Below are 144,076 nucleotides of genomic sequence, written 5' to 3'. Positions count from 1 at the left end.
ATTTGCTGCATTTAGTTAAAGTAATAAATTAATAACATCCGGAATGTTCACGTGAATATCTTGTGTTTTGAAGCGTAGATGTCATTTGACGCTGTGTTCATTATAGACTCTGTATGTTGAGCCTCAGCAGTGTCATCTTCTCACCGACTGCAGCCAACAGAGCACCGGTGGCAGCGCGCCTGCGCAGTGCATCCAGGGGCTCGGCGGCGTTCGGTGCTGAAGTGGGGCGGATGGCAGAAAAACAGCGGCGATGGACATTACACCGCAGGATTCCCATATACGATGTCATTAAACAAACATCGGAACACTGCGTTCTCACACCTTTCGCCCTAGGATGCTGACAGCCCAACAAAAAAGGGGTAAGACGCTGATTTGTTTTTCCTGTGCTAACGCTTCCAACACGGGCAGGCTAGCTGGCGTTAGCACGGCGCTAGCTGCTCGCTGCTCAGCTGCCACCTCCTCCTCCTCCTCCTCCTCCTCCTCCTCCTCTCTCTCTCTGCTGCGAGAGATAGCGGATCTCGGGCTTGTCGGCTAACGCTAGCAAGTAAAAAAAAAAAAAAGAAAAGTGGGTGGTGTTTGATTTGTGAGGGATTTGGGTTTACGACAAAGCAGCACGGTGTAGTCACCTCTCGGATGTAGGTGTCAGCCTCGCGGTGTCACCTGGGAGGGGATCTCCTCTTCTTCCCGGCGTGCTGTGACCTGCTGCAGCGGCTTGGCTTAGATGTTTTCGGGGCAGCTGCAGGAGAAACCCGTGCAAAAACAGCCAGCCCCAGCAGTTAGCCAGCAAAGAGCTAGAGCACTGGGGTCCGATGATCCTGCCCACTTCGTATCTGAAGATATGCACAGGCCTTCTGGCAGATGCAACAGTCACAGAGCTGCAAAGTGCATGTGTTATATGCACCACCATGAACTATCCTGTCAGCCTGACTCTTCTTTTTTTTAACACTGCCTCGACTTATTAACACGCTTTTCTTCCCCGCTGTCAAGAAATCATGCTTGGAGGGCACCCACTCTGCAGTTTCCCTTGAGTGTGTTGAGTCAGAGCAGTCGAGTAGTCCAGGTTATGTTGCCACTACATCCTCACACACTTCCTGATTCATCTCATTCAGCTTTTTTTTTTTTTTTTTTTTTTACGCTTCTTATTCTTCTTCTATTACTCATCAAGGGAGTTTTTTCCTTATACGCCGTCTGTCTTATCAGCATATCTGACTCTGATGTTATTTGCTTGTAGGGTGGAGATGTGTTACACTGGAGAGATGTGTCTTTAAACTTCTGCACTCTGCAGTGGGAGAAGACAAAGAGTTCAGCAACACTTACATGATCTCTAAATGTAGTGATATGACTGTCAGTCAAACTGTACACTTCCTATTATCTTCCTATTTTTTTAATGCACATTTGTTTGTACTACAAAAACGATTTTAATGATTGTAAATCAATAATTGTACGATGGGGATGAACACAATGATGACTCTCATTTCTAATCAACTATCAATCAATTGATGTTTAGTCCATAAAATATCAGGCAAAAAAAAAAAGAGTCCTTTCTCAAGTCAAGACCAACAATCCCAAAAAGTATACTTGAAGAACAAATACTTGATCAATTGAGAAGTTGTCTGTTTAAAAAACAAATAGTTCCACATTATTGTTCTGCCATTTGACCATATTATTTATAGACACATTCTTCTATGCACAGACGCAGACAGGCACCATAAGCTCATCAAGCACGTCTGCCCTGTATAGATCAGATAATGGATCAGGTGATTTATTACCAACTCTATTGATAAATGATTCAACACTTGGATTTATTTATTAAGAAATAAAAATCAAGTGTCTTCAATTTAAATATCTCTGTTTTCTTCTAAAAAAATTATGATCAATATAGATTTTTGGAGAGAATAGGATATTTGAGGACGTGCCCATTGATTCTGGAATACATGGATTAAAAACATTGTCATTTCAAACAAAATTCAACATTTTATGGATTCAACTTGTTTAGGAAATAATAACAAGATCTATTGAAAATAACTATTTGTTGCATTTCTAAATTGTTAGCTTATTGATTTATTTTTTCAGGTAGGGAATAGTTGAAGTTACTCTGTGGACTTCGGACTCATGTGAAGGTCACTTAATACAACAACACAAATCTCTGTCTCCCTTTTTAAACTAACTTCTTTATAGGTTTTTGCTGGACCGTGTTCAAACCAGTTTAAACCGACATGAATGGATTTTTATGTTTCCTCGGAAAGATAACTTTAATACCTGATTTTACAGTCGATCTAACAAGTATCAAACAAGACACAGAAATTCTGTTTGAGTGTGGAGCATTGTAGTGTAATCCAGAATAAAAGTGAGGCAGCGAGTTGTCCTAAGGAAGGTATGTGAGGTCTAAATGTGTGCGAGTTGTCTCACTGGTTTTAGCCAAAAAACATTTTATATTTTAAATTCAGATGTGGCTTAAAAGGAACATAATAACAGAATGAGGACATATTATACCCCTTTTCTACCTTTTCAAACAGTCTAAATGAAACATCTGTGCTGTGCTTTGGTCAAAATATAACATGAATCAAGCACCAGAGGAGGTTTGTGACCCTGTATAAACCAGCTCTCTCAGAACGCTCCGTTTTGGTGTGTGTGTCTCTTTAAATGCAATGATCCCGCCCCCTGACTTTTCCCAGGAGACATCCCTCTTCTGCTAGTGAGAATAAAAATGGCGGACCTGCGCAAAAATGTTGCTCTAGGCTGGGGGTGGAGTCCATGTATGGAGATACCAAGAGAGGGGAGGGGATTTTTTTTTTTTTTTTTTTTTTTTTTTTTTTTAACCAGAATCCCACTGTGATGTCACAAGGAGAACACATTAGAAACAGAGCATTTTTCTCTGTGTTGTAAGACTTATGCAGACCACAAACAAAGGACTGGATTGGTTTATTTCACATTTTGTGGGTCGGTAGACACTCAGGTTACACAAATATATGTTCAAAAACATAGTAAAATGGATTTTTCATAATATGTCCCCTTTAATGTAGCTTTTATAACTCAAGGGAAGCCCTAAGCAGACATGCATCAGTAAACTCTATTCTCGGTGTGTTCCCCTGATAATGAGCTATTTCAGGTTGTTTTCTAAATCTCGACTCATTTGACCAGTGTTCCCAGGGCTGAAAAAGCACGGGGGGGGGGGGCTTAACTGAACTCCTCAGTGTGCGTAATGGCAGCGTAGCATGTTGTGGTCTGGCCTATCACACTGACCAGCCTGTTGTTTTAGTTTGATGTCGTTACCACAAGAAAATAAGCTTAGTTGTCTCAAGATAATTAAATCAGTTCATTAAGATAGGAACCCCAGTGTTATTAGACCAGAATGACACAAAGAATAAGTTCAGGTCTTGAGAAATCTGCTGGAGATTACACGTTTTCATGCATGTCCACTTAGGGCTTCCATAGTATACTACATTTTAAATATGACATGTAATGATACAATCTTTTCTCTGTTCAGTCGCTCTTTTTTAATGTGTCTTACTTGCTATTTTCAAGTCACAACCTTAGAACAGATTTAGTGATAGTGCATCACATAAAGAGTCTCCAGTGCCGAGGTCAACATGTGAATACTTCTAAGCTGCTGATATGAGTAAGCAAGTTGTTGGAACAGTCGCTCCTACATAAAAACATGCAGCATCAGGAGGAGGCGCCGAGGCCTTAAGGCTCAACGTCACCTGATTAACCAATGTGTTGTCAAGAAAGTGTTTCAGCTTAATCTTCAGGTAATGACAGCAGCATCATGAGTCAATGACTCTCTAAAGGTTCATTTCCTGAATTACTTTAGACTACATCCCTTAGCTCGTTTCAGATGTCTCATTTCCGTTTGCATTTTGTGTTTCGGGATGTTTTGAACTTCTGCAGCACGACTGTATCGAATTATTCATTTCATGATCGCTTCATGTTTCTTGTTTATTAAGCGATAATACAGTTACAAAAGGTTTGATTTAAATACATCCCAAATGGTCCTCTTTCCCCAGAGCATATGGAAACATCTTCAGGTTTAAAGAAAGGTATTATTTTCAAATAAATAGTCTTAACATAATTTAAACTATATGACGCTGACTCTGTTTTTTTTAAACCATCCCAGATGTTTTAAGTAAGTTTTAAACAAGGGGTGGGACTTTCAGTATATACTGTATTTATACAGAAATATATTGTAATGCCAATAATATCGATATTTTGAGAAGAGAAAAAAAAAAAAAGGTACTCTAAACAGATTTTCCTCGCAATTTGACTCACCAAGTCGCCACTTCATGACTCTTCTCAGTGGCGTTTATGACATGAATGAGGGTAACTTGAATGGTAGTTGGCGATGAAGCATGATAAGAGGTGAAGTTGACTCCAAATTGTGGTGAAAAAGTACTTTCAGGACCTCTTTCCGCAGACTGTGCTTTTTGCGCCGGCAGTTCCCGAAACCTCCTTTTCAGAGCGCTAAAGTTAACTTCTACTTCCCTCTGTAATGTCCGTTAGGTGTGTTTTGATAACTCTGTCTGCATGGTATTTGCTTTAATTCAAAGAAATATCACCAAGAAAACATGAAAAGGATGAAAAGGACTTGTGTCCTGGCATCAGCAGCAGCTCTAGTCCTGGAAATTGTATACTTTAAAAGACGAGTCTGGCTTGCGTCTCCTTGTTGATAAAAGTCCCGCCCCTTCTTGATTTTGATTGGTCCGCGAGGGAGAAGTTTACCATGATGAGCGTGGTGCTGTTTTGAGAGTTTGAAAAGCATTTCACAGAGAGTGATATGGGCACAGCGGCAAAAAAACTGCTGACGACAAGGGTGACAAGTTAACTACGTTAAACTACATCGGTTTTGTTTTGAAAACAGGCGCTACCAGTACAAAAAAAATGCTGTCATTGGATACAGGCCTTAATCCTGCACTTTGACCTTTTAGAGGAATGCTTATTCTGTAGTTAATCATATCATGTTTTTTTTTGCCACCTGCTGTATTAATGATCTCAGAATTGCTGTAATGTGATATTATTGTTATCTTGGGTCACATACATAATATTGCATCGTATGTCACCCTGCCATTCCCGCCCCTAGTTCTAATAGAGAGAAATCCAAAGTCATCCAAGTCAACGTTGGCATGTGGTTTCCTGTCTTCATGGGAAAATGAGAAACACCAGGTGAAAGGTCGGAGAGTGAGAAGAGGAAGTTGTCAAATTGTTAACATTAACTGAATGGAGCCTGACTGATATAACCTTTACTCATAACATTACCTAATATATGTCGTTATAATGAACTGTGAGCATTATTTGATCGGGGTTCAGAGAGCTTCTGCTATCAATTATCTCTACAGTAGCATCTTAAGACAAAACAGAAGATTTCAACAGAACATGAAGACACACCCCCACATGAATAATGGATACGTACAAATATATTTTCAGAGGAGGCGGGGAAATAACCTGTTGTATTTAACAAGGAGAATTTCAGGACATCTACAGACCAAAACGTGAGGTGATAGTTTTCTTTGCCAAGTAGGGCTGGGCGATAAATTAAATGTATCGATAAATGGGGTCGGTGGAAACTCAAGGTTTTCAAAAAGGAAACTCAAGATTTTCTCTTTAACTTACTCCGCCGCTCCCCTTTGCCTCCAGACTTCCTACAGAGTGACCAAAAGTATTTCGCTGAAGTCGCTCTGCCTATTCTGTACTTTCGCTGTATCATGAAACTGCATAGTGCACTTTTAAAAGTCTACAGGTTGCATTTTAACTACCAATACCAATATTTGGAAGCGCAAAAAAAAAAATCTGAGGACGGTATATTGGCCGATATCTTTGTTAGATCTATCTTCGATCTGTTGAGAGCGATAGACTGAGTTGATCCCTCACATGAAGTCATCAAACACGTGTGGGAAAGCTATATGAAGACAAGATGGTCACTCAACTGGAAAGTAACTGCGCATGACGTACATCACCGCTTGACACTGTGATAACGGGTGATAATGCTTGTTGTAATCCATTTTTACGATGTAACCACATTTTGTCACATGACACACCTTGTTTACAGAACTTCACCTCAAACGGACGTAACTTCATTGTTTCCAAGAAGAATATCTGATTCTGCACATAGCCACAACGACCTCAACGTAACTCCCCGTCTTGCACCTGCTGATGTGTTTGCACAAGAGAGTTTACTGTAGTGATAAGCCGGCACACTGCCTCTTTTTTAATAAGAGCATTTCATTGCACGTGGTCATCGCATGTTTTCTTGCAGGTCCAGTCAAACCAACGCTGATAAAACATACAGAAAGGTACTCATAGAAGTGGTTCAGAGATTGTTCTTAGGGCGTAGCGTTGCATTTTTCTTAATGTTTTTTTTTTTTTTTTGATGACTTTTTGAAGTCTCAGATTGCCTCGTCGCCATGTCTCTCTGTGTGGAGGAGACTTGCCCTGCTAGAGGTGAAAGCAGGTCACACACGGACAGGCTGATGGGAGCTGCAGCGGCCAACAATGGCGGAGACTCTTAACATAGTTTTATCTGTTCATTTAGCGCAGGTGCTGTCAAAAACTCTTAGATTGGTGGAGAAAATCCTTCATTTTTATTTCATATGTCACACCCACATTTCAGCAAATTCCACAACTTGTCGCGTTTTATAGTTGGTTCCATTTTCATTCTCAAATTCCATGATTCTGTCGTAAAATCAGCCTGATAGGAGCTATAGATATCCAAACAGTTGTCACCAAAGAAAGGTAACTTTGTTTATTTATTTAGCCTTCATGATTTAGTTACTTTGTTTGACTGTGAGGCCTGTCTTTTCATCTTTTTCAGCTGCTGTACCATCACTGCTCCATGTGCTCTCAAGTCCATCGATGACCCTTTTTCTCCAAAATCAAAGGACGCCTAGGAGTTGCCTGCAAGTGAAATAAGGAAACAGAAAACAGGAGGAAGTTACATTTTCACCTCGGCTGTCAACTACCCCTTTTCTGTGCCTGTCGGACAGGGATGGTGAAACCAGTAACCCCTGTTCACCGTGGTGAAAAGAAGATACCCACATCTCTAGTGAGCAGAAACAGCCAGACCATCAGCCAAACAGACAGTCCAGCAGCAAGTCACTCCGTCGACCAGCCTGCTCTCATCCAGCAACGTATTACCTCATGCCATGACCGCTCTGTGTAACCAGTGTTTAGGAACTCGCTAATTCATGGTAAGTTTGACTTCTGTCTGATATGATTGTGTCATTTTGTTATCTGAAGGAGGAGTAATGTATCCAAGATAAAGTTATAGTCCCCAACTTTTATTTACACATTTTAGATCAAGAGATAGGAAAAAAAAAAAAAAAGTCACTTTCGTTACCAGTTGTAAATCCATAAAAGTCAAAGTAGCTAAAGCAACATAGCTCATTTTCTATTTAAGGTTTCTGGACATTCCCTTGGTTTGCATATTCTAGCCCAGTGCTTTTACACTACCAGTAAAGCCCAGTTTATCAGATTAAGAAGCCCCAATCATCTCTGCTACGAAGAGCAACTATTTTAACACTTCTGATGCTCATTGATGTCACGCTGACTGAAAGACGATGCTTTAAAGCCTAAATATGTGCAGACATGTGTCAAATGATTCATAAATGCACTAAAGTGGCACACCATTACTGTAACTGCTACGATTTGACTATGGTTTACTACCTGATTTAAAAAAGGATGGGGCAGAATAAGAAAGAAAGATGCTAAGTTGATCCCATGTTTGCCACTAAGTCAGTTGTCTTCTTGATATTATCCTCATTCTTGGTGAAAAGGAGAAAAACTGTATCTTCAACACATCTAAATCTTGGAAAAAACAAACACCCCTTTTCAATATTTACAACACAACCGTCTTCCTCATCCATTTTTTTTTTTTTTCCAATCATGTTGGCATATTTGCCTTTCCGCTCTGTATTTGCATGTCCTGTCAATGCGATCTGCTCCTTCCAACTTCAGAACAAAGCTGTGTCCTTGCTGTCGTTTGCATCTAGCGTGCCACAGACACTGCGTGGTAGCTGAATAACTGACGGCCACTTCACTGGCCAGAGGGCGACATTTACATAATGGGCAGGCAGTTTGTCTTAGCCTCACCTGCACATGTGCCATCTGTGAAGCAGAATGCATGTGTGAATGTGAAGAAAAGAGAAGTCTACTTTGTCGATACTTGGACTTAGATTTGAAGTTGTAGGCAATTTCAAGGAGTTTCATTTGAAGCATGACGTCACAGGTAAGACTCCTGTTAATAACTGGTTTCTACATGATGTGATTCTCATGTGATATTAAGCTTAAAGACCCACATTGTGAAGCTAACTCTTTATTTATTATTTTCTTCTCTACATGGTCACAATTAAAGAACTCTTTCTGTCAGGACGTCTTGTTCGTAGCCGATTGTCTTGTGGTTACCTGATACATTGTTTAGTGGTTGACTACCTGTCAGGATGTTTTATTATTTGAGCTAACTTTGCAGCTGAAGGAGGCTTTTTTTCTGGCCTTTTTTTTCTTTCTTCTTCTAATATGCCCACCAAGTATTATGTTCCACCTGAAAGAAAGATGAAAAAAATCTTATTGTAAGTTCTTGTTGCAGGCATTAGAGTGGTTTTCTAAGAGGGTGTTTTTTTATTTTCTATTTAGAGTAGTCTTAAAAGTTGAAGAGTGCTATCAGGGCTGATGTGTGACGTTAAAGTGGCTCTTCACACTCGCTCTACCTGAAAAGGCTGAAGCCTCAGGCACAGTCACCTTCAAAGTATCTCTGAAGTCCAAAGGAATACCCCAGGCGATGACTGGCACAGAGAGAGTCCATAACGACCCGAGTGTGACTCTGCAATGGTGAGGAAGCACACTGTCGTGACTTGCAGATGATGTTAAATAATGCCCGAGCAGTGAGGCAGTCTCATAGAAATAGATCTTGAAAGTCTTAAAGCCCCGACACACTCAGGAGATCGTCGGCTGTTGGTCCTAGATGGACTGTAGGTGAGCTGTTGTCGCCCTAGTTTTTGCGGTGTGTCCGGCTCCGTCGCCCATCCCCCCCCACCCTGTCTGCTTTTTTTTTTTGGCCGATTCGACATGCTGAATCGGCATCGGCGATCGGTGAGTGGAATCTCTCTGATTGGCTTCTCCGAGGTTTCATTCATGGTGTGTCACGGCCTTTGCAAAACTGGTGATAGAACACTTAGGGCAAACAATTCAGCTTACATACCCAAGTTTCTTAATCTAAGAAGCAACTGAGATTGTTTTTTAAAAATCTAATTACAAAAAGAACTTTGTCTCTGTCATCATATATAATGCTCGAGGAGCAACACTCATGAGGGTGAAAGTGTTCAAACTACATGGCAGAGGTTAGTAGCTGAATGACTTTGCTAATGTTGGACTGTGATATAAAACATGGAGCAACAATGCAAAATGTTTTATATCACAGTCCATCAGACACTCTCAAGTTGTAGATCGTTTGTCAGACAAAACAAACATATTGAAACATGACCATGTGGACCCTGCTACTGTACAACACGTTTTTTTTTTTTTGTATTTTGAGTTTATTTTCATGACGTCATCAGATTTGTCATGTTGTGACAGTTTAATGCTGCTATACTCTGATGGAACCTTATTCCGCACATGATGCTTGTGGTGTCTGTGCACTTTGAGTTGCCTTGTTGCTGAAATGTGCTATATTACATAAATAAACTTGCCTTGCCTTGCCTGTGTCTCTTGAACTCGTTGAAATGTGTTTGTGAGTGTGTGTGTTTGTGTATGTAGTGTCTGTCTGTCTGAGCCAAGTGAAAGACTTGGCCTGATGCCAGAAACCTTCGTACCGTACAAGGAAGGGAATCCTTTCTGTCCTGCTTAAGTGCTCTCACTCTCTCTCTCTCGCTTCATCTGTATCTCTCTCTCTCGCAAACAAACCCACACACACTATACATTAAGCAACACAGTTTTTTATCCCCCCCCACTCTAAAGATATCTATTGCTGGTTGGTCGCAATGCAGACATGTTGTCAAAATATGAAACAACACTTTCTCTTTTATTGTTATTCTATTTATAGGGTGTTTATTGTGTTTATGTGGTGTGTGTCCTTTGTGAAGCCCCGCAGTGTGAGTGGAGTGGAGATGAGAAAAAGGCAGGCGGCACACATCGAGGCCCCTCCCCAGGCCCCTGGACAGCCCCGACCCAACACCTGCTGCCTCTGCTGGTGCGGCTGCTGCAAGTGTCTCTGGTAAGAAAATACTGCACTGCAATAAATGATCAATATCTGTTAAACTATGCCTGCCTTTATGAACTATTAGATATTGTACTATACTATAGTGTACTACATCATGGTATGCAATGCCATTATACTGATACATACGGTAAAATATTACGCTCCTGGTCTGTTATACTTTGGTCGGGGTGAATGCTCGATTCTGATTGGCCCATGTGTCACATGAGTGTCCATTAACTTTTGATATATATGGTTCAGGCCTCCATATCGTCCATTAATTCCTTATAATGGACAACTCGTCGGGGGGTTATCACTAACATATACTATTCTTAACTCTACTTTATAGTTCTATACTCAGCACTCACGGCATTCAGCCGAACCAACGTCCGTGCCAGCCCCCCCTTCAAACTTCATAACAAAAAACTGACTTTAAAGTGAACAAATTGTTTACTTGTGTTATACTTGTTCCTGATCTATTCGCTCACTCGTTCTGAAATGAACTTGACCACCTCTGACTGATCGGTATTGTATTTAGTTGTTTTAACCTAGTTACATTACATTTTGAACCAACTAGAGGCTGTTAATCTCCAACGGCCGCAAGCACCAGCTAGTTGTTTTTAGCATGTGAGGTCACATGTCAGCAGGACTGCTCACAACATCTCTGCTACTCTCACATCGGCAACATGAAGACTGTTTGCTGTGAATGCTGACTGACACTCGTGCACAAAAAAAGAGATGTTAACAACCTTAAAGAGGACATCTGCAGGCTTTCTGAGGAGTGGCAGAAGAAAGATACCATGCTTTCTAGCTACATCAACATGGCAGCTTCTCAGTCTAAGGGGATCCTGGCATCTCAGCTACCTTGCTGGGGGATCCTGTGTGCCCTTGATCCTCCTTCTGCTTGACCCCAAACCCTTGTGTGTCATGGACGGAGGTAGTGCCCAAGAAAGGGGCGAGACTGTCCAGGTCTCTCCCACTGCTTCTCCTTACTAATCACTACTCGGCGATGCAGGATGAGGTCCCAGATGATCCAGGTGAGGCTGGTGGGACGTACTCTGGTTCTGTCTGAGCCCCCACAAAGTCCGCACAGTATGCCTCTGATGCAACTGTCACTGCCTCCTGTCCTCCTGACGCCTCGGCTGCTGCAACATCCTCTGCAACAGCTGATGCAGCCTCTGCATCCTCTCCAACCACGGTGGCGGTCTCCTCTGCATCCTCTGTGGCCTCCTCTCCACCCGTCGCTGGTGCGGCCACCAGACCGAGCAGCTGTCTGGTCCAACGTAGAACAGCAGAGCAAACAAACGTTGGAGGCTCTCCTCCTTCCACCTTGAATGCAGGCGTTAATAGACTCCCTCACCTGCAGCCGGTACAGGAATGGTACCCCCTCACCACAGCATTCACCTGTCAAGACCGCATCGCCTCAGCCAGTGAGCCCACTCCGCTGGAATGTCTCCTGGAAATGCACGGTCCTCCAAGGTCAGCACCAAGCCACTCGGATAATCTGCGACTCCATGATAAGGAATATCCGTTTTTTTCGATGCCAGCACTCTCTGCCTCCCTGCTGCTACTGTCCCCGTCATTTTGAAGAAATCTCTGGAGCGTTCTGCCCTCTCTTCCCACCACCAATACTCACCTTTTTCTCACATGGGCATTAACAACACATCCCATCAACAGTCTGAACTGTACCTGAGTACTTTATCCAACTTTCTAAGATCTTAAAGCGAACTGGTAAATCCATTTTCATCTCCGGATCCGCTGCGCTCCACCGCAGCTCGTTTCAGCCGAGACCCCAACCTCTACCACTGGCTGCAGTCCACATGCAGGGCTCACAAACGTGGCTTTTATTGACAATTTGAATCTGTTCTGGAACCGCCGCTCTCTTTTTAAAATGGACGGACTTCATCCAAACTGAGTGGGCTCTCAGTTGCTAACTACAAACATCCAGCGCACAGTGCAGTACACTCCACCTAACTGACTATCAACACATGAAGCCATCAACACAGCTGACTCCCCTTCTTCCTCTACGGTTCCTCCACAGAAAACTGATCCCCTTGCCAGCCCCCTCTACCATCCAACAGTCAGCTCTGTCAATCCCACATTCACTGACCACGTTTTAAATCGAGACTGTCATTACTAACAGATCTCCAAACAAAAACAAAAGCACTACCAAATCTATAAAAAAAAATAAAAAAAACATGTGAATGTATTGACCTCCCGAGAATAAAAAGGAGCCTCATCGCAACCAAAATAGAAGTAGAATGAAGTCGATAAAAAAAACGGTCAAAAAAAGTTAGCAACTCTCTCCACTATGTGAACCAAATAAATGATTTGTTTTCTCGCTTAGTGGTGGAAAAAAACCAGGCTGGCTTTTCTTGTATGCATGGAGGAGAATAATGAACAGCCAGATTTGATGATAATGATTAAGATTATGAGTTTTAGCTTCATAACAAACCTTTTTAACCTGAAAATTGTAAACTAAAGTACTCACAGTTAACTGAACAACAAGTGATTGAGTGTCATTAAACCTTTAGATTTTACTGAGGGTAACAAACTCCTTATTACCCCTGAGCAAGGCACCGAACTCAGTAAGTGCTGTGGGGCTCCTGCAGCTTCCTCCCTGCTGCTGCACTCTCACTGCAGGGAGAGAGGGGTGAATGAAACATTGTTTTCAGGCAGTGAATGGTGAATGTGCAGCTTCTTTCACACCACTTCATCTGAAGTGGTGGCAGCTTGTGGACTGGGCTCAGAGTGAGTGAGCTCTGTGACTCCGCTGTGTGTTTTCCAGTCAAAAGCTGGTGTCAAATAGCCGGAATGGGCCTGTAATCTTCAGTACCTTTTAAAAAAAATGTTTATTTATCTAAGTGTTAAGGCTAGGAGGAATAATTTTCCTTTTCAGTGAAAGTTTATTCTAGAAGAAAATCACTGACTTCTCAGTGCGTTTAAGTTTTTGAGACTAGAAAGGTTGTGTCATGAAAAACTGGTCTTTTAATGTTTTTTTTGTTTTTATCCTCTCTTCGTTTTTCTTTCTTCTGTACTTTCTAACCCCCTCCCCTCCCCCAACTCCCTCCTCACTCGCCCTTACACAGGGCCCTTATCTAGTCGGGGTGCCTTCTATTTCCATCCACACATCACATGCAAAACAGCTGTGAAGAACAGCCTGTATATTTAGCTGTATTGTGAGGAGGCCGGGGGGCTGCAACTAGCTTAGCCCATTACCGCTACACAATGGGGACTTTGACAAGAGACAGAAAGAGGAAGGAAAGATCTTCCATGCTGGGACAAAAATAGACCTATCAGTGTGTGTTGCATTGTGGCCTCTGCAAGTGTGACTGAGCTCCGATAGACACAGCGGCTACATATGCGTTTCAAGTGTTTAAATAATGGTGTGAACTGTAGCTCTGTTATTTTATTTTCATTCAAAATGGGTTTCCTGGAGCGCTGGATAGCCTAGTGGTTATGCCATGTGCCCCATGTACAAAGGCTCCGACCTCGGCCCTTTGCTGTATTTCATCCACCACTGTCTTCTCTTAACATTTCCTGCCCCACTTCAGCTGTCCTATCCAATAAAGACAAAAGTGGGCAATAAATATCTTTAAAAAAACAAAATGTGTTTCCTAATCGTAATTTTCAAGAATCAAAGTTTGCTGATTTAGAGATTTCATTGCATGCACAGCTGGAAATCAAACATACTTTCATTTCTTGACCACACCTGGCAGGCTGCGTGTGGTGGTAAACGCTTTAAGCGTTTCTCAAACAATCTAGAATTGCAATAGTTGAACACATGGACACAAAAAGGGACTTCCAAGCTTGCATAGATTTTTATAACAAACTTTAACTCCGATCTGGAAATGCAGAAACACAACCACATCATCTCAGCGTATTTCAGTGAATCTAATGATAACTCAAATGTATCTAAAGTCAAGAAACATGTCAAGTGTTTTGTTTTTTTTGGCGAGTATTAAAATTATAATTTTTGTCTTCAATCGAGGAATGAAGACAGACTTGAGAGGAGTGAGCGACAGACCTGCACCAAGATGGATAGTATTGAAGCAACAGAAGAACAGTAAGTAGAGCCATCATCCGCTCAGTCTTACATGTTCATGTCTGGATCATTGTGTGTCAGTTCCACACACACTTTGTATTTATTATTTAACGTCTGTCTGCAGATACCCAAGTCTCGAAGAGGTGCTGTCGTGGGCGCGGAGCTTTGAGATGATGCTGCGCTCGTTGGAGGGCCGGGAGGTCTTCCAGGAGTTCCTGCGCTCGGAGTACAGCGAGGACAACCTGCTTTTCTGGTTGGCCTGTGAAGAGCTGAAAAAGGAGACAAATCCCACCGTGGTGGAGGAGAAGGCGAGGATCATATATGAAGACTACGTGTCCATATTATCACCCAAAGAGGTACCGTTTCTATGTACCACCAGAAATTAGAGCAAAAACTAAAAATGTATTTTTACCTAGTGTGCTATGACTGTCATTTAGAGCAGTGGTTCTCAAATTGTCTAGTCTCAGGTCCTTGAAAAATCACGACCAAAATTGCTGATATTTTTGGACCAATCAGATCTATTGACTGAAAAACTGTACGTTTCGACCCCCTGGTGTTACAAAACTTGTGACAGAAGAAAGAAACTGAAAAAAAAAAACATGTTTAAAAAGCGCTTAACAGACTTTTTAAACATGTTTTTTTCCAGGCACACATTGATGACCCAATGAAAATGGCTCCGTGACCCACCTCTGGGTCCTGACCCACCAGTTGAGAACCACTGATTTAGAGTAGATCATGTCAAAGCTACTCTGCTGTAGGCTCTTACTTTGTGTTTCCATCGAGAGGAAGTCTCCATGTGGCCTGTAAGTAGTTGAGTCTGAATGTTTGAATATGACCAAAACATTTGCATTTGTTGCTGTGTTATGAAAGCTGTTGACATCCTACTGACACCACACTCGTAGAGAATCAGAAGTTTAGTGGATAAACTTTTTGGCACCACCTGTGCTCAGACGAACCCTTTAAAAATCTCACTAACATTACTCTACGGAGACAAAATAAAATAGAGAGAAAACCAAGTGAAACCATAATGCTGAATTAAGTAATATAAGCAGTGTTTCCTGTGACCTCTTTCCCCTTCAAAATAAAGGCAATTTATGTGCAGTGGTTTTACTTCAGCAGAGCATGAATGTCTTTTACTCATTTCACTCTGCTGTTCAGCCAATTGAGAAATACATAGCAGGAATGACGATAGAGACGAGCTAAACAAACAGGCACGTCCTTCACAGAGTGAATCAACTTCATTAATGAGCTGCGTACACCAGGTTCTGTGTGCTGCACGTTACCAACACACAAAACTATTTTCTGGAGAAAAAGTACTTAATGTTGGAGATGAGCACTGTCTTGAGTCATACTGTGTGTCTCTCGGTGTAATATTACAAACATGTAAGCTGTGCATTACAAAGATGGTAAAGCAAACAAAGAGTCTCAATCACACACTCAAACACTAACTAACTCTCAATCTTTTATATACATACATAGTACATACACTGTACACAGTCAAGGCAGGACGAAGGAATACCCCATCCACATTCATTCAGGACATCTTAAAACTTCTAGTCAACATTTGAATGGGACTTCTCCATCCCCTCCTTAGTACCTTTAGGGCTCAGCATGAGGTCGCAACCCACATTTTGGGAATCAATGATGTATCTGTTGCATTATTACACCTTTGAGATGAATTTAACCACAAACCTGGTTAGCACTAATGTTACCCCCATGTTGTAACAGCGTGACAGGTCCACTTATCACAAAGTTTGAAATGACCAAAAAAAACACTCCGGCTGTATGTGAAAGGCAAAAGCAAAGCCCTAATGTTGGTCTAAACCTGCCCATTGGTCATGTTGGGAAGAGTAGGGATCAGCAACATTGCTTCCAACTGTATGAAGTAGAACTGTGTCTTCCTTAAGAGTCTGTGTAATATCTTTATAAAGCCACTGGATTGTAGAAACCCTTTTAAAAAAAAAAAAAAGCCTCTGGGGTTCAAGAAATAAACTCGTTTTCCTCCACCAGGTGAGTCTCGATTCACGGGTCAGAGAAGGAATAAACCTGACCCTGGCAGAGCCCAGTAACCTGATGTACGAGGAGGCCCAGTTCCAGATCTACACCCTGATGCACCGCGACTCCTTCCCCCGTTTCCTCAACTCCACCGTTTACAGAGACCTCCTGGCCAACAGGAGGCGCGCCTGCCTCGACACCTAGACCCATCTGACCTCTGTCATCGCCATCGTACGCCAACGAGACTACTACTTAAACTTCAAATACTACTATGGTGCCAGAAGTTGGGTTTGAAAATCTCTCCCTGTTTTTTGTTTTTTTTGATGAAGAGACTGAATTACATCCAAGATAGCTGATTTGTTTTTGGTTTTGTTTTTTGTTTTTTGTTTTTTTTTAAGCAATTTCTATCCAGTTCTCCACTGGTGCCAGGTCGGCCTTTGCTGGTTGGTTATTGGTCAGTTTGAGACCATTAATGCTGGCCAGTGATTGTTTTGCTAGCAGTTTGTGATGTTTGTTAAGGCTGACTGGCCAACTCACGTGTGGGCCCGTTGGTTGAAGCTGCCAACATGATGGAGAGCTGTTAGTTAACTGTGGACATCGACTCCTCAGATGCTGGGGACGAAAAGAGAGAGAGACGGAAAAGACATGCTAACTGTTCCTGTACTGTAATATTTAGACCTCATACTTTGTCCTTTACTTTAATATTCTCTTTCTTTACTCATTCTTTCATATCGTTTTTTTTTTTTTTTATCTTGTCCCATTCCTCGGATGTGTTTTATTTCTTTTTCTGTCTGAACACACCAAGATGTTGGTGGGAGTTAGGGCATCTTTTGCCCATTGTTCCTGTAGAAGCACTGGCTCTGCATGAAACTCTCTCTCTCTCTACAGTAGCTTGACGATGTAAGCCGCGGACTGCAACCGTTTTTGAATATTGAGATGTATTAGGACAGGTGACCTGTCTTTCTGGCTGTCTATGTTCAGTGAAGGGAAAAAGTACACCTCTGCCAATTTAGAGCTTACTGCATTTTTTATTGAGGAGACATGGAGGCTCCTACAGCGAAGGCAGTCGCAGCAGCACCTACACATGCGTCCATCCAGATGTCCATCTATCCGTCCATCTGTCAGTAGAAGCACTTTCCTTCTTTAGGATTCTTTAACTGGGAGAAGTAAGGGCTAGAATTGTGGTTGGGCAGCTACATGTGTTACTCATGAACTTTCAAACAAAGAAATCTCTCCGCTGAGAAAATCACAATGCCTTTACATGTAAGAAAAGGCAGCACAAGGGCTGCTTTGAGTTTTTTTTCTGGAGAGCAACCACAGTTTGTCCAATGATCCCTACATCCCATCTTTTTTCCCCTCCCTCCAACTCAGACCATCACAGCCTGACAAGCACAGGTGCCCAATGTGTGTGTGTATGTGTGTGTGTGTGTGTGTGTGTGTGTGGGGTGGGGGGGGGGGGGAGGAGAGAAAACCAGCTGGACAAAATAACCATAAACAAACCAACATTGACCGAGCAAAGTCATCTACATTTTAAAATGATTGCGTAGAACAGAGGTTTTACCTTTTAAGTGTTGGAAAAGTGAATTGAACTTTGTGGGAAAGCTGATTTTGCATAAAGAAATAAGCAGATTCAGCAGGCACTGGTGTTATTAAAGGGCTTTTGGGCCCTGGCCTTTGCCTGTAAGGCTTTAGCTTTGGATGCTGCAGGTAACTTGACAGTCGTTGGACTGGGATGTCCAATATCAATCTGGAGATATGTGACCCGGGTGCCAAACATGATGTCAAAGATGCTGTGTAAAGATATTAGATGTGACTGGTCTCTGCCATTTCGTTACATGTCTGTTTCTCTACAGATATCTACTGCATACTGAAGACACTCGATTTTTTCCTAGAGCTAGTGGAGAGGGTTGGTATAATAATACTAACATGCTAACGTTACGGGCTAGCAAATCATTTTGTGTAGTCATGCTACAGGCTAGCCTCGTCAACAAGGCTAACTATGTTTAAGCATGCTGCAGGCAGCTAGCATGTTTGTGCTAGCAATGCTAATCTTCCATCCCACTGCCAGCCCTCTCACTCTCTGGTCGGTTTTTAAATCTGACTTTGACAGCATGCGATGATAATTGCTATATGTATGTGTGTATGGTATAGTTAACACACCCAACGAAACATTTTTGAAAATACATTTCTGTGGTTTTTGCCAAATGTCCCATTTAAAAATGATAAAAGTATATAAATGGAACTTTTTTTAATGATGATGTGAACATGAACTTTGTTCCTGGCCTGTGGATGTGCAGTAGAAAGAGCATGAGTGCAGTATGCTATTTTTCATGTTCAATCAACCAGGCCTCTGAGTATATACGTATTCTACCACATGATGTTTAGCAGACCTTCTGGTTTGGTGGTTAATGCGTCTTAAAAGTGTCAACGAAAGAGTGCCACTCCTCAAGGATAAATGTGGGCATCATTGTTGCCACTTACTTTTATCTACCTGAAGTTTATGTGCCAAGTTGGTCTAGATTCCCTTTGAAAATGCAGAATGTCTAGCAGACTATTATAATTGGATGTAGTTAGTAATAAAAGATTGGAGTCTACCTTAACCTTTGTCCCACTACCTTAGATTTGTTTTGAATTGAATTTTGTTAAATGAATTTGCATGACACCTGTCAGAAAATGCAATATCGTATGTCTAGTTAGTAAAGTTTACTAGCGAAACTAAATAAGGAAACTAATTAAATTTATCTTTTTTTTTTTTTTTTTTTTAAGCTATAGAAATTCTCTACAAAAGGCCTAAGTGAAAGAGTCCACAGAGTCAACCCCGTTTTACTCCCAACTTACTTTCACTCACTGTTAAATGCTGACTGGATGAAACTGCCAGTTCTAAACCAACTCATCATATTGATACAGAAGCTTTCAGTCAAGTTCTTGTTTAAGTTAATGAAATATATGCTGCAATGTCCAGAAAGCAAGTCTAAACCAATAACCACCCAGCAGAAAGTGTACTATATATTTAATCTCACAACACAGTACTCACTTTAGACTACATTGATACCCATGAGGACTTGATTCATAGTTCTTAGATGCTGTAATGAAGATCTGTGCATGCAAGTGCTCAGTTGTTCAGTGGTAGATACAGATTCAGGGTCATTCACCAACTCTGACACTGAAGGAGAGATTTTCCAGAAAAGCATTTCAGGAGTTGTATGTCGACTATTCTGTCATTTTTGACTCAGCAGGAGGAAGCCTGCCACTCTTAAATCTCTCCATCAGGCACATTTCTCCACTACCCAGTACAGCTATGTTTCCTTGTTGCTGAGTCTATACAGTAATCAACACAAGAATGTTTCACCAAGAACCAGAAAATGAAATCATGGTGCAATTAAACCGAGTTTACATGTATAAATTGTGAGATGTGTGTACCTTGTTAAATATTCTGTATGTTGGGAAGCTTACTGTCTCCGGTGAGAGCAGAGAAGCCAGCAGGTTTTGTCGCTGGCCTGAGACTTTGCGCTGTGCTAAAAGCGGTTAGCACTCTCCGGGGTTTACAGGGAGGACAGACACAGCAGAAACCCAGGTAACAGTGTTTTACAGGGAGGACAGGCAAAGCAGATAGAATGATTTTCTGCTTCAGTCCTTTCCTTTTTACTTATTGTGACTTTTACATAGCTAGGGGAGGGGAGGGGGGGTACACAGCTGTTTATTTTTATTAACTGCATTTCAAATGTGGATTTTACAAGCAATGCTAATGATGTGAAGTGATGTAGTGTCATCACTGAGTTTGGATTTTTTGTCTTTAAAATCCCATGGGTACCAAGTGAGCGGGTGTTTTGAAACATGGCTGTGGTTTGGTTTTATTTGACTGAAGAATACAACACATTGAGAGCTGAAGTGTCCTGATTTGTTGGAGGAGGTTTGAGAAACTTTGGCCTTAATGACATTTTTTTTTTCATTGTATAAAAAAAACAACAACAACGTCTCTGTAGGCTTTTCACTACCTCTCATGTTGGTTAATTTATTTCACATCTAGTTGTCAATTTACAAGTTGTTTTTAGATCTACTTGAAGCCTAACACTGTAAACAAAATGTGCACAGAAAAAAAAGACTATGTATATGACCAGAGGGGTTAAAGAGAGTTTGGCCTAGTCCACTTTTTTTTGTATGTATGTTTGTTTTTAATTATGCTGAGCTGAACTAGATTTTGCATCTCTGTAAAGAATTCAGGAATCCACTGTCTAAGGGCTAATCCCATTTTGCCTATGCAAATCTGTTACTGTGGGTGAGTTGGGAAAGGGCGAACTACCGCACCTTTCATCGGGTTTAGATGGACCATGGTTTACATTGCCCTTTGCTGGTATTCTTCAATCTTATTCAGCAAAAATGTACGCTTATTTTTGTTTCTATATAAATATATATAAAATCTATATATATATATAACAAGTAATATACAGAGAAAATAGTATATGCCTTCGTGATGATAAAAAAAAGAAACCTTTCTGAAAACAAATAAATGTGTGGTTGTCTGACATTATGTTGCTGTGTGCTGGAGTCTTGGTAAGATGATAAAGATGACTGAAATTAAACTGACAGTTAAGAGGGGAAAAAGTAATTTCTCAGTAGTAGCTGACCCTGTGCAGTAGTTGTGAAAGCATTGTTTATTTAAGGCTCAACCACATCATGACTGTCTGTGACACATTTTTTTATCCAGCCTTGGCCTGTTATGTTAATTAGGTATGTGGGCCAATATCGATTTGTCATAGTTTTTATTGTTAATTTTGGTTAATTTTACAGCAACACCGTTACTTTTGTTAAGCAAAGGCTATTGTTGCCCCAGCGGACAGTTGGGGGGGGGGGGGGGGGATAAGGGCAGATGATGGGCTACATGTGCAAAATAGCACAAGTAGAATAGAGTCATCATAAAGTCAGCAAAATTCAGTAATGTCAATAACATCTGTTTAAAGTTTGCCAACATTAGCCACAACAATTGAGTGGTCTCACCAGACCAAGTGAGGCTGAAGCACCAAAACCTTTGAATAAATTAGCCGAGGTGCATTAACTGTTTAACAATTTGTTATTTGTTTGACAACTTTTATCTCTAAATTAAAAAGTTGCAGAGTCTGACTTTGAAGGGCTGAGTTGGAGCAAACCTTGAAACAAGATGGGTCATTAATGGTATCTGCATTTGAGATGTGCACTGTCCAAACAAGCAAGTCACATTATAAAACCAGTATGTCATTCATAAAAAAAATCCACAAATCATGAAATCATAAAGAGTTTATCAGGATCTTTTCATTGTTTGTCAGTGAAAGCTGATGTGAGTCTCAAAGTAAAGCACCGTGTCATCAGCAAACAACAGCAACTTATTTTTCTATTCTTCTTGTTCTTTTTGTAGCCATGTCCATTCAGACTATCACTGTGTTAATATGGTAGCATTGATAAAGGAAACATCAGCAAAAGTGGGTTTTCTTTTTAATACTCCACTGGAGAAAAGTCAGTAGTATGTTACTGAGAAGATCGATCTCGCAAGCCATCTCCAGCTTCTAGTTGAGGTTCGATTTTGGGTTTGATAATTTATTTTCTTATTTTTTTACAGACGATTTAGCTCCTGAACAGATATGGAAGTGAGAATAGAAGGGGTTGATGTATACATTTATCCAACTATTCCTCACAATGTATCATGGCTCTAGAAAGGTTGATTTGAAACCTAGTTTGTGTGTTCCCTGTGTGTTGGATTTGGTGCCTCTTAATGCTTCAAAACAGACCTCGAGATCTCTTTCTGTCTTTTTTTGCTCTGTCTGTCTCACTTCCTCTCCCTGTAAAAACAAACGATGCTGTTAGCAGTAGGAGCAGAGACAGCAAAATCACACAGATGTTTGTTTCCTCCGACATAAATGGTCACCCTCATTATTTGGTTTGAACCTCTCCGAGGGGTGTTTAAGCTACAAAGGAAAGTGATTATGCTCGTGCAAGTACTGGATGAAGTTGGATTGAAACAGATTTAGGCAATCACTTTTCTCTTTATTGATTTAGATGCCTAAGCCTCAAGGGTTTTTTTGTCATGCCTTTGTAGATAGATCGCAGATGATCCGTGGGTGAAAACAAAAACAATTTTACAGTCACTTTAGGCGATTAAAAAAAGTGAAATTTTTTCTATTCAGCATGCTTTTGCTAAATAAATGAAATAATTCAGTTATTTGCTATAAACGATACTGTATGAGTATGTATTCAAGTACTGCAGTATGCAGACAATTAAAAATATCAGAAACTCTTTTAAGAGGTTCATATTTTTCTTCTAGTATGTTTCACTAATATTGATGGTTATGAGTTCTCAATTCTTGTTTTGAGTGTCTTATGAATTGCCAGAATAACTTAATGACCCTATTTGTATTAACAAATATACTCTATGGCTGGTTACTTACTACCACATGCATGTCTTGCCGAGTAATTTAACCAAGACAGTGATAGGTGCAGTCTTTTTTTTCCGATCAGAAGTTAGGTCAATCCAGAGCAGCAACTTTGTTTTTCTGGTTGCTTGACAGCTTTGATGATGACTGGGTTCCTGACCATTTCATTGACACCAAACTAGGAAATTTGATCCTAGTGGTCACTGCTGGTAAACAAGGATATGCAAGTGAAATATATTCCCTTAAAGACCATTATCTTTCTGCACATAGAGAATGAGGGCTCTAAAGGCTTAGCATCAAACAGCAGCCACAAAGAGTAAGCCTATGAGTTCAACAAATTGTGCAACTTCCTTGAACATCTCAGAGCACCGTGTTGCTAACCCTCAGGGTCGGCCTGAAGAAACATCGGGTTGCTTTTCATCATGACTTTGAATTTTATCAAAGGAAACTGATCATCACTTGTTGATACTCGGTTGCTATCAAAAAGCGCCCTGAGATGCAAAAAAAACCTTCAAGTGTAGCAGTAGGGGGGAAAGATGTCTCCATTACAAGTCCAACCTTGAAGAATATACTGTAAAGCTGTACTTCAAGAAAATGCTGGTACAAATTAACAGAACTACTTATTATGAAACGTTTACATTGCGAGAAACAAAAAATAATTTTAGCATTGGCAATTCCCTGCTTGATAGTGCAATGCAGATGTGACAGTATTTTAATCAAGGAGAGTAAAATAAAAGTTAGTTAAAACATTTATAACAAAAATTTGCTGAGTAAAGCAGTAGTTAAAATGTGAGGGGTGTGTGGAGTCATCTTCTTCCTAAGTTTTAGAAGAGCAAATTGATACCACTCTTGAATCTGTGCTTACTGTGAAGCTACAGCCATACAGCTAATTTGTTTAGCTAGTACTAGCTAGTAGGTTGAAACTGCGTGCCTGGTTCTGTTCATATCAAAAACCCACTCAATTTTGTCATGTACATGTATGAACAACAGCGACAAATGTAAAACAAAATGTTGATATTTGTTTAAAAGGGGGTAAAGTTTGAGACTATTCCAAGATAGCTAAACATGAATTGTCTTGTCTTGCCAAGCTAAGCTGCCCGTCTGCTAGCTCCACTTTCATATTTATCATACAGACTTGAGAGTGGTATTACTCTTCTCAACTAACTTTCCACAAGCAAATGCATATATTTATGAGGTATAAAACTACCCTTTCAGAAGATAAAATAACAGTTTAGCTATACATTTTTAAACGAATGAAAAAAACAGGTTTAATTTGTGATACAGTGGTCATGAGACTGTACATGTGAGTAAGATATAACAGTACTTTATTGTTGGAAATTATCTATCTTTTGTTTCAATGTAAGCAGGTCAAAGTTATCATTATAAAATGAAACATTGTGTTCGACTCAAATTGTTCCTTTCCATTAAACACAATTTGTTTTTTGCTGTTATTTCTGTCATCTCTGAATCATCCATTTTATAATCTATTTCATATTAAACATGAAGGACTTTGTAAACCTGATGTGGATTAAAAGCAACCACATCAGGTCCTACTGAAATTGTAACCATGTCACATAAAAGAAATATGGTGAATATTTTCATTTGTTTTGAATTATTTTTAATTTATTTTAACAGGATGCTTTTTTCAGTTATTGATATTTTTTTTATTTAATCTCAAAAGAGTTACCATTATGTCAACATTGTCATCTGTTGTGGTACATTTTGTTCTATGGTTCAGTCTCTTTGTTTACAAGATGACATCTTGCATTAAGAGAAAAACTCTAATCTATGGTAACTGCCCTTGATTATCTGTAATTTAACTAGTGCTGCTAGAGAAAGAAATCTAAATGTAACAACTTACAATAAATACTTAATAGATTTTTTCCAAGTGTGATTGTGTGGTTATTTGTCTGTATATGCATTCTGCACATTCAGTTTTGAGTTCCTATAGTTTCAGGGCCGGCAGAAGTTCAGTCGGTAGGGACTTGGGTTGGAAATCATGCTTGGGTTGGGACCAACAGAGTTACTGGTTCAAGACATAGGACCAAAGTATGGAAGTTAGTCTGGTCACTGGAGTGGCACCAGTTCACTTCCAAGTGCTAATGAGGTGCCCTCAAGCAAGGCACCAAGCCCCCAACAGCTTCAGCCTCCTCACTTGGACATCTCTCCATTAATGCCACAGGTCCTGTTTGTGCATGTGTAGTTCGGGCCTATGTGTGTTAGTAGCATGACCTTCAACAACAGAGTGTAAACCCGAGTTTCCCATGGGGATTAATAAAGTATATACAATTAAAATAAAACAAAAATTTTATTTTGAGGATGTATTATTTGATTCCCTTTAATATTCAGATGCTTGTTGCCCTACAAACTTAAGGTTTCATATCTTCAGCACCGTCCTTAGCTAGCATGCTATTATGTTAACATTGAGTAGGTTGACATTATAAATACTCCACCTACTGAACATCTGCATGTTAGCATTGTTAGCAAGGAACTTTACAGACATGTTTTGGGGACCTGAGACTTAGTTAAACTTGTTGAATAGAAGTATGATATGTGCCGTTTAAGAAACTGCATCGAAGGGTTTTCTTTGTATCCGTTTGAATTGATACACTTCTTCTATCGTGCCTTGATAAAAAAAAAAAAAAGTATTTCAAAATTGTAGTAGCGTAGGGCATCATCCTACCACAAATCGCAGTTTATAAAAGCATAAAAACTTCAGGTCACAAAACAAGAGGTAGAAAAGAGGCAGCTTCATTTAAAAATGTCTTTAATTCATCAACCGGATCCAAGAGCTTGTTTTCAGACTTGTTTACATTCCGACAAACAAGGTGAGACCACATGCTGAGGGCAGGAGAGGAGGCAGGTTGGTGTGCATGGGTACTCTGTCATACAATCCTTTGAATGTATGTGTGTGTGTGTGTGTGTCATTTTTTTTTTTGATACAGTCCTGCCTGTATATGGGCATGTGTATGGACACTCGTCTGTGTGTGTTATGTGTGTGTGTGTTCTCTCCCTACACAGTCTTTTGATCAGTCGCCTCTGGAACTGTTGAGGCAGACGCTGAGTCCTCCAGGGTCTTGTCTAATCCCTGGCTGCAGCCTCGGTCACCTGACTGCACGCCGTCTTTCACTGTTGTAACAGCATTGGAGTAGGTTGCATCGATGCTCTCGTAAGCCTCTGATGTCCACTGAGAAGGGGGGGGGGAGGAAATTGCTTATAAACAGGCTTAGCGGAACACATTACAGAAATATTCTTCTTTTATCGTCAGATGTGATCTCACACCGTTCTGCATGTCGAATCATAAGAACATAAATATGGATTTTTCATCCTTTGCAGTTGATTAAATTGATTTAACGGATAAAAAAAAACTAGCTATTAATACAATATCTAACTGTTTGTGTAAGTGTTGTATGAGGGGACCACCTCTCTGTTTGAGGAATGCCACACCCTCAGACAGCACTGTGAGACAAAGATTATGCATGTGTACCTGTTAATTTGTTCATTACCTGTGTGGCCCTGCTGCTGGACCTGTGTGAGGGCCCCATTGCGATGTTGACGCTGGACGAGGACTGCGTGTCGGTCGTGTTTCCCCCTTCAGCCGCAGATAGCCCCGAGATTACCAGTCCACTGGAGAAACTCCGCTTCCCAAACAGCAGGCTGAGAGTGGATGAAGATGAAGAAACCTGGGGAAAGGCAGCACAAAGGAAGGAGAAACGTTGTTTTAGTATTTTTGTACGAAGCTGTGCAGGGTACACGCACGTAAGCTCATGGATTAACAATTATCAGACACAGTGGGCTGCAAGGGAAGAAAAGATTCCAGTAAATACAACATTAAAATCACATGTTCTGGTCATCAGCCGTAAAATTGAGTTATAGCTGATGAAAAGATGAAACATTAAATCTTAGCTAGAAATAACATCAATTTGTTTAAATTCTGGGACAAAATGCAAAATAATTGAGGGATTTAGTTTTCAGCATGACTGATTCTGAACATGAATCTCTGAAAACAAACAATTCATGTTCTCAGAAGGCTATGAATGTTCCTCTTTGATCTCTCAGTTGTGTATTTGTACTAATACCAAACTGTGATTGAACACTCTACTACAAGTAATTGCCTTGCATTCAAAACCTTGATTAAGTACAAGTATCAGCAGAATATATGAAAAACAATCTATTAATTAGTAGTTTTCTTGCACTTTTAAAGCTGTTATGTTTTTTTGTCTCTATTGCTGATCCTTTGTTTAGTTTTTCGAAAGCCTCTCTGTATAGAAGCTCTCACCTGGCTGGAGCGCTGCTGATGCTGCGCTGTCTGCAGCTGAGAGCTGATCCCACCGGCCCCTGACAGACGAGGGACCTGAGGAGAGACAAAGATCCTCTTATTGCTTTGTTCTCATAGTTAAAGCAAGCTAAAGTAGGAACACCCAAGCAATGGAGGCTGCTGTAAACCTGGGAGAAAATGGAGGCTATGGAAGTGTTGAAGGAGAGCTGGCTGTTGGACAGACGCTGCACGAGTCCGTGGGTGGAGCCTGAGTCCAGGATGGGCCCTGATTGGCTGGTGACTGGGGGACGCTGACTCTGCGGCTGCACTGACCGACTGCGGTATTCTCTCCTGGCTGCAGAAACACACACATACACTTTTAATGTGACATAAAATCATAAAATCACAATATTTCATACAACAGAAAATTGCCTGCTCTAAATGAACGATTGTTGATTTTGTCCAACCAAATAATCACTTCTGTGGATACATTTGGTTTGTATGGAGTCTTATGTAAAGTCTGGGGATTTTCTGATCATAAGTAAGGTTACATTGTAGTTAGAGCATTTTCTTTCTCATTTTGAATTGTAAGGTTGGAAAGTGACATGTTGACTGTAAAACCCTCTAAAAAGTGACTTTCTTGAGAGGAAAACGTAATCAAAGAGTAAACAAAAACAAATTGAACTCATGAAGCTAAACAAGCCCTACTGGTATTGTCATAACTGTTCATGTTTGTGGATCATGTGTTGTGTCAGTCTGTGTGTATTATATTGTGTCTTTGCTCTTGTTCTTATCCACACCTGGCAGGACCCTCACTTTGTTGCAGTTAAGGAATTGTGAGTTAATGTGAGTGAGAGATTTTCCACAAGCAAAGTAAGACACATATGTGTTAGTGTGTGTGTGTGCGTGTGTGTGTGCGTGCGTGCGTGCGTGCGCGTGCGTGCGTGCGTGCGTGCGTGCGTGCGTGTGTGCACGCGTGTGTGTGTACCTGCGTTGTGGTGTCTGTGGCTGTGTGTCGTCCTGGCTCTGTGCTGATAGAGGCTCAGGCTGTTGGACGTCACGGAGGACGGGCGGTTGTTGCTCAGTGAGGAAGAACCACCAGCGCCGCAGTCCACATCCTCCATGTTCACGCCGCTGTTACAGCTGGTTAAGTTGTCCTTACGCACCCTGCAGACGACACACACAGGAAAACACGCAGAGCTCTGTTTCATTTATTCATGTGCACATTGGTAAGAGGCATGAAAAACAAACCGCGAAAGGCCATCAAAAATGTATCAAGCCTTGACTATCCTTGCTAGTTAATCACAGACATAAAGTTACACCCAGAGAAAGAGAGAGAGAGATGTTACATAACGAGCATGCATGACACACACCATGGCAGACCTTCTCTTAAATAAGTTAAATGTATTCCTGCTGAAAAGCTTGGCAAGTCTCCTTGGCTTCTTGGCTACTTAGAGATATTAAGGCAACACCTTTTACTGAAACAGGATTAACAATCTAATCTAATCTTTAAGGACAACTCAGCCCCTTAAGAAGCTTAAGTGGGAGCCCCACACACACACACACACACACACACACACACACACACACACACACACACACACACACACACACACACACACACACACACACACACACACACACAAGCTGCCCTGCAGAGGTTAATGCAGAGCCTGTATGATAATTTGTAATGAACGTTTTGTGTAAAAGAGGGATTGAGAATTAAGGCGAGGATAGAGGTAGACATAGAAAGAGAGGGAGTGACAGGAAGAAAGGGAAGGAGAGATGTATGGAGTCAAGTCTTTGGCTGCCATCCCACTCTGCAATCTCTCTCTCTTGTGCTCGCCCACTGTCCCTGTACATGTCTTTAAAACTGAATTAAGGTGGAGAGGAAGTCTCTCTCAAACAAACACTGAGTCAATATCCTTCTATCCACAGAGACGCACTCACTGAGCAGGGAATCAGGTATTTACGCTGCAGTTTGCATTGTATACTGACTGATTTATATCAAACACAACCAGCCATATGAGTGAATAGGTCCCACATATTATACTGTTATATGTTATGCACATCATCTCATGTGTCATATGCCTCTGATAAAACACGGTGCAGGGTACACACATCCAAAGAAAATCGTTCACAGGTGCTGGATCAGAAACCCAGCTGAAGGCAAGAATCAAAAAAGGATCCGCAGAAACATTACTTGCAAAAGCAACTTTTCGATCTCACAGATGAAGAAGATCTGTGGGATCGAAACGTTGCAATTAAATTCGAATGAAACTTGTCAGGCCAGTGTGTGAATACTTTTTTGATTCCTGCCTCCAGAGAAAAACCCCTGGGCTGATTCATTGGTTTTTAAAGGAGCAGACAGAATCTGTTTTCTAAACTGACCGTAACCATTTCGTGCAGAGCCAGGAACGAATGACATCCAGGCTTAAAGCTCCTCCTCCAATGCTGCGGAGCGTGCGGTGAGTCCCTGCGTATGATGTTGTAAGTGGTGACACATACCTTTAAAAAAAAGAAAGAATAATAAATGTCAGGATTAAGGTACATCTGCAGATACACAAAGATGTAGAGATAATCACATAAAAACACTGAAATGTTCAAATTGTGTCAAAGATAGACACAAGTGAGCATCATAGACAATGCAAACTTTCACTTCAATCCTTTAACTTGATAACATGGCAGCATCCCAGTGAATGACGTACATGGGATAGCCCAGTGGCTGGTCGCAGGACGAGTTGACCATATTCCTCAGCGCCTGCTTTGAGTTCTGGATGCTACCACGCTCCGGGTTTCGGTTCCGTAAAAACACCAACTCCTGCTGTTGACCCGCCCACAGACCACGCACACACTCCTTATTGATCTGCAGAGAGAGATGACAGAGGTGGTCAGATAGTACAGATGGGGAAATTATATTTACAGGATATATGAAGTAATTTATGTTTGGTCCTCTTTCACTGGTAAACACAGGCAAATGGCATTAGCTTGTTTCTGGCAAAGCTTTTGGGGGCATTCATAATCATAGGAAAATGAATTATGGGAACAGAGATTAAACTGAGGGGCTAACAAACATCCTGAACTAATGTAGTGTTTTGGCTTCACACAGGAGGCCGGATGCTTTAGTTTTAACATCATCTATTCTGAAGAACTCAAACTTAATGTTGTGGAGTATTACCAGGAAATGTGTGCACTTAGCAAAGTAATTGAAGAGTCAATAGGATTGATTAGAACTGAAAGGATGGCCATTTTTGCATTGAGTTCATAAAAACCTACTTACGGATTTCTGTTTTTGCACTGAGCTCATTATATTCAGTAAGCCATAGAGGAAAGGACCTTGATCTCTGTATTTCAAATTGACATCAATTGGTACCTTTCCTGTTTCTCTTGTAAATATGATAATATGTATATGCTTTGTATAAGTCATTGTTGATAAACTTTTTGATATTCTTCGGACTATGTGGATGAATATGTTATATTTGCACATTATAGTTTTCATTTGAGGCTGTGACTCGGAATAATGTTTATCGCTATGATGGGTCATGTGACCGTTTGTATTTAACACACCTGCGTATGCCATGATTGTGATTGTGCTGGGCGAGCCTGAGGAAGCTACAGGCAGAACGAGTTGTTTGTTCACAATAAAATACAGTGACGTTATTTTCAGTGTGCCACAGATTATGGATTTACTTTTAACTAGACATGTTTGTGTCTTAACAGAAAGAAAAAAAGAGCAAGCCAGCACTTTTCAGGAGACAGCCTGACAATCAGTTCCAACCTTCTCTATCAAGATAGATTCAGCTGAGATAAGTTGTGGTTCACATGAAAAGCTAAGGCCTTTGGTGCTCCCATGTGAAGATATTACACATTTTTACTTGATAAAAAAGATACTGCATAGCTATACCTTCTGTCTGTGTAGGCACACACACACACAGACAGGTACAGTAATTGTAGCCAAATGATTAATACGCTTTCTGCACCGTCATTTTCCAAGCTTTACTAAGGCTGCAACCTGAGAAATGAAATATTCCTCGCATATAAAAATGACAAAATCCCTGCATCAAACCTCGACCTGCTTACCTTGATGACCTTGAAGCTTAGGTGGCGTTTGTACAGCATGATGATCTTATATTCGTCCGTGCCGTCATCGATCATGTGTCTGAGTGTGAGCAGCGTGTCGCGGCTGGATAGCACAGCCTTACGCCAGGCGGGGTCACTCTCGTGGCAGATGACCAGGCTGCTGCGGTAGTTGGTGATGGCTTCGTACAAGATAGATGCCTCCTCGGTCTCCTCCAGACAGGTGAAGTGATCCTGAAAGGACGGGAAAAGGCATGATGGAGCACTGCGGGATTTCATCACATTAAAGGGAAATGTCTGCTCCAGGGATGAGTAATGGACATGTTTGAGATATACTAGAAGCTTTTAATGTCTACAAAGACAAAGGACATGGATTTACAACACTAAAGTTACAGCATGAGGAAGCAGCAGCAGCATCCATTAAAGGCACAGCACACTTTACCTGATGCAGTTTGAGGCTCATTCTGACTGCAGGAGCGACCACTTTCTGCAGGAGGTCCAGATCAGTAAAAACCCACTCGTCTTTGGTAGCGATGCGGAAGTCGCCTTTAAACAGGGTGTTGAAACCGTAAAGAAATGACTCCAGACTTTGTGGAGGGTGCCGATGTTTGTTTAGAAAGAGAAGGGAAATAAAAAGATTCAGAGGGGAGAGAAAGAAGAGGGATTACGCAACTGTTAAGTGTTTTCAGAATAGACAAAAAGTCATGAGCGCAGGAGCAGTTTGTGATTCAAGATTTGGCTGCTGGCGCCCCCCTCTGTTGCATCTGTCACACTGCAGGGAAAAACATCCTGATACTTCGTTCTATACCAAACAGAAGATTTTTACAGCACCTTTCTTACAAGTTCAATTCTAAAATGATGTGTCATTTATGCGTTTATACAAATAACATGAACCTGAAAAGAAAACTGTTAATAAATGCAATCATGCGTGGTTCACGGTGGACTGCATGTTGGTGTATTTTGGGAACAATTAATTCTACTCAGTAAATATTGTTGTCTGTTGTTTTCTTTCAAATGTAATTTGGGTTTTAATCATTCATAACTCATGTATGAGTTTAGCATTACATTCCCATACTTTCTTTATGGTTCTCTAAACTACAACTCTGTCTCTGAGGGGATCACGGTTTTGCACAGATTATCCGAGAAAGCTGCTTTTGTTGATCCCTGAAAATCCCAGGTGTCTTGCACTTGAAGGAAATACTTCATAAACATACATACATACAGTAAATGTCACACTTGATATATTTTTAAAAGTTGAAAATTCAAGATTTCTTTAAACCCCCGCCACAAAAAACAAAAACAAAAAAAACACACACGAGTATGAAAATGTTGAAACAGTCATCATGTCACTCACAGATTAAATGTTGAATTTGAAAGCTTGAAGACATTCATAATTTGCTGCTTAAACTTGTATTGGCTAATGTAGTCCTCATACAGCTATCTTACTGCAACTATATAAAAGAAGAGGGTACTTTTTCATGTCCCCTTTTAACTGCTCATACATCATTTAACCTTAGAATGATGAACAGTAAATGTTGTCTATCCAAATGGGATGTATGAGTCCATTTAAGAGTTCAACACACGGGTCAGATAAAACCCCCAAAAAGCCTGGCAAAAAAAGCTGACTGTTCAAAACTGTCAATGGTAGTTATTGATGATTATCTTCCCACATGACTCGGTTCAGAGATTGGTGTTTGTCTTGTTTATGTATCTACATGTGTCACTCTGTTGCTTGAACAAGGTTTACCTGTTGGACATGTTGTGTGATGCGGTGCCGAGAGATCTCCTTCCCAGGACTGAGAGAGCGTAACACAAAGTCACCAAGCTAGAGTCCTCATCGCTGTCAACAGGCTGTGCAAAAGAAGAGACAGAGAGAGAGGGCAAGCATGTAGAGTCTGTCATATGGGACATATATAAAAATATTATATTCATGAGGTATGTATGCTGCTAAAAATTCATAGAATTGAGTGAAAATTTGCAATTAAATCAGAGTCGAATGTTTCATTGTCCCACTACTTCTGCTTTTCTTTTATTCACTCACTGAAGTTAAACGGTTCTGTCCTCTAGAGTGTGATTATTTGCTTCTTTTCTTACCATGACACAGCATTCACCTAAGTATTTCAGCTTTTGGACAGTTGTAAAGACAAAACAAGAGTCTGGCTACGTAATCTTGCACTCTGAGACTCCCTCAGCTGCTCTAACCCATAATGAAGTTTGATAGAAAAATCTTTAAGTGAGGTACCGTCTCCATCTTCCCTGCACAGTACTGGATCCACTCCAGGTAGACGTTGCAGAAGCTGGCGCGGGTCACTCCCTGCAGGCAGTGCACGTAGTCTTCATCGATCTTCACACTGAAGACCTGAGGGTCACGTTCGATGTGGTGCCACTTTGTGTATGACTGCAGCGCCTCCTCAATGGAGGCATCTTTGAGCCAGGTGGATAGTTTCGGAGAGTGGACCAGGAAGTAGATTATACTCTGAAAGGAGACGGGGAAGAGGTCAGGGGTCAAAAGAACTCAAAGAAAAGAGAACTTGTGTTAAACCTGCTGACCAGATCTGAAACAACAATTTGGAAGCTGCTGTTTGTAATTATAATGAATGTAGAATATCCTGCTTCATCTGCAAACTGCACACTGCACACTGCTTAAGCTATTGGCAGGAAAATCTTTCAGTCTGATGAGATATTTTCAGTCCACGACGTAGGAGCTCAGGGAATATGTCTATAGTTGATGCATTATTAAATCTGCAGTAGTTACCTTTCCAATCCAGGGACTCTTATAAAATAACTGCTGACTCATGAAAACAGATGACTGTAGTGTGTCATGTTAATCTGACATGCTGAAACTGTGAAAATGTGTCATGGCAACATTTTTCCATCTCCATATAGCTCAAATTCTTCTTAACCTTCAGCTCACTAATGTTGTTAGTGTTGAATTATATTAACAGTTGTATGGAAATGATTCTGCCAGAAACAAATGCATGTGTTTTACAGTTTTGAAACCAACTGGTTAGATGACCGACCCCCAACCCATCCTGAACAATCTCCAGAATCCAAATACCCAACTTTTATACCATACAGGGACGTGGACTTGTTGTTTAAACCCACATATGTAGACTCTGGAGGCCTGAAATGTACTTATGGTACATATTGAAATGAAAATACAAAATATGTAGAGAAATTTCAATTTGGACACATCAATTTGGTGTAAGTCACACAATCTGTGTCAGTGCTAACACCAGTAAACACTGGACACACTGGTTAATCAGGAGATATTATGACTAGAATGTTCATTTTCCGACCATTAAAAATAAGATGCTTCAACACTTTAGCTTCCCTTTCAGAAATCTAAGAAACAACTTCCCTGAGTTGATTTCCAACACAAACTGAAACTTGTAAAACTGCACATATACACAGAGATAAGATTTACCTTCAGGTAGTAGGTGATGAGGAGCTTTCTGAGGTCGTACACTTGCAGCATGGTGGCAGCGTTGTTCTCACTGATGCTGTATCCCTCCAGCAGATACTTGGTGGCCATCACCTCCCAGGCCAGCCAGCGCAGGTTGAAGGCTGCATTGCACGACAGCATGTGGGGTAAGTGACCCGGCTCGCAGCAGCAGCATGCATCGTCCTCCTCCACGCCCTCCGTGATGGCCTCCACCTCTCGCTGCTGGCAGTAAGTACCTGGGATGGAGTTGATCAGCCAGAGAGCTAGTTAGTTTATCGCTCATTAGAGGAAAAACATGTGAAGTTGAAGAAAGGTGTGGAATCTTACCTCTGAACTCCAGGCCTCTCAGCTGGAAAGTGACTAAACCGTTGCCGATCTCGATGAGGTGGACCAGGGCGTTGAGGTAGTCAGAAGCCAGAATGAAACAGTCTCCGGCGCTGTAGTTGCCCCATCGTCCCAGCATGAGGTCGCCACACAGAGAATGCTGCAGCGAGCGGGTCAGGTACTCGTAAAAGATGGAGTTCAGGTTGCTGTCATCACACCCTGAAAATGAACGATGTTACGTAGGGACAGAGAAGAAGTTCACGCATGACTGCTTCTTTCTCCCCCACTGATTCTAAACTACAAGAAGTCTGTTTGAATACTTTAAAGAGAAAAGTAAAATAAAGTGTCCTCTACCGGACAAAAGTTTAGTGTGAAAACACTCACCTGTCTCCTTATCCACTTGGGACACCAGTCTGCTGTTAGAGTTGTCTATACGCTTTGTGCTGCAATGAATCAGTGACAAAAAAAGAAAAACGGTCAAAACTAAATTTTAAAGGCACAGTATGTAACTTCTGCCACTAGGGGTCTCAAATATGTTATGATAACCTTAGTATTTACAGTCTATGGAAATAACCTGGAAATATCTCACCAATGTTTGATGAAAATCTACATGAAATTACATATATATCTTTATTCTATTTTATTCTAAGGATTTTAACCTCCTGTGTTTCCTCATTAAGAAGTCATAATAGCATTTCCTCAGTCTGTCAGTACCTGTTTTCATCTAGTTCTTTCTTACCCTCTTTATAAATTGTGGGGTAGGGTTGGGGGGTTTGGGGTCATGCTGTTGCTGCTTGATTTCTTTTTATGTAAAGCACTTTGAGAGACATCACTGTGTATGACAAGTGCTATACAAATAAAGATTGATTGATTGTTTGATGAAATGACTCAAGAAAAATCCATGCTGATTGAGGTACTGTTTTGGAGTTTTATTCTCACTTCATTGAGTCGTACTTTTTTCATTTCATGTTCCTTTTGTCGAAGTGAAAAAGCCATGAGTAATGTTATCTAATGCAGGCTGACCTTGAACAAGGATGAGTTTGTCTGAGGTTTTGAACATTTTTGGAAAACTTTAGAATGCCAATTTAAAAAAAAAAAACTAAACAAAAATACACTAACAGGTCTAGCTTTCGTTTCGTTTTTTAAATGCAGAAATCTTTTTAAGTATGCCTTTAAGTGAAAAGCATAAGTAATGCAATATTGTCAATGTGTTTCCCAGTGTTTGTAACAATGTAAGATGAACAGCTAACACATTCACAATGCATCAAATCAAAGTTCCTTTTGTTAAACTGGCAGCACCAAAACATGCAGAACATTACAGATAAAGACAACTACCTTCTTTAAATCCTTAGTGGACTTAATTACTGTTAACATGAATACAAGGTGAATTCCTCCAAGCACCACTCACACAGTTAAAAACATTTTAAGACGAGACTGTTCTGTGGTCTCAGTTGTTGTTGTTGTTGTTGTTGTATATTTTCACATTGTCATGTTGTATTGATGTTAAGAGTGTCAGCCAGCACATCTACAGCCTAAAATGCCCAAGATCCAACTCCTGCAGAGTGATTTGAATGTTTGATTTCCAAAGCAGACCCCAGCGTCTAAATATAATCACAGGCTGCTTCATGTCAAATCACTGAAGTTTGCAGCTATTTTTGGAGCGCTTTGAGTGGGCTCAAGCACAAACAGTCCCTCACATCAATAAGTAAGAGGGAACAGGGGGGTTATGTTGTGTAAGGGTGAACGAGAGGAGGAGGTAGGGGGAGGGGGTGTCTGTCTTCTAAACTGCCAAACTCAGTTGATAAGGTTTGATTTGCACTTCACTAAATATAAAATATATATATTACAGTACATTGTTGATGTTATTGATAAAACTTTAAAAAAAAAAAAGTTTTACAAAAGACTCATTCGTTTCTTAAGTTGCTGGGTAATGTCGTTTTTTTTAAGATTCATTTATCTAAATAGGGAGATGTAGTGGATTTGTTTGGGACTATTTCCAGCATTGGATTAATTCACACTTACTTCTCTAGCAGGTATTTACAGCAGTATGTTCTTGTGCATGTTGCATGTGCAATTGACTCAGGGCCTGATTCACTATGAATAGATTACGACCACTAATAACATCAAAAATGCAAATAATTTGCTCCTGATATCTGCTCCGTCTCAAGGTCTAAGATGATGAAGTAGAGATGTCCTGTTCCATGTCAGTTTGCTCTTGTTTGGAGTCTGAATGTAAAGAGAAGCTCCTGTGTGTTTCAAATGTTTTGTGAGGCCAGCCTTGAAAAATTGGGATATGAGTTTCACCTTTTCAACAAAAAAAAGAAGCTTCCTCCCTTAATGGAGCAAGAAAGGACACTTAGACAGAAACAACTCACATCTTCGTCATGCGTAGACCTCTCCACACATGTGGACAAAGTGACGAGCCGCTGACAGCCCCAGACCGGTTTCACCCCTGTTTATTTAAGTAATAGTAAATTCAAAGTCATATTTACAGACTTTATCTGCAGATTATTGAATTTAAAGTCAAATAAGAGACCAAATTGTTTTCCTTTTATCACTGTAAAATTTGAGAATCACCTCTCATGAATACTGTGGCGCTGTCACCACCAACTCTGAGCAGCCTGTAATATTTTCCCTCTCACTGCGCATGGCTATTAGCTCCATGGTGTTTTTGAAACTCTTTTTGCAAGTAAGCCCTTTTGCATATATAGGAGACAATTTGTCCCAAAATAACTGTTTAAATAAATGCAAACAGCACCAGCACACAGAAATGCTGCTCACTCTGCAGTGCAGTTAGGGGGGGAATTTAACACTCTGCGTGTGTTTTGTGTTAGAAGAAGGTGCCATTTTGACTCATTTGAGCAGTTTTAGGGGTCCCAAAAGCCAGTAAAGAGTAAACATGTGCTCAAAATTGACATGAATTAAACATGAACTGTGCTAAAAACGTATAGTAATAAAATAATGTAATCCAGTAATACTGTCTTGCTCGTTGATCTATTTTGTTAAGATTTGGACAACAGGTTTGGTTGATGATTTCACTTGTGTATTGACGAGCAGCCTTCTTTTAGATTTTAGATTTTGAAATTAAAATGTCAGTGAATACTTCTCACACATGTTAAGGCTGTTCGGGAAGTTAACTCTACTCTCAAAGAGTCGTTTTTTTTTTGTCTGGGTCTTACTTGTAATTTCGCTCCCAGAACCTTATTGGCCGAGGATAGGAGGATATGAAGATGGCGCTGCCCAGGAAGGGAGCCAGCGGTGTGTAGAAGACAGTGGTGAGCAAAGTCTGGAGCAGCAACATGGCAGAGTCTGAATAAACACACACACACCGGTCAAGGAAAGACAAGCAGTTACTAATGTGATATCATGAAGACACAGAGAAACACACACACACACACACATAAGGTCTGAGGAAAAGGATACGTGGCACAGCAAACGGCTGAGCGAAGGCATGGAAAGCGCTGCCCCAGGCAATCTGCCACGGAGCGATGTAAACGAGGATGAAATGAAGCTTCAGCAAGAGCTCTCGCATCTGGACAGAAAGAGAAGAACACAGTAAGTCCTCTGTGAACACACTCAACAGAGGAGTCGTTATATTTGGCATCATAGTGTGTTATTCATATTTAGCACGACCTTTGACTCAAAGGAAAATAAAGTGACCTTTTTTCAAATCAATATTAAGGTCATATATGGCCTCTATGGCCAAATACCAGCATATTAAATGTATTCATTTTAATATATGTGTACGTGGCACTTTAAAACAAAACACAAAAAAAGAGATTCAGTTGAAATTGTGACTTTTTTTCTTCGGGAACTAATCAGCCCTGATTTTTTTTTTAATGATTTTTAAGAACTGTGGAAATCAGGATGAGAGAGAAGTAAATAACATGCAGGAAAGGAACCACAGGCAGGACTCGAACCTGGACCGCCCGCTTGGAGGATCAAAGCTACTGTACATGGGGTGCTACCTAACCACTCGGCCAATCAGCACCCCAGCCCTGATTTTCAATTGAAAAACAAATTATGTACTTCTGTTCGGTGACAGAAAGGTGGTTGGAGCTTCTTAGCTGAGAAGTTTGGTTAGATGTTATTAGTTATCTCTGTCTCTCTTATCTGTTTATATGCTCACCCTGAAACCCACCCCACCCAAAAAAAGTTTTAAAAAATCCTCCCCCCAGAAAAATCAGTCAATTATCAAAGGTCACAAACCTCCTGACATTTTTACCCTAATATGGGCAAAACCCAGAAATGCTGAATCTTACAATTCCTATAATGCAACAAAATCATGTGTTATTGTCACACCTCTTGTTTGTAAACCAGCCTTTCTATTAAAGAAAAAACAGAAACCTTTAGCCAAATGCTGGGATGACTCGGTTCTTAGATACACAATGACATCATTATGGTTATTTTTCTCAGACTGGACGATGCTCCTTCAGAGCCACAGAAGACTTAAGAAAGCTATTCTCAGAGGCTGAGTATAAAAGTATTCAAATAGTCAGTCAGTCTTTTATTTGCTGAACTTGGTATAATTTCTTGTCTTTCTCTGAGAACTTAACACGTTTGCGTTTACCTGTTTGGCTCTGTTTCTAAATGTGTCTTGGACTAAATCTTTACACCAATATTGTCCAATGCGCAGCACGTCAGCCAACTCTGTTTCCAGGTAGGAACAACCAGTGTTCTCTCACCTTGTGGAAAGCTATAGACATGATGAAGAAGTCCAGCAGGAAGCTCTCAGAGGCGTGCGGACAGTCAAAGTGGAAAAAGACCAGCGTGAAGAGCAGGGTGAGGAACTGGAAGCTCGGATCACAGAAGGACGAACGCAAGAGTTTCAATCCAGCGACTGTCGTCAGGAGTACATCGCAGCTGGAGGCAGAACAGACAAGAGTTTAGTCAACACACACACACACACACACACACACACACACAAACACAAACACACAAACACACTGATCTGATCAGCGAAGTGTTATAGACATCTTTACATTTTCACAAATTCGTTGCATACTGTGTGTTGGATGCTGCATGTGTCCACTCACTGAATTCCCAGCTTCTTGCGGTGACTTAGGGCAAATCCGTCGTTAGTTAGTGCGCTCAGAATGATGGCTGGGTACACCACATACTTCTCAAAGCACAGGAGCCCGACGTAAAGCCGCTCAAACCACATCAGCACAGCGTCCTCTGTGACACACACAAGAGCAGGGAAATGATTCAAGAGGATCAGAATCACGGCTTGCACACAAGGATGTGTGGGAGACACATTTCAAGGTGAATTTTTTTGTTAGTTGTTCCATTATTAAACGTAACTGAAGCATCTAACACGTAGCACGTAACTGCAAGTTACTGTGTAATTTTACATTTACAATATCGTATTTTTTTACATTATTGCATTTTTTTACATTATTGTATTTTTTTTATTTTTATCTAAATAATGTAAATATGTTTGATCTGTTTTTAACTTCTATTTTTATTTTTTAGAAGTATATTCCCGTCCCCTGTTTTCTGGAGCTGCGGTAATGCACAAATTTCCCCCACGGGGGATCAATAAAGTTTATCTTTATCTTCATCTTTATCTTATCATAATCGTGATGATTATGCAGCTGTTTATCATTTCAAAGTCTCATTACATTCACGTCTGACAAAGTAGCTTTATTTTTTTGCATTTTAAGGTTGTTGTTTTTTTGTCTCTAAATCAACCAAATATCTCATAAACTACTAAAACGTTTTCTGCTTAATCAAAAGGCATTTCCCCAGTTCATCAGTCAACATGCAAACATGAGCACTGAAGGAGATCTTGCATGCTGTGCCCCTAAATTCCCAAACAGTGTTAACATGTCAATAAAATCGTGGCTCTTCAAATCAGCATTACTCACTCTGTGGATTGTTATGTATGCAGATCAATCAAGCATTGACTTTGAGTGTATTTATATTCAGATCTGGATCCAAAACTATTTACTATCCTCATTATACAGAAAGCTGCATGGTCTTGTTTTTTTTTTTTTATTTATTCTTCCTGATCATTTTCCTGTCGGCTTACATAATTAACTATGAACAAACAACTCCATGTACAGACTAGTGGGCATGCTGACCTCTGGGTTCAAACTGGTGATACTCTTTGGTCTTGAGTACTGGATGGGAGATCCACAACCAAGGGTGGTGCTTCCTCAGCTGGGGGATCAGGTAGTGGGTGACAAACCCCACTGTCCCCGCCAGAGCATACAGCACAATGGTCACAAAAGGCTAGAAATAGAAGGTATATATTATTTAAAGCTCATGTGAGTATTTTTAGCTGGTTATGAAGCAGACAGTAATTATATATATATATATGAATCTACAAACGCAAAGGAGAGTGTCTATTTCTATAAGGCTCGTATCTCTTGCATCGGGTCGGATGAGGCAATTAATAGAATGTAAACTGGGAAGTTTTCCAAGGAAAAGAAGGACATTGATCTGAACGTTTGACAGTAAAAAACAGCAGGAGGATACTTTTCGTTAAAGAATATTACTTTACACAAGACATCAGTGGCAAAGAGACAGGGTGTGCTGGTGTTTCTTATCAGGGGACACCAAAAACAGCACAAGTGAAAGTTGATCATACTAGCTACAAAGAAAGAAAGATGGTGAAAATAAACAGCTAGGCAACACACCTTAGGGAGTGTGAAAAAGAGGAAACAGTCTCACCTTGAGAGACAGAAACACGGTACTCGCAGTGATGGCAAAGGTCAGGATGTAGGCGACAGAACACACAACCACATCCGACAGCAGAATCTCCTTCTGCGGGGTGGGGGGAAGAGAGAGAGGAGATCTTTAAAAATCTACAAAAACTCATCTGTCTCACTCATTTAGGTGTGATTATTTCTTTGTAATCGTTCTGAGTCTTCAGCTTTTAGAGATCAAAGACAAAGCAGCTCGCAAAGAGCTTCATAATCCTCTATTAATAGAGCGAAAGGCAGCGAGAGGCTTGTTTTTGCAGGATGCATAACTCCCTGTAATCCCAGACAACGTTTTATTATCTCTTCTTAAAGTCTTACTGAGTCTTACACTCGGTTTGGATTAATTCTGGTTCCTCAGGTGCAATATTAAGCAATAAAAACCAATTAATGTGCAGGCCAACTCAACACTTGAAATGTTTAATTATGCTTTCAGTGAGCAGATTTTTCTAACAGCTAACAAGGACATTATTGATGACTCAATCAGTTTAAGTTTCTGTGTTGGTCTTTAGTCACCATCGAGCTCTGCAGTTTGTCAGGAAGTGGGTCTTTGATGTCTGTGTCTTCCTCCTCCTCTTCCTCGCTCTCCACCAAAGCGGGCATTATTTTGGACTTGATCAGAGACCTGCAAGTAACAAAACTGTTGCATGAGAGACTCTTACATGATGAATAAGACAAAGACACACCATAAACTTATTTTGCTCCGACACAGGAAATTGCCTTGTTTCATTATTTTAAAATGTTCCATTTTGTATTTTAAGTTTGTAACTGTGCTGCCTGTCTGAGCTGAATCTCTCTTGAAGAACACACAGAGATGCACAAACACTCACATGAGCACAGAGGGGTCACTGCTCTGTCGGCTGAGGTGGTAGGAGAAGACCACCAAAAGGCCGCAGAATCCAGAGAACAAAGCCGGCGTGTGCTGCTCATCCCACGGCTCCTGGAACAACACACAGAGGCACACAAACCTGTGTGACTCACACCATCATGTGCCCATAAAGCAAAGGTCTGCTGCTTTCAGAGCTTCACGGTTCAAAAGCTTCCTTTTCCAGCTGCAATACTGAAGTTACTTTTAAAGATGACTCACAACTCTTTGTGTTGTGCTGCAACTGTACTTACAGCATTGACTGTGTGCTATTTATAACTGAGCTCCCTGTCGTCTTCTATTCCTGTAGCCAAGAGGATTACTATGAACCCAAATTCAGGAGGACGGGAGAGGAGAGGGAATATTTTGTTTATATTCAGTTTGTACCTTGAGAGCTCCGAAGCAGAAACCGTAGAGCAGAGACAGAGCGATCAGACTGCGGAGGATGCTGTAGACTGCAGAGACCAGACTCGTAGCAGCTGGAAGACACAAATAACAGGAAAGGGACAAGACATGCATTAACAACAGAGAGAAACCCAGAAGAAGATCTCATTTGACTTTTTTTTTTTTTTACATCCAAAGGAGATTTTACTTTAACTTGAAAGCCATCAGAAATGATTTCTCACCAAATGAGTTCTAGTTTTATAATCAAACCTGTCATTTTCTGCCACAGGAAGGTCCGTTATGGACATGTGAGGTTTTTAGATTCACTCTGTCTTTGGTGAAAGTGCTGTCAGTGTGTAAACTCCATCTTCTTGCTCGCAGAGTTGCAGAGTCACCTTAAACTAATGTGTGTGAATGGGATTAGTTATTACTGATGGACACTTTACAAAGCAAACACTACCATCAGTGTGGTAATGGGTGTGTGACCTCTGGTGTTAAAGCGCTATGAGTAGTCAGAAGACTAAAAAGGTGCAATAAAAGCTCAAGTCCATTTACTATTTACTATTTAACATACTGAAACCAGAACACTTTCTCATTTGTGAAATCAGACCCGAGAACAGATTCTCCATTTATGTCAAATCTGTAAATATAGATAACATATCTACAGATGCATCTTGAAATGAATAATACGATGGTGGGTTAGGGGTAATGAAAACAGAAAGAGCAATCAACACTTGTTTTCAATTATAGAAAACTAGAGATTAGAAACTCTTGCACCAACCTGTTCCTCCAAACAGATGCATGTCGATCTGCTCCAGCAGGTAGATGGTGAAGGTGTTGATCTGAGGGAAAAGGCCCACCAGGAAGGTGATTGGGAAGCAGTAGGTAAAACCTGTTTTACATATCAGACAAAAACAGGCCATTTTTAGGAATTATCGTTTTGGATATGAGTTCAAACAAATGATTAACAACAAGAAATAAAGCAGTTGCCATGTCACAGCAGATGCTTGTCTGAAACAAGGCTCCAGTGGGAAGCTGCTTGTTCGTCTCCTCTCTCCCTACCTACCCATGAGCATGTCTCTTAAGAAGTGCAGCGCGTCGTGGCAGACTATGGTGACTCCGTACAGGGTGGAGACAGGAAGGTCCTTCATCCTCAGCAGCTGCTCCAGCAGCCAGATCAGAGTGCAGAAGATGCAGAAGTAGGCAGCCCGGCTGTAAGCCACCAACTGGTTGTGACCCTAGAGACACACACACACACACACACACACACACACACACACACACACACACACACACACACACACACACACACACACACACACACACACACACACACACACACACACAGATTAGGATTTTAGAAGAGTAAAAACAGCAGAGTCTTGTCTATTTCCAATGCCCAGGGACAACAGATGGAAATTAGCTAAACCTGGTACAAAGCATCTCTTCTCTTCTTTTTTGGTACTCTGAGCCTGATTCAAATAAACTAATAAACTAAACGAAATGATCTATAATAATCATGGACATCATAAAGTTGTCAATAAGTAAGTCAAATAATAACTTTTTTAAATCCCTGTAGGATTTTTTAAAAGCTAGCTTGTTAGCTTTTTTGAGTCATTTGTGAGGATGTTCAAAATGAACTGATTTCAAATGAATAACATCTTTGAGCCAAAGACTGACAACATGCAACACTAAAAAGAAACAACGATCACATGGTGAAACCAACCGATAGGGGCATCATGGATGTATGCATAGAAGTTTATTAAAAATAATAAATAAATAGAACTAATATGAAGTTTATTTTATATGTATTTTGATATGTCATCTGAGATGTTGTAAAAACGTCAGCTGTTAACTTACATGTGTCGGTGAAGCTGCATCTGGTTGAACACTCTGGACAAAAGAAGCAAATATTGAATCCCTTTTTTTAAAATGACGATGACAAACATCTTCGAACATCATGATTGCTTTTGAGTTTAACAGAAAGGAAGTGAGCAGGAGCAAACAGAAACGTACAGGTCTGAGGTCCGATTCACATTTCATTTATAATAGGCAACCACTGTTTGAGCCCACACATCATTCCTCCCCAAATGCATGTTGATTAAAGCACAATGTGCTTTTTCTTAGACTGTCACAACTTGCATTTCTCCATCACAGTGCTGTCTAACGTTTATGATTTTGGTACATTGCTCATGCCCATAGTTAGACGGGCTGAGCCTTGATACATTAAAACCTTGGTCAGGAGTTTTTCTTGTTTTTTTTGTTACCTTTAGTAAGGAATACTGGCAGCTGGCGATGACCAGGCAGAACTGGAAGACCCAGAAGTCTTTGAAGCAGCCGTGGTTTAGAAGCACAAAACCCAGGAAAGAAACCAGGAAGGCCATGAAGACGGCGACCAGATTCTCCAAAACATCCTGGTTTCTATATGAAAACAGCAAATACACTATTAAGGCAGAGTTGGACTGCACCTGACATGCTATAAGTACATCAAATGGGAACTAAAAAATAACTCAATTAACCCACAGTGATTCAATATCAATAGGAGAGATGCTGCTGCTGCAAGATAAAGGCTTCAAATTTAAAGAGACAGGACAACAAACATCCAGTGTATGGACTTTTCAGATTCTTAAAAGCATCTTGACAGAAGTTGGTAGGAGAATTCAGACAATGGTGGAAAATACTAACAAGATAGATATGACTAGTGTGAAACTTAAAACTGTGGTTTATTGATTATTTTTCCCAGGAAAATATCTCTACATAGATCTCAGAGCTGAATGATATGTGTGATGTTTGATTTCTGAACTTGCATGAATGTATGGGATCAACAGTGTAAAGCATTTGCAGGATTTTTTCAAATGTATTACCTGTCCAAAAGGGCAAGCAGGGTGAGTCGGTCATATAAAATGTTGATCCACTTCCCAGGAAACAGTTTTAGTTTGTAATAAATCTTCCTGGCCGGTTTCTCCTGAGTGGAAGTCTCTGACGAATCATCCAAAGAGTCCTCTTCCTGACAGACAAAAACAAAATAATTTACACCCACGTGACTTCAACTGCAATTATTCAGGAAACAAGTGGAGTCTACCCTTTTCCCATGTTAAATATTCAAAGTGGATCATTACGAGTACACAAAACAACAACGCTTCTACGAGCACAAACTGGTGCAGTAATGATTCAGCAGAGACTCTGTGTTGTTTCTACTTCAAGACTGATCTGGGCTGCTACAGTAATACCACCACTGGTCTGCATCCAGCTCTCATGCAGGCTTTGCAGGAGTGAACATTTCAAACTGCAGCAATGACATCCACAGTTTAGCAACAACACATCCACAGTAGAGTATCCTTGAGACCTAAGAGACAGGATGAAAGCTTTTCTCTCCCCATGAAACAATAGCGAAGGAAAAAAAACGATTGTTGGAAGAATTTGAAACCTACATTGTTTACATCCACGTCTGCTGGCTAGCAGTTTTGTGTTCACAGCCTCTGTTGGCACATTGCTACATTTCTTGGCACATTACCATCGCCAACAAGAAACCACTAAAGTGGGTATCATCTCAAACATGGACTCTGAAAAGCCTCCTGCAGGAAACATAACCTTATGTAGAACTCCTGACAGCATACTCAGTCCAAATGAAATCCTTCATAAACAAACAATTTTTTTTCCGCTGCCTTTAGCTTTAGAAAATCACTTTTAGAAATTCAAAAAGTTAGTAAAGGGACGCTCTTAATAAGTGGAACTAGGAAAAATGAAGGCAGATGCAGACCTGAAAGATCTCAGGATGTGTCCTTCGAGGCCGCAGCCTGTGGGCAGGGATGATGCGTCGTTGGAAAGGGCAGTCAGCGTGACCACCTGCAAGGCCATCCTGACACTCTGAGTTTGAAGAAGTTGACAGCAGGTCACTGAAGAAACACACACACACACACACGCTATTTTATTTTTCTTGGTTTATCCTGATTAAAAAGTAAATTATGAGAGTTAAAGAGAAGATGAAACAAAAGGGAAATAAAGTAAGATGAAAACAATCAATGAAGCAGAAAAGAAGAGCATGCAGGTAGACAGTGTGTAGGAAGGAGGCGGTGGAATGAAGATTTGACGGCCCTACCACATGTTGCCAGTGATGAGCTCAGCTCCCAGCGGCAGGTTTAGAGCTCTCTCTGCATACAGCTTACGAGGCCTGTCTCCTGTAGAAGGAGAAAAAAACACACCAGCTGATGAGCAGATAAATGTATAATGCAGGAGATATTTCTTCATTTCGTGTTACAGACGTTCGGGACTATAATAACTGGACATTTGACCAGCTGAGGATGTTGAAGTCAATCCAAAAACAATGCATTTAATCTACCAGTTTGTAGAGCAGTTTGAGCCAATAACAGAACCTTTGACTAAACTGTACATTTGTTCCAGATATCTCAATATTATCAAACTGTTGCGGCAGAAATAAAGACTAAAGCATACCAGGTCTCTCGCATCTTTTTGTTGCCTTTTACTACAAGTCACCTATCCCAAAGACTGTACAAAACATGGACATGGTTTCAGTGACGTCACCCATTGTTTTCTGAAGAGGCATTATGAAGCCCATCAATGGGGTCCACATATTTGAAATGCTGTATACACCTAAATTTCAATCAATTCAGAAACTTGCAAAGAGGTGGAGCTAGGGCGGCAAACGCCTACAACGCTCCCGGCAGTCAGTCAACTCCACCACATCCCTAATTATGAAAATGCATCCACATAGCTTAATAAAAACAAAACAATAAACCTTGTAAAGATTTATGAATAAAGAAATGAGCTGTAGAAATAAAAAAACATCAACATTTTTTTAAACCATAATGTAAAATTGTTTATTTCTGTTGTAATAATTAGGATTTGAATATGAGATCTGATGAGATTCTTTAGCTTTTGGAGCCGGTCTCAAATGGATACCCAAGGAATTCCTTTTATTTTTACACTTTTGCGTTGCCTTTATTTTTCATTACCAGATGTCTTTTAACATTTGAAACCAATAATCATGTTGTATAGAAGCTGCTTACTGTGTACAGTATGGAAGGTGTAGGCCTCTTCTTTGTTTGTGGCCTCTGGTCTGCAGATGACCTGCAGCATGGAGCTCTCGGACTGGGAGGTTTGCGAGGGCAGAGAATCATAGTCTGGATCCTTCTCTCTGTCTGTCTGTGGACTGCAGACAGGAAACACAATCAACTGGAAATCCTGGATGTAAGTCCTGTAGAGGTGTGTGTTTGTGTGCGTGTGTAAGAGTGCTTTTCATTGAAGCATGTTGGAAAATAGACAATCGTACCTGTCGGGGGAAACTATTGGGATTTGTGTGGGTGGTTTGGCCTGCAGTTTGTCGGTAGGGAGACTGGTAGGTGGTTTTGGTCTCTCTGGTTTGCTGTCTGTATTTGGCTCTGTTATCGTCTGGTCTGGTCTGGAAGTCGTACTCAGGTTCTCTGCTTTGAAATGTTGGGTAAAATAACAGAATTAGTTTATATCTTTAAAGCTGCTTTCATTAATATTTTTAAGTAAACAATGGAAGGAGTGAAACACACAGAAAATGATCACCAGCTGTATGAAAATGTTGTTTTTCAGTATCTTTTTGTTATAGTTGTTATTTTTAGGCATGCAGCAGAAGCTCTTGCACACTAACTGCACAGAACAATATGACAGACAAAGTTAGCGAATACCGAGTGAACTGATGAGTTTATAATGGAGCAAATGGCAAGCTAAATGGTCAAATATTTTGCTCGTAAGTTGGTGGAGACCAAAAACATAGCTAAAAAAACGGAGAGAAAATTGCACATAATCTGAAACGGCATCAAGGGTCACAACTCTAACAGAATGATTCTGTTGCTCAAGTCCAACCAAAGTCTAATTTAACCATTTGCCAACATGTCTGGCATATTAGCTTAGTTATGCTGCCCCAAAGTGGTTAAGAAAAATCATTTAATCCAAGTTTAACCACATAAATCACCTTATTAGTACATTTTCATCATTATCAGCCACTACAGGCTGTGCAGCTTCATTAATACCATTTGGCTGAAGTGGTTTCAATCAGCTAACAAGCTGAGTTACCTCTGACCCAACATGCTTTCAGGCTGGCAGGCTAGAAAACCCCTAGTAGTATTTTGAATAACACTTCTATATTAGTATTGTATTAACATTAAGCTTTAAACAAATATTGCCAATCAAGCAACACACCAAAAGCAGCAATGCTAATGTATTGTAGCTCAGAAACATGCATTGATATTGCACCTTATGAATGCACATTGTTTAAAAGTCTTCATAAACTCTGAACCTTTTAAATAAGGGAGATGGACAAACTCTCTTTCTGAGATTCACCTTCCTCTGCAGTGCCCTCTTCCTCTTTGCATTCTGTCTCGTCATGTTCCTGCGTGCTGGCGGCCCCCCCTCTGGCACTGAGAGACCCCAACAAGGACACAAACTCCAAGAAGTTGGACTCGTTGGGTATCTGGCCCTCCTTCGCTTCCAGATCTGACTTGGAACTAGTCATGGTGGCCTGTAAAGGACACAGATGTTCGTATGTATGCATAGACAGATTGTGACACATTTAGGACACACTTTCCAAATACAAACAGAGCAATACTGCCAGCATACTGTGTTCTGTGATCGGTCTGAAAGGAGCACGGCATCTTTGCCACTGTCCATGCTCAGCCCGCGGATGTGAGTCCTTCCCCCTGGACCGTAACGGCCGAAGGCAGGCGGCAGACGCAGGAAACCTTGTGAATCCACGTTAGGATCCAGAGGGTCTGTGTCATCGGGGTGGGAGTTGACATCGATACCCGATGAGCTGTTATCATTTGTTAGCTGTGGGCTTGGCGTGCTGTCATTGGTCAACTGCAGACCAAGATGTTCCTGGTCGTGATCCTGACCCTCCATTGTTGTGAACTCAGAACTGGTTGTTTCTCGACACATGTGAAACTCTTCACTTTGGCTTGTTGTCTGTTGTTTTTTCAGGGTGGGGTCTTCCTCAGAGCCAGTCGCTACTTCTTCTTCTTCTTCTTCCTCGTCCAGCTCCTGCTTGTCGTCCTCGGGGGAGTCAAAGGTGATGACAGGGATCTTGATGTGACACTCTCCTGCATCCTTCTGAGCCTTGTTGAACACACACAGACGTGTCACAAACAAAGTGGACTTTCCAAATCAAACAGCACAATAGGAGCAGTCAGAGAGACATTAAAAAGGACAGATTTGCTGATTTATTCTGCATGGCTACATTCTCAGTGAAGGCTGGACACTACAGCAAGATACTGCATCTGGGATAACATGTACACTTGCAATTTGGAAGACTAATCAAGTGCAATTACAAAGAAGTCTGGACTGTCTCGTACTGGCCAGTTCTACAGTTCATCAAGTCAGTGTTAAGCGTATCTATGCCAGATGAGGGGGGATAGATTCCTAATTTATTGTGGATTAATTCCCTTCTTTACTTGTTGTAATAACACTTAAAAGATTTTAGTCTTTTAGGTTAAACAGTAGCAAATGATCTTCTAATTTGCTCCAGCTATTAAACTTATCTCAGCTGTTTAAGTTGCAAAAACACACCTTGAGTTAAGTTAAAATTTTAGTAGTAAGGAGTGGATTCAAAATACATGATGTTTTAATTACTCATATTCACAAGACATTAAATACTGACAATAACTGAATTTATTTAGAAAATATAGATGATTTACCATCCTTGTACATCCACTGACAAACACACTGACATGGCTTTCTGAAAATTAAAGTAAGGAGCCCAAAGTTTCCAAAGACACAAAACATTTCAGAGCAAACTATTGCAGAAGATGTGTTTGGAGTTGATTCAGCTGTAGGTTTAAAACTTGGACTCGCTGATAACATTATATAGCTCCAATAAAGACGTGGAACAGACTGGTATATGTGGTACTGTCAGACTTTGTGAGATAAATGAACCCCCTCGAGCTTTCTTATTGGATGTCAAGCTGGGTAAACAGTTTTGACAGAACTCGGTCCAGAATGTTTCCTACCTGTGCATTCTCCAGAAGGCTCTGCTTAACGCTCTCTTCCAGCTTCGCAGCAGTCTGAGGGTCACAGCTCATAGTGATGATGATCTTGACTGTGTCACTCTCGTCCAGGTGAGCGGACACAGGCCCTGGGCCGGAGTTATCAACCAGAACCACTTCAATCTCATCAGAACAGTAAGTCTCCTCCACTGGCTCAGCCTGAGAAACAGCATTAGACAAAGAGAATAGTTTTACCTATAATTCAAAAAGTGATAACAATACTAGTATTGTTTTAGTATGAATAGATAGCTTATTTCTTAAATACAAGTTCACTTCTGTTTCTCTATATGTAAGGCCAACCTGGGCAGGAGGATCAGGGATGTCGATGAAATCGTCTTGGCAGTCCTGGGGAGTCTCCAGTGAATTATTGTTGGCATCTGAAAACTCTTTCTGCCCCTCGCTTTCCTCCTCACTCTCATCTCCACTTCCCTTGGAAGGAGGCAGACCTTCATCAGCTGTTTCCATATCTGCAGCCTCTTTATCCTCGCAGTCTTTCTCCTCTTCTATTATGTCCTTTTCTGCTGTCCTTTCCTGCTCTGATCGCTCTTTGTCGGCCCCCGTTAAGAGTGTCTGCATGTCCGTTCCTTCTTTCACGGTTCTAGTATCAATTGTTTCCATGTCCATTTTCCCTGAACCCCCGGCAGATCCAGGTCGCGTCTCTTCTCTTTCAGCTCGGGATGGGGTCCTCTGCTGGGCCTGCAGCAGGGGGGCGGCCTGGTCGGGATTGGGACTGGAGAGGTCATCTGGAGAAGGCTCTGGGCTTGGATGCAGGCCTCGCTCTACAGGCTTCTCATCTGCAGCGCCCTCACCCTGTCCTGGAAGCAATGGACATACACAGTTTTTGATTTAAGGTGCAGTAATATTGAGCATCTGTAATCCCACAAAAACTGCCAAGATGGAAATGTTGTCTCTAATCCACTATTGTCTACTGACATATTTTGCAATAAACAGAGAAATGCATTTCCATGAATAAAACAAACTTTCAGCACTACACCACAGTGTAGACCAAGTTAAGATGGATTTCATCAGACTAATCCCCAGCGCATTAGGTCATACATTTACTGGAAGCAGTCAGCTGCTCATGTTGGCTGGTTGCTACATCTGATGCTGCTTGTCTTTGAATATCTACAACCATGATGAGTTTGCAGAAAGCAAGAAAAATCAACCTAAAGTGTCCAAGAAGCAATTGAGAGCATTGGGGATGAGGAACAACGTTGGCTTCCCTCACAGAATTATTCTGTCGGAACAAAACTCTTCATATACAATCACATTAGAAGGTCAAATAAATAGAGATTCATTGCAGATTACCTTCAGCTACCTTCTTCCAACATCAAGTATTCACTCCTTGAGAGTGTACTTATCACTTTATCATATTGTCCTACCACTTTTGAGCATTAAATAATTCACAAGGAAGTCATCAGCCTTCAGTCTGCTTCAGCTTCCATTCATTGCCACACTGAGCAACCGCTAAAAGATTGCTATGTGTATGTAAAGCAAGCTCCATTGATGCTATGCTTGAAAAAAAAAGTGTGATTCTACTCAAGGTACCAATCAGACAATCAAACCCTAACTGATTGTCAATGGCCGTTCCTCTGTATGCAGAGAAGAGAAAACCACGAATCAGACCTCAAACATCTCTACCTCTTTCCTATAACTGTCCAAGTACTGATGATTCAGAGAAAAGTTTAATATAAGGTCAATTAGGTTGATAAATTACTTGATTTTGCAAGTGTGAGTAACAGCAGCTGGTTGACAAATTAAAGGAAAGACAGCAAACACAGCTTTAGCTCCGTGTCGTAAGAGTCTCTCAGACTGCTGTGGAGGAATGAACACTGTTCCAGTAAAAGCAGTCCCTCCCTTGGTGCTTACTGTAAGTGATGGTGATTAAAAAAGCACAGCGGTTCTAAGATGCTTTAGAGAGTTTAGATCAAGACCTTTTTTTTAAATCTATTCCAGACTGGGCTGTTTTGTAAAACAAAATTTTCATTGTGCAGATCAGATCAACCAGCTAACGTTACAAAGCTACCAATGCTCTAATGATGCAGCACAGCTCAGTTTAGACTAGCTGACTTATCTTAGCTGTTTTGCTGGCAAACCTAATTGCCAGCATAAAACTATCTGGGAGGATTTGTTATCTGGCTAGCTTGCAAATTACTTCTCCAGCTTACATGACTCATGTATTGTGACTAATGCTGTGGATTATAGCCAACAATAACTGATTAACTTATTCCATCATTTTTCTAAAATTGCACATTTTGTTCCTTAAATCTGACTCGTGAATTTAGACTTTTTTTTAAAAGTCTGTCTATATTCTAGATTGAGGTTATTGTTTGAGCCTATTGTTGACTGGCCCCAGGTGACTGTGTAAGCCAAAGAATATGACTCACATCATTTTCAAAGTGACCAAACATTAGTGGAAAATCACACTTTTTTTGCAATTAATTTGCTTTTCCATGGTTTCATGTATCCTTCAATAGTTTCCTATCTGTATCTCGATACAACCCTAAAACAAAAAACAGCGTCACCTTCCGAAGTCTTCACGCCCTCGTCTGACTTTGAACAGTCCTGTGGAAAGGAGAATTCAGAAACCAGATTAAAATTAGACCATCATGTAGGTCAGCACAGTGTCTCTTAAGAGGGCTATCCTTTAAATGTCACTTACCACCCCAATCAGTCCTGGGTCCGTTTCTGTCTGTTTCACTGTAACCTGTATCACTGGACTGGGACCCTTCCGAGCCAACATTGTCATGGCAACACTGTCTGGGACTGTACTGCTCTTCCTTTTTAGATAAGAGATAAAAGACGACATAAAAGTATAAGGATGAAATGTTACATTGATTTTTTTCAGCTGAAGAAGTAAAAAATACCTGTCTATACCTTTTGTTTTATTATCTCTCAGCACAAACTAAAGGAGCGTGGATTGATGGATTTTTTTTTTTTCTTAGTCCAATTTATAGATCAACTGTGAGCCAAGCAGCCGTCGGAAGATACCTGACCTCCTCTCGTAAGCTTGCCCATTCATCAAGTCTTCACTGAGTCAAGTCTTTGAAATGAATTTGGAAAAAAGACTGTTTCCCACTTGAATACACTCAATCACAAAAACAATCTGATCTCAAAGAAGTTAAGGATGCTAAAGATGCTATTAAGAGAATGTCATGTTAAGATACACAGTAATACTTGGTGGCATTATTCTAAAAGATGGCCTTAAAGTTCAACTTCATGTTAGTGATTCTGTTGAATCGTTAGTTCTGTCTTTTCCTCAGATTTCCAATATTCACACTGTGGCCATCTTCCTCTGATGTCATGATAAGGGTGCGACATTCAAATGTTATTAAAGTTGTATGGATGGCTTCAAGGTTTGCATAAAGATGATAAAGTATTTACATGATTAAGTGATTAATCCTAAAATGAGTTAATCTCAAAGTCTTGATACTGTACTGCTTCTTTTTGTTTTCCTAGAGAACATTTGCCATCGTGAGTATAGTGAAGACAGCGATAATGGTGTGATCATATCGTTAGCATAGCATGCCATACCTTATACTGGCGTGCAGGCAGGAGTCTGAGGCATTGCTTTTCTTCTCTGGAGCCTTGCTGAGGTCAGAGAGGCTGCTGCGGACCACCGCCTCACCCTCGTCGAACATCATGTGCAGCCGATAGTTGGCCATCTTGATTAGGATGAAGAAGACCGTGATGGAGGTACAGTAGATGCTCAAAGCCATGGTGGTAGGGGGCAGAGCCTGTTGGGAGGGAGAGAAGAGCTTCAGCTTTTCAAATCAACATCTCCAGAGACTTCTGACTCTACCGGGACAGTGTTTGGTTTAATGCTTGTAATTCTACCAGAGAAACAGGGTGGTCATTTGACCAAGTATGTTTTATGTTTTGTTGAATTTTACAATCCAATAATTAAAAAAAAATAGATGGTGCACTGTGGCTGCTAGAGCTTGAAGTTCAGTGAACCATGTGATCTAATAAGATTCGCTAGAGGATTGATGAGATGTATTGATCCCCAGAGGAGGAACAGCCCATACCAAAGAACAGGAAGATTTACGACAGAATATCTGCATCATACTGTTACATGAGTCATGCAAGTCTTGAGAGACCTCTTGCTGGACTGAACATTGTGGACAATTATTTATGGCTGACGGTAAAATTGTACAGACAGAAAAAAAATGCATGCTCCAGCGTAATAATCACTTTTATCAAAGTGTTTCCTCCACTTTCTTCCTTCATTGTGTGTGTGACCTTCAGATAAAACTGGCTAATAAACCTGAAATTTGAGCTCGTGTTGTTTTTGCACGGGAAGCAGTGATTGTTTCCAAACAGACTGCGAAAAATGTTGGCAACAACATTTCGATAGAGCTTTGGTGGCAAGCGTTTGCGCTGTCACTCTCCCTTTAAGTGCTTTTACTTTGCCATAGAAACTGTCCTTCATAGATGGATATTTTGAGATAGGCTGAACACATGTTAGACACACTTTTTTTTAAAAAGGAGGTAGATTCTATTATAATCTGCAATCTTTTCAATCAAATCCAGACAAACCTCACATACATATAAATGTTATTGAGAGTGTGAAATACATTATTCCAGTCCTTTATTTACATTCTAGCCAAATAAAAAAGTTGTTATTGCAACGTAAGCTGTGGGTGTTATAACTATTTCACTACTACTGCTGTTTGAGGCTGTTGTTGCCAGACATAAGGCTTGTAATTTAATTGCTATCATTTGTACTTCATCACAGCTAAGGTCAAGGTGTTTGACCCATACTAGCAACTCTTCCCTCGTGATTCCTCCTCAGCTCCTCCTCCTACCTCCCCACAGCTACAGCATCTCTTCACAACATAAACAGTTGCTGAAAAATACCACATGGACATTTAACTGTCAGGGTATTATAACTGGGTGTTATAACAGCTTTCTGGTCCCTATTTCAAAGGCCACGACATGAAAATAGTATTGAACCTCACGTTCAAGCATCCTGTCTCTTCCAATGCCACATCCAGGAGCAGCCATGCGTTTCCTCACCGCATGCAAGGAAAAAACACTGCGACAGTGCTGCATGCTTTCTCCAGCCTATAGTATTTCCTCCAGTAGGAACCAGACAATGAAGGGCATTAAAATCATGCATGGCCACAGCACGTTTATCCAAGAAAGGATTAGAAGGGCGCATGACAATACAACGTTAGGCTACCTATTGGCACCTCACACACTCCCTTCGCGGCCTTGAACGTCATGTTCCCTAAATAAAGACTCACCAGATGGAGAGACAGAGGCAACATCAGGAGAAATATCCACAGATAGAGGTGGCATGAGTTGTTGAATTTGTTCTGCTCCGGGTCGTGGTACCAACCCCCGGTCAGAGATGCCCAGACTCCCTGACGCAGGGTCTGCACAACCTGAGAAACCATCTCTGCTCCTCTGTCCTCCTCCTCCTCCTCCTCCTCCTCTCCGCTCAGGTTGGACGGACGGATGGTGCCGCTGCTGCTAGGCTACAATGAAATGATCTCTTCTAATGCATGCCACTGTCGCTACGCCTCCATGTTGGGGCGATACGGCACGTCTCCTGAGCCTTCTCTCTCATGCCTTGTCGGTCTTTCTCGGTAAATTCCTCTCGGCTGTCTTTTCCCGTCCAAACGTCGATTCCTCCATTGCTGCTGCCGCGGTCCTCATCTTGTCCTGTTCGCCTCTCTCCTTCTCCCTTTCCACCTCTCCTCTCCTCTCCTCTAGCTGCCTGTACAGATGCGCCGCTCCGCCCGCCTGCCCTCCCTTTCCCCTCCTCCTCCTCCTCCTCCTCCTCCTCCTCTCTGCCTCCCTCCCTTACAGTCCTCAGCTCTTATATGATTCCCACCTTCACTCTTTAACTGCGCACAAAGCCAAGCTGTTTGCATGCAAAATTATTAACACAATCAATCCAAATATAGCAATTTTTTTTTCATTATAGCCTACTCGTTAGGCCTACATCTAATGTGTATTAGGTTTAAAGCCTAAATGTATCAGCTCATAGGCAAATACGGAGCCATAATCTATTATAAAAAGGCTATTGGTATTACAATTAGCCTATGTGCATTAGACTATTATTGCCACATTATTATCCACGGTAGTAGTGTAGAAGTAGGCTACTATTTGGATATGTTTTTGCATAGCCTTTATCATTATATTTATATCGCCTAACTTTATAAATAGGCTAGGAAACTTAAAATGGTACTGGCTATAGTGAAGCGTTTAACTTATTAACACAGCTATGAATAAATTAGAAGAGTTTACCCATCGGTAACTACGTTTTCGGTGTAATATTTTTTTTTTAAGTCTGCGTGCCTTTAGGTTATGTGTTTTGTCTTGTACTTCTTTCTTGCAATGGCAGCTTATTAGTAGGCCACTACACTACAGGTGCTGCAACACCTGACACGCAGGGTCCTTAACAATTGCTGCAGCGCACTAATCTATTTTCAATCAGTAGCAATAGTAGTTACATCTTATAAAAAATAAAAGGTCAGGTATTTTAAGAAGAGTTATAATAAGTGTGTGTGTGTGTGTGTGTGTGTGTGTGTGTGTGTGTGTGTGTGTGTGTTTGTGTCATCCTATATGGTCCACTATTCCCATAATTTCCCTGAAGGCGCGCTCTTCTCACAAATTCCTCTGCTAGCCCCTCCCTCCCCCCCCCCCCCCCTTACTGCTGCGACGGTCACATGTCACTGAATAACCAATCAGAGTCCACCACAGCGAGCCCCAGCGAGAGCCAGCGAGAGCAGCAGCAGCGTCCCACGGATCGTCGTCGGCACAGCCACTGCTGGGACAGACTTCGTCAGGCGAGAAACCGCGATGGGGGGGGTTGTTTTGATTAAAGTTGACGGATTTTTTTAATGCTTTTTTTTTCTTTTTATACTCGCATTGAAGTTGAAACCCCGGATATTTGACGTGTTTTCTCGTGCTTTAACTGTCGACTGTTCTTCACATCCCGAAGGAGAAACAAACTTTGGGAATTATCTTTTAAAAAAAACTGAGCAACTTTTTCCACAACTACCTTACTAGTCAACGGGCTGACCTATGCTAAGCTAGCTCGCTAGACGGTGCTGTGGAAATCTCCTTTTAAAAAAAAGTCCACAAACGAGCTGGCAGACTTCACCTTTCGGGCTTTCCGTGACTGGGTGCGATTCACCGGCAGCTTTCAAAAGAGAGAAAGAACACCTGAGCCTCTCTCGTGTTTCCACAGAGCTTGACGGTGCAGGTGCACCTCTTGCGCCACCTGTGATAACTTGGTAACTTAGCTCGTGGAAAGCTAACTTTAGCTTTTTTCCATGTTAGCATTTAACAGTGACAGATAGTATGTTATTATCTGCTTTCAGGGTTTATTTGAGGTTTAAGACGGTGGTGGTTTATTATCATCTTGTGTATCGCTGCTAACATTTGGCCCATAGAGCAGTGGCTTCAGTCACATTTAATTATTTGGGCTAACCGGAGAAACTAACCTCGCTGGCTCGTTATTGACCCTCACACACTTTCACTGGAGTGGCGACGTGGATTCAGGGCTGCAGACGCTCATTCTCTTCTCCCCCCCCCCCCCAAAAAAAAGGACTTTGGACACGATTTGACGTGTTTATCCTCATCACTGAGTCTCCTAGATGTGACACCATGAGAAGTTTAAGAAGTTGCCTTTCACTTTTTTAAAGTTTTTTTTAATTTTGTTTCTAAAAGCTCTGCAGCCTATGGTGCCGCTACGGCCACCGAGAAATGGATGTCTCGCAGGCCGCTTTCCCAAACGGTGAAGGGCGGCCGGGCGGCGGCGGCGGCGGCGGCGGGACTCAGGAGCATGCCGGGACAGAGTCCCCCACAGTTCGGGCGTGGGCTCACTCGGCCCCGCTGTGCCCGACTCGGTCCCTGTGGACAGCCGCGTATGACTATGAGGCCAGCGGCGAGGACGAGCTCAGTCTCAGAAGAGGGGACGTGGTGGAGGTCCTGTCTAAGGACGCAGCGATATCCGGGGACGAGGGATGGTGGACGGGAAAAATCAACCGCCGGGTCGGAATTTTCCCCTCCAACTATGTCACCTACCAGCCCGCTATTTACCGCCTGCCTGCCGCGAGTGGGACGGTGGGTGTACCAGAACGGGTCCCGAGCTCGCCCGTCAAGATCCCCTTCAGTGAACTTGTCCTGGAGGAGATCATAGGTGTGGGTGGATTTGGTAAAGTTTACCGGGGCACATGGAATGATCAGGAGGTCGCCGTGAAAGCGGCTCGACAAGACCCGGACGAGGACATCACAGCCACCGCTGGCAGTGTTAAACAAGAGGCGAAACTCTTCTCCATGCTGCAGCACCCCAACATCATCAAACTGGAGGGAGTGTGTCTGGAGGAGCCCAACCTGTGTCTGGTCATGGAGTATGCGCGAGGTGGGACACTGAACCGGGCGCTGACCGGAAGGCGCATCCCTCCACACATTCTGGTCAACTGGGCCGTGCAGATCGCACGCGGGATGCACTACCTCCACGAGGAGGCCGTGGTACCCATAATACATCGTGACCTGAAATCCAGCAACAGTAAGCACAGTTTAATATGCATGTTTTGTGCGTGTACGTGAAAGAGAGAGAGATCCAATTTTAGGAGAAGACCCTGTGCAACCCACCTGTTGCACGTGGAGGACAACTTTATGTAAAGTTACGTTTTGGTCGCAGTCTTCTTCAACAGTTATATAAAGTTTAATACTACTCTACCTCAGAAAACCTCTCCATTACATTTGGAAGTTTCTCAAGTCTAGAACCACACAGATTTTTTTAAGTGCCTATAAATGACCAGGGGTTATTAAATCATGTTTACCTCATGGTTATCAGTTATTAGGTAAACATACCTGTGTTGTAGTCCTAACTTCTGTTTGCTTAAAACTCACTATTCCAAATATCTCATGGGCTGCACTGCCCTTTCTTTAGGATGTATTTCAAGGAGTCTTTCTGTATTAAGTGGTGGGGGATACCATCAAGAGGATGTGAAATTAAAGTCAGAGTTTGCTCAGCTGGGCTGCCTCCTTCCCCTGGATTCCCCCCCCCCCCCATCATCCTTTAAAACACACACAGACACACACACCTTCCCACCCCCTCTCTATGCCAAGCTGAAATGTTGTTCAAATAAAGTCAGTGATTTACCAAACACTAGCCAAACACACACCGTCCACACTGGCAGGCCATGTGCTCAACCAACAAGAGCTAATACCAGAGGTCACAGGGTAAAAAACTATCAAAATAATAAAGAAAACAATTTACTGAGTAGATTTTCTTTGAGCATTATTTACATATCTTATAGCTTATTCTGCCAGATATGTCTGTGTAGTTTCACAATTTCTGGAAGGAAACATGTTTTGAAAAATAAACTTTAAATATATCTGAATTCTGACTTTTAAGGTGATTTAGCGGGGGTCATCGTGTAGTGAGAACTTGTTTCAGAGCAGCATTAGACCAGAGAGTTCTTACGTGGACTTTAATTTGACAACAGGCCAGCAAACTTTAGTTTCCCTAGACTGAATAATGAATGGACAGGAGGACTCCAAAACAGAAAAAGAGTCTGAGTCAGATACCCACACTGACACAGGCTACCCACTTCATCTCAGGTGTGTTAATGTGTGTAATATGACTCCAAACACTGTTTCTCCCTTTGTGACCACAGAGTCTTGTTGACCTGAGGCCATGTGGGGAGCAGTGCTGGCATGCTGATGTCTGTAAATCTCCAGCTGTGAAATGGGGGCAGACCAGACCCTCTTTAATTACCAGATTAACTGAATCTCTGTAGTTACACATTTGAAGGGCCTTCCTGTGCAGACTGAGAACCAAAAGATTCATGCGTTCAAGTCACACGTTGCATATTCCCTGTTATAATTATAACGTGCAACAAATGCAGTTAAGCATTTAGGGTATTAAAGCGTTAACAAAAATGTTACCCATCATTTTAAACCAAACTTTAAAACAATGTGTTTTTGAACACGTGATTCTCCTTATGCCAAGTGATGGGGCAGTGTTGTGGAGCCCAACCCTAAGATTAGTCCAGTTTAAGAGTGGAGATTTGTGTTAATTATTAGGCAGATGGAGAGAAAGGATTTAACTATTGTTTAGACAGTTTGAGCTAATCGGATGTTTGGTGAACATACACAAACAATCCTCCCCCGAACAGGCACAGAGCTGCAAACACTAGTCTGTGTGTTTGTCCTGCCACTTCACTGTGAACTGGAGCAGTGTGTCTTTTAACGTAGTGTTTCCTGCATTTATGCCTTATTGTTGGCCAAGTGCCTGCTGGATAGCATAGTTTAAAAGTTAAAAAGTTAGAATACAGCTGGGCATTGTCTCTTTTTATTTACTAAACAACAACTATACAAAAATATTCTTAAGGTACACTGGTTAAAAGTCAGCCACTTATTCCCCAACCCCCAGAAAACACAAAGATGGGGAGGCTTAAAGAAGAGCAGTAAAACATCTTGTACTTAAATCATTCAGTGAGCTGTTTTCCACGTTGTGTTTCTTTTCTGTCTCCATATTTACACCTGCATGTTGCTATGTTTAAACCACATATCCTTTATGGTTAGTTTGTCCATCGTTGAACATTTAAACTCACTGCATGGCCAAGTAAACAATGTAATAGACAAATAAACCGGACTGCAGAGAACACTTGTACCTAAAACAGGAATATTTACATAAAAAGTGCTTTATAGAACTTATATTTACTTTTGTTGAACTTCGAACATTTAGTTCTGATAGGAATACACTGACCTACAGAGAGCTTAGTTTTAACTAAAGAGTCAGTACTTAAAGCCTAAGAAGAGATGAATCACATTGTGCTAATTGTAGACCTTGTAATACTATGGAACTCAGAGTTTTCCCTAAAGAATATTCATTTGCTTTTTTGGGGGATTTTATTCTTCATTTCCACTTCACAAAAAGAGACTCTAGTTTTTGGCATTCGCAACATTTGCTCACAACGGTGAGAAGTCTAAACAGCTGTAGTCAATACAGTCTTATCTGAAAAAAGAGAGACTAAAGTAAGCTGTGTATGTGTTTGCTTTGAGCCAGGGCAGTGAGTTCACAAAGGACTCTCCTACACACAAACACAAAAATGGCCCCCTGTGGTGTGTTGGGTTGATTTTCCTGTATAAAAAAGCAGCATAATGCTGCTTAGAGAAAATGTTGCATCTGCTAGTTTTAGTCTGTTGTCTGTTTGTTTTGGTGTATTGTACATCTGTCAGTCTAAAAGGATGCACGGGGGGGTGAACATGAAAAAGATACATTGCAATGGTTGTTAAATGGCAATCTTTCACTATTTAATGAGCAAATTGTCTGTTGTTGTGTCTGTACATCTTCTCCATTTCCCTTTTTGACACTTCAGTATTTTTCCCGCTTAAGTGAAACCAGGTCATAGACAGGTAAATACAGTAAATAGAACCTAACTTCTCCATCTCCTCTTACTACTCTGCCTGTCATTTATCAACTTGCAGTGTACACATGCTCCACACAGACAAACATACAGCTATTTGATCAATGATTAGCCTGTAAAGTAATATGTTGGAAGTCAGCAAGATTTGTCCAATCTCTTTTGTGTTTTTCAACCTAATCTGTAAAATCCCAGCCTGCAGGGAGGAATGTTGCTAATGAGGGATAAAAGCTTAACATACGTTTGCACAATGGACTGGTCAAGCAGCGGTTGCTAGGCTACTGTGACCAGAAGAATGGCTAGGACTCGGAGGGTCTCAAAGCCCTCGTTTTGTTTTGTTCGGTTCATATTTAATCTCCCAGAGAGCAGCGGTACTCTTTTATTGCCACAAACTGAGGGGGTTTCCCTTCTTACTTCGTTATTTTGCTCCTTACTTACCTTCCCTCCCTTTTTCCCTTCTGCTCCCTCTTACTCTCTTACTACTTTTATTATTTTTCTTGTCTACTATTAAGCCCACACAATTTTCAAACAGGAATGTTGGAGTCACTTATACTTTAAATATTAATCAAAACACCTTGAAAACGCCAAAAATTATACTATAAAGATGAGAAATTGTGCATGTGGCTATAGCATGTTTTATTTAGATCTGTCATCAAAGTTATTCTGTTTGCTAGTACAGTTGTGTTGTTGGTTCCATGTTTTCATTGTTTCACTTAATGTGACAAACAGGAATTCAACATATTCATGAAGAAGCCAATTTTTCTCGGAAACCGAACTCAGAGAGGGAAGTTAAAATGTTGTTTTAACTTTCTGTTGCTTTTTTAAAATGCTCTGTACATCCTCTTATTGTAGGGAATCTGACTAACTCTTAATTCACTGCTTCTTACGTGGTCAAAGTTTCCAAATATGTTGACAATTTGAAATACTGGCCCTTGATCCTCTGAATTGTCTCACACTGTGCAGAAAATACTTGATGTATTAGGTAAGATGGATGAACTATTTTGGCCTTCTTATGCGTTTGTATCAATTTATATAATTTAGTTATTTATTCATGTATTCGAGAGGAAAATGTAGACTAATCATTTCTGTAGATATGCCAGTGTTAGTAAGCTGGCTAAGCTACACCTGTAAATCCAAATAATGTATTGTTCAAAGTAACAAATAAGAAAGACGGCAAATAAATTCATTCTGTTCATTCTGAACAACATGCAGAGAAACAGACATCAGCGAAACATTAGTGCAGTATCAAAGCCAAACTATTTGAACATGCGGCCATGCAATCAACTCAAAACAACATAACACAGGAAAGAGAAGGAGGCTGTAACTGTGAGACATTTCTTTACATACACGCTTATCAGCAATAAGGCATACACTACAACCATCATAATCTTTGTCTGGATAGAATGTAGACAGGTCTTTCTCGGCTGTATCCCTGTGTTGCTAAACTAAAAACATCATTAACCCTTTCCTGTATCTGTTTCAAAAACATTCTCCCTTCCAGCTAGGAGTGGTTGCATTCATTCATCAGTAAATAAGAGCAAGAAATCACACTGAAACCTGGCCCTGAGCCAGCACTCATAACCCACTTTGACTTCAGAGTTTCACATCATGTAGCAGGCGATAGTATGCCAGGAATGTGTGCTTGAACTGTGTGCTGAAACCGATTGAGTTCCGTTTGGAGCGTGTGCAACAGCATTCTCCCATCAATCTTAAGCTATTGTTTGACTTCATCGTTCTGTCTCTGTGCTCCCCCCCCCCCCGTCTCTCTCTCTCTCTCTCTTTCTCTCTATCTATCTCCACATAGCCCTCATTCTGCCGATCTGTGCAGACTTTGCATAAGTCATAGCAGCACAGAAAGGGTTTTCTTCTATGTCAGCACTCTACACACTGGGATAATTACAGATGAAGAAAATAAATGGAGAGTGCAAGTGTTGAATTCAGAGTTAAGAGGGCTAACCTTCACAAAACTGAAGAACCCTGGTTTGATCTAGAACACACAGCAGCAAGAGAAAGGCCAAGGGCTTGTGCGCCTGTCATTTCCATCTCTATACATTAAACACCTAGTTCTATAATAAGTTAGGTTGAAATTTGTGGTTTGTTTTGATGAGTCATATTCCCCTCAACCAGTGACAGTCTGATTATGACTGACAGATGAAAATGTCTCACAAAATTGGGAGGAATATCAAGATTACATTATTCCGTTAGCAAAAAAAATGATGCAATGGGAAATGTCTATTCATCCGAAAACAAAGGCCTAAGCCATATGAATATAATGCAATAGATGTATACCTGTATGAATGATGTGATTGTGCACAAGTGTATTTACTTGTGAATGTATGCCTTAACCTTTCTCCTGTTACAAAAAAAAACATGCAATTAAAAGAAATTAGGGATGTAACAATTGCACCTTTTCTGTCCTGATGCCCGCAGTAAACAAGTAGACCATCACTGACTGTTAGTTTATCATCAGTGAAAGCCTCTATGCATTTTGCCTGTAACCCTGCTACTGCTCCATTGCATATGAAAATACTAAAAGGACCGTTTTCTTGTACTTTTGGGTTTCCATGTGAACCTCTGTGGAAAAAATGTTTTGAAAGAGATCAAATTCTAAGTTCTTCAGGTCCTATTGAGAAAGCAAGCTTTTTCCTCAGATTTTTCTGTTGTCTTGCTCTACTTTTGGAAAAAGTACAATCTAAGAGGAAAAGTTACCAAAGCTTGACTAGGTGTTGCAGGGCAACTTTTCTCAGGCTTCCCACAATTACCCCTTTTGACACACAGACAGTTACTGCCTGTCTTTTCTCTGACAAGAGAATGGGCAGAGGGGAGAGAGGAGGAGTGGAGATGCTTTCACTGTGTTTTTTATGACCTCTCCCTGACTGCACCTATTGTTGCAGGGCAGGGTGAAAAGGAAAAGGGCCCACAGCTGAGAAGAGCTGCTTTCCAAATCAACCAATCCCCTCCATAGCTCCCTAGCACATTGATCGATGCTAATACAGCAAAAAGTACTTGCTGAACACCTTTAAACATTGGTAATGTTTAAATTAGCCCGGTTAGGGGTTAATTCAGGCTTAAACGGACACAAACTAGGAGAGGAAGAGGACAGACAAAGAGCAAGTGGCCCGGAGAGACGTGACCATGATAGATGGATTTAGCCAGCCATTAGCCCTGATCCTTTTCCCATCAACCAGAATGCCTGGGGGCACTCTCATTTCAGCGGGGAGAGACGGACTAGTCGGGGAATGTTTAGCAGCCTTGTTTCTGCTTACTACAGGAAGCTCACTTGCTCTCATGCTTAGTCTGTTGGTTCAGTTAAGAAAATACTGCCACGTCAAGTTAGCAGGCAGCACTTTACTTTGACCATGCTTTATCAATGCTTGTTTATGCAAGTAAAAAAAAAGAAGCCTTGTGATAGACCTTAAAATTCACTGCCTTAGATCAATTTTTGATTTTGTATTTAACGTTAGTGTAGTTAAACAGCACTGTTGCTACGAGACACAAAGAACACAAAGGGGATAGCTAATAGAGCAATATAGCATTTTGGGGCCGATACCTGTTTTAGCGATAAATTTAATCCGATACCGATATATCGGCTGATATCTTTCCTAGATCTATCTTCAATCTTAATTGATAGAAGTTGTATGCAGTTGTACACTTGTGGAACAGATATATAATGAAGACAAGATGGTCACTCACCTGGAAAGAAACTGCACTCTAATCCATATAGCACACTCTGCTAGTGTATTACAATGAAACCAATAAACCGATGAATGAGATGAAATGAGCCAATGCAGATAGTCACTTGATAAACTAATATAGGCCGATATTATCGACTGACCGGTCAGGATCTAACAACTAAATTGTTGTTTGTTTGGCACTTGTTCAGTATCTCAATATTGATTCAGTACAGCTACTTCCTTTTGCTCTTATTGACTGTGCAAATGTTATATGGGTATCACATGCATGTTATACTTTAGGTATACATGGGGAATAGTTATAACGATACCAGTATCAGAAATGCCTCTGGGATAGGCTGAAATGCTGGATGATGTATCAGCAGGTATACAAGGCCAGTTTATGCACCAATCGATGAAGTAATGTATTAGCCACTAAATCTCCATAGACCTCATACGGAGCCTCAACTTGCAACTACTGTTTTATAACACAGAACGCTAACACTTGTTTCTGAAGTCTCTAGGGTGTAGCCAAAAGTAAAAGTAGTGTCTCTAAATTAGTGTAAAGCATTAAACATGTTGTGTAATATTAAGTTGAGTTTGTTGAAGGGAGAAGAGATGGTCCTGTTATCCAGTGGAGTGCATTTTTTCTTTATACCTTGAGGGGGAGAAAGCAATGGGAAGAAGCGTGGGACCTGCTTTGAAGGCAGCTGCTCTGCTTCTGATCTTCCCACCGTTGCACCATGAAAGATGGGTCTGCCTGAAGTTCCACTGTTTGGAAATGGGAATTAAATGGGGGATGGACTGAGGGTGGGGTTTGCCTTGGAGGCACGACCATCTCCAATTGCGTTGCACTGTTGTCGTCTTCAAAACATTTTCTTTTCAAAGGAGTGAGACTTAATATATGGACTGAGAAAAACCAAAAGCAGCACAAACACAGAAAACAACTTAAGGTTGATTTTTTTTTCTGACCTTATTGGACACTTCATGCTTTTAATACAGTGATTGATATTTGTAATGTTGGTGACTTATTCACTATTGGACACACTGATTGTAGACCAGACCAAAATAAATTTGAAATAAGAGTTTCTTATCCACTACAAATTGTCACAAAAACAGGTTTCTCACATCACCAGCTCATGCAGCTTAAAAAAAATAAAAAAATAAACTGAAATGTAAAGTTGTTGGAGTCTACACACAGTTGCCATTTGGGTTTAGAAGTTCAGGTGTTGGAAAAAAAGAGGTTGATTTTTAGGTTGCTTTGCCCAAGAAATGACTTGTATTACAGCTGACTCAAGGATGTCATTTTCTCATTTTATTTACCCTGGGCTACTTTTCAATATAGCAATTATACATGGCCTTTCTGAGACAGATTTTGAAATCATAAAATGCAAGTATTATTGAGATTACCTTCACCCACTCCTCCCCTTGTTAAAGATATGTTTTCCAAACACGAGAAAAAGTCTCTTTTTCATTAACTAGAGTTAATTAAATATTAATTTAATTTTTCACATCAGTGAAACTAAATGTTCTTGTTTCCTAACAGCTGTACTATAAGTCAGGTTTATAGTATGAAACACTGGGAAATGTATGCTCATATGGAGCTTCTTGTATTAAAGCACAAAGATAAACCTTTCTTAAAAACCCTCAGAATTTAGAAGAGGGTGAAGAGGTCATGGGAGGGGGACTCCATAGAGGGGCTGCTAACACTTGTTGGCTGGAGGTGAGCCATTCATCAGTGCAGAGGAACATGACGAGTCATTACTGAGCTTTACCTTTACCACCTCCCTAATGTTTCACATTCGAATCTTAGTTCCCTTTTTTATCTTTAAATATGTAAAGTATTATTTCATAATAAGTTAAGCACAACTAGTACAATTAAGTATTGAAGGTATGCGTTATAAATATATTCACTTCCATTGTTTAGCTCCTTTTCAATTCTTCCAAACACCCAAAGTGCTTGAAACTACAACCCATTCAACTCATTCAACACTTGGCTGAAAGAGTAGAGCAGGGAAATGTGGATGAGTGGATGACCTGCTTTACTTGGCCTGAACGTTTTTTTTATACCTATGAAATGTTTGATTAAGGTCATAATTAACCCATAATAGATTAAAAGATCCCATTTTACCTTTTAACAATGAGGCAGACGAGAACATTATGAAGTACACTGTTGTTTCATCAGGGTATACACGTGTCAGTATTTAATAACTCTTGAATTTAAGCTATTAGAAGTGAATGTTAAGGATTGGTTGACATAGTTCAAATTTATTTTATTTTTAAACTGTTCAAATTCTGCTGTTTCGACATAAAAAGTTCAAATATATGTTGGTGTTGAAATCTTTGTTGTTGAAATTGAAGTTCAGAAAATTTGGACATAGATATAGATGGTAACTCACTCGATGATATTATAATTAATAATCATTGCTTGTCTTATCCTAATCATTGCACAATGCTTTAGTCACGTTTGTTTCAAGTAAAAACAGAGACAACTATTATTAAAAGTTCAAGAAAATAAGTGTTTTTATTGAACTGTTAATGTTCAGGAGATTTTAGAATTATACAGAGTTGTGTGGACTGTTTTGTACACGTGCAGAGAACTAGCAATTAATGATAATGTGTAACACTTAATAAATAATCCCAGGTTACCAGAAGACCATAAGTAGTGTATTTGTGTATTGAGCTTGACTGCTAAAAGGCTCAAATAGCCAAACAAGCTTGGCTGACTGTGGTTGAAAAAGTGTTTTTGTGGCATAACGTCAGCATGGAGTCATGTAGACAGGAGCTCAGCCTTTTATTGGATATTTCTAGAGGGCTGACACTAAAGTCTCATGGAGCCACAAAGGAAATATTTGGCATGATATTCTATAGGCCAATCAACGCAGACGGGTTTATCCCAGAACCACAGTTCTTCTTGGTTGTGTAACTAACCCATCATAAGTCATTATGAACCTACAGAGCCTGCTGGGAGGAATCTATGGAATCACTGAAAGAGGACTTGACAACAGGAAGTTGGAGTATATCATCGGTCTAGTGAAACCTGTTTGTAATGGAATTCCTTTTGTTGCAGCCCAGGTAGAGGATCCCCTCAGTGCCCTGGGCAAGTAATGGCACCAATACCCCAGTTATTAGTGGAGACCTAGAGGTTCAAGTGCCACTTCAGGCTCATTGAAAATACATGTTGATACCCACAAAAGTATTTTAAGCTCTGTTTTTTTAACTGTCTTCAGTGTGTTTAAAAATAATTGTTAAAATTGTCGGTTCTTATGTTTAACTCGGATGACAGCTCATAGAGCTTTATAAAACATCTGATCAGCTGCTGTATGTTTCAGCTACAAAAGAAGAGGTCAACATCTGTTTGTAAACGAATGCAATGCCAATACTTCAAAAGTTTTGTGACCCTCTTTAGTTCCCCTTCTGTTTAGAAACTCCTATGACAGAGACACAGATATCCCTGTTTTTATAGCTTAATGTGTTGTTAACTGTGACTGAAGATCGGTTACCTTCTGAAGGTAAACCATGCCAACTCGGTCTCAGAGGATTATTAAAGACAAACATGTTTTGGCAGGTTTTAGTTTAGTAATGCTGTGGGAGAGTCAAGTCCAAGGTCAGAGAGTGATACACACACACACACACACACACACACACACACACAGTGCAGCAAGTCCATTCAAGTAATACTTGCACATTCACATGATGAAGCCTTTGTTGAAAGCTGCAAACAAATAGCCTTGAAGAAGCAGTGAACTATCTCGATTGTACATTGATACAGGAGTTGAAATGAGGGATTTTACACTCAAGTGTTAGTTTCTTTGCAAGATCGGATATTCTGTTGATTCAATATTGTGACATATGGGACATGTTCAAATTGATATCCACGCTATGTAAACAACATTTGACCATTTGTATTGTGAGATTTTGGTAGGGGCAAAAATGAATGTTGAAGATGAAGCCAAGAGGAGCAAAGGATGAAAAGGTCGGTCTTTGCTGTTGATACCCAGTTACATTGAAAAGGCTGCTTCATGTCGAAGAGGAAACACAATTATCTGGAGGTTGGTTAGTAAACAGAGAGTGGTTTTTGGGGAGAGTGAAGTCGGCTGTGGATCAGTGGTAGAGTCAGCCGTCTCTCAACTGGAAAATTGCGGGTTTGGTCCCCAGCTCCTGCAGCCATACGTCAGTGTGTCGTTGGGCAAGACACTTAACCCTGAATTGCTCCGACCTTAACATCCTCTACCATCAGAGGGTACTTCTCAGGTCTCTTAACTTGCATCCACGTCTCCTTCACTTGCATCCCTCACTGACATCTTAGTCCACATGAGATGCATGGAGAGATGTGAGGAAACAAAGTGAAAGGAGAGGGAATGAGGAAATATGAGATACGAGACGTCCTTTCCATCAAGGCGTCACGACAAGAAGCAACGTCAGTTTGTGATGACATCAGCTGATCTCAGCTCAGGCGGCTTTTACAGCTGTTTGCGTCTACACACACGTGCACTGTATTATTTCTAATGAAAATACACACAGTAATAGTGTTTAGTCTCCTCTATGTTACCTAATAACACCTGCACATGGAGGACAACCTGCAGTCTGCTAAAAAACATACGACAAGTCTACTGGCAAAAAGCTTTAATATTGTTTGTTTTTAACGATAATCTGATGGTGAACTCTGTATTTTATAACAGACACTTTATGATGTCTCAGCAACACTGAAAACTATTAAGTGCAAAACAGAACGCATAATATTTTTCAAACTCAACGATCATTAATGATCAGAACATTATGAACATAATAATGAATATAAAATGTGTTTTCTGACTGACAGACTCCCACTCTGTCTGACTGTCATTCTCATAATGAAATTAAAAAAGGGCAAATAATATGACTGATGAAAATTAAATATTGCTGTTTGATAAGGAAGGCGTTGTTTGTGATCTTTTAATTGTCAAACCTCAAATGAGCAGACTTTTTGTTTGATGGTGAGTCAGAAAACAAATCAAATATGAAACTCAGAAGTGATAGGCCTACACTCAATGACATATTGATTTTATGGAACATGTTAAACCTTATGTCAAACACTTTATTTCAATCCCAGCTCTGTACACACCGACCCTTTAGAAAACCTTTTTTTAACTGCTTCTGCTTGCATGAGAAGCTCGCTGTGTGTGAATGGGTAGATGTGATCTGTGGTGTAGGAAGCGCTTTGAGTAATCGGAAGACTAGGAAAGTGCTATTAAATCTCAAACCAGGGCTGCCACCTCAGTTGTTGATCAAGCCGGTTCTGTAATCTCACCTTCTCACAAATTAGTAATGCTACACCGTGTGAGTGAACATGAGCTATCCTATCGAGAATAAAACAACAAGATGATACATTTATTCTTGCTCTACTCATCAGATAGATTTGTTTCTGTTCTGCTGGTTGCAAAGTAGGGAAGATTAAAACTCCCATGATCCCATCAGTTAATAAATTCAATCAAACCAGGTCTCTAGTTAATTTTTTTTAATGAGAGATCATAGGGAGAAAACTACATGAAGTGCATTAAAACTTCTTTTTGAACTATTATATTTTCTTAAAAGATGATTTAGCCTCCTCTTTATTTCTTGAGTCATTGTGTTTTGTCTTGTTTTGAATTATGGCTGTAGCAAACTTAATGCTGTAGTGTTAAATTAAAATTGGTGTTGAAAATGATCAACTTTTCTTTATATCCAAACACGCCAGGATTAAACAGAATATTTGAAATATTTAAATTGGCCGAATAAGGACCATATTGTGGCTTTGGGTAGTTTTGTATTAAAACTGTTTTATTTGAACATGTATACTCCTGTCCCTGAACGGTTGCAACATTAGATCCACTCGGACCTGAAAGCAAAATTAATCCTGTTACAGCACTGGAAAAACAACAACGGATAAATGTATTCAATCAAGGGATGTGTGCAATTAGCCAACTAGATCGCCCACTAGTCAGAGTTTAAATTTCAGTTGCTGTGAACATCCCTAATCAAAGCCTTTATCTTCAAATTGAGTGAAATGTAGTGATCATGTGATGACTGCTCTGCTCTCTTTCAGAACAATGTATGTGAAATAAATAATGTAAAGTATGGTAATTTTATTTTAATAGCAGATGTTTGGTGTATAGGATCGATGGGTTGTAGCTTCCCTGTGCCACATTTCTGTGGGCAGGTGTTGTGTTTCAGGCCGCTTTGGAGGGGTCTTGCCGTGTTTAATGTGTAGGACAGTTTTTAGGACCTAAGGACAGGTGCTTTGTGACGCTGTCAGCCTTCTGTTTCTACAGTAATAAATGAGCTGCATACCACTGTAGGCCCTGTTGAATATCACTTTCATCTCCTCACCTCCCCAGCTGCCTTCTTCTCCCTCTCCCACCCTTTTGTATCTCTATCCCTTGTCTTTCCCCTCCCTCCTCCACAACTCTCACATGCGTCCCTTTTATCCCTTTCCAGTCTTTCCACTTTTCCTTTTCTCTCCATCACTCATCACTGATTTCAGACATTTCTCTGAAATGTGTCTCTATTTACCTTCCAGTCTCCAAGGCCTCCCTCTAATGTATCACTTTCCTGTCCGCTTTCTTTTCAGTTTTATTACTTGAAAAGATTGAGAATGACGACATCGGGAGGAAGACCTTGAAGATCACAGATTTCGGCTTGGCCAGGGAGTGGCACAGAACCACAAAAATGTCCGCCGCAGGCACTTACTCCTGGATGGCCCCTGAGGTCATCAAGTCATCTCTGTTCTCCAAAGGCAGTGACGTCTGGGGGTAAGATAGATAACAGGAACATGGATAAAATATCTATTCGTACTCATTTCTGACATCATAACTCATTCCTTTGTGTAATATTCCTACCCTAAATTTCCTTCACCAGTTACGGTGTCTTGCTATGGGAGCTGTTAACCGGGGAGGTTCCGTACCGGGGGATAGACGGCCTGGCTGTGGCGTACGGTGTCGCTGTAAATAAATTAACTCTACCAATCCCCTCCACCTGCCCAGAACCGTTCGCCAAGCTCATGGAAGGTAAATAAACACAACAATGTTTTCCTTTTTAATCTCACTTCAGGATCCATCATTTTTATGGCATCATTTTTTGACTGATAAGAACACACTGACCAAATTCTTATAAAATGAACAATTAAAAGATCGAGTATTTTGTACAATTCTTTGCATTTTTTTCAAATTGAAACATTATTATCATTTAAATAAGATATTCCAATGGTAGGGTTTTTTTCTGTACTTTTTGCAGCCATGGAAACAACAACAGAGGAAACTGAAAAACCAGAAATACAGTGCAAAACTAAAAACCTGTTGATTCTGTAAATGCTCAGTTATCTTACATCCTCAATGTGTTTAGACTGTGCTAGTTTTTCTTCTTTTGTTTTTTTTCGCTTGTACATAATTATTGGAATATTTTTTGCCTTCTTTTAGTTAAAAAAAAACATCAAAAACATCCCCTCAGTAAAGAATAAAAGGGATTTTAAAGAAAAGATTGTCCACTAAATGACCATGCAGGCACTAATAGGCCTGAACATAGATGAACATGGAAGGCTATTTTTTTCTGATTAGACAAAATATGTGTTTTAGTAAGTTTGATAAAGAGTCTCCATTAAGTTTACTTACTGGCTCTTTTGTCGACAGACTGGCTTGGAATCTGTGGTAACTGGGAAGCAAACCTCAGATGAAACCATACATACAGTGTAAACACTGGTGACTGTAGTTTAAAGCCTGGCCCGGCCCATTAACAAACACTATAACACTAAAACTAATCTGTGTTTCAATAACATGACAGAGAGTAGGTTTTAGACCTGCTTTTTTTTTTTGGGTTAAATGTTTGTGATGATTTGGGACTTAATACATAAATAAAAGTTAATTTGATCAACAATGTGTGTTTGTGTGTCCAGAGTGTTGGGACCAGGACCCCCATGTGCGCCCCTCCTTCTCCTGCATCATGGAGCAGCTGTCTGCCATTGAGGAGGCGGTGATGGCCACGATGCCCCAGGACTCATTCCACAGCATGCAGGACGACTGGCGTGTGGAGATCCAGGAGATGTTTGATGAGCTCAGGACCAAAGAGAAGGTAGGTCACTGATAAAAATGTAAAAAAGACACAGACGTCCACACAAACAGTATGAAAGCAGACAAGTGTCTAGATGTGTGAAGTGTAAGCTTTATTTCCTCCTCCCTCTACTCTGTCTCACACAGCGTGGGAATTTGGAAACCTAAGTACAGTACATTTAACAGGCTTGTTATCCCACGTGTTCTGTTGGTTGCTCTTTTCATTAATTATACACTTTAAAGTAATCCATTATTAAGATGTAGTCTGGCCATACTGACTCACTCGGGGCAGCTTTTATGAGCTGAAAAGTGTAATTGGTTACTTTCAGTGGACGAGCTAATCGCGCATTTAACAAAACCAGTCGTTAATACCGAGATGCTTAAGCATACTTCCCCTTGTTAAGACCTTAATCTGCTTCCTGAAGAAGTCTCCCATTGCTGGCTTAAAGAGGTGGGTTAATTAGTGTTGGGGAAAACAGCAGGATTAGCACTTAGAGCTGAGTCAAGTTGTAATGAACTGAATGACGAGGATACTGAACATGCATTGTTTTATTATTTATAGAGTAGATGTCATTTATTTTTATTACATCTTTATGTTTTCTACCTTCTAGTTCATATTGATTTGATGAAAATTGTGTTTATTACATGTGTTCTTTTGTTGTGTAACTTCCAATAATCCAGTTTAATCATTTAGACACTCTAATATAATCTGCACGTGTATTTACTACAACAAAAGACTTTAGAGCAGAATCCGAATCTGAAGATTTCATACATCCAGAGCAGCGGGAAAAAAGAGCTGAAAGCATTAACTAACATTTTTTCCCATCGCAAATTTCACAAGATTAATTGCTGAATGAGCTGCTACATCAGCAGTTTTTTCCCTGTAAACATCCCTCAGTAATCTGTGTCTAGGTGGGTGGTAGGGGTTTGACTGTAAAGCTGCTTTATTGAAGTCATCCAGTAAGGATTATTATTACTCAACTGAGAGCAATTAGACAGAAAATAGATTGAGCACAGACCTGTCTGCTCCCATGGCTTACTCTGTGTAACACAGGCCAAGACAGTGGGCAGTAAGCTCCTGAAAGCAGGTTATTCCAGACAAAGTTCTCTAATACAAGGAAAACACTCCTTCCTCACTTACAGACATCTGTCTGATAGAGCTGTTCTCCTGTTGTCTGAGAATTATACAGTGTTTGACTTTCTGCAATGCATTTCCTACTTAAGTGTCTAAACTAATGATCAATACAGGTTGGGTTCACTAAAAGAGGCTTTATAAAGTGATTTTACCTGATGTATATTAGAAGCTAGAGGAGGGGTACATGTGAAAATTGATGGTAATGAAAACAGAAGCATGAAGTCAGAGCTTAATTATAATTCAGAGTAAAAGAAATACTCTCTGATTCCATAAAGGACTTTTTGATCTTAATAAATGCTCATATTATCTTATTGATCTTTGTTTTAGTTCAAAGTGTTTCCCTTTTCAAACTGTGTGCCTGTACAACCCTCAGTGAAACTCAACCATTGGCAGTTAGGGTTGGAGAGATGCGAGTCTGATGCTATAAACTGCTAATGCAGCCTTATGAAGCAATCTAGAAATAAATAATTGGGCTACAGATGTTTGGGAACTTCACCTCTGTATAATTCCACAACCTAGACCTCCACTGTCCTAATCTCTGGTTTACTTGCACACTTGTCTGCCAGTCCCCTTACGTATCTCTATTCCTGGTTCTTCCAGGAGCTACGTTCCAGAGAGGAGGAGCTGACCCGGGCCGCCCTCCAGCAGAAGTCTCAGGAGGAGCTGCTGAAGCGCCGGGAGCAGCAACTGGCAGAACGGGAGATCAATGTGCTGGAGAGGGAGCTGAACATCCTAATTTTCCAACTTAACAAAGACAAGCCCAATGTGAAGAAGAGGAAGGGCAAATTCAAACGTTCCCGACTTAAACTGAAGGATGGAAACCGCATCAGCCTGCCCTCAGGTGAGTGTCTACATGCCTTGACTGTTAAAAAGTTGAATGCTACTCTGTCCAAGGTTAAGAGAGATATTAGAGATGTTTGATGTTCACTAAAGGGAGGACTAGTGGTGCCCTACATCAACAAATGCTGCTCTGATTCAATAAGTCCCTTCCCTTGTGAAAGACTCTTTTCAAGAAAACTTCCCTGGAAAACCAGTGTGTATTATTTCACAATCAGATTATCAGAAAATTGTGTCAACAACAAAATCTCTAGAAGTGCAGCTGAACTTAATCTGTATACTAAGTAAGTAGATGACTAGTGTTGTCCATGGACAAAGTTGGCAAACTTTAACACTGAACCATTCTAACTTCATTCTAAGCAACATTTGCATTACACTGTGACCATAACACAAAGGATGAATGATGTTGCATTATCTCTCTTGCTCTTGGATTGTATTGATCCTAATCAATCAACCAATTTTTATTGGTATGGTGCCAATTCATGACACTATTATCTCAGACACTCTGCAATCATATTATTAACAGAGACACACAACATGTATTAACCATGAACAAAACATTTAAACAAGTATAGAAGTGGTACGGAAAACTTGCTTTTAACAGGCAGAAACCTCGAGCAGAACTGGACTCATGATGATCACTTTCTGCTGGGACCATGTTGAGCTTTGAGAGTGTGATGTAAGGGGGATAAAGAAAGAAAGAGTAGGAGAGAGACAACAGAGGAAGAGACTTATCATAATTATTACAGTTAAAGTCAGCAGGTCTGATATTAGCAATAACAACTATAATGATGGTAGTGGGAGGACAGATGGTATCAATTAAGTGGAGTCAAGCAGCTCTAAGATTAACATTAGCTTTATAACTGTTGGGGAAAAAAAGTTATGTTTTTTAGTAGTAGCAGTTGGAGTCAGACATGTCCATGGCAACAGGCCATCAACATCAACTATCCAAAAGAACCTACAAGACAAGAGAGCTCAAGAACTCCCAGAGAGATATATTGTTAGTAACATGAATGAGACGTAAAGACTCAAAGTTAGCTTCTTGCATGAATACAACCGGAACACATACAGATAGAGGAAAAGACAGTCTAAGCCTATAGCAGCATAACTAGGGTCTTGTCCATGCCTGAGCCAGCTCTGACTATAAGCTGTATCAAAACAGTTTTAGTTCTACTCTTAGAAGTGCCCCTGCTCATTTGTTGTGTGTGTGTGTGTCTCATTTGCAGACTTCCAGCATAAAATCACCGTGCAGGCATCGCCTTCCATGGACAAGAGGCGAAGTCTTCATAGCACCAGTTCCTCTCCTCCCAGCAGTCCTACTCCCATCCCGAGGTTAAGAGCCATTCAGCGTAAGTTCAGTGTTTTTCAAAATTAAATTTTCCTCCATGTGAGTCTGATAGTCTCCTCCGTGTCTGTGTCAGAAATTAGGTGTATGTTTTGGTCTCGATTAAGTTAAATAGGCCTCTCATCAACTCTCTGAGAATTTCACGGGGACAGTGTCATTCACACTGACAAAAGCTTGTGTGAACAAAAAGCTCCGGAGCCAGAAGCAGTCAGCCAGTTGTTTAAACAGTTTGATAATGTTGTTAGTAACGCACCGACGCCCCTACAAAAACTGGAACAAATTCCTCCGGAGCATTTATGTAAGATCCAGATATTCAGGCAGAGGGGCCACATTGTTGCTTATTTCTCAGGATTTGAAAATTCTTTAAAAATGGCCAAAACAATTCACAGTTGCTTTAAATATGAACTGTTAACGAAATATGCAGAACTTCACTGATTACATGAATTGTACTAGCAAATGGTACATTATGTAGCTTCTAAGTAAAGAAATGTAGTTTTTATATATAGATATAAAACTACATGTCCTAACTATTTCTAATGTAAAAAGATGCTTTAGTTACAAGTAATATAGATGATCTTTATTGTTCTGTCAGAAACATGTAAGTATAGATATTCTCAAGGCATAACATGTCAACTTTTTCAATGTGGATTGATTCCATGCTGAGAAAAAAAAGTGCTTCACGTAACGGTGGGAAATGTTTTGCAGTGCATAAAGTATACCTGGAGACATGGACACATGTTTGTTTGTAATAAACAATCAGACTCTTACACATATCACATGGCTCAATGATTCATTTCAATGCATATTTCAATCACATTTAAGGTCATGATTATTATTTTTATAGCCTTAAATCAAAGTTATACTTTAAAATACAGCCAGTATCTAGAATGCCAGTGAATATATGTATATGCATGTAGACTTTCCACAACTATCATGAATACGACAAAATGATTATGTAATAGCAGAGGCCAAGTAATAAGGGTACTTCAGATGACAGATAGTTAAAGGAGTGTAAAACAACGTCTAGGATTTAATGCTTAAAATATCTGTGTCATAATGCTCATGTTGGATGGGGGTAACATGTATGTTTCCTTCCTTAGTGACATCTCATGTGCAGAGGGACATTTTGCATGTTTACCAACAGGATGTTGATCTGACCAGTGAGCTCACAGGCTACTGTGGGCTCAAGAGAACAGGCAAGCGTTCGGCTACCCACATGCAGCGTAACAGCCGATCGCTGCATGTAGTGTTCGGCTAACTGTAACAAGTGAAAGGGTTAGATGTCGGACGGCTTACCATCAGGGGTTTTTTTTTTTTTTTCTGTTTTGGTGAGGGTCTCCTGATGTGTGGATTATAACAAGGCTTTGGCTATTGCTGGTAAAATGTTTTGGCGGGTTCCACAAATGAGGAAGTAACAATTTGAAGATTTGGTCCGCAGGCTTGGGTCAGTTTGCAGTCCATATGTGTTTTTGAGTGCTAATAATGTGACTATGATTGGATATCTGACACTTTAAATAATGCTGGTAATGATGTTTAGTCACACATTTGAACCATATTTTGACCCAAGTCTATTGCCAGGATGTCTTTGATGGGTCCTGCCTTCCCTAGCAACTTTAACAACTTCACAATAACTAACAAACTCCTCTAAAATACTTTTATAACACCATCCTTTCTGGTTTTGGTTTCTGCTATTTGGCTTTTTGATTATAAATGTATAGAAATTGTTATTTTCTTGTAAATAAAAGTTAAATGTCACCCTGAAACATCATGAAACAAGCTTTTCTAGAAATATCAAAGGCTTAAATCTATCCACTGTAAGTTAACTTTTGAGAGAGAACCTCGATGAGTTTTGTGGTTATTCACATTTACGATATAAACTCCCAGGATTTACAATGGCTTATTATTATATATTATTATATAAGTAACGGGTCAAGGTCAGTTTCACAACAACTGCTTGCTGAAGCTGCTGTAGTCTGTTTGTTATACCTGTGGTCTCTGTGTTGACAGTAACTCAAGATGAGAGCAATCGTACATGGGGCCGCAGCACCCTCTTCAGGCCGGAGGAGTTTGATGATGTGAAAAAGGGAATCAAGAAGAAAGGAAGGACCTGGGGCCCCAGCTCAGTACAGAGTAAAGAAAGGCCTGCTGCTGCTGAGAGGTACATTGAACACACACAATAATACATGCACACACATTAACACTGAAACACACACACACACACACACACACACACACACACACACACACACACACACACTGGCCACCACTTGGTTCCTGGCTGTTTCTAAGCAACATAACTACACTGAACTATGACTTAAAGCTACAGTATGTGATGTAATTTTGTGAACATTTTGGTTAAAATAACACATTTTGATCATTGTATGTCACTAGCAATTTTACATTTAAATGTTCCTTTTAATAAATGTGTGTCTGATCTGCATCTGTGAGCGACCTCGATGGTATTTAGTCTTTGAAAAAATGTATCAGTTCTGCATCAAACAACGACTCAAGGGAAGCTCGTACGTAACTGGCCAATCGCAACAACCCTGTGAGGAGGATGTTTGGGTCGGTTGGCAAAAGTCAAGTTTTAAACTAGCCGGTGTCTATGGGGTTTTTTCCATTTGAAATGTTCATGTTTGTTTACTGCCACTGTAGAAAAAATAAAAATGTCCTACCAAAAAACTATATTTAATTAAACTGGTGAAAATGTATTTAATTTCTTATTTATTGCATTTATTTATTTTCCTTACCAAAGGCTACTGCGCCCCACATAGGGTACCTTTCTGAAATTTTACTTGATGTCTTTCAGAGTGCGTCCTCTGTCAGACGGCAGTAACCCCTGGTCCACCAGCCTGGTCAAGTCTCAGAAGTCTGTCCCTCTCGCTGCACTGTTTGCTGAACAAGGTGAGCTACGAAACCGTTGTGATGTATCTTTAAAATGAGTATAATCCTTTGTTATTGTTTGATATTTATTTGTTGTGGAAATTTTGCTTCTTAATTGTTGTTGTTTTTCTTGTCAGTACTGGTCCGATTTACATTTTCTGTAAGACTAAATGGTACATGTTATTCATTTACGTTCAGGTTGATCAAACAGCAGAGTGTTTATCCATCAGTCATGTGTTTATAATATCTGATCCCATTGATGTATTTCCAGCCGGTAAAGATGAACCCTTCTCCCAGGAATGTCCTGACAGCAGCTCCAAGCCAAAGCAGCTCAAGTTCCCCAACCAGGTGTACATCGATCTACCTCTGTGCAGGGATGAGCAGCAGCCTCAGAGCCCCAGTGTGCAGGGAGATGCAGGGGTCGGGGTAGCGGGTCAAGGTGGTCAACCAGAGACTGCAGACGACCCCTACACTACCACATCCACCTCGTCCACCTCCACCACCCCACAGCTCACCCCCACCAACAGCCTTAAGCGGACATCAGCTCGCCGCAAGACTGACTCTGTGCTGTACGGCTGCGGCTCGCTGCTGGCTTCTGTCGTGCTCGGTTACGACATTAGGGAAGCTCTAAAAAACTCTGGGGAAGACTGCGAGCCTCAGCGTGAGGAAAAGGAGAAGAAGAAGAAGGAGGGCCTGTTTCAGCGTGCAACCCGGTTCCGCCGCAGCACCTCGCCACCTAGTGGTCGCCCCCGCAAAGAAGAAGCAGCCTTGTCAAACCACACCTCCACCCCTCCCGTCAATCTCATCTCCATGTCAGCCATCATAGAATGCAACTCCACCAAGTGTCTCTTACAGTCTGAGGCTGAAGTGTCAGAGTGTCATCCTGCCAAGGTTGACCTCGTGGCTGTCAATCATCACACAGAGCCAGCAAGACCTGACCCAGCAGCATCCACAGAGAGCCAGACCAGCCGGACTGCAGCAAACACACAGACATCAGTGCAAACCCAAAGCAAGCCACAGGAGCAGAGCAACCACAATATAGGAACACGACTACGCAGGAAGAAATACACAACAAACCACAATAGTGAGTTAAACAAAACAGGTTGAGGAAATTAACCATGTGTCTGAAAAAAATATTAACGTTACTCCCCTGTTTTGTTTCTAGCAAATGGCCCTCCTGCTCTGCCTCCTCCAGCCACACAGAAGAAGCAGGAGAAAGAGAAGGATGTAGCATCAGAGAAGCCCTCCAGTGGGGAGGCCTTCTCCAGACCCCGGCCGGTGTCATTCCGGGCCAAACCCCACACCTGGGCCCTGCTGAGAGGACGCAACAAGAGTTACTCGCTGGGCCACTACTCCGGTGGAAAGACAGCACAAAACCTAAACATGGTACTGACCTCAGATGTGGGGATGGGCTGCTCCCTGCTGGACATGGACACAGAGGGCCAGAAACGAGACTGCACCGTGCCTCTGTGCCGCATTCAGAGTTCCCCAGCAAGGCCCTCTGTCTTTGAACTGGAGAACGACTTCCTCTCTTAGGATCCCGAAAAGTGATCTGCTTCGGTTGTACCTCTTCCTATACAATCTAGTGTGTTCAAGAACATGCGTCTGACAGTTTTTTGGCCTAAAACTCCTGGAGGGTTTTGAACCTGCTGTCTTTTGTCATGAAAAACCCAGCTTGTTCTTAGTTCTAGAACACAGTATTGTCAGTGTTTCAGAGCAAAAAAGTGTGAGACTCTAGAAGACTGTTTCACAGGAGTTCTCGAATGTGCACCACGATCTAAGTCTGAGAATGCCTGAGACCTTACACACTGCCTTGTCGTGTTCTAGAACACACACACACACACACACACACACACACCAGCACATAGTTCTGAAATCTGAGCAACATTACAGACCTGGAACAGCAGCTTTTCCTCCTATTCAGGGGGTGCTCGACTGCCATCTCTGTTTGCTCATCTCTATCTCCCTTTGTTACCCTCTTCCTCTCTCTAATGTCGGTGCAGCTTAACGTTGACCGCTGCTGCAGCTTTCGCAACACAATACCCTCACCTTTTTATTTATATATATATTTTTATAGGTAATTTAATATGAAGAGACTTGACCTTACCTTAGCAACCCACTGGACATACATTCCATGTCAGTTTCTAAGTTGTGCTATCACGCTTTTAGATATTTTGACTTGAGAATCATGCATGCATGTACCCTTAAAATGTTGAACAAAAAAAAAACCCCATTATGCTTTGTTTGTAAATATTTCTTTTTATCCAGTATCAGCCTAATGCTGGAAGTTGTTTTGTATTGCTTATATATGCTGTTTTATGTTTTTATGTTCTTGTGTTTTGACAGTCTGTGATGCTGCAGTACAGATTTAGCTAAAGGTACCAGTTACATAATGCATCATGCAGGTACTTTTCCTACAAGAATACCCTGAGTGATTAAAAGATTCAGGAAGATAAAAACCGACAGTCTTACAAAACAAAACGTAGACACTTTTTTTGTTCAAAGTTGAATGATATTCGAAATGACTATTGAGGTCATGTGTTGCTAATAAGAATTTTTCCATGAGTATTTATAGAAGAGTTTTTTTTTTTTTGTTTAACTCAGCACACTGCAGCATCTGCTTCAAATGGTCATGTCAGGAAAACCTGCTGCAGAATAATGAATTCATGATTGGCTGCATCAGTAAGGACACTACATCATTACACATTCAAGTCATGTACTTAATACTACACAGCCTGGGAGTGACCAAACACTAGGCTCCTATTTTCAGACAGATGAGCACTCTAAACTTGACTGACCTGAACCTTCAAGTGCTCAAGAGTCTCATGTCTAAAGCATATCCTCATTGTACTGTGGTTTGCCCGCAGGCTGTTGAAATACCTAAATGCACTGTTGTATTAAATTTGAGATGACTGGTTTTCATCTCATTTTAAATTTGATCGAGTTCAGGGGATATTCAGGAACACAGTTTTTGGCTTGCGACATAAAAAAGTTGAACTGTGTATTTACTAAGTATACTGTAGACTTAAGGCCAGATGAATAACATTCTAAGGAATAACTAAAATGGTAATTACTACATTTAAATATGTTTTCCCACAGGCTTAATCAACCTGACAGTGTTGATGCAGACTCTGCAGACTATATACTGTTTTGTTCCGTTGTCACTCCCAGGCCTCTCTATACAGATAATCCTTACATCCATTCTTGCTTACTGAGGTTGTTGTTCCCCCAAGTTTTTACTACAGCCTTTGTACAGTCTACTTTTGAATAGTTCATTGCACAATCTGACCACTTTTGAAGGAGGAAACAAGGGCTCTATAACAGTGAAAAATGAACTTCAAAACAGTGTACATATCATTGTGATTGCAGATGCATCACTCTGGCATCTTTGAGGTAATTTAGAATGTGAAGTATCCAATATTATGTATTTTATGACCACTTACTGTCGACGCGACACTTTTAAGGCCTTACTTATCGTCAAGTTTAAAAGTGCAGTTTACAAGCCAAGGAATCACTGGATTTACCCTTTTGAATCTATACGGGGTTATGTGTAAATACCATAATGAACAGGTGCTGTACATTCCTCTGAACATCCTGCATTTAAAGGGTGAGATCTGCTGTTTGTTGTCCACTTGTTGGCAAGAAGTTAACAAAAAAAGGCTGTGTATTAAGCCTAACAAGGTGTCGAATAAACATTCCACTACATTAGATGGCAGAAGAATATTTCTGATACCAGTTATCAATATGATGCATTCAGGCTTCTGGCTATGGGACCAAATTCAACTCTACCAGCTCTAAGGCCTCTCTGTCTTCAGGACCAAAACCACTAAATGAACTAGCTGCTAGTGAGAAATTCTTACAAAGAAAACTATTCTGTATGGAAAATTCACAAAACAACCTCAGAGGTGCAGTGCTGCTGCCGAAACGCCCTTCACCCTCTGATCAATAACAGGACTTCCTGTTAAATCACTGAACATCTCTGTCACCCTGAATGTGTCAGATTTAGCTTTGAGTACATCTGTTTCAGTGAACAGTTCCTTTTATCATTACAGTATTGGTTATTTCATGCCTGATTGAACAAGAAAATCAAGTTATTTTGAATAAAGTCGAAGTGAGACTCAAAGCTGCCTTTGTTTTGTGTTGAGACTGAATGCATCAAGTATTTGATGGTGTTTTATATTACATTTTAAGAAATGCTGAAAAATGTATTAGGCTATGTATTATTTACACAAGAAAAAGCAATAGAACAATACTCAATTTCAAGCCCCTGCTTTCAAGTGTGCAGTATACTTAGTACAATGGGCAAATTCTAATGTCTAATATATCATCACATTGCATTATAAGATTATTTTTAATGCGTTGATAAGAATTGCTTGATAATAGATAAATTAATAAATAATCAAATGTATATTTAGATTAAAATGATTTCAGACTGAAGGAACTTTAAAAGCCAGTTTGTGCATGTGTGTGTGTTTCAGTATAAATCATCATCAACAGTGAGTGTATTTGAGTAAAATCCTATCATATTAAACCAATTTGTGCATGTGTGCCCAACGAAAAACAATCTAGGATCGTGTGCACGTCCTAAAAACAATAATGTGTGTGACCACTAAAATATGACTCTAAGTCTAAGATATCAAAACCGATACGTGTATGGGTATCCTCAAAGATGGAACTACATTATTTAAGAGACCCTAAAAAGATATATAAAAACGTTTGTGGGTAACCCGGAAGACAGAAGAAGCAATTTGAGTGTGTGGACCCCACAAAGATAGAAACATCAGATTGTGTGTTTTAATTACAAAAATCCAAAACCTCATCACTGAGCTCATATGAACATCCAAAGTAAACTAGATTAGTATTTAATTATCGTTTCAATAAATAAGGTCCCTCTGATAACTGTGTTGCAAAATGGCATATGATTTATGAAAAAATGATGCTGTTTGTAACTCAAACAAATGGACCTCCGTTGTGCAGATTTATTTCCGTAATATACGAGTCACAGATTAGCAATAATTTAGGTCGAAATATAAACTGAAACAAAGCCATGTATCAGGATGCAAATATTCAGATCCTGGTATAAGCATTTCCCTAGAGATTGCCCATTGACAGCTTAATTATAGACCTTTCCTGTGTTGCTGCAGGACGCACCGTACCGGACCAGGCTGGTGTTATTTAAAAAAATAATAATCTAGAAATGTTAACATCGCTGTATAATTTATTTTTCTTAAATAATCAAGATTTATTTTTGGATCCTTCTGTGCCTCCATTGGAGTGACCGGACAGTGGACAGAGCCGGAAATCAGAGATAGTGGGGAACTTGGGCCGCCCACTTAAAGGACCACAGCCTCTGTACATGAGGCGCACGTACCAACCACTGCTCCACCAGCGCCCCCATATCGCTGTATAGAATTTTGACTAATACTGCTAGGACGGAGCTCCTGAGCTAGTGCAGACTGTGCCTATTTTTCAGAGTAGGTACTCACCAAGTACAAGGGGAATCTACGTCAGCATTGTAAGTATATTGTCATTGAACAACACAAGTTTTCTGAAGAATCAATCGTCTTGAAGCTGATTGCAACAGACATGGTCAGGAAAGGAAGTATTGATAAAAAAGTTTTTTAAAAAAGCATAATTTATTTAATTACTTTTGCTGGATTGGTTGACATGAAGAGAATCTGAGTTACACTTATCTTTTATATTTGAAGTTTTCATTAACAAAAAAGGAGCAAACAATAAGACAGAATTAACCAGCGTGTCTTTATTTGCGATGAGATTTCCAACAACTACATTTTGCATGTTACATTCTTAGAGTTGTGCATTTGAACAGTTTTACACTAAAGCTCTTTGCAAAAAAACTCAATATGATACTCATTGATTGTCACACATGGATAAGATACACAAGGGAAATAAAACTTTAAATTAATCAAACTACATTTGATCAAGTACAAATGAAATGAACAATGTTCAACGTTAAATCCAAATATTCATCTGGTGGTCATGAATTGACTCCATTTAGAAGTGATTATGTAAATCATTAGTCCTGACTAATTCAAATCTGATTACTGAATAACTATAAACTCAATATTGGGGGGGTGGGGAGCCAAAGATTATGTATTCTTGTACACTTTTAAATGTCTGAACTACTTCCCTTACTAAGACTTGTGAGTTTATTTAAAGATATAACTTCATTTATTGTTTAAGAATATTACATTTGGCATTCTGGGTGATATCACCAGATGGGACAACAACAAAAAAAGTTAGTGTTTCGTTATAAGCAAGCCAATTGATACAACTCCATGTCACTGTCACTGTCCTATGTCCGAAGACATATTTTGAAAAGTAACAAAACAAAGCCAAAAATTTTAAGAAAAAGACAAAACAATTATACTTGTGATTGAAGCAATTCAGCTAAAGATTATAGGAGGATAAAACCATTCACCTCAAATATTCTGCGCACTCAAAGTTAAATTCGACCCTACTGTTCAAACAAAAATGTGCGATTCTTAATGCCTTTCATGATAAAGTGAGTCACATTTTTTGGCACTGACTTTTTTGACTGCAGCCGTCGAGGTAGTGGTAAAAACAAAAATCAAAGCTAAACCGATATAATTGCAGTCCCTCAATGCATCATGTTGGAAGTTTTTCTAAAAGAGAAAAAAAAAAGACAAAGAAAAAGATGGGAGAAGAAAGATTAATGAACTGCACAAAGGAATAACTTTCCAGAGTTACACTATCTCCAGTCTACACTCCATCGCACATCTTAAAATAGTGAAAAGGGTGGGGTGAGCAGAGGTAATTATAGTCATTGTGGAGAAAATCTCCTGCTAAGATTTCTCCTCCAGGAGTTTCATTTTCCCTCCCTCTTTCTGTCTCGCTGCCTCGGGCGATTGTTCTGCGACAGCCGATATGTGACTTCTCATTGGGTAATCTTTTGTTACAACAGAGAGCTTACCTTTCACTGGCTAACGATACTGTCCAGCTGGTCTGTGAGGAGCACTGACACAGTCGCACAAAGCAGAAACTTGTAACATTCTCACGGGTTAAGTAGCTTTTCTTTTTTCCTTTTTTACTACATCTGGATTCTGCATTCAGTCAGTGTTCTGCACCTCTGAAAAAGTTTTTTCCCTGAGTTACCCAACCATTTAAGGAGAAAGATGAGTTGATGTGCCATTGTTTCACAGCTACAGGAGATTCTAACACCAACACGTTTTGTGTAACTACAATTACTTACATTTAGTTTGTGTATTTGTCATTAAGTCAATTTGCTCAAACACTTTTATGCAAATGAAGCACAGTAACCAATGAAAAGCATCTCCTATTGTTTGGTGAAATTGAACTTGAATTGTTATGATTAACCAAATGATTAAATGTCCCTTTTTCTATAGGCTTTTAAATATCCTGTCTTTTATATATTCCTGTTACTTTGTTTGCCACTAATTTATTCACAACACTTTGAGAAAAACGGTGAACAGTGATCATCTATGAAATATGTGTCACATGTTTGCGCATGTCAAACAAACATTCTTAAAGTACATTTTGTGGATAATACTTCTATTCATTATTTTAGTGAGGTTATTGGATTTCTGCTTTTAGGAGAGTATTTTTCCAGTAAATAGTACTTATACTTAAAGTAAGGATTTAAGCACCTCTCGACTGTGCTTGATCATACCTGTGTGATTAGGGTGCAGTGACACATTTCAAGGAGCTAAGAGGGCTGCTCTTGGCCTGGTGGGGGATGGTGGTCTGAGCTTGGAGGCAGTATCTCTCTTCGTGTTTTAGCTCCTTCAGATTCAGCTTGTTAGAGCAGCACTCCATCTCAAGCACGTCCTGAAGAACAGATAACACATACAAAGAGACAAGATCAGGGGACAATGTAGCGTGGATATACATTTGAAATACAACTAACATAAGGTACTGTGTAATTTGGGAGGAAAATTTGGTCTTAAAGGGCAACACAATGAAAAAGTTAGATGTAGAAAAAGAGCTTTTTCATAGTGTTGTTCTTTCATGTCCTTCTTCTTCTACATTTCCTCTTCCGCCTCCTCTAGCCTTTCTTCTTCCTCTTCATTTTTAAAATGGTAGCAGCAAATGTTTAAAAGTAATATGTATTTCTAACTTGTATTTTTATTATTATGTTAGGTATTTTCTATTTCAGGGTAACGTACATAGACTATGGAAAGTGTAAGTATGTGACCCTGAAATTAATACATTAAATTCTTCAAGTTTTTATACTTTTGTTTATTCTTTTTTTTTTTGCCTTTAATGCAGAGAGAGGACAGTGGATAGAGTCGGAAACCAGGGAGTGAGAGCGGGGAATGACATGCGGAAAACATTTTTGCTTATTCTTAAAGTTATTACAAGTCAGAGACACATTTATACTTTTACAGGAGAGAAACCTTAAAAAATTCATAAATGACTTTATTTAAAAATTATATTATAAGAAAAATAGAGAGATTTTGAAATAGAGAGTTGTTGTTGTTGTTGTTGAAAGCAAATCTCATTATAATCCAAAGGATTGGACGTGGCCACCAAATATTTTCCATTTAATTTTATGTCCAGCTAATATTCATAAATTCTAAACTGCTAGCATCATTGTTGATGTACATTTGTTTAACTTGTAAAACACCAAAATCAAGGCGTCTCACTTGTGTCTTACCTCCTGTCCACTTGTGTGTGTGAGGTAAATCTTGTAATGCAGCCTGCGTTGCATCTTCTTGACCAGAGCTTTGGGGGATCTCACGCTGACCACCACCCCTTGATTTGTGACATTAAGCCTCAGAGCGGGAGGGCTGATCTTTGCTGCAGAGGTGAGGATCAGAAGAGATGATGGATTAAAAAAAGTGCATTTAAAAAAAATCAGGGAGAAACATGTCCATGTAGTTTGGGCAACGTCAGAACTGTAATTTGTCATCCAGCAGTACTTGAATTATTCTGAGAAAAAGCGAATGAGTGCTCGTATATGTTCAGTGTACACTGTGGCACTTATATGACTCTGCTGTTCTTATAATTTAGTCATTAAACATTTACTTTATACACATTTCCTCACTTTCTAAATGATATTGGATATCATACCCGTTCTCTCTTAAATAAGAACTTTTCTACTGTTCTTGTCTATTTTTCTTTGTATTTTATTGAATAACTTCAGGGAAGCAAGTCAGTTAAGAAGAGAAGATGCAGACAATTATTCTGTAAGTTAGAGTAAGACATGTCAAAAACCTACTGTCCCAACGTGGGCTGAATCTCGGGGAGAGAACCCAGGCTGATTTGCTGGAGGGCAGGGAGGAGACGTGCACTCGGGCGTAGTACCACTCTCTGGGTTCAGAGGTCACAGTGCTGAGGTCACACTGGAGCTTTTGTATCCCCTGACAGCCATCCACATCCAACCATTCAGGCTCTCCATAACTGACAAGTACAGAGAGGAGACACAAATCCAGAAATGAGCAGCTGATGTTTTTTTTATTTTACTATTGCCACTGGTAAAGGTTGACCTCATTATAATAACAGTACACAGCAGCTTAAGGACGGAGGTCTTAGGAGAGGCTTCTTTTGAAACGTCCAAGTTCTTTGGAACTTTTTGAAAATATTATTGTCTCCAGCGTGTCAAACATTACATGAACGTAAATAAAGCTAGCCAGCAATTACTATTGTTGCTGAGTAGCTTGATTATTAATAATAAGGATGTAGTGGGCCTGAAATTGATCCTTGAGGGACTCCTTCGATAAGTGGGAAACAGAAGATGGGGAATTTCTAACAAAAGAAAGTAAAACAAAACTGTAGTGGCTTCCAAAATGCAGTGCAGGACTAGCAATAAGTAGCAGAAGATGGAAATACTCCATTAGAGTTACATACCTCAGAATTGTACTTAAGTACTGTACTATAGGACAAAATGTTCAAGCTCTTCAGCACAGCATACTGGTGATCTACACTTTGACATATTTTATAAGGAGCCTTTATTGTGTGTGTGTGTGTGTAATGTCTCACATCTTCCATTGAATGTAGTACAGCAGTGGGTGGCTGATGTTGGGTGGAGTCCAGCGCAGGATGTTTTTATAGTTCACAGAGTCAAACCTCACCTGGGTGGGCGGAGCAAGCATCACTGGAACTAAGGAAGATATTGATTACATGGTGGTTTACCGGTAGACAAGAGAGTCAATTAAACACGTGAAAAAAGAAACAATATATACTTGTGCCACTTAACAGAGAATACTAATATCCGTAACAGCTCATTTGACTTTTAATTCAGGTGTCTAATTGGGTTTAGAAGTTAAAAAGATTTAACGTTTGGTGGGTATCAAGGGATTTTTCTGAACCTTCCTTGTCTAATCTTATCCTTTTTCTGAAGTATAAAATACAGCAAACACGAACAAAATGTTGTTAAATGAGATACACTTAAATGAGTTAAGTGTATCATAACTGATTCCTCTGCGGACAGTGATGAAGGCAGTAAAGTTAAAAAACGGAAACGACTTTCCTTTCAAAGGTTTTATAGAATTCAATTATCTAGAACTTAAAATGGGGCAGGGTTTTTTCAATTGTTCTACAGAAAAGAGTTTGAATCTAGAGGGCTTATTACGCTCTACAATACTTTGTTAATTGATTCCTCACCACTGACCCTATACTCTTATTTGGTCAGGTCTAACAAGTGCAACATTTGTACTTTTTCTGTGAAAAAATGAGATTATGAAAATTTGACTTAACTTTGAGACTAAAAGTGTACTGTAATATTTTTCTTTCACTAAATGTAATACTAATTCAGATTCACTTAATGTAGGTTAAGTTCTTTGTTGCTGTGCTGCAGGCACTTTTGCAGCCTTAAATGTAACTGAATACAACATGTCATGACGCATAAGTAAAAAAAACACAAGATGTCCAAATGGTGACCAATTAGTTTAAAGACACACTCCACAACTCTCAAATGAAAGGTGATGTTTTAAACTTGACACGAACACTTATCAGAGGGTGAGTTTGCAGATTTAGGTTGTCATCATTGGACAGAAAATAAATCAGTCCAAGTCTATTTAACAAGAAAATAAACACAATAATCCAAATCATTAAATGTAAATATACCTTGTTCTGTGACAGAGACATCCAGACTTCCCAACAACGCGGCTCCCATCAGGAGGTGGATCATTGTGTTGATGCTGTTGGTGGAGCACAGACAGCAGGCCAACAAAGAGCGAGCGACCCTTGACTGAAGCTGCCAGCCACATGAACCTAACCTTTTACATGCATCAACTTCCCCCTCCAACTTCCATGATGCAAAAACCTTTTATGGCATTTAGGACATGACAAGGACAGACAGAAGTAGATTCTTTTGCAATTTACATGTGACAACATAGTGACGTATTAGCTCAACTTAACAATTACAAGAAATGCTTCACCTTCAGTAACTGTCTGAGTTTTCAGCTTCAAAGAAAAGAAAATGTTGCTTTGGTGATGACAAACCAAAGAGTACAAAAGACAGAAATATAGTGCTTGATGGGTATTGCTAGTTTTATTAAAGGTATTTGGTATGCTTGTATTTTTTTCATTGAAACAATCAGACTTTTAGTTGTTCCTTTTAATGATGGTTAATGTAGGAAATAGTTGTGTAGACCTATGGAAAAATGCAGGTGCCATAAGAAGGCCCTAAAAGAGAAGCAGCTAAATTGAATTCAGCGATTAGTGACTCATGAAACACAAACATCCCTTCTCCAAATTAAGCTCTATAAGTTCTGTGAGGATGTATTTGATTTAACTGCCCTTTGTTCTCTGAAGGTCAGAGAAATTAACACACTTCACCTGTTACAGGAACGGGTGATAACAATCCACTGTCCCAATATTTGAGTGGAAATATCAAAGGTTAACTGGAGACGTGTCACATGCTGAATCTCAGTGACAAGGCAAAAAAACCTTATGAGAAAAAGAGGAGACATAGCATTTTAACTACTTCTCTGCTGGCTCTTCATGTTTTTTACTGACTCATTGTAGAGTTTGATGTTATAAATATGTTGAAGCTGAGGATATTTTGCAAATCCTCATCCTAATCATGCAAAATTAATAATCCATGTCATAAAAGTTTGCCTGCATTTTAGGAAGGGAGTGTGTAACTGTTTTAAGAATCTGTTTTATACAGCTTTAAGGTAGATAGAAATAAAAAAGAAAAAGTATTGGATGAATGGGGATAAAGTACTTAAAATAAAATATTTACAATAATATTATATTATTTACAATAAATAAATCAGAGGCTGAAATAGCTAGCACCATAAATACTTGGCTAACTATGTTATAAATGTTATAAATATTTTTTATATAATATTGGATAAGTTGATAGTTAGTAAATAGCTAAAATTTCAAGAGACTTTTAAAATATGTGACATAAGTAATGGATGAATGTTGAAATATAATGACTGAAAGGTTCGTTTTTATAAACGCTGAGAAGCTCGAACAGGAAGGCTATATGCAGGAAAAAGCAAAGGAGAATGTCTGAAAACACTCAACACTACAGAAATAGCTAAAAAAAAATCAATGACTAAAAGGTGAACGTATTAAGCAATAATTGATAGGTAGATACTGAAAGGCTTAAAGGAAAAATGAATGCTGAAAATACAAACAAATATGTTTATGTATTGTATTTGTAGTCATGTATAAAAAGTCAAAAGAGTTTGCTAGTGCTGGATAACAACTGAAACGGACTTATGGATAATTAAACCTTCAGTGAAAAGTTGGAAAGACTTAAATACTTTTCAATAAAAGAAAACATTTTTTTAAGTACTGTATTAATGCAGAATCAGCTTATGGTGACTTGAATAACAAATAAAAGAAACAATAAGTTCAAAGCAATGGATTCAAATAGTGATACTGAATTAGATCACATTGTTTAACAATAGTTAAATGACCCCAAGACAAATTCTTGGCAATAAACTCGATTCTTTTTAGTGAGCTTAAAACAGTGGATAAATTAAACTGTAAGCCAAAAGTAATGGATGAAAGCTCAAAAAGCTAATTGAGAACAGAAAAAGGTGGAACTAGGAATATAGCAGATGCTTATTAAGAATTGGCATCAAAAAGAAAGTAATGAAATGTGCAAGAGTTTAGTTTCTGTCCCGGTGAGTGGACGCAGATGAACCAGCATTGTGTTCAAACTAGCCTAAAAGTTACCAGACAAAAAAAGACAGATTTTTACAAACTGGCTTTAAATAGAGTTCAATTTAAACCCTCTAAAACCTAGAAACCCTCAGCTCTTCCACCTGCAGCCAGGATACCAAGATTAATTTTAGTGTCCCTCAAACCTCATCCGACCTAATGGGAAGTAAAACTAAAGTGTGTTACCGACTCTTACTGGAAACAAACACACACAGCAAAGAGGAAGGAAACACACACACACACAGGGTTTCCCTTGTTGCTCAGATGACTGGTTTCATAGTAAGGAACATGGATTGCACAAACGAGATGAAGCATGAAGAATGACCTGTGTGCTTCTTCCTTCACATTTAACAATGTGTTACTTACATTAAGTGGTAACTTTTTAGTAGGCCATTTCCACAGCAAAGACTCAGCTGTCGTTTGACTGCTAAAATTCATGTTAATACAAACTGGCTGTCTTTTAATGGGTTATGTTTACAGCCAGTATTTTGATGAGCATTCGATTATGGTCACAAATCTAAGCCAAATGGCATTGAAAAGATCAGGACATCCCATTCAGTTTTAAACCAAATCCTTTATTTGACAAAAAAAGACTCAAGGTAGCATGTTAAAGATTAAAGTGCAGTGTTTCCCCTACAATTATATGAGAGGGGCATAAGAAAATACAGCAGTCTGCTTAGTTGACTTCAGACTTCTGGCCAGGTCTCTCTCTCTGCCGTTACTCGGGATGCGCTGTTAGCATGCTGCAGGGGTTCTCAGACAATGAGAGATGTATTCAAGTGTTAGTTTAATGGCTGTGTCTGTTTTTCAAATCCACACATTCATTCCAACTGGGGATCTCGATTTTCAATCCTGAAATATGAGGACGGGAAGTGTTTGCAAAAGTAAAAAACCACACCTCATCAGCTTCATTAATAATATTATTAATAACAATGATAATAGAAACCATGTAAGTTCACTTCAGCCAGATTGTTTTCAGACAATCAGTGGTGTAGACTTAGGAATATAAACAAGATGGGTTTTTTTCTGTTTAGTAAAAGGAAATACAAAACACACTGCTCTAGAGTCAAACGCAAAGTGTAACGTTTAGAGACAGAGCTCAATACAAAGTCTAACAGTCTGTTTACATTTATCCTTAAGTGCACAAGGGGCCACTCATTTCATGAGAGGATTCATATAAAAAAGATTTAAGTTGCACTTAATGCTTCTTTAAATACTTCCTTAAATAAAGATTTTTTTTTCCAGTTAGTATCACTGGAAGTTGCGTGATCATCTCTTATTTGTAAATTATGTAAATAATACTTTTTATAATAGTTTATAAAAATAAAAATGTATGGATTTTAGATGGCAAACATTTTGTTAACATTTCCGATGAAAACATTTGTAAATTTGTCTCCTTGTACTGATCTAGCAGCATGTAGGAGTGGAGGCTTCCAATCCTCTACAGTCCAGTATTACTCTGGGCTCACTAAGCAGAGAGCACTTTTGAAGGGATCCAATCACAATTCGAAAGACTGAATGGGATCCCTATTGTAACTACCAGCCCAGATATAACCATTAAATCAGATAAATGTCTTGTGAGAAAGAAAATCCTGAATTAACCATTTGATTGACAGCAAATAAATAAGCAAGAGGACATTCATTATTTAGCCAAAGAGAAAACAGCATTTTGACCTTCTAACAGAACAGATGATGAAACAGTAAGTTAATGTTGTAATTATTACTATCATTGTATCTCGATATGTACAACAGGAAATGAAGCGCAGTCAGGTCCCTTTAAGCATTTCTATAGGACTGATTGGAAGGTGAGTCTGTACACAATGAAGCTAAAAGGTTAACAATCCAAGGACCTGCTGTTTAAGTTAAATCCGCTCATTTATATTCTGCATATTTAACAAAGTTATTAGAGGGATGAGATGAAGATGCGATGAAGAAACCTCAGCATTTAACACTTATTCTTTGTGCTGTGATGGTTCCATGGGCTTTCTTAAGCTAACATTCTCATTTCCCTTTAGAAAAAAAAACATTTGCCTTAATGCTCAAACACATGAAGGCTTAGGGACTACCCGGTCCACCTTCAGCCACGGTAGCCCTCAGCCAGTTCACCTGGAGCTAAATCAACGAGAGCTGTACGTCTCTCGTAAGCAGAGGGGAACTCTGTGCAGTCTACTGTGTCGTCTTCCAACTGTCCACCTTGTGCGTATTCAGATCCTTCATTATTCTGTACCTCCTCGTCTTGACGCATTTCTTCATCCTCAATTAACTGCCTTCCCAAACCTAAGGGTAGGCGTATGTCGTTGTCTTCAGGGGTTGTTACAGGTGATACATCTGTCTCGTCTGTGGTTGGCAGTAGAAGTGATGGTGAGCGAGGCTCAACTTCTGCCACCATGACACTCTCTAGGACACCCCCGCTTGTGAACCGCCCCCGTTCCCCAGAGAAGTTCTTAAAAGACAAAAAGAGCAATCATCAGATTATTGACTCAATGGTTGGGAAGAATTGTTTAATATAATCTATTTGAATTTAGAAATGTCTGATATAATATGGTTCATTAAATCAAATCAGATGGACTGGATTAACATACCAAAAATGCTGGCTTATAGGACGAAGGATTGGTCATCTTTTTGTAAGCCATGAAGAGGACAGTAATCAACGCAATCAGGAGCAGCACGCCGCCCACGACGTAGTAGATTAAATCTAGACAAAACAGATATAAAGAAAAACATTTACAGACAGAATAAAAAGAGACCGAGAGGTGCGGAGAATATCCGGAGCAGTCCTCCTGAAATCATCTAGATATTTTCAGGAGTGCATATGTGAAAACAGCTTTAGATTTCAGCTTCAATTTGTAATCTGATTGTTTTTCTTTAACGCTTTGGCACTTTTAGAGATGGCCCAGATTGTGTCTGCAGAAACACATGGCACTGTTTTGAAAAGAATTGAAGGTGTTTTTGATAACTTAATTTCTAACCCATTGAACATCTTATTATCCACTCATCTCTACCTTTCTGTACTTTACTGTAGCCGAGCCCAAAACCTGAATATTCAACATACTCTACTGATTAAATACTACAAAGTAACTGTATGATGACTGATCACATACAGCTGATCAGACAGATCATGATGGGTTCACACAGGAATCTGAACACGAGATTTCAGGAGTGCAGTGAGTATGTGAAAGGAGGAACATTTAGTTTTGTATCTTAAATTCCACTTTGAAACTTTGAAGCACCTGTTTATGTACAGCAGAAACTATGAATCATTAAGGATACTTGTAGAGGAGCTGTGGTGTTACTAATGTGCTTTGACATCTGCTTGTCAAAAATCCACCTTAAAAAAACCACATGGTGTTTCCAGCATGATTTAGGTACAACTGTCAGTTTTGTTTGTTTTCCCAGGTTTGGCTTCAAACCTTCCCACAGACATAATCCTTCAAAGCTGCATAATCGGTGTGTGTCTTTATCTAAACTGCAAAATTAAAAAGAAATTAAATTTAAAAAATGTTTAACTCAACAGTTTTTCTCTATCAGCAGGGTGCAGTAGTCTTGTGTGGCTTCAACAGATATTCTGTTCATCTCTCCCGTGATCTTCAGACAGTGTTTCTTCTGAGCAGCGTCCACAGGAAGCTTCTCCTCACAGACCATCGCCACACAGCTGAAATCGTGGGGCTCCTCTTTCTGTAAACATAACACATGGTAAAGCTCATTTCAACTGAACTGCACAGTCAGACAGACAAGTCATCAATGCTTCTATTGAGCAATAAGAACTCAGTAAAAAAAAATGAGAACAACAGAAGTAACAGAAGACCTGAGACGGGTTATCTTCTTTTTCTCTAGGTTTACTGACTAAACAAAGCTATAAACAAAAGTGAAATGAGGTGCAGTCTGACCTGGTTCATTATGATGACGCGGTACATAAATTCGGGTAGCTCTTCGAGCTCGTAGTCATGGCTTCTTTTCTTCATACTTCCTGACTTTGGGCTGCCAGCCGTCTTGTGTTGGTGAAACTGCCAGGGATGCTCAAAGCTGAGCAGGACAAAGTCATCCTTTTGGGAAGTAACGTTCACTGAGGGAAGGTCCAAAATACCTGGAAACCAACATGAACATGGCTTAGCAGCTGATTTAAGTTATGTCACATTCTAACGTTTAAATAGAACATATTATTTACAGACTTGACTTGCACATTCAACACATTTTGAAACACTAATACTGTTTCTTTTCCAGCCGACTAAAACTGCTAATCAATTGAATGGTTTCAAACTGTCAATGGGGATGTCAATCTTTTTCTCCTGTCTACATTTTGTAGATAAATACAAAAAAATCCTTGCAAAATATATTGAATCCTTCTATTAAAACTGCAAAAGACTTTATGACTAAACCAATGACTAAACTTAAAGAAGCTTTTTGGGTTTTGCCTTTTTCAACAGGACCGCTACAGAAAGAAACTGAGAGTTGGGATTTTGTGCAGCAAATGCATCCATGTGTTTAAAGTCAAGCACAGTACACTTCCATGGCCCTGGCACACTCTGAAGAGATGTGCTTCAGCACGGTACAGTTCATGCACGAACACAAGCACGTGTACACAAAGTGGACAGCCTTCATTATGAGTGCTATGGCTGTATCTGACTAAAATATGTTCTCCGTGTTTGATTCCGCCCGTCTTGTCTTGATTCCGTAAAGCCACATGCATGTGTTTTATTGCGACATTATGTAGGCTACTCCATTTACTCGCAAATGGCCACTGTCAGAAACTAGTTAGTTTATGTTTAGGTTAAAATTGGAGTGATGGACTTGGTAACAAAGTAACAGAGAAAGTAAGCCTCTGTTGTCAACTTTAAATTTAAGCTTAGAAAATGACCAGTGCTGGTTTAAAAATCTACAAATGACAAAAATGTTTACGTTGTAAGCTCGTCAAGTAAGGATCAAACTACTCACATTTCTTACTGACTAGAGAGTCCTTGAAATAGCTGAAATCGATTCCCTCAGATAATTCAGACTTATTTTCTCCAATCACTGCACTAACAGTGACATAGTAGTCTTCACTTGGTAGAGAGAGAAATGACAGGTCAGCCTGTAGAGCTGGGGGCTCCACAGTAAGGTTCTCCGGACTGAGGAAAAGAAGGAGAAGAGAAACTTTGTCAGGTTTTGTAAAAGGAAGAAAATGAGCAAATGAGGCTGCAAATAATCCTGATTCAGGACTCAACGTGAAAAGACAGTTCATATTTAAATAGAAGATGTGTGTGGAAAGTCAATAATGTAAGGTATTGTAAATTGTTATCAGCCACTTCTAACCTTCAAGTATTTGAACCGGAAAAAATGTGCTCAGCTATATTAAGGATAGCTTTCATTCCAATACTCATATTTAAAAATATTTTCAGGGATGTCTGTCCATCTATCCATAAATGTAGCGTTCAGTTTCTCAAAGAGAAACATTCTCTATTGATTTGTCTTTCCTCTAACTATAATCTACCAACTTTAAGAGCGGCTTTGGAAATTAATTATTTGAAGACGAAATTCAGTTTGTCATATAATTCATTTAAAAGCTAAGCAGAGATCGCCTCGGAAACGAAATGTTTTGAACCGGTAAACACAGAGTTGAATCAGTGAATGTGCTCAAAGAGACGGACAACCCTCCGCGTTACTTACCAGTTTGCGAGACAGCCGATGTTCACAATGAATTTAAGTCCTGGTGTCAGTGGTTCTTCATAACTCCATTTAAGAATGTTGCACAGATTTCGGCACTCCAGGGTCAAGTTTGTCGGCGGCATCACTGTGGAAACAGACACACAGTTGAAACTGCAGAAACTCTTAAGCCAACAGCTGTGACACTGGGAGCACTGAACTTTCAGAGTGAAGAAAAACACCTGATCTGCAGAGAAAGGCGTCGGGATGGGTCACTTACAGAGTCGAAACTCTCACACTGCCTGTTTTTAAGTGTTTAAGAATAAACAAGTCAGGGAGGCTGGGAAATTGCAGTTCCATAAACTGACCAAAAGGGGGCACTGTATGACAAGCTTTCAGAGGGTCTACAAAGATATAGAAGACTACATTACATGTAAATACAGAGATGAGGACAATACATTCAGGAAATCATTTGTCTTTCAGTACAGCAAAAGAGCGAATACTTTTTAATGTCCTTAAACTTGTTATTCTGGAGTGAAAGGTCAAGATGCAGCTCCACACATGTACACATTTTTTCCAAAAAAAGAAGTAGACATTAAACAAAAAAACACTCCCAATGATCCACTTCCTTAAAGTTTCTTTCTGTTCAGCCATACTTTTGTTACTAATCCTCACTCGCTGTCACTTCCAGCTTTAGTTTCATTATGTCGGCATTATAAGAGGACCAGATGATTGACAGTAAAAATTGAGCACTGCCTCTCCATTCAGTGCATGTTTACACAAGCATGACAGTTCAGCTTTTACAGGAAGGACATGCTTCATCGCACAAGCGTAGTTGTTGTGTGAAGACACACGACGGATTCTTCCACTTACTTTTTTGGAACAAAGCATAACATACAACAACAGATTCCACTTTCTTTAGGCTGTATGTTTGAGAGCTATTCAAAATAGAAACAAAATATTTCATACCGTTTTAGATTAAACATTTTCCCCTCATACTGTTTGGTACTGTTTGTCAAAGTGTATGGAACCAAAAAGTAAGGTTCAATGACTTCTCCTGCTCATATTAATATATTAATGTTACACATCATCAGATCAACACACTGATAGCTCTTTATCTTTCAGTTTTAAAGAAAGAAAATATCGAAGACACACACAAAATTGAAGACTGAAAAGGTGTTTGGGATTTTAATTTCTTACCGCTGACATCAACCTGACATTGCATAAAAGTGTTTTTAAGAAATGATTGAGTAAACTGAGTGCTACGGAGCACAACCTCCAAGACAGTCACAGTCGTATGAGTCAACTTTATTTTCACACAGCTGAAAGAAAAAGTACATTTTGGTTTCACTTCAACTGCGATACCAGATTTATGTGCATGCACGTGCTAACACACCTACGTGAGGCGTGAGAAGAGTGAAAGAGAAATCACAAATGGGAACACGTTTGCAAGGTGATAACCACAGAGGGTAAGCTTGGTCGCTGAGGCTGTAACCACATGGTAGCTGTAGACAGACACACACACACACACACAATTTATTTCCCATACGTAAAGCAGTGTGATAAGCATTTTTGAACCAAGTATCTTTTAAACATTGACAAGAAATTGTTTTACTTTGAACTATATCATTGCAAATACTGGTTAAAAGATTTACAGCATGAACAATTAACTTAAAGGTCAAACTGACAACTTTGAGAACAAGGTCTCCTACATCAAGGTCCAACCACACCAGAGGAAAAAGTAGCAATGATTCCTGAAACCAGCAGCAGGTTTATACATTTGTTTGAGAGAAGCAGATTGTTCAGCGTCGCCTCAGGGAGACAGAAAACAGAAGCGGTAGCAGATAAAGCCGACTGATTTGTGCAAACCAAGCGAAAACTTTTTCAAGCAGGAAGAGAAAACCGATGCAATCAAGAGTTTAAAAAGGAGGTTACTAGATGAGAGGTGCAGAGCACTTAGTCACAAGATGACTAAAATCCTTCCTGAGTATGTCTTTACAAAACCCTTTCAAAATAAGGTAATCAAAAAATACACAGAGCCGCCCCAAAGGAAGGTTTATATTAAGGCTGGGCAGTCAGTCAGTTTCGGTCTTCCCACACACGATCATGAAAACAAGATAAGGGAGATTAAACCGTTACTTTGCAGAATGTGTTGAACACATTTTGTCCCTAAATGTTTTGTCATGTGTGGTAAATGTTTCAAAGCATTGTATATTATTATATGTTTCTTACTTGTTTATTTTGATGTATTGCTTGATTTTCGAAGTGTTCAGAATGTTAAAGTGTTAAGAGTGATTGTTTGATAAATGCACGTGATGCAGATGTTTTCAAATCAACAAGTAATGATGTTAGATAATCATGATCTCAATAGCAACCAAAAATAATCATGATCATGATTTTTGCAGTAATCAAGCAGCCCTGCACAGTAACACACTGCAATGTAATAATTGTGCTCAATTGAATGTTGTAGCATTCAAGTCCACCGAAGCCCCATTCACACAGGATTCGTTTTACCTGGACCTCTGGTTCAATATCAAACATATATACGACGGTCCCTCAAAAAAATTGTTAGGTTCACATTGTACAACACTGCTGCCCACATACTGTTGTGAGTGTCTGTACGTACACTGGGTGCATTAACGGTTGTATTTTGTATTCAGAGCTGATATTTCCACGATCACATCAAGAAGTACTTAAGTGTGTCGCAATAATTCCCACAGACTGATGAGGATCAATACAAATTCACTTGATGTCTCCTTTAAATCATAATTGGTTTGTTCCAGAATGTTAATTAAAGTTTTCGCCCCAAACTAAAAAGCATCAATCCCCAGGTCTGAGCACAACATTATGAAGCTTATGTGAAAGAGTCATTTGTAGCAAAATCTATGTTGCTTCCTTGTCCTGTGTTGTGAATCTTGTTTTCATCACCCTATTACATTTGAACAATAGTCTACTTTTATATTCAACTTGTGAAGCAGGAGACATGATATTCCAGCTTCGGTAAATTGGGATCTGAGGATATAATGAGAAACAAAAGATTAAAAAAAAAAAAAAGGCCCTCTTAAGTTTTGTTAAGTCAGTTCTAGATATTGGACAATGCAGCACGGCATGAATGCATGTAGGAAATGTGTGGCCTCTGTTTGGTTTAATAGGCTATCTGGAATACTAAACAATGGGTTGTTCTACGTCTTTCTTTGAAGGAGAACTACATAACTTTGCATTAACACATCACACAAAGAAGGTGTCTTGAGCAATACTGAAAAGCACAAAGAGGAAATAAAAACAAACCCAAAAAGTACAAGGCAACTGTAGCTCAACAACTTTGTTCAAGCAAACTGCGATGTTACAAGAGTCCATCCTGTTCACATTTAAGATGTCAATATAAATATTAGAGATCGTTCAAATGTTATCAATGTTAACGATTTAATAGCGATTTTATTCAATAACTGAAATATTAGCCTACATGAGCTTACTTTTCAGGTCGTGACCCCCAAAATAAGAATGACAGAAAGTGGGGACCCCCCCCCCCACAGTTCTTTAAGGTGGTTAGTTAGGTATATAACGTAGCGACAGCCACGCACACACTCTAATAAACCTATCCAAAAACTAGGAACACAAAATGACACAACAGATGATACTATGTCTTATATGACATGGGACTACTTTTTGTATATTTAAATCCTTATATTTATAGCATTTATTATAATCCTAAGAACACACTTATATTTATAGCATTTATTATAATCCTAAGAATACACTTATATTTATAGCATTTATTATAATCCTAAGAATACACTTATATTTATAGCATTTATTTATATTTATAGCATCCCATTAATCCAGCCATCCATATATACCTAATAATTCACTTTTTTTAGTCTACATCTGTACATTTTGTAATTACTTGTACATAGCACAGACTCTTGCACTTTCTGCTTATTGCACTTCTGGTGAGATGCCAAACCTCATTTCGTTACTCTATACTTGTATATGTGTAATGACAATAAAGTTGAATCTCATCTCATCTCATATTTACAAAAATGGTAAAAAGATATATTTATGCACTTTTATTTATTTTTTTAATGGAAGGCATCTTGGTGGCTGGCGACCCACCTTGGGGTCCCAACCCCCACTTTGGGAACCACTGCGCCATAGCCCACACGTTTCAGAACAATCGCTCCCACTTCCTGGCAGCAGGGGAGCTAACAGATTTCAGGCCCGTCCTCAGCTAAACAGCCTGATATTCACACTGATTTAAAATGTTTTAGTGACGTGAGACATATTCGACCTCACAGAGTGTTTCAGAGGAGTGTAAAAGCCAGGCTTATAGTCCCACTTTTAGCACGCATTTGCTGATAGTAAACAATAGCTTCTTACCATAAACCGAGGAAGCTTGTAAGCAGACGAGAGACAGGAAAACAGGATAACACAACTGCACACCCCAATCCATGCTCATTCGGTTATCAAGATGCTCGTTGTCTTCTATTTATCAGCCTTAATATCGAAACAAAATGCTTTATTAACTAGAGTATCATCGCGGAGAAGCGGAGGGACGCGGACTAATCTTTCCCAAAGTCAACTGCGTCTCTTGTGCAGCCTCAGATGGACAAAAAGCGAACGTGTATTTCCCTGAATGTTGCCTTTTGGTAACCTCGTAAATGTGCATTTCAAACTTTTCAGGGGCCGATTTGCTGTCTTTTTAAATGTGAAATGATGTTTCATATAACTAATTAAATAGAACAGCGAAACAACAAATAGTGCATGCAAGATTACTGATTAATGTATCTGCTTACAATTATATCCTTCGATTGCATACATTTGCTTATATTAACTGTTTCAATATGATTCCCCTCATATACGTATTAATGCGTTTCTCTCCGACTATTCCCAATTTCAACATCAACTGATGATAACTGCGTTGGTTACTATTCGAGTCTTTTACGAGTTCTTCATCTCCGAATACAGAGATTTCCGACGGTATGTGAATGCAGCAAAAATGTCACAATCACCTAGGAAATCACCTGAGGTTCTCAGGGGTTTTTTCCCCAGAAAAACGTAGGGCTATTTGCCCTGTTGGGAAAACGTGTATTATTATTCAATTAACAAACCAACATGAAATCAACATTTGAAAATAAAATGGTAAATGTGACTTATATTCGGAACATAATTTGATAAAAACACAGATCACAACATACCTCTAGTTTAAGCTGTTTTGTGAGCATGGGATTGTTACTAAATTAAGTGAAGAGGCTTTTGGTTGAGCCATTAAGTACATTTGAAATCTGCTGTCTGATATATGTAGGCTACATATAGAAAATAAACATTGACTATCAGTTTGATATTCTTTAGTTCATGGTTGTTCTGATTATGACAAAGTAGGCATATGTTTTTAAAAAAAGGACTTGACGCTGCAGCTCTGCTTTTAAAATGAGTTACAGCTTCCTCTGTGGGATACTTCCCCCATCCTGACGTCAGCTGGATGTGTGATTTTTCCTCCCCATCCCAGCCCCAAAACTGACGCATTCACATATCAACTCTTCAGAGGCAACATGAGGTAAGTTAAATACAAGAAAACTGGAACCTTTTTCTATCTGTGTACTAGCCACAATTTAGTCAGCTTGACAAGCATTTGAAAACTATGTTTGTGTCCAGTTACCTCGTGTTAAAGAAAGCCAAGCCTGCTGTATATTCTCAGATTACATTAGATAGCTTGTGCATTCCTGTGTCTGTTATGTAATAGAAACTTTCTCGCAAATCTATTTGGATGGAAACATGTCAGATGGGTCACAGGCAAACACATCAACTGCTTATGATGCTGAAAAACTACCTGGTACTTTATTGCACTGTAAGATGTCTCTTGTCCTCTTGTTGATGAGGTGTTGCACTCAGATTGAATTTGTAAAGTTTTAACCAGGCAAACTTCAGATGGAACACACAAAAAAGGACTCGGTAGCCACATATCTGAGGATTTAGTCACCTTAGGTCCAAGTCAGTGATTCACAGCTGCATAGACCAAATGTGGTCAAAACATCGGTGTTGGCATGACAACATACCATCATTCACACTGCTGCTGTTGGCGTAGAGCCAATTGCTTCAATTAGAAACAGTTGAGCCAAAAATTTCCCATCAACTTGTATCACAACACATCAGACCCATTTTCTATCTTAAGCTGCTACAATACACATAGAAAAAGATTTATACGTTTTAATATGTAGCCCATATGTGCTTTAGCCCCGGATATATAGCTTGACTGAGTGTAGGGAAACACATTAAGTTTTACAATGTTTGAAATGAATTAGGCCTAACATCTGGGGAGGGAGGGTCAATTGCACTTTGAAATCTGTCTGTTGAATTAAGAGCTATAGGCCTAGCTTATCAGAAAGAAAGCAACAGGGGAAGCAGATACATTGCACAGATTTTTTTTTTTCAAACCATTCTCCATTTATAAACTAATACTATTAATAAAACTTAAATTGTTCGGACGGTGCAGTTTGTTACCTTCAGCCTGACTAGCTGCTTCCCCCTGCTTTCTTTGTGCTAAGTTAAGCTAATAGCCCGATTGGTTGTTCCTTTACTGGAGCTAGCTATTCCTACTGAATACATAAACCTGTAAATTGTTGCGCAAATACATTTTTTCAATTTTTCAAAAAGGTGCAATCATTTCTTAACTCCACTGCTCATTTTCACCCGTGATCATTTAAGGTTGCTTGTTGTTATGTATGTGGCATTGACTCAAATTAAACTGCAGTGCCTTTGTTCATACAGTACTTTATAAACTGTGTGAGATTTGTATTTTGAAGCAGGAAAAGCATCTCACACAGAAAAAGTGCCGCCAAAGCCCCAGTAGCAGGTCAATAAGTACAAACACATGCAATGCAGCCATTCAATGTTACAACACAAAAACTATTTTTTTTTAATTATTGTGGAAAGGATGAGCTGAAACAAACTGAAATCAGACTCAGAGGATGTATTTTAGCTTTCAGGCGGCATAAAAGTAAAGTAACTGGATGTTAAATATACTGTAGATGATAGCCCTCTTGTGTTTATTGTCACAGAAGCCCAGGAGAAGAATGTAGTGGTCAGCTCAATCATGCCTGCAGAAAGAGGCAGAAAGTCGTGTTCCTCGACTGATTTTCTTGCCAAACCAGAACATTTACCCTGACCTCTGTTTGAGCCAACATTTCACAACAATGTTTTCCCTGGAATCTTAAAGCGGACTCAAAAGTTATAATTTTCTGAATATGTGTTTGTGTGCCTGCAGGTGTGTGTGTGTGTGTGTGTGTGTGTGTGTGTGTGTGTGTGTCTGTGTGTCTGTGTGTGTGTGTGTGTGTCTGTGTGTGTGTGTGTGTGTGTGTCTGTGTGTGTGTGTGTGTGTGTGTGTGTGTAATGTGGGCTTCCAGTGCCAAACATTGTATCCCCAACTGTAGTGCAGGAAGAACACACCCATCCCAGACTGCGTGTGTGTGTGCGTGCGTGCGTGCGTGCGTGCGTGTGTGTGTTTATCCAAACCAGCTGTCATGACCTCCACAGCCCCTCTCATTGCTTCTTTTTAGAAGACTAATACAACAAGAATCTCCTGTGTGAAAGATGAACTGCGCTGGGTGTAGTTAAACGCCTTGTGTGTTAAAAACATTGGGGGACAAAGTGTTCAGATGATTTACTTACTTTAGTAAAAGTAGTGCCACACTGCAGAAATGCTCCACTACATTTAAAACTGTGCATTCAGTACCTTGCCCAGGAAAAATTGAGTATTATCTGTGAAATGTAAGTGTTTTACTGATACGATTTTGGATAAATAGAACTTCTGCATCAATATGTGTGTTCTATTTTACAGCTTAATGTTACCTGTCTCTTTATGCCCTCTTTGGGAGTTTAATCTACAGAACTGGATTATAATTTTTAAGATCATCCTACTCATTACTGTCCTGTTTCGATCCATGGATCTCCAAAAATAAAAGGGCTCCATTTACAGTATAAGGCCTGTAAACAACCCTGCTTTCAGCTTTGTGGCTATGCCTTTCCCGGCTAATCTAAAAGGAGGGGATTAAGTTGTTTATTTAGCTTTAAAAATAGAAGTTTCCCAACCCAAAAAGGAACACATAATCCCTCCATTAATCAGAAATCATTTGAAGATACATACTTTTTATTGGGTCCAAGGATAAGAGAAACTCAAATCTTAGTATCTTAGTACTATCATAATGTTACTTCAGGCTCCAAGCTCCAATTACTGTATATAAATGTCCAAGTTGACCAATTCAAATAGCTTGTTTAATGCAACCATCAGTCTAAACATCCAGATATTAATTCTGTGTCATGACAATCAGCAAATATTGATATTTAAGAAGCTTAACCAAGTGTTTTATAGATATTAGACTTCACACCAGTCCAAGCACGTTGAACCTACCGACTAAAAGACCTGAGTTTGCTCAAACCGCTGTAAACAGGTTAGCGTGAGAATAACTTTGTGAAATTTGTTTTTTGAGTCTTTTGATGTCTAATGAGGGTTTTTTGTTGTTGTATTGATCGGTTGTTTGTTTGAAACTCTGTAAATTGTGCTGCTGCCTGTCTTGGCAAAGACACTCTTGAAAAAGAGTTTACTGTCATCAAGTTTCTTTCCTGGTAAAAAAAAAGGAACTGCTTTAGCCAATACACCAGTAACACAAACAACAACAATCGATTTTTTAAAATAAAGATCTGTAAATATGAAAAAGATTAGATTTAGATTAGACTTTCATTCTTTCATTTCTTTCTAACATGCCTCCATACTTATCAGTTCTTTCGCCCTTTTTTTATCCCACATTATATTGTAAGCTATGATTTAATGAGGAGGTGGGGTTGAAAGAGAGAATTGTCAGAGTCACAAAGGGTAAGATTTCTGTACATTCAGCTTGGGTGTAGTTTCGTTATCACACACACATGCAAACGTGGCTGAATTGCCAGATGACTCTGCTGTTTGTATACTCAGTTTGGCTGCCTATCTCACAAAAGTCTTAATTCCTCAGTTGGTCATTATTCTAACATTCCTCAGACCCAGTCACTGTAAAATGTTGCTCAAGTCAGGTCAGAACAGGTTTGGACTAAAGAAGTGCTAGTTAGCATGTTTTTCTTAATAATAATTGTGTCTGTTCTCTCCCATGCAGGCTCAGTTGTATGTGCTTGAACACTCAACACACACACATCCACGCATGAACACCCTCAGTATGCTGCCTGAGCCTCTCCCCCCACAGTGATGCCTGCCGTCAGCCCTCCTGCTTCCCTCCTCTGTGTGCTGCTGTGTGTGTCTGTAGCTCTGCAGCGCTCTGACATGCGCTTGGCTTACGTGACCCACAACAGCTTCTCCTACTACTCATGCAGCCAAGACCCCCAGCCTTGCAGCATCTCATCCCTCACAGACTGCAGATGCAAAGACATCCAGCTCGCCACACTGCACCGGCCACACTCCCACTCATCCCCTGTTTTCAGGATGAGAAGGTTAACAGTTTGGTTCACGTCGCCTTCAAACACTGCACGTCTGCTCAACAACTCAGAGGTGAGGCACCTTACCCTGATCCACTGTGGGGTTGGAGGATCCAGAGAGGCTATTTCCTTAGAGGGGCATTTCACTGTGCAGCGCCTGGAGAGGCTGACGGTGGTGAACCTGCTGCAGAGGCCGGATCAAAACTTTCCAGATGCAAACAAAGCCAAAAGCACAGACTCAAACAGTGACCCAGAGGGAGATAATAGTGCTCACCTGGACATTAATAGATACAACAAGGACACAGACACAAACCTGGATCTGATTTTGGATATGAAGAGAGATTACTCAGCGTTTTCCTCGCCACAGATTCAGGATCTATTCCTGGGTAGGGAGCTGGGAGCAGCGTATCACGAACAGGTCAGACTGGGAGTTATCGACAGCTCTGTGCTGGAGTGGGGAGCAGCGGTCAAAGCCTACACCGTTCAGACTCACATCAACAAGGATGGCATGCTGCCCTTCCCTGACCTCCAAATGCCAAAACTACCAGAGGCATCCGTCATATATGTCAGTTTTGTGTACTGACACAAAATCACTTTTAAAATGACAACAGAAAGAGGACTAAGTGTTCAGATCCTGCAAACAGCCTATTTCTAGCTCCATTTTTAAGAATTCTGAGATTGAGTGGTCATTACTTTACAGAAAATGTTGTATTTAAGGCTCATGATGAAATTTCTTCAGTCTATCTTTTGGAAAGGAGCTAAATCTGCTCCATGTTACAGTTTGAAGATATTTTTTTTATTTGTAACTTGGAAGATGTTTACAAAAGCTGGAGGAAAAGCTGTACTTGTGATATTTTTGGGAATCTCAACAACTAAGTCAAAGTTAGACAAAACGAAGAGAAGAAATGTTTCAAAGAGAAAGGATGTATTCCTCAAGATAAGGTGATGTTCAGCCTAAATCAGATGTAAGAGGTTGGACTACCTTCTTTACAGTCTGGCACAGTAACATTATTAAAAAAAAGGTTTATCCTTATGTGAACAGTTGGATTCACTTTGTTTCTCAAAACAAAAAAGGGAATTTTCTCGAGTTAACAAAATACTCAATTTAGCATGTAAAGTACAGCCCCTTCACAGCTTTTTATGTACCACAAGCTTAACTTCTAAAACCTTGTAAAAGTAAACACAAAACAATGCAACAGAAAAAATAAAGAAGCATTTGTTTTGGAGATTTTCCAGTTGATGTTATTCCCCGATCTCTCCAGAGTGAGAGAAAATGTTTCTACAAATGCGAAAACAAATAATAATTAGCAATTAAAACAATTATATTCCCAAGTGGCCTCAAACTTTGCACAGCTGTTTATCAGCGTGTTAGAACAAAATATGCTCACTAATGAGAGGCCCTCTGAGGGACTAGAAGAGCCTGCCAACCCCCTCCAGCTCAAGGGTCCTTTGTTTCAAAATGTGGTTAATCTTAAAGCGATGCCGTTGGCCCAAAATGTAATAAAAATGGTGGTGGAGTTCATTTCTATTTACCTTGTACCATAAGAGGGACACATTTGATCTTCCACCATAAAGTTTATCCAAAAAAGCTCTGATCATGATGCTGAACTCACACAGAACGTGAGGCTGATGATCGGCAGTTTCCATATTCACATACTGTTAGTATAGCAACAGTTTTTCAGCTTTCATCATGAGGACAAACTTAACAGACCAAGTAAAGACGTTAATGTTTATCTCAGAAACCTTGTGGATGCTGGGTTTAAATTCAGAAATGGACGTAAAACATTTTATATAGCCTAGTTGAACGTTTGAGGGCTGTCCAGTTTTTTGTAACGCTGAAGCTCATCATACCTTATATTACCTTCTTTAAGCTTAGGCCTATTGAACTTTATTGTAGCAGCATACATTCCTCCCAGCACTGCTCTTGCATTTCTGCATCTCTGTGTAAAAAAACCCCTCTCATCTGGGATAAATAAACCATTTATAAGTGGGTTTATTGTTTAAAAAAAAAGTGATATTCCAGATAAATGTGAAATGCATTTTCGCTTCAGAATTCAGCCACAAGATGGCAGCAGATACATTTAAATAAAAGAGAGACAGCCTGAGCTGGCTGTCGGCAAGAGGGAGGAAAGGCGTTTTCTTCTCTTATTTCTTTAATCATAACTCTGAAAGTGTATATATCAAACAAATATATCACGATGCATCTCAGCACTTTAAAAGCTTGTGTAGAGGAATTAAATGTTTCAGGATGAACGAAGGCTTACTTTGTTAAGAGTTGTTGACGTTTGGCCTGTTATTTATTGTTGCTGGGTTTAAAAAAAAAAAGAAAAGTGAATTCAGAATGTTATCTACAACGTTTATTGTCAAGGAAGTCAGAAATAAACGATTTACTTCCATAAACTGCTTGTGAATTTAACATCAAGATGTTTCTTTGTGTTTCTATGGGCAACTTCATTTGTTAAGATCAAATCATCAGCAAGAGTTTGTTACATGAAACTAAAGTAAAAAAGTGAATTTTAAAAATGCTATTTTTTGCCAATAGTAGGCCTATGTATGAGCAACGTAAGAATACAGCGGCATGTATTCTACTGTTGACACTACCACGCAGGCCGGAAGGGGTAGGAGGAGCTGAAATCCTGTGACTCCACCCCCCTGTTATTTTTTTAAATAAAAAATGTATAAATTAGAATGGTTACAAATGCATATAGGTATTTTTATCTGATTTAAAATCATATTAATAAATAAAATGATTTTGGATTTACACAAGTTAGTTAGAGTTAAGAAGCAGGTGATAATGGTGTTGACTTTCGTTACTCAGTTTAAGTCCAAATGTAACTCCAGTGTGTCATACTGGTAAAATATAATAACATTGTGCTGGTCAGCTGATTATGGACCACATTACTTTCGCTGGCAATAAGAAGAAGAGAAAGAATGAATTATGTCGGAGGCGACACACAGCCAGCTCTGTGGATGCTAACTGCTAACAAGGTGGAGGCGTTGTGTTTCAATAAGCCGAGGAAACATAGGACGACGAGGAGGACGTGGACTGTCCTTTCGAGCTGCATTCACAATATAAGCTCGAGTTGCGAGTGAAGTGTGTAAAATATGTCTGTCATTTGCTGTTTGTCTCGGGCTGATGTTAGCTAAACTGTAATGTAGGTGTACCGCCGTTTCAGTAGAAATGTTAGCTGAATCTGCTTCCGCTTTTACACCCAAGTTGTTGAAGATAATTTCATGGTGTTTTTTTGGTCAGTTGTAATACGAAATGAATAAGGAACGTGCAGTATAAAATAGTTTCCAAAAAGCATGTAATGATGCGTAATAATGCAGAGTATGTAGCCTAGCTATTGCTGACTTCCTACTCGCCCCTGGGCCTTTGACTATTCAATATATATAAAAACTTACAACATTTAGTACATAAAACCAAATGACACTCTATATATATATATATTAAGGAGTAGTAGGCCTATGCTATTGTTTGTTTTGTTAAAAACCAAGACATACTTTCAACAAACGAGACCCCTATAGCTCCCCAAATCAGAATGTCCTTGCTCTACTGCTGATACTGCTGTTGCTATTCTTTAAAAGTATACCTTACAACATGACACTTCGTCTGTCGTGAGGGACCCCAACTTTGGTAACTTTTTGGGTGTTGTTTAGTCTTTTGGCCATTTTAATTTGATACTCTTGCTCTTTTGTTATTTAATTAATACTTGTCTTATATTATTGGTTATTATTTGGTACAGCGGCAGTTACTGGGTATGAACCTCACACCTAAATGAATCAATTTGATAATCATTAAACACCCTTTGGAGGATGCTGCAAGTGCACATACTGTATGTACATGTGTTCCCATGAAGGTTTTGTGTGTTGTTGAGTGTGTGTGTGCCGACACCTGCCAGAGAGCTGCAGCTTATTTGCATGATCAGCATGCTGCAGCCCATCTTGTAATGCGCCATGTGAATGCAAACTGATGTCGCCTGTTGATCCTGCACCTGAGAGGTCAGCGGTAGCACCCGGCACACACCGGGGGCAATTACTAGGGAAATCACCGGTGGAGGTATCTGTGCTGAGGTAGAGAGCCGTGCGTCTCTCATTATGGAAATACAGCCTAAAAGGTCTGTGTGAACCATGTCATCCACTTGGGATAATCTTAAAACAGACTACCCCCAGTAAAAACAAATCAATTACATGTTCAGTCTGCTACTTGTGATGTATAGACCTCTCTGAATGCACACTGTAAATATTTATGTCAGTCTAAAAAGGTGGACAGGCCGAGACTAAACTGGATTGATTTTGGGTGGGCTCTCCCTCCTCTGCACCCCTCCAGCAGAGTCTTTAACCACGCTGCCGCCGTCTCCTCACCGGCAGTTTAGCAGTAAAACATTTTTATAATCAGACGTTATTGTTCGCAGCCTCCTTGTGGGGGAGCGCCGATGTTCATTTTTTAAAAGGGCAAATCAGCCATAATTCAGTTTATAAACTGCAGTGCGCAGGGGAGAAATGCCTGGATGAATATTCATTAGAGTCCGCCTGAACTGCCACGCTCTGTGATTCATTGGGCATATGTAAATATCATTCACTTTAATTGCCCCTAAACTGACTCAACATAATGTTGTCATTAGCAAATTATTACTTATTTGTGATACTAATGGTACGGTATGGCTTGCAGTGCTGGAGCTGCACATATATGATTGCAATTACAGCTCTTTTTATTCACAGGATGACTGAGTATCTGATGGATCTACTGTGTGACTGTGTGTGTGTGTGTGTGTGTGTGTGTGTGTGTGTGGGTATGGCCAAGGTGCCAGCAATTAATTTCACTGACAAATGCATGGTGAAGATTTGAGTCGATCCAGCCATTAGACACAAAAACATGAGGACTAAAATGAGGATGTTTCAATGGAAAATGTATCTTATTTTCAATGTATTTTTCAAATCTTAAACTAACGGGAGCTTTTTCTGTCTTCAAATATTATGTTATCTCTTCCTTAGGTTGAATCAAATTACCTACAAAAGAAAGGAAATACAGTCAAATTTTGTATTTCCTCCACAATAGAAATGCCACAAAATCCCAAAACTCCTTGCTTAATAAAACCATAATGCATTTTCAATTTTGTTTGAGTAATAAAAGCCAACAAATTTCAAGCCTTTCTGACTAAACTGCTGTTTCACTGAAGTTCTTAAAAGTGCAGTTCAATTGAACTAAACTGGAATGGGTATTAAAAACTCTTGTGAATTAAATTACATTGTAAGAGAAACAGTCAAAAAAAAATTGAAAGTTGAAGCTCAACTTATATGTTGAATGTTTCCTCAGGAAATTTGATAGGAAAAAAAGCACAAATGTAGGGTTTTTTTTCTGGTAAAGACTGAACTCATTGCTGGCCTGAAACATATTTATTTTAACACATGATATTCTTCTTTTAACTAAAGTCATGAACAGGGTTACCTTAACCAAGTTGACAAAACAACAATCCAAAATGAGCTGCATATAAAATGTTTGTGTTTTTAATTCTGAATGACCCATTTATCTAAATTTGAAGAAGAGATTAATTAAACCTTTTGAAAATGTGAGTTTATTGTGTAAAACAAGGATCAGCATAGCATTTTTTAAATTCACCTGTAACTAAATTCCTACATGACTCAAACTTTGATATTAAGTTGTTCAAAAAACTTTTGTGTATATAATTAAATAAAAAGATCCCTTCACATTTGTTGCAGTTTGCACAACAAGACACAGTTTGGATTTGTTTTATGGAGGCAGCAGCAGTTTGAAATAACCACCATGACAAAACAGTCCCACAAAACAGAGGGAGAGAGAGCGAAGGACAGGCAGAGACAAATAATGATGTGTGTGTGTGTGTGTGTGTGTGTGGGGGGGGGGTGCATCTGAGAGAGTGTGAGGGAGCTAATAAAGTGATGTGATGGATGATCTCCTTTCTCCCAGAGGGACCAGCACGATGTAAATTGGCCCACACAATGCATAATGGATAAGGCAGTTGAGATTATAGCTTGTTAATGTGTCCCTCCCTCGTCCCTGCCCTCTCTCTCTCTCTCTCTCTCTCTCGCTCTCTCTCGCTCTCTCTCTCCATCCCTCTGCTTCGGCTCAGGCGCTGACATGGTCACCTCATTGTCGGGGCACGTGGGTCTTTTAGGTGCAGATGGAGAGGGAGAGGAGCTGTACTGCAAGATATGCCAGACTTAGTGAGCAATTTTATGTATCTGTGTGTGTATGTGCACTGTATATGCTAGATAAGCCACGTTGTGGGGACTATAACTACTTATTCACAGTCATGGGGACCGGTCCCCACAAGGTAAACTTCAAAATGTAAGCAGTCCCTGTAAAAGTGACAGCAAGTTTGTGTGTGTGTGTGTGACTGTGTGTATGTGTGACATCCAGTTAGCCATCAGGCAGCCAGCAGAGACAGTTCGTCGTCAGGGGCCAGGGTTGTGGACATATGTCTCCCTCCTCCTTCCTCCCTCTTCCACCCCCACCACCCCCACTAGCCCTCCTGAGAGGGTGCCAACCCCCTGCAATCTCCCTCTGCCCCCCCTTTGACACCCCAATCCTTCCACTACCCCCACCTCCCCCAGCCCTCCCACCACCTTGCAGGCCTGTCCAGGGACCTGTCAGGCCATCTGTTGAAGCAGGACCAGAGTAGCTGGTCTAGAGAAATTGTACTGTAGCATGGCTGTGTGGCTACTGGCTAGCCTGTCTGTCACTAACTAGCAGTCTGTCTGTGTGCTGTATTCTTGTGTGGGCAATATTGAATCCCTTACTAAATGCTTTCTATCATAACTCTCCAAAAACAACAAAATGTGTTGTGTATTTTTTAGGGACTTATATATTGGTCATAAAGGAACTCATAAAATGTTTTTGTAAGGATTTAAATGGCACGTTTAATGCAGCAAACTGACAGATTCTGAAGAAGTGATTGTTGACAGTCAGATTAGTGTAAAAGGCTGCAGCAGCACCGACTTGCACTGCCTTCTGGGTTTAGACAATTCTACTAAATGTGTCAAATGAATAAGACAATCGTCACGTATAATGCACAAAACACTTAATAATCTAGGAAGCATTGTGAAAGAGCCTGTTTTAAATTGTTGAGATGATCAGTCTATTCATGTCAGATAAAATAGATTATTTTTATTACCTCAATATAACAAGATTATTATGGAGATGGAAAATGAGTGTCTGGTTCATCTGAGCATTTAAAACTTCAAGATCATTGTCATTCTGTCAGTTAGGGTTCAAAGGGAACAGAGGTTAAGGTAAAACTGATTAATCATTAATCATTCAACTTCTTAATGTTACGTATGACTACTTAAAGCAGTGGCTACTGTTGACAGAAATGTCAGCTGGACACTATTTATGTTATGAGAAAATGAACATGTGGACTCAAGGTTGTGAACAAACATTAAAACATGTATAAATGCAAGTCAGGCAGCTTTTTAGTTACAACAACCTATGAAATTAAAGAAAAAGCTTTGATTGGCATGTTATTACCAATTTTGGGTAAAGCAATGAGCTTTTGTTTGGCAGAGAATTTTGAGATGATGTTTTTTTACAGCTACAATAGAAAGTGACAACATTTGGGTACATGTGTATTTTTTGATTGGTACAGCCCTCTGGGCTTCGTCAAAATGTTTATGCTCGATCATTTTTTAAGTGCAAATTAACAGCCAATCTTCAAACTTTTGTCTTGCTTAGGAAAAATGGGCAGCAGGGATTTTTAAAATACGCAATCAGCTGGCGAAAAGCCTTTAAAAGCAGCTGTATAGTTCTTTACGCAGTTTAATAAACAAGTGCAGAGGAACCAGCAGGAAAATGGCCGAATGATCCCTCTGAGAGCTCGACACCTGCACACACTCAGCTCACCCAAACAGCTGCTCTGAAACACAGCGATGTCTTTCCCTCATTTAGATCTGCTCGGACTATCTGTATTTATCTCAGAATCTACAGAGCACACAGAAACCTCATTATTTTGTTTTTTTTTAAACTGACGTTAAACCCTTACTGTCTGTGTCATGACGTTCTGATGTTGTTGGGGTCTTGTTGTTTTCAAATAAAAGTTTATTAAATACATTCATATATTCTACTCCACTCAGTATTTGTAAAACCGAAACTAGGTTGGAGATATTCCAATGGAAAAAGCTTTGGGACCAATCAGGACTTTCCTTATTAGACAATTATTGAGTAATATTTGAACATCTATAAAATGTAAAAAAAAATCTGTCTTTTCTTTGACAAACCACCCATACTCCAAAGAAATGTAATGTTCATACAAACATATTCAAATTTCGAGCAGGGGCAGTAGCCCGGGGTTCAATCAAGCCTGTGGCTCCTTTCCCACATGTCATTCCCCGCTCTATCTCTCTCTCTCTCCCTGATTTCCAATTATATCCACTGTCCTGTCACTACAATAAAAACACATAAAAAGCCCAAAAATAAATTTTAAGTAAAATATAGTCACATTTCAAAAGATGTTACCATATGCTCTACCTTATTATTTACATGAAAATAAAAAAAAACTTAAGCAACAAGTTAGATTCTCTATATATCTTTGTGTAGCAGTTTAGGGTTTTAATTATGGGTTTAAGAAATGAACCATATTCCCGACTCACTAAGTTTAGTCAGGCAATCTAGACTTGCCAAGAAGGCTTATCGAGGTGTACGTTCTCTGTGTGTGTGTGTTTGCTGGACCCTCCGCAGCTGTGTGTGTGGGTGGTTGCCTTCACCCATTAGAACGGGTCATCTCTCACTCAAGGAAAGTTTTCACGGCTGTGGAGCGGATTAGGAGCCAGGAGAGAGAGAGAGAGGAGGAGAGATTACTGGGCATGCTGGAAGGAGGAAGGAGAGAATAACAAAAAGAGAGCATTAGCATGTACACTTCAGTATTTGTTTGTGGTATGTAGCTGACACTCATCCAGAGTGCCCGGGTATACAGTGAGAACAAATGTTGGATCAAGAGAACGCTGGTTTCTCATGATTAGTGGCCCTTTTGAACAAAGACGAGAGGAGAGGAGGTCTAAGGAGAAGAGATGGGAGAATGTTGGGTTAAAGAGAGACAATCGTAACAAAGTTATAATCACATATTTAAACAATACCTTTAGCCTTTAAAGAGTGGAGTTAAGGATTCCGTTTTTTTTCTTAATCAAGTTCATTTAGTGGCTCTTGTGACTAAAAGCTAAATGGCTGCTGTACTTTAAGTTACCAGTCTAAACTGCTTTTAAGATAGAACTATATTTTTAATTAGCTGTTTGCAAGATGCCTTGAGAAGACTCAATGTGTATAGTGACTGTAATACTTATAACTGCCATGAAAAATGAGAAAAGTAACCACTGGCGTCTCTGGTCTGCGTGTAGGCCTTACATCTCTTTGCTTGAATCTCATCTCATGAATGCAATGACAAGTGATATAAGTAAGAATATAGAAATATTGTATTTTTTCATAATGTTCTGGTGTGAAAAAAACACGATGAATGTTCTTCTGATCAATATCCAACCTGAGATGAGTACACAAAAGTTCAGAGTTCTTAAAGGCCTGTGTCCCCAAACGGCGCCCCCAACCTCAGTCACAAAGCGGATCTCCCAGGGGTTTACTGTTCGGTTACAAAAGTCGACCTCTACTTTCCTTGGTGGTGACCGTTAGATGTGTTTTGAATACCATAAAGGAATCCTGTCTTGGCATTAGCAGCAGCTCTGGACCTAAAAATTGTACCCTCGAAATGATGAGTCAGATAAGTTTATCCTTAGCCATTGTTGTTAACAAAGCTGATATAAGAAGGCGCGCTCCTTCTTGATTTTGATCAGGGAGGGAGAAGAGACATTGACGAGCGCTTGTTTTCACTCGTGGTAGTTCCAAAAGTTAAATTCATTTAAACTGAGAGCGCAGTGACAAAAAACAGCTGAGGGTGTTTTATGAATTAGGATTGTAAGTGACTTTCATTTTGTGGCGGGTAACCCGGCAAATTACTTTATAGAAATAGTACTTTAGAAATAGTACATCTTTTCACTGGTGGACGAGTTTGCATTTGTTGGTCATATAGAGGCATCAGCTTCAACTTCTCAACTTCTGTCTATTTTCATAACCTGCTGGGAAAAAAACTTCACAATATTTATACATTTCAGTTAACCATCTATTGCAGTAGTTGTATGTTTAAGAAAACTTTATGATGCAGTCCTCTGACCAACTATTTCAGAGCAAAAAGACGCATCAAAAAACACCTATCAACATATCTCATCAAACAGTCGCTGAACAACCGTGACGGAAATGAACGCCTTTAAGTGTCCTTGTGTCCCCATCTCATATTCATAATGAATAGCTGCTATGATATTCAGAGATGCTTTTTTTTACGAGAATATATTATTTTCTTTATGGAATGTTTACTTCACATTTTAGTGGGATTCTGAATGGAGCCTGAAGGTGATTAAGACTTAAAGTGAACCAAACATTAAACCAGACAAACTTTCTACTTTACAATTAGAGTTTGAACGATAGTCTTAACTGCTGTTTCTCTCACTCACTCACACAAAGGCAAACACACACACACAAATACACACACCCACACGCAAGGAGAGCCATCCGCCAGTTGGTCTTAAAGAGGCAAAATCCTCCACAGCATTTTCTCAACATCGTAAAGCGTCTGCCGTTAAAGCGATGTTTTTTCAATCCGTCTGCTCACCCTGACATTTCCAGATAACGTTGGCGTTAGGTTGATTTGGGGGAATTTGCACACCATATGCTGCTGTGTCAAACACCTACATTTAAGCTGGCAATGGCTCTGCCTTCCCTAATAGCAGCATCATTGGAGCTTGTTTATCTAATGTGCCTGTTAATGTTATTTATTGGGAGTCTGCCTGCTATCCAGTTCCTCCATGCATGCTAAGAAGACAGACATAAGATATGCAAATGCTAACGTCGGCCTAACTTCACGGCAGTAAAACAGAGCATTTGCATTTGATGTAGCACATAATAAACTGGTTATTAGCATTTTAAATGCGTCAAACAAACTTGAAAAATGTGGCCTGTTCTGGGGTGGTTTTTATTATTGCTTCGTGCAGTCAAAACACACATACAAATGCCACACATGCCTTCAGACACGTACAAAAAAAGTGTGCATGAGCAGATGCATAAATCTCAAACTGCTGCACACAGGAGCAAACTGGTGTTGCAAGGCAAAGCGTCACAGGACAGATAATGTGTTTGATGAAGTTGCTTCACTCTCTCTACGTCTTGATCTTTCTCGCACCATAAACTTCTCTCATAGCATTAAAATATGCAGACAATCATTTCATCTGCTTATAGTATCTGAAGCCCTGGAAATGATGGACTGGTTTAAGCTTTGACAAGTAACTCAGTGTAATCTGAGTTAACAGAAGCTGCTGTTCTTTCTACAACATAAGGCCTGCTGATGATTCATAAATTAGCCTTTCAGTCTGAGGAGGGCTGACCTTCAAAACTATTAAAAGGCAAGGTCAATCGCTGAAAAAAAACAGGTTGAAAAGAGTTCAAGACACGTGCATGAATTCAAAATAAAGGAAGTGATAGACCATGGAGTTGTGTATGATGTAATTTGTGCATGATGACTAAAGCTTTTTGTTGTTATAAGACTATACTTCAGCATCACATTTTCTTGGAACCAGAAAGTAATGGCCGTGTGGAAGTGGAAGCAGTTAGCAAGGCTCTTATGTAAAGATCATAAATATTATTTAATTTCATATTGAAAGGGTTGTAATCAATATTAGTGATATTAGTGTTTTAAGGTGCCTTTTGCTGTTGAAGCCTTTATTCAAGAAAATAAAGAAAGGTCAAAATCTAGGGTGCTTTCACACCTGGATCGTTTGGAGAAGTTGTTCAGAAACGGGGCTTTTCCCTCCTTTAGGCCGGGCCGTTTGGACTTATGTGAACACAACAAATCGCACACTGATACGGAACAAAACAAGTGAGCTGAGATCGCATTAAAAAGAAGGTTTGGGCTCGCTGCCAAAGGATCCCTGGAGCAGTTTGTTTGCTTGGGAGAAAACAATCAACCCAGCAACCAGAACAAATCACTGGTGGACTCATCATACAAGCATTAGGCTTGTTGCAATTGATGCAGCAATACAGCTAGTTACAGGCAATTTCAATTACAACTGACAATCAGCGAAAAATAGCAAAACGCTGTCGCTCACTGTTTCCATTCAGTTCAACATCAGCAGAAGGTGCTAGGTGTAGCAACATCCCAGGACTCAACAACACCTAATGGTTCAACCACTGGTTTAGTTCTGAGAATTTTGTCCAGCTCATCAAGTCAGGTGAATTAGACCTTCTCATCACTGGAACCTCTTTTGCCAAGCTGATCTCGTACCTTTACGTATGGCTGTTTGAGATTGAGTGTTGGGTGCGACACTGATCGTTGAAAGCCCCTCAAGTTTGTAAAATTTAGTATTTTTGTGAGTGGTGTCCAACTTTTTTAAAATATGCTAATCTGTCCAAATATTAAGGGAGGAGGCATTAGACCTCCTCGCTGCTCAAAGTCAACCTACCACTAATTATTTTGGTCGGCTAGCTAGCAAATTTGATCAGTGTAGTCAGTATCTTAGAGCTACAATGCAAAGTGCATCCATCAAGCTTGGCATTTGTTTACCTGTAGTGAAAAAAGGAGTCTGTGATGAACAAAGCTGTTGAAAAAAAAAGTTGAAAAGTTGTTGAAAAGTTCTGTAAAATGTGGGTAAAATCTTGACTCCTGTAGGAAAAACAGATTTTTCCTAATTGTAAATTCTCTCCTTTTCCTTTCTCCTAATTTGCAGCTGATTAAAATCATCCATAGTTTTCACAAAACTAACGAAACTTCAACAAATGGTTTATGTTTTATCGCTGTGTGGCTGAGAAAATCTCAGGCTGAGTGAGAGAGGGCGAGCACAGAGCGCAGGAGGAGCGCTGTCTGAATTGGTTTTTCATTAGCAGTTAATGATGTGATAATCTCTCTGACAGTAACCAGGCCTCACTCCCAGCAGCCCGCTGCACTCCTGTAATGGAGTGTGCGGCGTATGTGTGTGACTGTGTGTGTGTGCAGTCCCACTTACACTTTATTGTAATAGATAACTATATTGCAGCCGTACAACCCTGTGTGTGATGATGTTCTTACATACATTTTAAGAGGATGGCCGCTTGTCTGCGAGCTACAAACAGACAAATGAGAAACACACACAAGCATGTGCACAAGCCAGACCTGAACCCAACTCTCCTCTCTACATGTAACTCCACTCACCCCATCACGCCGGCTTAATTCCTACATGTTAATCTCTCTCCTTCTCCTTCTCTTTCTCTCAAACGTAACACACAAACATACTCGCTTTCAGTCCCTGCTTGCTGAGACCCTCGCTTCATTTTCTGGTCATGTGAACCCATTGCGAGGGGGCGAAGCAGACACAAAGTGACACAGGGAGCAGTATGGGGAGGAGTGGTGGGGGGTGAGGCTGAAAGGAGGCGATGGGAGGTGTCCTGATTGTCCCACGCTGAAAGGGACAGTTAAAAGGAGAACCTTGTTGCCAAAGCTGATGGGCCGGCCTGGAGGCTGGTTAAGTGCTGGTGTTGTGTGTAAATCTGTGTGTGTGCCTTTGTGTGCTTGTGTCTGTGTGAGTCTGATGAGGAGGAGGAGAATGACTGATGACCAGGATGAGGTCGATACTACAAGTTATAAAGGTTAAAGGAATATATATAATATATTTTCAAAATAGATTGATAAAACTCTAACACCAGTGGGCTTAATATGAAGCGTCAGTCAGCATATGAGTTTTTTTTTTTATTTTGTTCTGCAAAGCAACATTAATGTAAAATACATTTGAATCTGAGCTGAGATGGAAATGGCTAGTGTCTTTTTAGCTTCCCCTTGCTAACCTGGCTCTGTCCAATGGTAAAAACCTCTCCTACCAGCATCCCTAGCTTACAACATTAAAAATAAATGGAAATCTTTACCTTAAAGGTATAGTATGTAGAATTTTATGACAATGTTTACTATCAAATATTTCCGACAGTTATCAAAGCCAGAGAAATCCGTAATTTTACAGTTAACGGGACGCGTCTTGTCGCAGCAGCCGCTGCCTTGACAGACACAAAATGTTTGTCGTTGCCAAGGAAACAACGGATGTTACGTCAAAGACGGCTGTATAAGGAAGCGGGAGCTGCTACTGAAAGCTGCCGTACTGTTGCTGTATGTGCTGCTGTGATAAAACGTAATGTAAATTATACTTGGATACATCGTCGGTAAACATATTCTCTTTCTCAGGTCGGTTTTGCCAATTCGTCTTGACTACGGTCAACATGGAGTTGACGAGAGAATCACTCCCATGATTCCCCGCGAGCATTGACGTCAGCTTTTGTTATTGTTTTGATTGAGAACCCCCTGGCGGCGGATTTTACATAAACCTGGAGGTTCTTTAGGCTATGTGTGAATGCAAACTGCCGCGTTTTTCGCGCGGACTTTACCCGGAGTTTATCCGCAGAATATCTAATATCTAATAGAATATCTAATAGCTGATGTCTAAACGTGGCCGAATATACTCCAGAGATTTCAATTTCAGCCAATGGAAAGAGAATGACATTTATATAATGACCGTGCACGTAATTAAACGGCTGCATTATGTTTTCTGTTCGTCAGTATGTTGTTCTCTTCTCTTTTGTGGATGTTGTCATTCTATTAGATTACACATAGTATTGATATAAAGGCAAATATTCTCATTATAACGTCGTGTAGCGGACTCTGTTGCTTCGGCCGCTACTTCCGCGTTGTTTATTTACGTAACGTCTTATGTCGGGAAATCCCCCCACGCCCCCTCCCCTCTGACAGGGAAAGTCCCCCGCTGTGAGGAGCATATGTGAACGACTAGTTCGGGAGAATCTCCGGAGAAGTCCTCCTGTAAATATCTAAATATTATCCGGAGTGCATATGTGAAAACGGCTCTACTGTGCGTTTAAGGTTGAGTTATGTGTTTGACTATTTCTCGGCCAAACCCATAACTTTTATATTGGTTGTCAGTAAGCAGCTCCCTACCCCCTGTGGTTTTTTCACTTGTTCTTTAGAGCTTTTTTAAACAGATTTGTTAGTGTTGAGGATCCTGGTATAGGTGTAGCTGTTTTTGTTGTTCATTACCTTTGAGGCCCTTTATCGACCATTGTGCTAAGCTAAGCAAACACACTATTGCTTTATTTAACATACATGAAAGTGCTATTCTTTGTCTTCTACTGATCTTTTTTTAGAAACATGTTAAAAAGCTTTAAACTCTAAATATTTATGTAGAATCTGAAATGTGATTTCTAAATGAATTTCAATTACCCAGACTGATTTGCATCGAGCTAGAAAATCCAAGACACAAAACTTTGTTTCTTTTGATAAAACTTATTGTCAGCATGCTTCAGAAAGCTTTCAGATGCCAAATTTTTATTAGAGTTTCTTCAGACAGAAAGATATAAGAAGATAAAGGTATGTTTCTTCATCACTGAAATGTTAATTTGACTTGTTTTTGCCTAATTAACGCCAATGTCTTCCAAGAACAAAACAGCCCCACAAATATTAATTAGGACCTCAATATTCGTGTTGGCGTAGATGGTTGTGAGGTCTGTAATTAACGAGCTTTAAATTGTTTGATCGTCTCCTTAATTAAAAGCTTCCTATAATTTGAAGGTTTGTTTACTTTTCACATAACAGGAATGAGAAGACAGACATCTTATTGATATTCTCTGTAGCCCCGGATTTACAACACAAAGAACACAGCTTTTAAAAGTTATTCAAACATTTCTGAGATGTGCAGAAGATAATTTTTACTTTTCCTATATTAGGATTTCATTAAACTAAAATAAAAACCCCAGAACTACTTTTGATTAGGGTCTGTGGGCTTTGCTTGTCCTCCGCCTCAGATCTGAATTTCTTCCTGTCTTCCATCTGCCGTTCTACTGCTCCAACCTTTGTGAAGCTCTTTCTGTAAAACTTCAAACTGTGGTTTCATGATCTCTTTGATGGCAAAATAAAAGGAGTATAGATCCACAGTAACACGTTCACTTGGTTGCATACACTGCAGGCCTGCTTAGTACTCAGTTTCATGCCCACGGACCACAGATGTAAATTAGCCGTAACTAACTCTGGCCCAACAGTTGAGCTGTGCATGGTCCCTGTCCAATACACTAATAAACTAAACTAAGAACAAAAGTGGGTTTGAACTCTGTCTAAAACAAATCTATCTAGATCAAGCTACATCAGCGATTCCCAAAGTGGGGTGTGTGACCCCTAGGGGGTGCCAGAGTTATGAATGGGGGGCCCAGCAAGACAAAAACAATGCACACCATTTTTCAAAGCTAGCAGAGAATGGCAAATTTTATAGAGGACTTCCAGGTAAATGTATTGTAGAAAAAATATTCTACACCAGACATAAAAAATGGGGAAGTTTCAGAATTACTTTTAATTTCTTCCTCTTTAAAAGTGGCAGGTTAGTTTTTTTTAGTTTGTTGTCACCCACTGAACTGCTATTCTGTCCTAGTTGCAGCCAATGTTTGTAATAAATTCTAAAAATATAGGAATATATTAGCAAAGAGCTCAACTGACTGTGGGCTTATAGTGCAGGGGTTGGCAGTACTGTAGGTTTGGCTTCGGGCCTAAATTTGTCTGAGAAACTAATTAGAACATAATCAAAGGTTTATTTATGAAGTTGATTTTTTAAAAGAATGCAACTGGAATTCGCAACAGACTGTTACAGTCAGAAACAAAAAGCCACAGGGTGACGGTGTCTTTTGCATCATCAATGAATGTATGGTTTATAAATAAGTTAATTTATTGACCTAGTTAAGTCACGAAATATTTTTGATGAGCAGTGTTTTTTTTTTTTTTTCCATATTGTAAAAAATAGCCTATATCTGTATAACTTTTATTCTAAGAATGACTAATGGAGAGATGTCAGAGTGACAGAGCTGCCCACAGCAGGCGCTTTTGAGCTGGTGGTGGGGAGGGGGTTTGGTGACTTGCTCAAGGGCTCAGAAGGTGATCTGGTACCTCTCAACCTACCAGACCAACTTCCATATTTGGACTGCACTGGGAGTTGACCATTGTTTGGATCACAGTGAAAGTGACACTCCCACTAACCTACTGTCTTCTTGTACTGCTGGAAACACGCTTCCATTGATTGTTTACTGCCCTCAGCTCATTAGAGGGGTCTGGCCCACCCAAGAGATAGCGGTGGAAAGGCAATTGTTTTTTTCCCAAACTTAAATTGCATTGGTTGCATGAGTTTCTGCTTAAAGTCCTGACTCAAACTCTAGCTGTCAATCCATCCTTCCATTATCTTTACCGCTTTTCCTGTTCAGGGTCGCGGGGAGTGCTGTAGCCAATCCAAGCTGTCATTGGGCGAGAGGCGGGGTACACCCTGGACTGTACGCCAGTCAATCACAGGGCTTAGCTGTTAATATGTTCGGCAAAAGAAAAATAAACACAAGAAATTGACTGTGTCAGCGTTTTGAAGTCTGAAACCTGGAAAAGATACGATCATTGGTATCAAGTCCACGCACATCAAGGAGGAACTTCGATATTTGTGGCAAAAGGTCAAGGTCACTGCAGCCTTACATTCATCCTATTGTGAGAACAATATTTCTTTCTACTGTCTAAAAAAGAATCCCTGAATTATGTAAACTGCTATTTGACGTTTTTGGTGAAGGTAAACAAGCCAACAATTGTAGTTCCAATGAAGGTATAGTCAGATAACAATGGGATGTTTTCTTTTGACAGATGTGACACTCCAAGGTCCATTTGGAATCAACAATGAAAGACATACATTTGGAGATTAAAGGTTTTGGACACCTTTTGGACAATACCTCATCATATGTTATGTAGGATGAAATTAAGATAATTCTTAAGGTTTTCTGCTTTCTTGCCCATCAGTCTGTCCGTCCCTATGTCCCATTCTTGAACACTATTTCTCCAACAATCGTTGAAGTGAAAAGTTAAAAGAACCACCTCAATGGTGGTATGGATAGTCAAAACACATAGACTTGTCTTTTCTAGTCTACCACTCAGAGGGCCTTTACACTACATGTCACATTTACCCATTAACACATCACATAAAAACTGCAGCAGCAGCAATCTGGGGTTCAGTGTCTTGGCCAAGGAGACCTCGACTTGTAGACTGCTGGAGATTGATGGCCCAACCTCCGTATTGATAGTCAACTTACTCTACCACTGAGCCCCTTTGTCTTGAGTGGCCCTCTTCAAAGGGGAGCTGTGTAAAGTGTATCCAGTATCAGTCCAAAATAGGGTCAACTTGACCCAGTGACTTTTACAGTGAGACCAACTGTCCTTTTAATGCCCCGAAACTGATGTGAGAGGGCAGAGAGTCACTTGGCAAAGGGGGAAGATAAAAAGAGAGAGATCCAGAAGCTGGAGACAGCATGTAAAAGTGTAAGATGAGGAGAGATTAAAAAAAAAGAGATATGAACAGGCGAATAAAGGGAAAGCAAGGAGCTTACGCAGTGAAAAGAGCACATTAGGGGCGACCTGCTGCGACAGTAGTTGTGAAACGGTGAATAACTGCCTCCATTTAGACCAGTGTCCTGGTGGTGTGGAGCAAGGGGCCTCAGACGGACACACACACACTCAAATACACCCCCCAAAAAAATACACAAATAAAGCGAAAGAAACCCATTCAGAAGCATGTGCTCCTGCACAAAATGATACCTGACGCACACACACGCTCTTGGCTGTCCCTCTCATTCACACATTTCTCCACATTGGCCGGATTAGGAACACTTTCTCTTGGGTGTGCGAGGCTGCCCCATGCACACAAAGAAACACTCGGGGACAGGATTAGTAGGCTTACAGCGGATTCACATATGTCCAGTTCAAGCAATTGGTATTCAAAGCTTTACACTTTCAAATGCCACCAAGAGAGAGTAAAGCCGAGCAGCGCTTTTTCTTTGCATTGGCAGCACCTTTATGAGAAGGGCTCTTTTGCTGGGCCAACAATGAGGCCGTGAATACAAATTTTTACTGTTCTACCACGGCGATCTCATAGAGCACCAAGAAGAGGTTGAGACAGACTTTATTATCTGAGTTTGAAGTGCTGTGTGTGTATGTGCAGAGGGATGGCGGCTCGAAGGACAGGCAGATGGATGGATGGAGGGATGCAGAGGTGGTGGTCAGAGGGAGAGTGCTTCAGCCACTTCCACATGTTATTGTTTGAGGCCCAATCCTCCACTCCACCTCGACAAAACCGATCTGGAGGAGACTCTTAAGAGCTGAGAGAGTGCTCTCAGCAGCTCAATATACACAAGACTGACTCAATTTAATGCTTTCTCTCCATATTTAAACACAGCACTTAAGAAACCCCTCTGTTCACTTGTTTTACCAATAACATGCTTTAAAAAAATTATTTTCATGTTCATTTCATACCTTTGTTAATCATTTTAAAAAAGGGGTTGGTTATTATAATTTTTAACATGTAATGAGGCAGTTTAATTTATTTAAATACATATTTGTTTGGCATTTGCAAATGCTTTATTTATAAGGGACTTAGATTTATTTTTAGATATGTGTGTGTGTGATCAGGTTTTTGTACATTTGTGTTAGCCTCAAACCAACTTTGAGAGAAATTAAATGAATTGAATTGGACTATGTAATACTATAATCACTGTAGCCTATATTGAGCAGATGGTTTTTTTTTTTTAAATATATATTTAGATGTTCTTCTTGTTCATCACTTTAAGATAATAACAATAAATAATCAATCAAATCATTTTTATTTCAAGGGGGAAATCGTTCATAAAATAAAAAGAATAAAACGAAAAATTAAATATGAAGTTGAAAATAAAAAAAGTTTAAATTACAACAATCAAAATTCCAACAGAAAAATCAGATAATAGTGTGCAATAATAATAAAACTCGGTACATTATGATCCTGCAGTAAACGTGGAATCGATGAGAGGTTTTCTGGAGGGGCAGACTGACGCCCACATGCTGCCATATGGTCAGCAGAGCGCTGGGTGTCAGAGCGGGGATGTTACCTCTGTCCCCCCGGAGGCCGAACACCCTGCGGCCGCGGAACAGGGAGCAATTTCCCTTCTCATTCCTCCTCATCTCCTCTGGCAACCAGCAACTCTGCCGTAAAATGTAAGTGCCCGAGAAAACAAAAATCAACGCAGGGTGAGAGGGTAATTAAGTTTCACTAAAACACAGCATGATCTCTCCTCTTCCTCGTGAATCCATAGATTATTTATTTTTTCATGTAGGCGATTGAAAATCACAATAAGTTCAAATAAATGACGATTTTGCGATGTTAAACATCTTGCCGCGTAAAATTGTCATGAAATGTCTAGATAACACAAGAGGCCACAGTGAACATATTTTTTGGCAGCTTTTGAAAATAAAGTGGATGAGTTCTCAAAAAAAAAACTTATTGGCCTACTGCGTTGATCAATAGGCTATTATAAGACAGAATTAAAAAAACAACAAACAAAAAAACTGACCAGATCGTCCCAAGAAGAGAAGTTTCTGATCCGCGAGATAAGAGAAGAAGAGCGAGAGAAAAGAAAAGAAAGAAGAGGAGATGAGATGAAAAAAAAAAAAAAGGTAAGAGGAGAAAAGAAGAAGAGAAGAGAGGCGCGCTGTGCCCCCCAACAGTGTCCCGACAATGGCAGTGAATGGTTGCGCACCGCGGTCACTGGGACAGTCAAAGCACACCGCCCCCTTTTCTAACGGGCACGTCATCCTCCTAACGAGGCGTTATGAATAGGAAAGCCGCTTTTGTCTGCCGGCGTGTATAAATACCATCATCAGTGTCCTCCTCACCGCAGAGACACAGAAAGAGAGAGGCAAGGAGAGAGATAGAAAGTCAGAGGAAGATTGGTCAGCGGTGTGATAAGAGGGACAGAACCGTGGGACAGGAGGCATCCAGGCAACATCAGGTGACCAGAGTTACTTCAGAAAAGAGAGAGAGAGAGAGAGAGAGAGAGCTAGAGAGAAAGTTAGTGTGAGAGAAAGTGAGAGCGAGAGGGAGGAAGCCAGCAGCGACCTCCTACCCAACAACCTCGGGAGCGAACCCATAAAATGAATTCAGACTCCAGCCTGAGTAGCAGATCCTCCTCTCCGGACATGGACGTCATGTCTCTCCGTGACCACCACCCTCTCCACCATCACCACCTCCATCACCTCGTCGGTTCCTCCGTGTCCTCCTCCACGCAGGGCGGTGAACGCCAGAAGATTACCGGCGGGGAGCACGGCCTGCGCTCCGGAGACAAGTCATCATCTGAGGAGAGCAACAAGTATAAGCTGAAGAAACAAGTCACCGAGGAGGAAATGTATCACCTGCGGCTCAAGATTAACGGCCGGGAACGGAAACGAATGCACGACCTTAACTTAGCCATGGACGGCCTTCGCGAGGTGATGCCGTACGCGCACGGGCCATCGGTGCGCAAGTTGTCAAAGATCGCCACGCTACTTCTGGCCAGGAACTACATCCTGATGCTCACGAGCTCCTTGGACGAGATGAAGCGGCTCGTTGGGGAGATTTACGGCGGGCAGCACTCGGCTTTCCATTGCGGGACCGTGTCGCACCCAGGTGGTCCCGGTGGACACTCCGGGGGCCCCGCCGCCGCTGCTGCTGCCGCCGCCGCCGCCGCCGCTGCCGCCGCGCACCAGGTGCATCCTCTGCTCGGCAGCGCGCTAACTTCCTCCCCCTCCTCAACTCTCACGAGCGCGCTGCCGGGACTCACGTCACTCCGGGCACCCCACTCTCTGATGAAGAGCTCCCCGGCTGCGCCCCCGGCCCTGCAGCTGGGCTCCGGCTTCCAGCACTGGGCTGGATTGCCGTGTCCCTGCACCATCTGTCAGGTGCCCCCGCCTCCGCACATCCCCATCACCTCCGCCGGCCTCACGAGACTCACAAGCGACGGCAAGGACGGACTGAAATGATGCCCACAGACACACAGAGACTGAGATGTGATGATGATTGTAAATAGAAAATTCTGGGCATGAGGGTGGATTCGGCCTCACCCGTGCATGCTGTTGTGTTGTATGTTTTCTTGTTTGGCGTATGAGAAAAACGTTTTATTTTCCTCCTTGTAACAAGGACTTTAAAGACTGCTGATGAAAAGTTAAGGCTGCGTGTCATACAACAAGCTGCCACGAACCTCCTGTGTGTGTGTCTGAGTTTTAGTCCCACGATGTGAAAGGTGAACGAGGCTGCATGAACATTTTTAATTTGTATTTTTCTTTATCAGGCCTTATTTTGTGAAAACGAAGAATGCTCTCTGTGCCTTGTACCAAGGATTTTAAACTTGAGTTCTATATGAAAATATGAAATCTATGTGTTTGGCTAAAAGGATTCTGCTGCCACTGCGGACATTTTTTTTTTTGTAAATTTTGTTTCTTTGAGTCTTGCTGTTTGTCCATCTGTGCTTCAAATGTGTTTTTTATTTGTATCATATTTGTTTTGCATGATGGTAGCTTCAATAATTGCAGCATGATTGTTTTTGCTGAACCGACTTTGTTATGCCCAGAGACCACGTGTCTTTATTTTTGTACATTGTTGATGAAATATTTATTATTGCCCAGCATCCTGGTTGAAATTTCAATAAAACTGAAATTATGAATCAGACTTACTGTCTTTCCCTTCTTTATTTATTTTCAAAATCATTCACTTTAAAGTCTAAGAAATTAAATATTAATCTTGTCATGTCTGTGTTATTCAGTTTATTTAGGATCCTTTTTTGATTGTCATATGTTGTGCTTAACTTTTGGGTGTGAATCAAAACATGATCAGAAAAATAGTCTAGAGTATTTTGTTATTTTCAGAAAAAGAAAAAGCTTTATGCCTCTAAATCCATTATTTGATTCTATCCAAAAATATTTGCTTTTCACACATTTCTAAGAATTTAAATCCTCAGTTATCTGTGAAACCTCCGTGTGTTTGTTATCACAGTCTCCTAATGTATACAGTGGTTTTATGAGCTTCTTTGCTATTAAAAAATATCATTTAATATTTAAGAAAATAGATACATTGAAAGAAAAAAAGACACTTTAAAAAAATGATAATATACAACTATTAAAAGCTAAACAAAAAATGACTTCCATTTTTCTCAAAGTTGTTCTCTTCAAATATTTAAAAGAATGTCAGTCATACTATTGCATCACTTAAATGAATTTGATTGTCTCTGTATTTATAGACATAAAATTATACGGATACGGTTAAAAAATGAAGCCTGTAAGCAAAAGGTGGATTTTCTAACGACATGTCAAACTGAAACTCAAACCATATTTTATACCAGCGGTTTATTCTTCTGTCTCACCTGTGCACCACTGGGCCCCATGTTGCAGCTAATGACGAGTTAAAACACAGAAAGTGTCACACTGCATTTATTTAACATTTCCGAGCAGCTAACACAAATGTTTAAACGGGGGAGACAAAAAATGAGGGATTGGAGCTGCAGCCTTAATGGAGCCCTGCTGAATTGTTCGCTGCAGCAGCTAGAAAAGTGATCCTCCTCCGGGAGCGCAGAGCAGTTTGTCCGCCGGGTCCCTTGGGTGTTTCTCCGTCTCATCTCTGCAGCGACAGAATGTATGTTTGTGCAGATTACAAGTTAATTGTTCATGGGGGACCAAGAGGAGAAAATCACATCACAGAGAGGCGTCGGGATTACAGACTACTAAATGCAGAAGATTATACATTCAGACACTTTCCTCGGCCTCGCCAAATGCAAATGAGTGAGTGGATTAAAAAAAAAAGAAAGAAAGAAAGAAAGACAGAAAAAGAAAAGAAGAGGGCCTTTTGTAACTTATTCGGAGGGAAGAAAATGCAAGTTCTGTGGCGAAGTTTGGAAAGAGTGAAAGACTCCATTTTACACTTCTTTTTTTTTTTTTTTTGTCTTTAGGAATGAGTCTCGCCTTTCTGTCCCTCGCAGGCCGCCAGATGGGATGTAAATAGCTGGGTAGCTGCAGTGGCCTTTTAACCACACAACACTGAGGAGGATGTTGTCAAGGGAAGCTGGCGGTTTGCGAGTTAATAGTCATGAGTTGGGGTAATTACTTAAGGTTTATTATGCTCTGCTTTCAAAGGAAATGGACTCTTCAATGGGCCGAGAAATACTTCTTAATTCTGGCTAATTAGGAGCCGAGCAAAGCGGAGACAACTGCTGCTGCTGCTGCTACTGCTGCCCATCCAGCTCTCATACATTCATGCAGGGGGATCATTTGTGAGTGCGCTACCAAATGATGCACAAAAACAATCATGCATGCAAATAACATGCACAAAACAAATGCAAACCGTGGCAGTTGCATTTAGGAGATGAATGTAAATGAATGCTTTGAACGTTTCTGTAAATCTGGCTGATGATCATGTGGTTGCACGACTGTTGCTTAAGAAGTTTCAAAATGTTCCCTCTTCATTTTCAACTTCCTTTTAAAATACATATAAAGTAGTTCAGCGCTTGCCAGCAATGTTTTGATATTGAGTTTTCTGTCACTTTGTTAGTCATAATGACGAGGTTTATCTTCCTGCCAGTGTTCAGAAAATAATCCTCGTTTGACGCAGTGTTTTATTTATTCTTTCACATCATCGTGTAAATCCAACTGAGATCTTAAATCACCTTTTCTTTTTCTCATTTTTATTCTTTCACTGGCAAAACAAAAGTTATAGTTTTCTTATTTTGCACTTTGTTTTTTTTTTTCTTTCTTTCTGATTTCTTCTATTTCTGTTCTACTTTACAAATGCAAGCATGAAATCCTTGTGAGCAAGAAGGGGAGCGGGATCAAGTGTGAAAAGATGAGTGAATGAGTGGACTTTATTGCCTTTGCAGCTAATGTTGCTTTGCTCTGTGCAAATCATCATCATCACCATCATGCACAAGATCCGTAAGAAAGCCTTGTATACAGAAGCCTAATATGCAAATAAACCAGACAAAAGCCAAAAAAAAAAAAAAAAAAGAATAAATAAAAAGTGTCAGAGGTTTACCGCTGAGAAGTAGTATAAGTGAGGAAACTCTTTCTTATTCTGTTTTAAGATGATCTATTATAGAGGTCTCAATAACAGAGTATGAATAGTACTGTCAGACAGATGTGAGATTTACTTCCTCTGTGTTTTGGTTTTCAGGGCGGATCAGTGATGACTGAATGGACTTGTGGCCAGCAGCTCCTCCTTTCATGAAGCTTGACAAACGACGGGTCCTTGAAAGAGCACACACCTGTTACTGGGAGCCACTCGAGGTCTATCACTTAAAGCAACACTGCTTTTTTCATCACACACACACACACACACACACACACACACACACACACACACACACACACACACACACTAACAGGCCTGTTTTCACTCTTTACCACAGATGCTAACAAGGCAAACAACTGCTGTCAGCCTCACTTGGTGGGCTTGTTAATGCTTCTTCCAAAACCTTACACTTTAAATGAGAAGTCCAGAGAGTGGATCAGTAGATATTATTTTATAGTTTCCTCATCATGATGAGTAAAGAACATCTTAATGAATTAATGAAATTTAGGTTAAACATCCTTAAATGTTTTAGTGAACAGCAAAATTGGAACCGGTTGTTTATTTCCCTTATATGTGTAATTTGATTTCATGTGAGTTTTCTGATGTATAAAAATCCTGTTTTTTACTGGGTATTATATCTATAGATGACAATAATCAAATCCGACCTGATCTGAAAATCTGAAATTTGTTTAGTTCTTTTTGAAGTAAACACACGCAAGATGCTTGGATTTGAGCTTTACAACGCTGCAAATATATAAGTCTGTTTTATTCCAGTTGTTTAAACACATTAGGGCCGACTCCGGCTTTTTTAACTCCAGACTTTTTGTCAAAATCTCTCATTCAATCCTAGATTGTTGTTGCATTCTGTCTTGTGTGTGTGTGTGTGTGTGTGTGTGTGTGTGTGTGTGTTTGTGTGTGTTTATAGTGTGGGCGTGTGTGTACGTTCTGCTGGTTTATGTACTCGCTCGGTCAGTGTGCGGCTGCAGGGCTGCAGCCTGAGGGCAGCAATTGAAAATAAATTTCAGTTGAATAAGGGGCAGTGAACGCATCAGGCGAGCTGCTGCTAGAACAAAAGCAGTTGAGGGTATAAGTTATTGACTGGGCTGACAGCCTGAACGAGGCTGATTATAACAGCTCGATCGTGCTCTGTGTGTGTGTGTGTGTGTGTGTGTGTGTGTGTGTGTGTGTGTGTGTGTGTGAGTGTGTGTGTCATAGTCATAGTTAGAGAAGCAGGTGCAGAGGCCATCCCCCTCTCTCCCTCTCTCCCTCTCTCCCTCTCTCCCTCTCTCCCTCGCTCTCTCGCTCTCTCTCTCTGTGTGTGTGTGTTTCTGCCCTCGGGGAAAGCCTCGGGGCCCTCTGCCCTCTTGTCCTCAGCTGATTCCACAGACTAATGTTTAACCCATACTGCCAAAACAGAAAGCATATTTCCATCATAAGAGCGCTTTGCCATAGCCATTAGCGACTGGGCTCATTTGCATGTTAATTGTGCAGTTAGAGAGGTGGTGTTGACACTTCTCTTTGTCCACGCAGGGTCGCGGTAAGTGAGAGGATGGGGCTGCAGATTGACATCCATGTGCGTTATTGTTGCAGGCTGGTGTGTCATCTGTTGTGGTTTGGACTTTTAGACACAATGGAAAACAGATCGACTTTAATAAGGTGTTATCATCCATACAGTACAATTCAAATCAAACCTCTTAACTGTGAAACGTTAGGATGAAACATTATGAAAATATAACAAAGTCATGATGTGAAAAATATGTAAAGTGATGAAAACTCAAGTACTGTACTTTACTTCTGTATTTAAACTGGATTCTGCGTTTTACTTATCAGAGTAAATATTGGACTTCTAGCGACTTTTATCTGACAGCTGTAGCTACTACACAAGAGGGAATAAAACGTCATTACTAGTACAAGAGCTGTATTTCAAATATTGTCAGTAAACCCAACTAAAAGACAAATAACTAATAGTTGATCAGAATAACCCTCATATTATCATATAGACCAGCGCTCTCCAACAGGTAGCTCGGGAGCTACCGGTAGCTCGCGGGCAGATTTTAAGTAGCTCACGTTTAGGTTGACCGACTGTGTTAAAAAATAATAAAAATTCTGACGACAGTAAGTGCACCTCTTCCCACTATTCATATATTTGGCACATAAAACAAGTGCAAAGTAGTAATGTTTTCCTGGAAATTGATGTGAATTTTCAGAAACATACTGTAGCTTACTATGTGGCCCAATCAGAAGTTTAAAAAATTCATGTTTTTTTACCTGGAAATTGATGTGAATTTAAGATTATTGATAAGCATTGGCTTATTTCAATTTCACACGTGTACAAACAGTAGCTTAATTCAGCTGATGTAATTAAATGCAATCGATTTGATGCAAGTAGCTCTTGGCCACTTTCCTTTTTCAAAGTAGCTCTCAGATGAAGAAAGGTTTGAGACCTCTGATATAGACCATACAGTGTTATAATGATGCACCAAGCAGCTTTTTTTTCTGTTGTAGCTCCTTGAGTTTGAGCTCAATGTACCTGTTAGATTACCTACATGTAGATTGTTTGGTGAATTTATGTCAGTAGTCATTGTTGCTTTTAGATAAGGACGTAAAAAGGAGATAATATTGACATCTGAAAAGTTGAGGTGCAGGAGTATGAAAGAGCAGAAAGTGGGAATACTCCAAATGACTCCAGTTCATCACAAAAACACTTAATGCATCTCTAATAAAAACAAATCCCATAACATGATGAGTCAGTCATTCGATTGTTGGTTTGATGTAAGGTTAATCAATAAAGAAAAATACTATCACCCACGTCCTAATGTGTGCTCACTCTAATGTGGGTTTTGGGGCTTTTTTTTAAATTCCTTAATTGTAGCAGTATTATCTTTTGGGCTCTCTTTAAAAATAAAGCGATTCTTCTAATCAGCTCACCTTGGGTAATTACTCTCTAATACTTTATCTTCTAAAAGATTGATAAGGAAATGAAAAAAAAGGAAAAATCACCAAAAAGGAAATAGTCATAAATTGTAGAGATAAATTTCAGTTTGTGGTTTTGAATGTACCTTGAGTCAGAAAAAAAAAAACCTACTATGGTTTTCCCCTTTAGATAATGAAGTGAGACTGTCAATATTATTAATTAATGGCCTGTAAAATAAAATCTGTATAACACACACAGAGAACCATCCTGACAAAACGGACATGCTGTGTTTACTCAGCATGCAAAATATGCACAAGAAGACAAACTTGTACACACACACTAACACTCTTATTTTCATACACACGAGCCAGTTTTTGTGAGTTTTGTGTAATGGATGCAGATTCAGCCAGACAGAGAGTGTCTGCATGTGTGTTTGTATGTATGTATGTGTGTGTGAGCAGTAATGTCCTCCTACAGTGACTGACAGATGGCGTTCAGTGTTTGGCCGTAAATGTGCTCTCTGAGTGTTTGTCTGTGTGCCAGTCGCCTGTAGTTTGGAGACTCCCCGTGAGAGTCTTACTGTCCTGACACTGCTCAAAACCAACTGTCCTTGATTGTCAACCGTGGATGAACCACAGCTTTTGTGTGTGTATGTGTATGTGTGGGATGGTGTGTGTGCTGGCCTTCTGGAAAGAGGGGAGCAGATGTTAATGGGAGAGATATATCTTGCTAAATCTCTGGCCACCACATGCTTCAAATCTGCCCAGAGAAACCAGTCTCTCGCAAAGATGACACCGTGAAAAAACAGAGCATTAACATAGGAGACGAGAAGAAGCAAAGATTGTCTATGTATGTGTTTGTGTGTGTGTATGCCAGATCCAGGCCTGGCACAGCCCTGGGTGACAGTCCCCTCTCAGCGGGGAGAGTCAGGCAACAAAGTGAAACATGGTCGTGAGGAGAAAGAGCCCCGACTGAAGCCAAGAACAGACATCACAAATAGAGAGATCAGACCACCTCTTTGTACGGTCCGGTCCAAAATGAAATAAAAAACATGTTTGATTATGCTCCTGCACTGACAACAAAATGAAAACCGGGGCAAAGCAAGTTTCTGATATGAAGGGAATTTGAATGTGGACCAAGTTGTTGTGGCTGTGAAGGCAACATGACATCCTTCTTTAGTGGATATATGAAATGCTTTCAGTGGTTAATGCTCGTCAGCTTCTTTTGCAGTACAAATGCTGTAATTGATACAACTTTCAAACAACCTGAGACTTACAGGGAGAGGGAAGGTACGCTTTTTATAAGAGCAATAGAACATGAAGAGGAGTTCTTACATAATGGTCAAAGTGTAGAGTCCATTGATGGATACATCTGCTGGATTTTAATTCATGTCCTTTTTTTTTGTAGTTATTTTCCGAGACCTTGGAACGCACAGTTTTTGTTTGGGCAGCTATTTGATGTTGAGTTTGAGTATTTCTCTTCAGACAGACAAGTTTTAGTCACATTTTAGTCTTTCTTACCCTTTTTAGTCGATGAAAGTTCAAAACAGTATTAGTCCAGTTTAAAGATATAATATGTTGAATTTTATGACAATATTTACATTCAAATATCTAAATTAATTAAAAATTGACTAAATCTATGTTATATATTTTTTTGTTAAGTGCTTAAATTGCCTCAAATATTTCCAACAGTTATCAAAGCCAGAGAAATCCGTAATTTTATAGTTGTAACAGGACGTGTCTTGTCGCGACAGCCGGCATGATGAGCCGCCATGACAGACGTGAAATGTTAAATAGCGGAGAGAATCACTCCCATGATTCCCCGCCAGCCTTGACGTCATCTTTGGTTAATCTTTCGATATAGACCCCCCCCTGGTGGCGCATTTTACATACTCTGCGTTTAAGTCAATAAAAAGTGATTATATTTTAGTAATTCATTTGAGTTCTGTTTTCTCTCAACTTATTCCCTAAATTGTAAAATGTATATGATCTAAAACACCACCATTCATGCATTCTAAATAATAAGCTACAATTCAGAGAGGACTAGTTTATCATAGAAAGTGGACACAGGCTTAAGCCACCATTGATTAACAGACTGAAAACACACAAGGGGGCATGTTATACCCAGAGGGGTCCAGATACATATGTACATCAGCCTTGATCCTTTTTTCATATCTTAGATGCTGGATGACCATTTACAACTAAATGACTCAAAATCAGAAATCATACATGGCGTAAAAGTATTTTAAAGTATATAAATGTACATGTAAGCATATATCTTTATACACAAATACAAACACACACACGCTCATGTTTGACATGTATTGTAAATCATATGATGGGTGATGCTGTAAATTGTATAAACAGTGATCATGATCATGGACTTAATGATAGTATTTGTCTTTCTTTTGTAGCTAAACTCAAAGAATTCAAACATGCCTTTGAGGAACACACCAACATCTCTGTTGGCAGCAGTGTAAAAATAGACATTACACCCGTCATACAAGGGTACGTGGCTTGGCATCAGCCAACAGTGACACCCTACAGCCAGTCTAACCTTCTCGTCCATCATGCCTGAGTTGGCAGAAGAAGTAACGTAGAGATTCCACCTCCCTGCTCTCTCTCTCTCTGTCTCGCTCTCTGTCCAGATGTTCCCTCTCTTCCACCTGCCAGCTGACCGGATAAAAGTATATCTCAAAGGCTCTTCAACAAAGAAACTCAATCTCCTTTAAGGTTTTTCTGAGGATTTCATTGCATTTCCTCAGGTCTGTTTGTGAACATGTGATCTAGCTGTTAACCCAGGCGTTAGCCTGCTACCTGACCCTCTCTGTGAGCTGCCGTTGTTGCTGAAGCACACATTAGCCTCCTCCTTCTGGCCTGGATTCAGCTGGCACGCTTGGACCTCATTGATAGTGCTGCCAGGCAGGCTCCATCACAGTTGGTGGTTTTGATCAATATCAATGTTCACAACACCCAGACAGCTAGTTGGAGAACAAATAAACATGTTAATAATGCATCAACACGTTCTGACGTTCTGGACGAGGTGGTTATTGGTGGAGAGGTCAAAGAGAGACATGTTTATTTTACCTCAGAGATCAGAGTTGAACACGCATGGATTAGAATCTTTTTTAGAGAAGCACTTTACTTAATGCTACTTCATGTTTTTGCCTCTCCAATGGAACATCACATTTTATTACCTATTGCAAATAAATGTAATACTGTATAAGTGCAATAAATACTAATAAACATAATAGCCCTGAACTTCAGTCATGCAAGCGTGTAAAGAGTACACAATAAAAGATTGTTTGAAGATAATAGTTTCATGTTTTGGTCAGAATCAAAAGTTTGATCACTGAGCAAAAACAATCTGACCATGTTGCTGTAAAGACATCCATCAGCAGCCCGTCCATACCAGCGCCGCCTGGCAATACTCAGCAGTGTGAACGCAGCAGTGCGGAGAGGGAAGCACACGGGGAAAGCAGAGCTCTCATTATAAACAGGCATTATCATGGGTGTGAAACCAGAAGTGACAGCAGCATTGGGCAGACACACACACACACACACACACACACACACACACACACACACAAAGACACACACACACAAATGTCTGTATGGGCCAGAGTCATCATATGGACATATCAAAACTGCTCTGGCTCAGTAATGTCTGGCAGATGTTAACGCTTTGTACTTAATGACTCCCTCAAGACCTCACCCAATCAGACAGGACACAGGGACGGCCGGGGGATGATGTGTGTCAGCTGTGTGTGTGTGTGTGTGTGTGTGTGTGTGTGTGTGTGTGTGTGTTTTGTGTGTGTGCTGCAGTGTGTTTCGTGGTGTGTTGGAAACGATGATTTGCAAATTCATACACGTCATTAAACCTGGTTGAACACCTGTAATATTTAAATCTTATGTGTTTTGGTTTAATCGGAGGTTTCAGATAAACCGTTTAAAAAGTCTAATGAGGGTGTGTGCCTGTGTGTCTGAGTGTGTGTGCGACAGTGCATGTGTGTATGTGTGCGTGAGCAAGAGACATAAAAAGAAAGAGAGAGAGGAACCCTTCTGTTACCAGAGAGTAATTTCATGCTTGACTACTGCATATTTCAAAGAATAACTAGATTTTTATTGCACATCACGACAACTTGTGTAAAACAAAATGATCAAAACAAACAAGGCAGGACAGAAACACATTAACAAATCCACTGTGTGTCGATTAAAGCAATAAAAGCTTTGTTTGTTTGTTCTATTGCAAACATTTTCTTGTTGGGGAGGTAGCAGTTGAGCTAGCGGTTCACATCTTCCAAAAGTAATCTGAATTCTTTTTATGTTTGTATATCTCAATTTATTGTGTAGTGGAAAAGGTCATCTAGCCTGTGTTTGATATGTTTCAGCCCACGAGGGCTCCGGTAGGAGTACGAAAAAAAGCTGTTTACAAATCCACATCCACATTTTACAAAGCTGTGTGCACTGATTTGTAAAATGTTGATAAGGATTTGCAAACAGCTTCTTTTTTTTTTATCCGAGACTTCAGACGATATCTATAATAGTAATATTATATATATATCAGTAAAAAATGTTTGTTGAATTGTTAAGCAGCTTAAGGAGGGATTAACGTTTGTGATGCATTAGAGCATTGTTAAGAAATTAAAATGAATATCTTATCATTTAATAAGATTCATTTATGGATCCCACATCAGGGAAAATGCACTTTTTACAGCAAAGTAGAGCAACAAGGGTACTCAAATGACACATAAAGATACAAATAACACATGCATCTAAGTGTGTTTACTTACGAAATAGTCAATAATGAGATATTATAAAACGTACACACACAAACCCAGTGCAGCTTTGCAAAAGCATCTTTCTCTCTACTACATAATGTCATAAAGCAGCAGTGCTCTGATTGGCTATATTGAAAATGTCAGCCACAGCAGATGCTGTTCTAATAGCCACTGGATGCTGCACTGGAATCCAGCAGCTGCTAACCATGACACAAACTACCACCAGAGAGGATGGCCAAGATATCCACAACTCTGAAGAGGGTGTGTGTTCATGAAATCCTCGGGGCACGACAGGATTTTGGGAGAGTTTAGGCTCGTCCAGGAGCTGAAGCTCTATAACTACGGCTTTGGAAGCACAACACACATTTCTGCTGCTGTTTTAAACACACCTGGAAGGTCTTTAAACCAGAGCTCAGGAAAGTGAGACACCGTTTGTTGTGATCTGTGTTGCCCTCCTATAAGACATGCAGAGATGACGTCACAAAGCGCTGCATCCTAGTTAAAAACGATTTTAATTTCTGCACAGTGGGCACCCCCAGCTAGTTCGACCTTGCTCTGCTATCGCATATAAGCTCTTGCATCGTGCGACACATGGACAAAAAATGGGTTTAGGAGCGGCATGTAGCGTCCACCGCATCCTATCTGAAAGGCGCTTTACTCAAACTGTTGTAACAGATACAAAAAAGAAAGTTGTGAGTTACAGATGCACTGTCGCTTTCTAATGCCCCTCTCTGAGCGGTCACTCCCCCCCCCCACTTTTCCTGTTCTGTCCGTCAAACAGGAAGAGAGCCTTTCCCCCTTCCATCTGTTATCATCTTCCCTTCTCAACAAGTGCTGGGGGGTCAGTGGGGGCCGTCCACGGGCTGGTCATCCCGTTAGAGGCCTATTAACTGTCCCCAGGCTCTCTGCTGGGGCCTACTGGAGAGAAATCCATATCAATACCTGTCTGTTATGCCCCCTGCTGCTCAACACAGCCAGGCTGCCTGCCTGGCACAGACAGCCCTGCATGGGCCTCCTGTCGAGACACAGAGAGGATGAGTTTTCAATGAGAGTGTGGCACTTGAGTGCGGACCTCCTGTCAGTCCTCCTGTTGCACTGTTGGACCCGAGTAGACAAAGTAGAGTTTGAAAAGGCACACTTCCTAGTCCTGTTGGTGTCTTTAATACCATCAGTTGTCTCTTTGGATCACATCTGGCCTGCAGAGTTTACAGCATGCCGCTTCCTGCAACAATCTGGGAGAAAGAAGGCCACAGAGAAAGCAGGTTGCTTTACAGACGTAAACTCAAACCAGGATGTTGATGGACATGTGCAGTTAGTCACAATATTCATCCTGGGAAAAGACACGAAAGATTGTGGCAAGCTGTTGATCATGTCCAATATTTCTCTGTATTGATAGAATAAAGCCCTTGCTGTCAGAGGTGCTGCTTGAGGGATCACAAACTCCATCCAAAGCAGTGGCCCAAAATTTGCAGATTTTGCAATGACAGTAGGAATCCTCCCTAATGGGGCCCCATTTGACAGGACTCAACAAAGAAAAATGAAACATGAATGAGTCTATAGGAGAGAAAAAAGAAACAGGAAAAAAGAAGAAGAGGAGTAAGCGTTGGGACACTGGCAGACATAATTGTGATGAACGCTGGTTGGAGGCCCCCTAATTGATTCTTGTTTAGGGCCCCAAGTGACTCTAGAATCGCCACTGCTCGCTGCAAGACTGCCACCTTTTTCAAACAACTCTATCTAATCCCTCTTTCCTTTAATAAGGAATATGGGTTAACCCGAACCCATAATCACATTAATCACCCAATTTCCATATTAATTTCTATTTTTTTAACCTTTCCTTGTTTTTATCAAATTAAATTAAATTTTTACTCTATTTGGGTGAGTTTTAAAGAGCTTGACCTTTAAAACTGCATAAATATCAAACCTCCAACACCATCAAGTAACTTGTGAGTACTTTTTGCATGTTTTGGTCTAAAGTTAAGATGAAATTTCAAATAAAATCAGGCATCTACCTAAACTGTTAATCTGTAGTCTACTTTTGAACAATATTTGACACCTTTACAACTGCGATTTAAATTCGATTAATTACATTTTATGCTTTTATTTTGTATTTCTGTGCTGTTTTAAGCTAAGGGTACTGCCTGTTTGGATACAAACCTGCTTTTATTATGAATGAAAATAAAGAACTTTATGGGAGACCGGAGATTACAACTTGTTACAGACGGAAAAGTACATGAAAACAGGTAAAGATGAAGGTCAGAAACTGAAATGATTGATCTCTAAAGGTGGTATTACCTTTCACTTGTCAACTGAGTTTTCTAAAGTGAAATGAGCCATTCAAAGGCGCATTGGTTCCATCACTGTGCCTACAGGGAGTCTCTGCTGTTAGTGCAGTGCCTTAGCTACAGGGTGCCTAAAAGGACCAAAAAAAAACAACAATCAATGTATTAAGAAAAAGCATTGATTTCTGACCTTAATCGCATCGAAGGAATGTGTTAAAACTGACAGCCCAAATAGAAATGAATAGTTTTTATGGCTTATAGTATGAAAATATTGATAAAAATCTGTTTTTATTTTTGAAAATAAATGAGAACCTCATTTTTGTCCTAAGACTTAATCACTACACAATATAAATGCACTGTGTTTTTAAATAATAACATTTTTCAAGCTATTCATAGCAGTACCCTCAATATGACATCAAAATCATTACCAATCACATGTCTTCAAATCTAGCATCACCAAATCAGAGCCTCTCTTCCATCTGATCCGTCATATCGGTAGGAAGTCAAAAACAAACATGTCGCATGCGTCCATCTGTCTTGATGTTAGCAGAGAATAGAGGTCTGTTTCCTCATTAGCAGCTTATTAACAGCCCCGGCCCAGCAGAGAGCACTCTCCCTGGAGAACGGGGGCTCAGAGGGAGGGCATTCGAATGGCACTGAGTGCTTTGTTTCTGGGTCTGGCCTCCCAGACCGGCCCCCTGTCCGACGCTGCCCAGGGGATGCTGTGTTATGCATGGAGAGGATAAGGAGGGCCAGAGGAGAGGGACGGAGAGAGGAGGAGAAGGAAGGATGGAGAGGGGAGGAGATGGAGAAGGAGAGTTGACTAGGAGGTCATCCATCAAACCTGCTGTCAATTTTAC

At 40.1% G+C, this 144,076-nt stretch overlaps 7 protein-coding genes across 9 annotated transcripts; 4 read left to right on the top strand and 3 right to left on the bottom strand.

Annotated features, from left to right (window-relative positions):
* Positions 1-208: 208 nt before the first annotated feature.
* rgs17 (regulator of G protein signaling 17) lies at positions 209-24,504 on the top strand. The gene is made up of 6 exons (XM_020643073.3): positions 209-359; positions 6,806-7,181; positions 10,068-10,198; positions 14,172-14,246; positions 14,350-14,581; positions 16,236-24,504. The coding sequence occupies exons 2-6, from the start codon at positions 7,179-7,181 to the stop codon at positions 16,422-16,424; spliced, it is 630 nt and encodes a 209-aa protein (XP_020498729.1). The 5' UTR covers positions 209-359; positions 6,806-7,178; the 3' UTR covers positions 16,425-24,504.
* Positions 24,505-25,371: 867 nt separating this feature from the next.
* On the bottom strand, positions 25,372-56,451 carry pcnx2 (pecanex 2). 3 transcript variants are annotated; one of them, XM_020643051.2, is made up of 40 exons: positions 55,958-56,451; positions 54,243-54,445; positions 53,371-53,488; positions 53,234-53,273; positions 51,009-51,523; positions 50,673-50,867; positions 49,288-49,782; positions 49,012-49,189; positions 47,972-48,125; positions 47,709-47,851; positions 46,781-46,859; positions 46,442-46,577; positions 45,546-45,688; positions 44,949-45,102; positions 44,542-44,574; positions 43,748-43,919; positions 43,463-43,573; positions 42,685-42,776; positions 42,263-42,372; positions 41,949-42,057; positions 41,404-41,496; positions 40,812-40,962; positions 39,762-39,903; positions 39,411-39,588; positions 38,149-38,257; positions 37,905-38,034; positions 35,110-35,168; positions 34,729-34,944; positions 34,384-34,637; positions 33,199-33,432; positions 32,704-32,807; positions 31,399-31,543; positions 30,960-31,190; positions 29,588-29,745; positions 29,271-29,387; positions 27,868-28,046; positions 27,068-27,234; positions 26,901-26,975; positions 26,128-26,304; positions 25,372-25,808 (listed from the first exon to the last, which is right to left on the bottom strand). In XM_020643051.2, exons 1-40 carry the CDS (start codon positions 56,108-56,110, stop codon positions 25,635-25,637), a joined length of 6,426 nt encoding a protein of 2,141 aa, XP_020498707.2. In that variant the 5' UTR covers positions 56,111-56,451; the 3' UTR covers positions 25,372-25,634. The 3 variants fall into 3 exon arrangements, with proteins under 3 accessions (XP_020498707.2, XP_020498708.2, XP_065815323.1); XM_020643052.2 differs by having other exon boundaries at positions 47,972-48,122; XM_065959251.1 differs by lacking the exon at positions 49,288-49,782 and having other exon boundaries at positions 55,958-56,450.
* A 1,008-nt stretch (positions 56,452-57,459) lies between these two features.
* Positions 57,460-84,158, top strand: map3k21 (mitogen-activated protein kinase kinase kinase 21). Its single transcript, XM_020643076.3, has 10 exons — positions 57,460-59,235; positions 72,365-72,545; positions 72,652-72,800; positions 73,682-73,857; positions 75,571-75,811; positions 77,034-77,156; positions 79,160-79,310; positions 79,962-80,056; positions 80,307-81,119; positions 81,201-84,158. Exons 1-10 carry the CDS (start codon positions 58,431-58,433, stop codon positions 81,569-81,571), a joined length of 3,105 nt encoding a protein of 1,034 aa, XP_020498732.2. The 5' UTR covers positions 57,460-58,430; the 3' UTR covers positions 81,572-84,158.
* Positions 84,159-85,776: 1,618 nt separating this feature from the next.
* il22ra2 (interleukin 22 receptor, alpha 2) lies at positions 85,777-91,414 on the bottom strand. The gene is made up of 6 exons (XM_020643057.2): positions 91,106-91,414; positions 90,020-90,140; positions 89,259-89,440; positions 88,695-88,837; positions 87,708-87,865; positions 85,777-86,682 (listed from the first exon to the last, which is right to left on the bottom strand). The coding sequence occupies exons 1-5, from the start codon at positions 91,167-91,169 to the stop codon at positions 87,716-87,718; spliced, it is 660 nt and encodes a 219-aa protein (XP_020498713.2). The 5' UTR covers positions 91,170-91,414; the 3' UTR covers positions 85,777-86,682; positions 87,708-87,715.
* A 2,449-nt stretch (positions 91,415-93,863) lies between these two features.
* ifngr1l (interferon gamma receptor 1-like) lies at positions 93,864-103,351 on the bottom strand. The gene is given in 7 exon segments (NM_001360870.1): positions 93,864-95,606; positions 95,746-95,858; positions 96,676-96,838; positions 97,051-97,247; positions 98,096-98,268; positions 98,807-98,930; positions 103,160-103,351. Coding segments are annotated over 7 exon segments (1,215 nt in total). The 5' UTR covers positions 103,239-103,351; the 3' UTR covers positions 93,864-95,240.
* Positions 103,352-104,178: 827 nt separating this feature from the next.
* On the top strand, positions 104,179-110,660 carry si:ch73-52p7.1 (uncharacterized protein LOC100321084 homolog). Its single transcript, XM_020643064.3, has 2 exons — positions 104,179-104,336; positions 107,923-110,660. The coding sequence occupies exon 2, from the start codon at positions 108,012-108,014 to the stop codon at positions 108,819-108,821; it is 810 nt and encodes a 269-aa protein (XP_020498720.1). The 5' UTR covers positions 104,179-104,336; positions 107,923-108,011; the 3' UTR covers positions 108,822-110,660.
* Positions 110,661-127,991: 17,331 nt separating this feature from the next.
* On the top strand, positions 127,992-130,846 carry olig3 (oligodendrocyte transcription factor 3). Its single transcript, XM_020643082.3, has one exon. It carries the CDS (start codon positions 129,304-129,306, stop codon positions 130,165-130,167), a length of 864 nt encoding a protein of 287 aa, XP_020498738.1. The 5' UTR covers positions 127,992-129,303; the 3' UTR covers positions 130,168-130,846.
* Positions 130,847-144,076: the final 13,230 nt, after the last annotated feature.

This window comes from Labrus bergylta, chromosome 10 (assembly GCF_963930695.1).
Source record: "Labrus bergylta chromosome 10, fLabBer1.1, whole genome shotgun sequence".
NCBI lineage: Eukaryota > Metazoa > Chordata > Actinopteri > Labriformes > Labridae > Labrus > Labrus bergylta.
Note: the sequence above shows the minus strand (reverse complement) of the source record. Positions and strands in the feature narration are given on the sequence as shown.

Excerpts from the sequence above, each read along its gene's own strand:
- il22ra2 (XM_020643057.2), bottom strand. The coding sequence starts at position 91,169 with ATGATCCACCTCCTGATGGGAGCCGCGTTGTTGGGAAGTCTGGATGTC. Across the intron at positions 88,838-89,258 it reads ATTCAGCCCACGTTGGGACA|CAAAGATCAGCCCTCCCGCT; the intron begins GTAGGTTTTTGA and ends TCACCTCTGCAG. Across the intron at positions 87,866-88,694 it reads CACACACAAGTGGACAGGAG|GACGTGCTTGAGATGGAGTG; the intron begins GTAAGACACAAG and ends TCTGTTCTTCAG.
- map3k21 (XM_020643076.3), top strand. The coding sequence starts at position 58,431 with ATGGATGTCTCGCAGGCCGCTTTCCCAAACGGTGAAGGGCGGCCGGGC. Across the intron at positions 80,057-80,306 it reads TGCACTGTTTGCTGAACAAG|CCGGTAAAGATGAACCCTTC; the intron begins GTGAGCTACGAA and ends ATGTATTTCCAG. Across the intron at positions 81,120-81,200 it reads ATACACAACAAACCACAATA|CAAATGGCCCTCCTGCTCTG; the intron begins GTGAGTTAAACA and ends TTTTGTTTCTAG.
- pcnx2 (XM_020643051.2), bottom strand. The coding sequence starts at position 56,110 with ATGGTTTCTCAGGTTGTGCAGACCCTGCGTCAGGGAGTCTGGGCATCT. Across the intron at positions 46,860-47,708 it reads CACCTTCCATACTGTACACA|GAGACAGGCCTCGTAAGCTG; the intron begins GTAAGCAGCTTC and ends CTCCTTCTACAG. Across the intron at positions 29,388-29,587 it reads CAGCCACTGGGCTATCCCAT|GTATGTGTCACCACTTACAA; the intron begins GTACGTCATTCA and ends TTTTTTTTAAAG.
- rgs17 (XM_020643073.3), top strand. Across the intron at positions 14,247-14,349 it reads ATTGAAGCAACAGAAGAACA|ATACCCAAGTCTCGAAGAGG; the intron begins GTAAGTAGAGCC and ends GTCTGTCTGCAG. Across the intron at positions 14,582-16,235 it reads CCATATTATCACCCAAAGAG|GTGAGTCTCGATTCACGGGT; the intron begins GTACCGTTTCTA and ends TTCCTCCACCAG.
- olig3 (XM_020643082.3), top strand. The coding sequence starts at position 129,304 with ATGAATTCAGACTCCAGCCTGAGTAGCAGATCCTCCTCTCCGGACATG.
- si:ch73-52p7.1 (XM_020643064.3), top strand. The coding sequence starts at position 108,012 with ATGCCTGCCGTCAGCCCTCCTGCTTCCCTCCTCTGTGTGCTGCTGTGT.